Raw genomic sequence first — 144179 nt, forward strand, 5'->3', positions numbered from 1 at the left:
GGGGGGGGTCCCAGGCGTCCGCTCCGCGTTGGGAGGGTGCGGCACCAAGCGGCGGGAGGCGGCCGAACAGTCAGAAGCCGAGAGAGCAACTGTCGCCTCGAACTAAGGAACCGACGTCTCCGCGCATGGGCCCGGCGCGAGGGGCGGGGCGCGCGCATCACGTGAGCGTGTTTTGGACACGTGACCCGCGCAGGGCCAAGGCTCGCCCCCGCCCCCTCCTCACCTCCCCTTCGCGGGTGTGAGCGAGCGACCTCGGCTCACCGCTTAGCGCCCCCCTCAGCCGCTGCTGCCGCCGCCGCCGCCGCCTTCGCCTCCGCCCGCTGGCCATGTCCTCCGGCCGCCGCCGCCGCCGCACGAGCGCGGGGCTCCCGCGGCCCAGCGCGCAGTGAGAGCGGGGCCCTCTTGCCGTTCGCCCGCCCCGGGGCCCCCTTGTTCTCAGCGCCGCCGCCGCCGCCGCCATGTTGGGTTCAGAGCCGCAGCGGAGCCGCCGCCGCCGCCGCCGGTGAGGGAGGCCGAGAGCGGAGCCCGCCCCGCCCCGGGGCCCAGGGAGCGGGGCCGCCTCGGAGCCCGGCCTCTCCCCGCCAGCCGCCTTCCCGGCCCGCCCGCCCGCCCGCCCGCGGTGTGAGCGAGCGAGCGAGCGCCGGGCCGCGCCTTCCGTTCCCGGCCTGAGCGAGCCCGCCGTCCGTTCGTTCCCCCGCCGCCGGGCCCGGTCATATCCTGCAGCGGAGCCCTCCAGAGTCAGCGCCATGGCGGAGCAGACCTACTCGTGGTGAGTGCGGGGCTCCGGGAGACCGGGGCGCGGCGAGGGTGGAGGTCGGGGCGCCGGCGAGGCCAGCCCGGGGGGAAGAGGAGAAGGAACAGGTGCCTGTTGGGGGGGCCGCGGGATAGGGGTGCACGCCCCCCTCACCCCCACCGGAGGGGGCGGCAGGCGCTCGGGGAAGGCGTTGAGCGGCCGGGGACCCAGCGTCTGAGGAGGGGGTTGGAGGAGGAGAAGGCCTCTGCGGCGGATGTCATCTGGTCATGGGCGGAGCAGGTGATGGAGAAGGGGAGCTTGACTCCGGGGTGGGAAGCCCACGGAAGGGAAGTGGATTTCCGCGGGCACCCCGGAACTGGCCTGAGGGGGTGGCTGATGGGCAGGAGCAATGGAAGAGGTGGAGAGGGGTGGGCTGGGGCAAAGGTGGGCCACGCAGCTGAGAGGCATCTTCTGAGAACAGGTGATAAGAGGCCGAACTTGGAAGTTGTGAGAGAGGAGGAGCCACCTCTACTGGGACTGCCTTGGGATGGGGAGTGAATGGAGAGTTGGTAAGGTGGGCAGAGGCCCAGGTGTGAGCGGAGGAAAGCTACGGAAGGAGAGAGTCTTGGGAACCCTGGAGGGACACCCTGGTGAAGAGGTTGGAAGGGGAGACTGTTTGGATAACTAGATTCTGGACAGGAAGTCATTGGTGACAGTGGGGCCTGGGCAGAATCTTTGTAAGGGTTGGTATCCTGTTTTGTAGAATATGAAGTGGCTCGGTGCCCTGGGTCACATATGGGGATGGAGAATCTACAAGTTATGTCCATTTTAATGGGACTTTTTAAAGTTATAACATATCTTGTTAAGGACTGAGAAGCGTACTATGTAGTTTATGGAATGAGAACATACCTATCTTGAGAAGGGAGTGCTGTGGTTTGGGGAAAGGGGGATGAGACACCTCCCTTTAGCAGGCAGAGGTGGAATATTTGCAGGAGGGAGTTGAAGGAATGGCGATAGTATCGTTGAGGAGTGGAGTGGGGAGGAAGCAAGAAATGGGATGATGGTAGGTGCAGGGATGGAGAATCTGGTTGCAGTCTAGAGCGATTGTTCGAAGATGGTTTACTCTGTGAAGCCAATGTGGTTTGGGATAGAACTAGAGGCTTTCCCTTCTTAGAAAAGAGCATAGTAGAGTGGGAAGAGCATGGCGTTTAGAGTTGGTTTGGATGTCGGGTTCACCACTTAACTCGCTTTACAACTAGACAAGATAGTAAGTTTTCCATTCTTTTCTCCTTACCTATAAAATAGGGGGATTACCTTTTTCATAAGCTGTAAGGATTAAATGAATAACTTTACAAAGCACAGGGTAAACTGTAAGGTGCCATGTTTTAGTATATTATAATTATCTTAGGGAAACAGCAAAGAAATGGGTAATATCTGAAAATAAGGAATGGCCTTGGGTAGAAGGCTTTAACTGAGTGGATGATTTGTGGTGGTTGGGGTTATGAGAAGTCAGGAACTCATTGTGTCTTCACATAGGGGAAGAGGATTGGTGATTGAAGACGATAATTCAAAAGGGAACTTCAGTGATGTACATACAATCTCAAAAAGAAGAAAACTGAGAGATTGAGAGAAAGCAATGCTAAAGCAAGAATTAAAATCTTAGTGAAAAGTTGTGACAACATATGTATTTTTAAAAGACGTTTAAACTACTTTGTTTTGAGCAACAGTGAGCTGCCTCTCTGTAGCAGGGGATTCGGAACACAGGATTAGAATGTTTCTAAAGAATTAGAGCTTTCTTATGGACAGAATAAGAAAGGAAGTGAAGGGGCCCCTGCGTGCCTTGTGCTAACTCACTCATCTTGAGCGTCTTAACACTCTGGCCCAGCTGAGAGTCCTGATGACGATCCTTCTGTTTGTACTGTGCTGTAGAGAGGCTGTGGATGGTTCAAAGAGTAAGCACAGTGGCCAAGAATTGGGGATAATGAGAGTGTTTTACTAGGTAGGTTGGCGACACACTGTGTGATGTTGGATGGCTCTGCTACTTAAAGGAGGGTTGTTTAGTGAAGTTTGACAGTTTATAAGATTTATCCTCCTGAAATACTTCCTTCAATCTCAGGTCCCTTAGTTTGCTTTACAGGTAAAGAAAGAAGCTTCTTGAAATCAGAATGCTTAGCTCCTCACCTTTAGCATGTTTTGAGATGGAGAGAGTTTTTACAGCATCTTGGAAGAGGGTGGTGTATGGAGGGAAAGGATTGGGAAGCCAGGCAGCTTTCTTCCTGAGTAGTTCTTCCCAGGTCAACCAGGCAATAATATAAAGAACTATCCATGTGACATTTAATATATACACCTACTTGTTTCTCACAAGTCCCTGGGGTAGGTGATCTTTCCCTATTTTACAGAGGAGGAAACTTAGGCTCAGGCGCCCAAATGATTTGTCCAAGATACTTCAACTGTGGTGCTTTTTCTTCTTGTTGTTGTTTGGCATGAATTCTCCATGATTTTATTCATTCTCATTGAAATATAAGTATGGAAAAGGTATGCCCAAAGTACATGTAAACGGTTTTGGATTGTCTGTCATTTTGCAGTATCTTTGTCACCGTTCCCTTGGTTTGATCAACAATCAAGAGTTGATTTTTTTGAAAATAGGTTTGCACTTTATTTGTATGTGGTCTTTAGGAAAATCAACCTTGTGGAGACTACTGTGGTGGTATGGATATGTCTGACATGGAGTCAGTGAAGAAGGTAGGAACATATGAAAATAGGTTCCTTTAGGATTTTTGTGGAGTAAGACATGTAAATTATAAAACAGGATTGGCCATGAGTTGATTATTGTTGAATCTCAGTGGTGAGTCCATTTATTCTGTATACTTTTACATGTTAAACATTTTCATAATAGATAGATTAAAAAAAAAAGCCGCTACACAGAAGTTCATGCTGTTCTCTGGTTTCTTGTTCCTGCTTTTTTCCTAGCAAATTCTATCAAAGTTCTGTTACCCAGCTGTGAAGCATTTTCTGACCACCCCAACTGAAAGTAAGCTCTTTGTTGTTTTTTTTAAAATTTATTTATTTTTGGCTGCGTTGGGCCTTCATTGCGGTGCATGGGCTTTCTCTAGTTGCGGCGAGACGGGGCTACTCTTTGTTGTGGTGCGCGGGCTTCTCATTGCGGTGGTTTCTCTTGTTGCAGAGCCTGGGACTCTAGGTGCGCAGGCTTCAGTAGTTGTGGCTCGAGGACTCTAGAGCACAGGCTCGGTAGTTGTGGCGCACGGGCTTAGTTGCTCCGCGGCCTGTGGGATCTTCCCGGACCAGAGATTGAACCCGCGTCCCCTTCATTGTCAGGCGGATTCTTAACCACTGCACCACCAGGGAAGTCCCAGCTCTTTGTTTTTGACACTTGTTTTGTCTGCCTCACTTCTTCCTTTTCAAGTGTAAATACCTAGTCTCCTCACTGGATGGTAAGTGTTTTGAGGGTAAGGATGCAGTTACACTAACCTTTGTCCTCCTCTAGTGCCTAGCACATTGTCTTGCCCATAGCTCCTGCTTAGTAAATACTGAACAATTGAATATGATAGGTTTTCAGTGTGGTTCGTCCTTTGTTGAAAGAATATTAAATGTAAGAGGAAGCTACAGATAGATGAGTGTTTGTAATACATATACTTACAAAAGAGAGCTTTTGATAACTTAGTTTCCTGGTGTCTCAGTCTTGTAAGAGTGAAGGGTACCATCCCTTAATAGTTTTAAATAAAAACGATTGACAGAAGAAATTAAAATAATTGGTAGTAACACCACAGTCTTTATCACGGGTCACGATTAACCACAAGATTCTGCTTGTATCCTTTTTATTCATAAAGACTGAGGAAATAAAAGCATGCATATGAAAACACACATTGAAGGTGCAAACTAGACTTTTATTAATTTGAGAGAAACACCTTGCTCAATGTATGTTTATGAGCAGTTGTTTTAGCGTAAGTTCTGTGAGAAATAGTACCTTCTCTCTTCTTGGAGTCAGTGCAGTACTTGTATATACCTGCACTTGAATCTTGGTAAAAATTACTTATATTAGGGTGAATGTTGCTGTGTAGGGGGAAAAGGAAGTCAGTCCATGTGAACCTCATTCACATGAATTTCATTACCAAAGTAGTATCATCATAATTTATTGTGTGTTTTCTGTGTGCTGGGGCTTTACAATCATTGCTCAGTAAGGAAACTGAGGCTCAGAGAGTGTAAGTGACTTGCCCAAGGATATAAATAGAAAAACGGTTCTAAGTCAAGACCGTTGCACACGAAGATTCCAACACTGAATCTATGTGCTTCCTTGTCCACAGTCACTACTCTAAGCCAGCCCTCTTTTGCTTGAGTTCCTTGTTAGCCTCCTCACTGGTTCCCTCCATTCTCCGCACAGTGGCCATCTATTCTCCTGAGTAGTCTTCTGATAGCCTAACTCAGGTCATGTCAGTCCTCTGTTTAAAACTCTTTAATGGCTTTTGGCCACATTTAGAATAAAATCCAAATTCATTAGTGGGGCTCTTCATGGCCTCATTTTGTATGTGTTTTTGAGGGATGACAGATAGTAAACAAACTACAGGTTACACAGAGGTAAAAGTTTTTCTCTTTTGGTGCTCTGTCCAGTGCTTGGCATATAATAGGTGGTTTGGCAAATATTTACTGAACAGTGAGTGAACATGCCTCCCCCTGGGCTGCCTGTCTGAAGATCTGTTCTAAGGACTGCATTATATTGAGGTGATATGTTGTGTGACAGTGAACATTGTCAATGTCAGATATTTGCAAATAATGCTAAACTGGAGAATGAAAAGCAAAGCAGATCTCTAGAATGAATGGAAGTTATATCTGGTTTTGGATTTCTGTTATGTATCACTGTATCTGTTATGATCATATCTGATTGTCTTGTGATCATTGCATCTGGTGAAAGTTTTTCAGAGAGAAACTATTTACTTGAAAATGTGTGTCTAGCATTATAGACTTTAGATTTGCTTATTATTTTTAAAACATGTTTTGCCTGTAAAGTGCTATGATAGTAATGTTTTGGGGACTTCCTGGTGGCGTGGTTAAGAATCCGCTTTCCAATGCAGGGGACATGGGTTCGATCCCTGGTCGGGGAACTAGATCCCACATGCATGCCACAACTAAGAGTTCGAATGCTGCAACTAAGGAGTCCTTCTGCCACAACTAAGACCTGGCGCAACCAAAATAAGTAAATTTGAAAAAAAAGATAATAATGTTTTGGTGATACATGATTCAAGCTAAAATTAGCCAAAGATAAGACCATGAATTTGTTTTGAAATAACCTTCCTCAATGTTTCTTATGTTTCCTCAGTGTTGGGGATCTGGGGACTTGGTAACCATATCAGCCTGTAATTTATCAAGTAGTACTACGAATTAAAATGCCTAATGTTCATGCATTTCTCAAAATAGATTTCTGTGGTCATTTATTTTAGAGATGATAAATGCCACTGAATTGAGGTGTCATGTAGTTCTGTATAATTGTATTTTACTTCAACATTAATAACTTATTTAGTTATCATCATTCTTACCTGTTTCATCAAAGCATCTCATGAAAAATCAAGGATGCCCTAAGAAGAAAACGTCTAATGAAGTGCTGTTTTAGTTGGCTACATTTAGTACCTGAAACTTTATGTGATTGCTGTCCTTGACAATAGAGCCATAAGTATAATTTTATTTTCAAAATTCTATAATATATTTTCTGGAGTTTAATGGTTCCTTCTTAGGAGTTAAAGGAAAAGAGTGGTTTTATTTGTTGTATGTATAAATCAAGAAACGCTTGCAACTTTGAGTTTCTATAGCATATTTTCTAATCCTCACTTAAAGAGTTAGAGGCAGAGTGCTCCTTTTCTGGAATTTTAACCTCTTAGATGTCTAGAGGGGCTCCATGTGACCAAATTCAGTTTTACAGGGAAAATCTACAGTTAGTTCCCATGATGCTCACAATGAATTACCTCTCAGATTTTGTTAGTAGATTTCATTAGGGCCACAGCTTAAAATAAATCAGACCCACTCATTTGCTGTGATAAGACTAGATTGAGCTCCTATGAAAAAGTTAGGTTTGAAAATACTTTTAAGACATTAGACCGATGAATATGTAGCAGCCAAATAGAGACCTAAGAGAGAATCCCATTTCTTGATTGGTCCGGTTCACCCTAACTTGGTAAGAAAACTTGATAATCTCTGTTTTGGAGTTCCAGGTTTGATAATGAAGAACCACTAAAGGATTTTTTAAAAATGCACTAAAGTAGAGGTGTGTTTTAATTGCTTTTTACATGTTTATAAATTATACTGAATATAAGTGATCACTCAAAGTATTCAGTTCTGTCAGTACCACTCATTAAATTTTATTTGAAATCCTAAGATAGGATCTGATTCTGTTCTGATTTATTTTTTTTCTTTTCCTTTCTATTTTTTAAATTAATTTATTTTTGGCTGTGTTGGGTCTTCGTTGCTGTGCGCGGGCTTCCTCTAGTTGCGGCGAGCGGGGGCTACTCTTCGTTGCAGTGCATGGGCTTCTCCTTGCAGTGGCTTCTCTTGTTGTGGAGCACGGGCTTTAGGTGCGTGGACTTCAGTAGTTGCAGCACGTGAGCTCATTAGTTGTGGCTCACAGGTTCTAGAGCATAGGCTCAGTAGTTGTGGCACACGGGCTTAGTTGCTCCGCGGCCTGTGGGATCTTCATGGACGAGGGATCGAACCCGTGTCCCCTGCATTGGCAGGTGGATTCTTAACCACTGTACCACCAGCGAAGTCCCATGTTCTGGTTTCTTTAAATTGAGAAGTCTTTAGTTTGAAGGTGATTTTCATCTCTGATTAACTGTGACCTAGTCTTGTCTTAGTCCCAGTGTTGAATTTTGTACAATGGTTATTATGCCTGTCATACTCCACAGGGTTGCTCTAAGGATTCAGTGAGGTAATATATGTGAAAATGCTTTGAAAATTGCTACATGCAATATAGAAGCAAGTTATTTGTTCTCTAAATTTTTAGACCCAGACCAGTTCCAGGCAGAGTTCCTCACTGCAGATAAGATTTTTCTTCTTTTTTTTAATATTTTAAAAAATTGAAGTGTAGTTGATTTACAACATTATGTTAGTTTCCGCTCTACAACATAGTGATTCAGTATTTTTTAGAGATTATATTCCATTTAAAGTTGTTGCAAAATATTGGCTTTATTCCCTGTGCTGTGCAGTATATCCTTGTAGCTTATTTATTTTATGCATAGTAGCTTGTACTTCTTAATCCCCCATCCCTATCTTTCCCCTCCCCCACAAAAAAGATTTTTCTTGTTTCATGATTTAAACAGCATTTAAACTTTGAGATATCCTAGTAAGAATTCTATGGAGATGTTTGAATAATGCCATATAAAAAGAAATAGAAATATTAGTTTGCAAGTTGTCATTGATTTCTATTGTTGCCTTTGAAATGTGTTATAAGGTCATCTCCGTTTAGTCACAAGTTTCATAGTCCAGTGCTGCTTACCACAAAACAAGAAAAATTGTGACTTGAATAAAGGCTAAAATTTTTCGTAATAACTGTATTTTAATCTTTTGAAGGCAGTTTCCCTCATAATCGTGGATAATCCTAGTCATTGTCTCGTTTTTGTTTTGTTTTTAAATGCACAGGAAAATTTTCTACCTTAAAATGCCTGAGGAGGGGCTGTTAGTGGTGGGTTATCTGTTTTTCTTACTGCACACCAAGTCTGCCAGGCACGCTCACTTCCCTTTATCTGAGGGCTTCAGGCTTGGGCTTCACTCTTGACCTAAATAAGACATGTGTAGCAAAGTTTTGTTAATTGTTTCTTCAACCTGGTTATACACACATTTTGGCCTAAGTACAGTGCTTGACCTTTTGTTATTTCCTTGTCTTAATTTTTGCCCAGAATTGTCTAGCTTGACCTTCCAAACTTGACTAAATCTTCACGCCTTGCCTGACAGCCTTAACTTTTAAACCTTTGACTGTACACTCTGATTTTATAAATGCCCAGAAATTTACATTCATTTCTCGAAAGTGCTTGCAAAAATACTACTGTTAGAAGTAAAAGCTAGTTTTAGAGAGTGAATGCTCTTACTTATGCTACTGATTAGCACAAGCACTGATACATTAAAAATATTAAGGCCTAATATCTTAAAAAGCATTTTCAAACCTAACTTCATAGGGTTCAATCTAGTCTTATTACAGGAATACATCCTGGGACCACAGCTAGGTTAGCTAAAGTTAGTTAAAGATTTGAGATGAGGTCAGTTAACCAAGAGGGAGAGTGTAGAGAGGACAGAATGGAGGACTAGAGTTGAGGCCTGGGAAACTCATAGTTGAGAAATGGGAGGAAGAGGAGGAGTCAAGGGAAGCTCCATCAGAGGTAGGATAATTAGGAAAGTGCAATCAATGGTGATTAAAGAAAAGGCACAGAGAATTTTTAGGGGCAGTAGTGTAAAAAGCTTCAGGATTCAAAGAGAATGAAGAAAAAACAGGCTATTGACTTTGCAAAGGAAGTCGTTACTGAAAGTGCTCTAATAAAGATCAGAGGAGTGAGGGTGAAACGGAAATTAGGGATGGGTAGTGAAGAAATAAAGGTGTCCTTTGGGCTTTGGGTACTGGCCATTTGTTTGAGAGATGGGATGTGAAAGACATAAGGAAGGAGGATGGTTGATATAGACAGCAGAGTCATAAGGATCTTTTGTTTTTATTTATTTTATATAAGGGAGAGAACTGTGTATTTGAAGCCAAGGAGGAGAAATTGATCTTGGAAAGAAATTGGTTTTTTACTGTAGTTTAAGTTTTAGAGATTTCTAGTTTTTTTTTTTAAGTCCTGGATTTCAGTTAGGAGTTGTGAAGAGGACTTAATGGGGAATGAATGCTATGTAGTGTACATTCAGTCTTTGTTTCTTTTGATCTTTACATTGTCACTAGTTTGGATTGTATTACATTTGCATTCCTAGGGCTTTTTTAATTGCCTACAGTGTAAAATCCAATCTTCGGTCTGCTTTTCAAAATAATCTGGCCTTGTAACCCTACTTTTCTTTAAAAATTTGTTATTTCAGCCAAACTGGATTACTCGCTGTTTCCCCTTTTCTTTAAGCTGGCTGGTATACCTGGTTAGCCTTTCTCCCAAGCCTCTGAAATATGTGAGTCCTACCTGTCTTTTCAAGGTCCAGCTGAAATGCTGTCCTCTTGTTACAGAGCCTTCTGATTGGCCCAGGAGAAATATTCTTCTGATGCCTGTAGTTCTTTATCTGATCCTGTCAGATGGCAGTGCTTTTACGGTTTTCTGACCTTGTATTGAATGTATTTATGTGGCTCTTTTCCCATGTTGGCAGTGAACTCTGTAAAGGTAGGATCAAAGGCATTAATTTCATGGTTTAACGACCTATATGCATAATAGAGACTCAGATTTTTTTTTAATTTAATTTATTTATTTATTTATTTTTGGCTGCATTGGGTCTTCGTTGCTGAGTGCGAGCTTTCTGTAGTTGCGGCGAGCGGGGGCTACTCTTCGTTGCAGTGCATGGGCTTTTCATTGCAGTGGCTTCTCTTGTGGAGCACGGGCTCTAGGCGCATGGGCTTCAGTAATTGTGGCTTGCAGGCTCCAGAGCACAGGCTCAGTAGTTGTGGCTCGCAGGCTCATTAGTTGTGGTGCACGGGCTTAGTTGCTCCGTGGCATGTGGGATCTTCCCGGACCAGGGCTTAAACCCATGTCCCCTGCATTGGCAGGCGGATTCTTAACCACTGTGCCACCAGGGAAGTCCCTTTTTTTTTTTCTTTTATAGAATGAATACTTTAGAGGTGAAGTTTCTCAGGTGCAGGATTTTAGAATAGAATGTCTCCTTAAAAATAAAATGACAGGGCACATAGAAGAGAGAAAATAATAACTTGCATAACGTCTCATTCCTCTTTGAAGAAAATACAAAAGTAAAATTGTTGCTGTTAAATTGGGTCATGTGTTGTGGCCAGATTCCCCTAACTTCTTAATATCCATACAGCACCTAGAGAATGAAAGTGGCTCAGCCTGGGAACTGAACTCCTAAGGGAGACATTTACAAAGGACCACAGGCCCTTTAGAGTAGTCATCTCCATTTATCTCCAGTCTTCTTCAACTGCCCACAGACTGACTGCTAACTATTTATAATTTATCTCCCAAACAGGTACTGGTTAATATGTGACATATATGACACCTATGTAAGTGGAGAAGCTCTGCTATTTTGTTTCTGCAATTAGCAAAACAGTTTTAGGGAAATTTTTTTCAAATGAAAATATTTTGCAGGAAACTTCCTTTGAGGTGTGAGGAGAGCTATAAGCTATATGGAAACTAGCTTCTGAAGAATTTAACATTTTCTCTCTTTTGCTTCTATTTAAGAAATTCATATTTTTTTGTATTTAAGCTTCTGTTTAAAAAGTTAACATTTTTAAAAGTAGAAACTTACATTTCATTTTTTTCCTGTTTCTAAAAGACTGTTTTCTCTTTTGACTCATTTGTTTGGTCTCTTGTTTAATAATTAATATTCAGAAAGGGAAATTAAATTTTTTTAAATTTAAATTTAAATTTTTAAAATTTTTATTGGAGCATAGTTGATTGAAAATGTTGTGTTAGTTTCTGCTGTACAGCAAAGTGAATCAGTTATACGTATACATATATTCACTCTTTTTTAGGTTCTTTTCCCATATAAGTCATTACAGAGTTTTGAGAAGAGTTCCCTGTGCTATGCAATAGATCCTTATTAGTTATCTATTTTATATATATATTATTGTGTATATGTCAATCCCAATCTCCCAGTTTATCCCTCCCCCACTTCTCCTCTGGTAACCGTAAGTTTGTTTTCTATATTTGTGACTCTATTTCTATTTTGTAAATAAGTTCATTTGTACCATTTTTTTAGATTCCATGTACAAGCGATATCATATGATATTTGTCAGAAAGGGCAATTTAAAAATATATGGCTTGGTGTGTACATATTATTTTTGTTTGTTTGTTTGTTTTGTTTTTGCGGTACGCGGCCTCTCACTGTTGTGGCCTCTCCTGTTGCGGAGCACAGGCTCCGGACACGCAGGCTCAGCGGCCATGGCTCACGGGCCCAGCCGCTCCGCGGCATGTGGGATCTTCCCGGACCGGGGCACGAACGCGTGTACCCTGCATCGGCAGGCGGACTCTCAACCACTGTGCCACCACGGAAGCCCTGGTGTGTGCATATTTTAAATTTCATAGATACAGTAGTGATTCAATCTTAGGTCAGAATTAAGTAACCTAGTTGGGACTTCCCTGGTGGCGCAGTGGTTAAGAATCTGCCTGCCAATGCAGGGGACACAGGTTCAAGCCCTGGTCCGGGAAGATCCCACTTGCCGCAGAGCAGCTAAGCCCGTGCGCCGCAACTACTGAGACTGCACTCTAGAGCCCATGAGCCACAACTACTGAGCCCGAGTGCTGCAACTCCTGAAGCCCGCGTGCCTAGAGCCAGTGCTCCGCAACAAGAGAAGCCCCCACTCGCTGCAACTAGAGAAAGCCCACATGCAGCAACGAAGACCCAACACAGCCAAATAAATAAATAAATAAATAAATTAAATAACCTAGTCATCTGGAATAGGCATAAACCAGAAGTTTGGGGAATTAGGAGTTTGTTTTTGAACCTTTGCATGCTGCACGATGGTGAAAATAACCTGCAGGCCTAAGGATGATGTATTAGGCTGGTATTCATGGATAGCAGAAATTCTAAAAGCCAAACTAAAGGTTATCAACCAACTTAGAAAAAAGGGAATAACAGGTAACCTCTTCATTCTTTCTCATCTTTGCTCCTGGATGACCCTTCTTTGTGTTCTCTTAGTACACTGCACTTGCCTCTTTTCAGTTGTTTGTTTCCTTGTTTATCTCCCCGTAAAGTTTTGAGGACATGAGTTATAGTTTGTTCATGTCTTTATCTTCAGTGGTTTGGTACCTAGTTTATTTAAATTAGTATTATTCTGTCTTTAATTTTTTAAAATAATAATCTTAAAATAGTAAAATTAGTAAGATGGAAGAGTATGTAATATCTTAAATTGCTCTCAACCTTTAGTTTAAGAGCTTAAAGGGACAAGCATTAAATATCTTTTGAGATACATAGATCGCTCTCTTAAGCTGAGTAAATGAAACTTTTTATTCAAGGTGCTAAGCTGGACTTACCTTGATAATCACTTTCATTCTTGGAACCTTTTCAAAATACAGTGGGAGAATTGGCTACTGTATTGGTTAACTATTGCCACCATAATACTGCATAACAAATTGCCCCATAACTCAATGCTTAAAATATCAATTGATCTTCACGTTGGCTGGGACAACTTTGCTTCTTGCTTCAGATCTGTAAGTCAGCTGGGTGACTGCTTCATGTGTGTGCATTTTGGAGCCCAGGCTGAATGGGCAGCAGCTACCCAAGGGAAGTTCTTCTCATGACAGTGGTAGAAGCACAAGAGGGCAAGTGGGAACACGCAAGGCTTCTTGAAGCTCAGGCTCAGAACTGGCACACTACCATTTCTGCTTCGTTCTTTCGGCCAAAAGAAGTCATGTGGTGGAACCCAAAGACAAGGAGCCACAAAACTAAACCTTGCCATTTTTGTGGGAGGAGCTGCAGAATCACAGGGCTAAGGAGCAGATTTGGGGAGGGGTGAGGAATTCGGGCCAGTAATGCAGACAACCATAGTTGAAATTCTCTCTTCCTTTTCATATGGCTAGCTTTCACTTGTTCATTCTGTTCTATCTAAAATGAAGGATTTCATATAGGTCCCTTTCTGTAACATTATGGTTTTCATTCTAATGGTTTATGTTTTTAAAATAGCTTTTTTGAGATATAATTCACATACTGTACAACTCACTAATTTAAAATATACAATCCAGTGGTTTTTAGTACATTCACAAAGTTGTGCAACTATCACTACAGTCAATTTTAGAGCATTTTTTTCATCCCAAAGGAAACCCTGTACCTGTTTCATTTCCCCCTTTTCCCCAGCCCTGGCAGCTGCTAATGTGCTTATGGTTTCTGTGGACTTGTCTATTTCATATAAATGGAGTAATAAAATATGTGGTCTTTTGACTTATTTCACTTCGCATGTTTTCAGGGTCCATCATGTTGTAGCATGTATTAGTGCTTCATTCCTTTTTATTGCCAAATATTCAGTTGTATGTATATACCACATTAGTCTATTTATACACATTTGTCCATGGTTGTTTGGGTTTTCACTTTTGGGCTATTATGTATAATAATGTTGCTATGAACATTTATGTAAAAGTTTTTGTGCAGATATGTTTACATTTCTCTTGGGTAGATACCTAGGAATGGAATTGCTGGCCCTTAGGGTTTCTGTGTTTAACATTTTGAAGAACTGCCAAGCTGTTTTCCAGAATGGCTGCACCATTTTGTATTCCCACAGCAATGTCTGAGGGTTCTGATCTCTCCAAATGCCCACCAATTCTTGTCATTGTCCATCTTTTTAATTATAGACATCCTAGTGGGTGTGAGTAGTTTTTGTGTAATATTTATATCTTAGAGTTTATAAAAGAGGAAAAAAGCAGTGGTTTTAGAAGGTTAGATCTGTTTGTTCTTAACAGTGTAGTACCAAAGTTGAACCTCAGTTTTAGTTACCTAAAAATCCAGCATTGAGGGAAAAAATATAATCTTTTGGCTCACAGATTTTTCTTCAGACTACTCCTTGTATTTTTTACGTGCTAGAATCATTTAGGAAGAAATTAGACTCAGATGACTGTTACTTCCCTTTGGGTAAGTGAATGACCAGATTGCTCTGGCAACCTGCTGCATCATCAGTAGTCCTGGGACTGGTTTAATGACTGAAGTTGTTGTGGTTTTGTTGCGGGGGCGGGGGGGGGCTCCATATCTCTTTTTGCCAGGAAGGTACTCACTAGAGGAATTAGTTGTAAAATATGACCTTCTCTGGGGAAGCACTGTCCAGTAGAAATATAATGTGAGGAACATATATATAATTTAAAGTTTTCTAGTAGCCACATTAAAAGCAGCAAGTGAAATTAATTTTAATAATGTCATTTAACTCAGTATATCAGAAATATTTATCATATCATTTATTGTATATAATCAATACAAAAATTATTAACAAAATATTTTATGTTATATTTTTAGCACAAAGTCTTCTCAGTTCAGACTAGCCACATTTCAAGAGCTCAGTAGCTACATGTGGCTGGCAGCTACCATATTTTACAATACAGTCCTGGAGGTCTAAGAGTTTATGATCTAGATTTCTGCTCACATGTATGATGATTGTGTATCGTTAGGAAAAACAGATGAGTGCTTTATCAGCCTGTATTTCTGGTTCTTTAATTTTATGTTGTTACTGACCCCTCCCCCCCCTTTTTTTTTTAATGTGGAAGACAGTCTTTAGAAGGGTACAGAGAGGCAAGCTCCTTACAGGTCAAATTTTTATGGTGAGTAGAGATTAGTTAGCAAGAGGAAGAAAAACATTGGTCTCCCTCATCATTAAAGATGTATGAGGTTCCATTGTTCTTAGCAAATGAAAGAAATCTGTTGGATCTGCTGTTGTTTGGTCGTAATTCTAATTGTTCTGTATGTTCAGGGTCTGCTTTGGCCTGTTCTTTAGATAGTTATGCACTACTTGTACTGTTTGACCACATAACTCACTTGGTTAGACAGAAAAAGTTGTAGATTTGATTTCTATAATTAATGCATGAGTTTATGTCTGCTGGGACTCCAGCATAGTAACTAAAGCAGAATAAACAGGATCCTCTCTCTTCCATGAGTTTGCGGTGTTGTTAGAGACTGTTTGGCATTTGCTGGGTTAAATGCCAGCAAATGTAATTAAGACAGTTTTGAGAGAAAGGAGATTTCAGGGTGGGCCATTATATAGACTGTGTGTCCCAATCATTTGATTACTGGAAGGACTGAATTTGGTCAAAAGTGTCTTAATATTTGAGTGCCTTACTCATAGTGTACATTTTCTTTCTTCTTTTTTTTTTTTTTTTTTGGCTGCACCTTGCAGCCTGTAGGATCTTAGTTCCCTGACCAGGGATCGAACCTGCGCCCCCTGTGGTGGAACTGCAGAGTCTTAACCACTGGACCACCGGAGAAGTCCCCCATGGAGTACATTTTCTAATTTGCCTCAGTCCCTACCACATTCTGTTCCTGTACACTGAGTCTCTACATCACTAGTTTATATTATTTACCTGGCCCCTAAAGGCAATCAGGTTGTGGCCCCCTGTGATCAGTTCGTTGCCTCAAGGATGGGCTAGGGATAAGGAGATAGCGATCAGTACCCCAGTGACTCTGGATATGGGCACTTGCATATTGAAGACACAAATACTTTCACCAAATTTGACCACTGCATTAAGTATCACTGACAGTCGGATACCTTAATGTTCTAACAAATGTTCCATCGGCCATTGTTCTGGTTTTCTAAGTGTTAATAATGCAGTTATTCTAAGTGGAATTCACATGCCTTTGGATTGGGGTCTATGAATGGTATCCTGACCAAGAAAACAAAGATCGGTACTTAATTTACATGGAATAGCCTAATGCACTCATCTTTGAGCTCTTGGCATTTTTGATAGTGTGGACCCAGGGCCCGTTTGTGAGTTTATGGATTTGAATTTGAAGGCCACGTGAAATCCTTGTGTATTGTACGTCCTCAGTGCACAATTGTGGGATTAAAGAATACTGTGAGTGGTACTATTTTTTTTGGTCAACAGTTTATTTGGTGGCTTTGTTGTGTTTTTGATATACATTATGATTTTGATAATTTCCAAATAAAGTTTGTCTCTTGTTCGTTAACTTCATTTTTTGAAATGGACTTGAAAGCTTTAGCCAAAGAGAGAAATAATAATGTTTTTTAGTTGTTGAGTTTTAAATGCTTTGGTTTGTTGGAGGGATGAAATATTAATTTAAGGGCTATTTTACTTGTTCTCAGCTGAATGCACAGTATGCAAGTGGCTAAGCTTCCAGTTTGTTGGGCCAGTGTGGACAGAATTGGAAGGCTTACTTCTTCTCTGGTCTTGTATACTAAATAATTCCACTCCTCTGGTAGTAAAACCTAATTTAGATCTCTTCTGGTAGTAAAAACACAAGACCTTAACTGATGTGAAGTTAGTTATATGACCTATTTATCACACTTAGTGTAACTCTTCACTTTGCTGCAGGAATGTTTTTGTTTTTGCTTTTTTTCGCCATGCCGCGCGGCTTGCAGGATCTTAGTTCCCCCACCAGGGATTGAACCGGCCCTGGTAGTGAAAGCACTGAGTCCTGACTGCTGGATCGCCAGGGAATTCCCAGGAATGTTTGTGTTTGATTGTGGAGTACTGCCTGAAACCCTTCTCGGGATGTTGGGCAATGCTAATGTATGTACTGTGTTGCCTTTCTTAAAGTGAAAAAATCAGGATTCTGAGACATCTTTAGTTGCAGGAATATCAGATAAGGAATTTTGGAACTGTAATACGTATTTTATTGGTACAGATTTGAAAAATGTAGATAAACAGAAAACGGTAAGAACACTACTCAGAGTCCCACCAACCCACAGAAATTCTTCATTAAATTTGTTGCTTGTCTTTCAGTTCTGTAAAAAAAATGCATATGCTTGTGACTCCCCCCCCTTTTTAAAAATTTACACAAAAGTTCACTGACAATCAGAAATCTCAGATAAGGAGTAATTTAAAAATTATAGCTACCTAAAATTTAAATTGCCTAGAAAACTCATGGTAACATTTCATATTATCCTTTGGGGTAGATCTTTTTTTTTTTGCGGTACGCGGGCCTCTCACTGTTGTGGCCTCTCCCGTTGCAGAGCACAGGCTCCGGACACACAGGCTCAGCGGCCATGGCTCACGGGCCCAGCCGCTCCGCAGTATGTGGGATCTTCCCGGACCGGGGCACGAACCCATGTCCCCTGCATTGGCAGGCAGACTCTCAGCCACTGTGCCACCAGGGAAGCCCCTGGGGTAGATCATTTTTTACACAAAAATAGGAACAGCTTCATACTGTGTTTTCATTTTTATGTGATGTTTATTATCTACAGAAGAATGTGTTCTGTGTATGTAAGTTATGAAGCATAATCAACACTCAGGAACATCACCAAATAACTAAATAAACTATCGGATTACGAATACTCTTGAAGTTCTCTATGTACTCCTTGGTCCCTCCTCCTGCCTCTGTCCCCTACCCCTGCAGGGTAACCTCTGTTGTGATTTTGTGTTTACCATTTCTTTGCTTTTTAAAAAAAATGAGTTTTACATTTACTGTGTTTTTATGTTTTACTGTACAACATAATGTTTAGTTTTGCTCTGTTTTTATAAACTTGAGTATTATAAAGATATATATTATCTTTTATAATTTGCTTTTTTCAATAAATATTGTTCCCAAGACTTGTCTGAGTTACAGTACTCATTTCCACTGCTGTATATTGTTCCATCCTGTGCATATCCCATACTTTATTTATCTATTCTTCTGTTGATGGATATTTAGGCCTCTAGTTTGGGGCTATTGCAAAGAGTTCTGCTGTGAGCATTCTTGTATGTATTCCTGGTGTTTGTGTTCATGGGTTTATACCTAGGGCTAGAATTTATCAGTCTCTTTTATGGCAAGTGCTTTTGTGTCATAAGAAATCCTTTTCTGGCCTGGGGTCTTAAAGATATTCTCCTATATTTTTCTTTAAGTAGGAATGGGTTAGGGTTAATACTTTGCCTTTCACAAACTTAGAATTTAGTCTAAATTGAGATGGCTTTAGATAAGACTAAATTAAGACGTCTAGAATAAAGTTTAATTTGTCTGTGGGTGAGTTAGGAATCCGGTTGTCCCAGCACCATTTACTGAATAGTCCCATCTTTCCCTAATGATCTTTAATGTCACTTCTTAGACTCTTTCTGGGCAGGTGTGTGTGTGTGTGTGTGTATGTAAGTGTAAGGTTAAATGGTAAATAGTATTTTGTTATCTGCTTAATATATCATGAGCATCTTTTCATACCATTAATATTTTATAGATCGGTTTTTAGTGCATACAGAGTAGACCACTGTATTCAACCCCTCTTTATTGTGTTCATTCCTGATCCTACAGCCTCCCTCTACAAGAAAATTTATAACATGTGTTTTCTCTCCATTCTTCTAGAAATATATGCATATGGGCATGTATGTGTATAACCCTGTTTTTTTATTATTGTAAAATATACAAAACATAGTTTTTCATTTTAACCATTTTTTAAAATAAATTTATTTTATTTTTGGCTGCATCGGGCTGCTGCATGCGGGCTTTCTCTAGTTGCAGCGAGTGGGGGCTGCTCTTCTTTGTGGTGCGCGGGCTTCTCATTGTGGTGGCTTCTCCTGTTGCGGAGCACGGGCTCTAGGTGTGTGGGCTTCAGTAGTTGTGGCTCGTGGGCTCTAGAGCGCAGGCTCAGTAGTTGTGGCGCACGGGCTTAGTTGCTCCCCGGCATGTGGGATCTTCCTGGACCAGGGCACGAACCCGTGTCCCCTGCATTGGCAGGCAGACTCTCAACCACTGCGCCACCAGGGAAGCCCTCTTAAAGACTTTGCTTTCAAATTTTTTGGATGCATACTCAAGTGGGATTGCTAGGTCGTATGGTAATTCTCCGTTTAATTTTTTGAGAAGTTACACCATTTTTCATAGTAGCTGTACCATTTTACAGTCCCACCAGCAATGCACAAGTGTTCCAGTTTCTCCATATCTTCTCTAACACTTGTTATTTTCTGGTTTTTTGTTTGTTTGTTTGGTTGTTTTTTTAAAAATAATAGCTGTCCAGATGGGTGTGAAGTGGTATCTACTGTGGTTTTGATTTGCATTCTCCTGATGACTCTTGATGTTGAGCATCTTTTTATGTGCTTATTTGGCTATTTGTATATATTTGGAGAAGTGTGTATTCAAGTTCTTTGTCCATTTTTTATTCAGGTTGTTTAGTTTTGTTGTTGAGTTGTGGGAGTTCTTTACATATTCTGGATATCAATCCCTTCTCAGTTGTATGATTTGCAAATATTTTTTCCCATTCCATAGGTTGCCTTTTCATTCTGTTAATAGTATCCATTGGTGCACAAAAGTTTTGAATTTTGATGAGGTCTCAATTTATTTTTCCTTTTGTTTCCTGTGCTTTTGTTATCATATCTAAGAAATCTTGCTAAATCCAAAGCCATGAAGCTTTTTCGTATGTTTTCTTCTAAGAGTTTTATTGTTTTGGCTTTTTACACTTTGATCTGTTTTGAGTCCGTTTTTGTAGATGGTAGTAAGCGTTCAACTTCATTCTTTTGTGTAATGCCTTTTTAACAGAATGATAGCATACTATACACTATGATGCTGTATCTTGTTTTTTCCACTTAATAGTGAATCTCAGCCCCACTAACTTGTTTCCTTTTGTTCTATACTCTAGTATTCAGTTGAAAGGTGTGAGTCAATACATAGGAGAGCTTTTGGGTATGACTTTAATAGTTAAATTAAAAGAAAATCAAATAGGAATGTTAAGCCCAGGAATGACCACTGAAAGGAAAAGACAAAAGTGAGGAGAGAGGGAGTGTATGGGAATAAGTATCATCAACTTTTGTTCTCAGGAGGACAAATTGCAGTGTTGTTGAAAATTTATCATGTACATTTGTTAACACTCTCTGTGTGTATAACCTACCCTTAAGTCAAGTCCTCTGAAGTTTAAGTATTGTTTCCCCCATTTTACAGTTGAAAAAAATGATTACTCAAGATTATATAGTTACTGGGTGGCAGAGCTAGAATTTGAACACAAGTATTTTTAACTCCAAAGCCAGGGCTCTTTGCCATTAGTGATTCTCTGAGAATAAAGGGAACCTTTAATCAAGTAAGCTTGAGAAAGGCTGCTTGTTAAATCCCTCTTTTGGAAATTCATAGTTTGAATTAGCATATTATGAGCTCTGGTAAGTTGGATAGTAAAAAAGAAACCTGTTTAATTTTATTTTAAATGTTAAAAGACACTTGCTCAAGGGAGGGGTTTGCTTGGCATCTTAACAGTACCTGGAACAGTTCTCCCTTAACACTATTTTGGGAAGTGCCACTCACAGTTGTGTTCTCTTGTATCAAATCTCAAAGGCTAAGGACAGGAAATTAAATCCTAACTTGGTGAAAAGGAACAGCCTATAGAATTACCAAACACAGACCAGGCTTGTAAGCTTTTTGGAGAGTGAGGGTCAGCTTATACCCCAGAGTCTACTGTGAGGTAACTCAGAAGGACAGGTGCTCTTCCAGAGGTGAATTGCATGTGACTACAACTTTTCTTGTCCACATGACAAGTATTAAGTTCTAGCTTTATTTCAGTGTGTATGATATGATAAAACTATAATACAACAAAAGGATCTAAGACATTCATTTAGAGATATTTAAGAAAAAATAACATTTGACCTGCAGTACTTCTTACACATGAGCTTTGTGTTAAAGATTCTGTCTTGGTCATGAATTGTTCATTTTAGCTGTACCACAGGTAGCATAAGCTATGATTTAGGAAATGAAAGATTGTGTCTATTATGAGGGTAACATTTAAACACTGGACAGAAGCTAGTGTTAGAGATGGTCAGCAAATGAATGAATCAGCCATCTATTTGCATTTATTTTGTAAGAGAAAGTCATTTATGAGTTTGAGACCCAACCCCTCGATTAGGCATTGCTTTTAGTATTCCAAAGGGCTAATCCTATTTTTTTTCACTGATTGCTCTTTGATTTTTTTTCCCATTTATTTTTCCAAGTTCTCAAGCTCTGTAAAGTATCTTGTTAATGTTTGTTGTTTTTGCTTTTTGTGTTTTTTGCCTCACCATGCTTGTGAATCTTAGTTCCCCGGTCAGGGATTGAACCTGGGCCTTCGGCAGTGAGAGTGTGGAGTCCTAACCACTAGACTGCCAGGGAATTCCCTTGTTAGTGTTTTTATATTTATTTATTTATTTATTTTTAAAAAGAACATTTATTTATTTTTGCTGCACCGGGTCCTAACTGCAGCATGTGGGCTTCCTGGTTTCAGCAAGCGGACTTCTCAGCTTTGGCACGTGGACCTCTCAGTTGCAGCATGCGGACTCCTAGATGCAGCATGCGAGATCTAGTTCCCTGACCAGGGACTGAACCTGGGTCTCCCGTTTTGGGAGGACGGAGTCTCACCCACTGGACCACCAGGGAAGTCCCTTGTTAGTGTTTTTAATTGGGAGTACATTACATCTGTTTTTCTAAGTTTTGTGTATTTATTTATTGAAGTATAGTTGATTTACAATGTTTCAGGTGTACAGCAAAGTGATTCAGTTATATGTATTTTTTCAGATTCTTTTCCATTATAGGTTATTACAAGATACTGAATTTAGTTCCTTCTGCTGTGGTAGATCCTTGTTGTTTACCTATTTTATATACAGTGGTTTGTATCTATTAATTCCAAATTCCTAATTTATTGCTCCGCCGCACATCTGTTTTTTAACTTGTGCAAAATTGTCTCCTTCATGATGTTATGGTATGTTTCTTCTCTGCAACTAACCAAGTTTTTCTCCCGTTAAAGTTTACTACACTAAATTTACATTCACTACACTAATTACCAAGTATTTTATACTTTTTATTGCTGGGTTTTTTTTGTTTTTTTTTTCCGGTACGCGGGCCTCTCACTGTTGTGGCCTCTCCCGTTGCGGAGCACAAGCTCCGGACGCGCAGGCCCAGCGGCCGTGGCTCACGGGCCTAGCTGCTCTGCGGCACGTGGGATCTTCCCAGACCGGGGCACGAACCAGTGTCCCCTGCATCGGCAGGTGGACTCTCAACCACTGCGCCACCAGGGAAGACCCTTTATTGCTGTTTTAATGGAGACATTTCCCCATTCTTTTTCTAGGTGGTTATTACTGCTGTATAGAAATAGCATTGATTTTTGCAGATTTGCTTTATATCCAACAACTATAGTAGAGAAATTATTCTAATGGTTCTTTGCTTAAATTTTATATAGAATCAAGTAGTGATATATATTTTTCAGTAATTTTTGTAATTCTCTTGTTTTATCTGTCCCTTCAAAAAAAATTACTCTGGAGTAAAAAATCTGTAATATACTGTTATAACTAATTGAATCAGGTGTCCCTTGGTCTTTTAAGTGGAAGACCCCTAATGTTTAACCATCATATTTGTAATGTGGATTGTTTTAATTATATTTAAAAAGAAAAGTTTTTTATTGCTTTTTATAAAAAGGGAGAGGAGAGGCTTCCCTGGTGACGCAGTGGTTGAGAATCTGCCTGCCAATGCAGCGGACACGGGTTCGAGCCCTGGTCTGGGAAGATCCCACATGCCGCGGAGCAACTAGGCCCGTGAGCCACAACTTCTGAGCCTGCGCGTCTGGAGCTTGTGCTCTGCAACAAGAGAGACCGCGACAGTGAGAGGCCCGCGCACTGCGATGAAGAGTGGCCCCCGCTCGCCGCAACTAGAGAAAGCCCACGCACAGAAACGATCCAACACAGCCATAAATAAATAAATAAATAATTTTTTTTAAAAAAGGGAGAGGAGCCAATAAAAATTATGAATCACATTTTTTTTTCTAAAAAAAGTGTGGGGGCTTCCCTGGTGGCGCAGTGGTTGAGAGTCTGCCTGCCGATGCAGGAGACACGGGTTCGTGCCCCAGTCCGGGAAGATCCCACATGCCGCGGAGCGGCTGGGCCCGTGAGCCATGGCCGCTGGGCCTGCGCGTCCGGAGTCTGTGCTCCGCAACGGGAGAGGCCACAACAGTGAGAGGCCCATGTACCGCAAAAAAAAAATAAAAATAAATTTAAAAAGTGTGGGATTCATTGAATTTTATAAAAGTTAGTCTTCTTTAAAAATAAATTTATTTTTTTATGGCTGCGTTGGGTTGTTGTTGCTGCACGTGGGCTTTCTCTAGTTGTGGCGAGCGGGGGCTACTCTTCGTTGTGGTGCGCAGGCTTCTCATTGTGGTGGCTTCTCATTGCGGAGCAGGGGCTCTAGGCGCACGGGCTTCAGTAGTTGTGGCTCGCAGGCTCTAGAGCACAGGCTCAGTAGTTATGGGTCACGGCCTTAGTTGCTCTGGGGCATGTGGGATCTTCCCGGACCAGGTATCAAACCCGTGTCCCCTGCATTGGCAGGCGGATTCTTAACCACTGTGCCCCCAGGGAAGTCCCTAAAAGTCTTGCTGTCATGACTTTTTTTTTAATAAATTTATTTATTTATTTTTGGCTGCGACGGGTCTTCGTTGCTGCCACGTGGGCTTTATCTTGTTGCGGTGCGCGGGCTTCTCATTGTGGTGGCTTCTCTTGTTGCAGAGCATGGGCTCTAGGTGCGTGGGCTTCAGTAGTTGTGGCACACGGGCTCAGTAGTTGTGGCTCACAGGCTCTAGAGCGCAGTCTCAGTAGTTGTGACACATGGGCTCAGTTGCTCCATGGCATGTGGGATCTTCCCAGACCAGGGATTGAACCCGTGTTCCCTGCATTGGCAGGCGGATTCTTATCTACTTCTTCTCTTCTTCCACCAGGGAAGTCCTGTCATGACATTTTGCATGAATCTTTTGCTTGTATGATATCAATAGTTATACTTATTTAAAACCCTTGCATTCTTAGAACAAAACCTGTTTAGTAGTATTTAGTAAATCTCTTGAGGTATTGCTTTAATTGTTTGAGTTTTATCTAAGATTTTCACATCATTATTTGTAAACAAGATTGTCATATAGTTTTCTTTTTTCATTTTATCTTATCAATTTAAGGACCTGTTTCCTCCACAGCACTTGGAGGTGAATATACCTGCCACATTTTTGTTAGAAATCTTTAAATTTTCGTGTAATGCTGTTGGGTTTTAGTGCTCTCGTGGGGGTAAAGAAGGGATGATTGTGTAACTTTTTGTTACATTGGTCAGCGTCTTCTGTTATGGATTTGTTTCATGTTTTCTTGTATCAGTTTTGGTATTTAACATTTTACTAGCATACTACTCATTGAACTTAAGTTTTAAAATTTATTAGCATGTAAATGTGTATGGTATTCTCCAATAATTCTGAGCTCTTTTATTTTGGCTCTTATGATTTCTTTCCCACTTCCAGCTTTGAGATTTTTCTTTTCCCATTTAAGTTTTAAAATTTTAATCAACTTTCTGAGGTATATTTGCCTACAGTAAAATTCACTCATTTTAAAGTAATAATTTGTGAGTTTTGGACAAATACATGCTATTATTGTGAGACTACAATCCCAGTCAAGAATAGGACAATTCTTTCCATCACTCCAAACAATTCCCTTGTGCCCCTTTACAGTTAATTTTCTCCTCTCACTCCTAGGCCCTTAGCAACCACTGATTGCATTTTGTCTCTCTCTCTATATATAATTTTGCTTTCTCTAGTATTTCATATAACTGGAGCCATACAGCAATAGTCTTTTTTTTTTTTGCGGTACGTGGGCCTCTCACTGTTGTGGCCTCTCCCGTTGCGGAGCACAGGCTCCGGACGTGCAGGCTCAGCGGCCATGGCTCACGGGCCCAGCCGCTCTGCAGCATGTGGGATCCTCCCGGACCGGGGCACGAACCCGTGTCCCCTGCATCGGCAGGCGGACTCTCAACCACTGCGCCACCAGAGAAGCCCAGCAATAGTCTTTTGATTCTGGCTTCTTTCACTTAGGATAATGTTTTTGAAATCATGTATTTTGTTGGGTGTATCAGAAGTTTCTTGTGTTTTTTTTTTTTCCCCCCTGCCTCAAGGCTGGCAGGATCTTAGTTCCCCTACCAGGGATTGAACCCAGGTCCTCAGTGAAAGCGCTGAGTCCTAACCACTGGACCTGCAGGAAATTCCCCAGAAGTTTGTTCTTAATTGCTGTGTGGATATATCACAATTTGTTTACCATTCACCAGTTAGTTGATGGACGCTGTTTCTCATTTTTTTTTTTTTTTGGCTATTATAAATAAATCTGCTATGAATATTCAAATACAGGTCTTTCTCTGGACACATGATTTTATTTCTCTTGTATAAAACCTGACAGTGGGAATATTGGGTCATATTGTAAGCATATGTTGAAGTTTTAAAGAAACTGTCAAACTGTTCTTCAAAGCCTGTAGCATTTTGCATTCCCACCTGCAATGTGTAAGTTCCAGTTGCTCCATTCTCATAGTGGAGAGTTTTAGTTGCTTCATTTTCTAGCCATTCTAGTGGTGTGTAATGGCATCTCATTGTTGGTTTAAATTTGTATTTCCATGGTGACCGATTATATTGAGCATCTTTACATGTGTTGAAATGCTGTATAAATATCTATTAGGTCAAGTTGATTGATAATGTTCAGATCGTTGGTGATTTTTAAAAATTCTGTCAATTACTGAGAAAGGTGCGTTGAAGTTTCCAGCTTTGCATGTTTCTCCTTTCAGTTCTGTGAGTATTGAACCCCTTATTAGGTATATACATATTTAAGATTATGTCCTTTTGATGAATCGACCCTTCCTTCATTATGTAATATCTCTCCTAATATTCCTTGTTCCAAAGTCTACTTTTGTTGTAGAGATATAGTATAGTCTCCTTTTATCTGTTCCAAGATCCCCAGTGGATGCCTGAAACCATGGTAGTACCGAAACCTGTATATACTTTTTTTAAAATGTTTTTTCCTATACGTACATACCCATGATAAAGTTTATAAATTAGGCACCGTAAGAGATTATTGTAATAAAAGTTATGTGAATGTGGTCCCTCTCTCAAAATACCTTATTGTATAAATTTAATGTTTTTTCCACCTTAGCTAAGCACTTACCATTCCCTGTAGCTGTAACTTTTGCAGTTTGAGGTGTTATGTCAAAATGAGCATGAATTTCTTTTTCTTTCTGTACAATTTCAAAAATTCATTCTTACTGTAGATCTTAGCAACCTCAGCATATGATTGCTTTTCTTATGAAGTTGAAAACTTTCACCTTTTCACTTAAAGGAAGCAGTTTGCAGCTTGTCTTTGACGTGTCCGTATTGCCAACATCACTACTTCTGTGCTTTGGAGCTATTATTAAGTAAAATAAGGGTTACTTAAATACAAGCACTGTGATACCTCGACAGAGCTAGATGGCTGGCTAGTAAGTGACTAACAGGTGGATACTAGAGCACACATCTTTTTAATAGTCTGTGTGATGTAATGGGAAGTTATAAGGCGCTTATAACTTCTTATAAGTACCTTAAATTATAAGGCACTTACTTCTTCTGCAAGTTGAAGTTCCGTGGTGGTTTTAACATGGAGGATTGTTTGAGTTGCATGCTGACCTAGCAACATTTTTCATGGGATACCATTTTTACTTGAGAGAATAATTGACAGAAAAACTGTTGTTATTCAGATTTGAATATTTGGCAACATTTTCTCAAAAATGAAGGAGCTGGGAGTATTTGTTGCCAATGATAAAATTTGAGTTTGACAAATTACCACTATTTAAAGACTTCTCTGATGAGATCAGTGGTGATGTTAAATATGGATTTTTGGTATTGAATAATGAAGTGTATCAATGTTTTAGGAGTCACACAACACTAGTGAACTATTTGCTGAGGAAAGATTCATGCAAAGTGCAAAATAGACTGATGGTTTTTAATGTAACAGAGTACAAAAAGTTCATTGGTAGGGTTTCAGATTCCACACTGCCTGTAACCTTTAAGAAACTACCATCTGTTGAGTTTTTTTTTTAATTTTTTAATTATTATTTTAATATATATTTATTGTTGTCTGTTTTGGGTCTTCGTTGCTGCGCGAGGGCTTTCTCTGGTTGCAGCAGCGGGGGCTACTCTTCATTGTGGTACGCGGACTTCTCATTGCGGTGGCTTCTCCTGTTGCGGAGCACGGGCTGTAGGCATGTGGGCTTCAGTAGTTGCAGCATGTGGGCTCAGTAGTTGTGGCTTGCGGGCTCCAGAGCGCAGACTCAGTAGTTGTGGCACACGGGCTTAGTTGCTCCGCGACACGTGGGGTCTTCCCGGACCAGGGCTTGAACCCGTGTCCCCTGCATTGGCAGGTGGATTCCTAACGACTGCGCCACCAGGGAAGTCCCCATCTATTGAGTTTTGTTGCAGTATTGAAGAATATCCAGTTATCTGAAAGGCTATTAAAATACTTCCCTTTCAGGGCTTCCTTGGTGGCTCAGTGGTTGAGAGTCCGCCTGCCGATGCAGGGGACACGGGTTTGTGCCCCGGTCAGGGAAGATCCCACATGCCGCGGAGCAGCTGGGCCCGTGAGCCATGGCCGCTGAGCCTGCGCGTCCAGAGCCGGTGCTCCGCAACGGGAGAGGCCACAACAGTGAGAGGCCCGCGTACCACACACACACACAAAAAATTCCCCTTTCTTTCTTTCTTTTATTTTATTTTTGGCTGTGTCGGGTCTTAGTTGCGGCCCGCAGGATCTTCATTGAGGCATGCGGGATCTTTCTATGTGGCGCATGGGCTTCTTTCTAGTTGCAGCCTGCGGGTTTTCTCTTCTCTAGTTGTGGCACACAGGCTCCAGGGCACGTGGGCTGTAGTTGAGGCGGGCGAGCTCAGTAATTGTGGCGCGCGGCTTACTTGCCCTGCGGCACGTGGGATCTTAGTTCCCTGACCAAGGATCAAACCCACGTTCCCTGCACTGTAAGGCAGATTCTTTACCACTGGATCACCAGGGAAGTCCCAATACTCCCCTTTTAAACTACAGATTTGGGTGAGGCTGGATCTTCTTCATATACTTCAAGCAAAACAAATGATCACGTCAGATTAAATGCAGAAGTAGATATGAGAATGGACTTCTGTTAAAGTAGGCATTAAAGATATTTGCGAAAATGTAAAACAGTGCCATTCTTCTATTTTTTGTTTGTCTTGGAAAAGTTATGTTTCATTAAAACGTGATTTATGTAATATGTAATACTTAGTTTCAAAATAAATATTTTTAACGTTCACGGTTTTAATTCTAACATAAATATCCATAGATATAATGTACATAAACAAAAGTTTGAGAACAGCTAGCTACTTTAGACATTATGGACATTATTTTACAGTAGTACTGATTGCATTATACTTATTGTTGATTAAATCATTGTTGTTTTTGAGTCTTAGTCCCTTCAAGTACGTTGCCCAAAATTCTAGAATTGAAACCATGAGGAAAACATGAAAATGTTTTTAAGAGTTATCTCTTACCCCTAACTCTCTTGTAGCCCTCTTGTTCTTTGGTATCTCGGAACTCTTGGGTATCAGGGATCCAGGTCATATTTTGAAGGGTACTTTCTGCTCTTCCCTCCTTCTCTGCCACATCAATTACCTGTGTTACTCCTGTAGTATAGTTATTGGCCTACAGTTTACAGTTGAGAGATTGTTCTTCAGAGATATTTTAGGTATCTTTTAAGTTTCATAATTTTATTTAAGATGGTTGGAAATCTGCTGCTGGTGGGATTTTGTTCTTTACATATATTAAGGCAATCAGGGTCTGGTGGGAAACTGAATAATAGGGGTTAGGAAATCTGGATTGTGGTCTTGAATCTGCTTTTAACCAGCTATAAAATTTTTGTTCCCTTAGCTTCCTCATCTGTGAAAGGCAGGTAGCAATTACTCACCCTTACTCACACCTTACTCATTCAGCAAATGGTTGGTTGGTTGGTTGGTTGGTTGATTTTATGTGCTTGTTAGAAGAGATGGAAAGAAGACTCGGGCATGAATCCTGCTCTCGAGTAACTTAGGGTCTAGTAGGAAAAGTAGTGTCATTTTTGCATTGCATTTTGGGTATTTATTATGTATCTTACTTTAATCACTAGAATATAACTTTTTTGAAGGCAAAATCTTATTTTTATACCCTTAATAATGCATACCACCAGCAGAGCTTTGCAACTCTTAGGCACAAAAGCTATTTCAAAACACAAATAATGAGGGACAGAACTAATCTGTTAGGAGATTGGATTGTTTTATATGTTATGATTTCAAGGATGTGATTTTTTTTTAATCAACCAGAGATTTGATTATATAAGTGTAATGTCAGACAGTGTTCTTCCCTGCCAGTTAAACCAGGATTCAGTCCTTTGCTAAGAAGTATATAAACAAAGACATCTTACCTGTGTAGTATCATCATAGGGCACTGTAGTTTATTATAACAAAGCAAGAATCCACCACAACCTGTTTAACATATGACTAGAAACATGGCTGATCGCATAGCTAAATGAGATCTAGACCACATTGATAGCAGTCTCTTCAGGATTGGTTTCCAAAAATCTTACTCTTTTCCTTTTACTTTATTGCCAAAACCCTTTCCAAGGTTCTGTCCTTTTGGAACATTCTGTGCTTTGTCTCCTTTCTTATTCTTTTTTTCTTGAATGTTACAGTACGGGAATCAGCAAACTGTGACCTGCAAGCCAAATCTGACCCACCGCCTGTTTTTGTAAAGTTTTCTTTTAACACAGCCATACCCATTTTGTTTACATGTCATCTATGGCTTCTTTCATGCTGTAATGGCAGAGTAGAGTAGTTGCAGCAGAGACTGTACGGCTTGTAACACCTAAAATATTTACTATCTGGCCCTTTACAGAAAAAGTTTGCTGGCTTCTGCTTCTCAAACTATTTCTGGTAATGTACCAGTTCCTCCTTCTTCCCTCCTCCCAGTTTGTCACAGACAGATTTTTTTGTTAAAATACACTAAAAATAAATTACCAGATTAAAAAACCTTACAAAACGCATGCCCCAAATTTTCATTATTAGGGTCAACAGGCATAAAATTACCAAATTGCTGTAAAGGTTTTGAAACATTTATTGTTTTTCTTTTTTTTTTTTAACTTAACTTGAAGTGGATTGGTTACCAATGGTTCGTGGACCAACACCAGGGCTGAACCACCCTTTGAATAGTCCTGTTTTAGTAGTCAGTGTATTACTAGAAAACTTTGACATTTATACAATTTATTCACCCCTTTCATGCAAGTATTTTTGTAGACCAGGTATATTATATGTTATATACACTTGTGGTTAAGTATGATGAATATATATCATGAAAGTGATGTGACTCTTCCAGTGGTGAGCCAGATCCTTCCTAGGTCATTTGATGTATACTTTTATCACCTCAGTGATTGAGAGGACTTTTGGACTCTATATGTTTTTCTATTATGTTGAAACTTAACATAGCTTCCTTATTAATAGGGACAATATGACTGTAGGCATAAGTGTTCAAAAAATTCTTTTAAATCAGTGGTTCTTAAAGAATTTCTGTTTCAGGTACTGTTGGTGGGTTTTTTTTTTTTTAAAGAATTTAGTAGGTTCTTTTTTTTTAATTTTTTAAAAATTTATTTATTTATTTTTGGCTGAGTTGAATACTTAAAGAATTTCTGTTTCAGGTACTGTTGGTGGGTTTTTTTTTTTTTAAAGAATTTAGTAGGTTCTTTTTTTTTAATTTTTTAAAAATTTATTTATTTATTTTTGGCTGAGTTGGGTCTTTGTTGCTGCACGTGGGCTTTCTCTAGTTGCGGTGAGTGGGGGCTACTCTTCCTTGTGCGCGGGCTTCTCATTTGCAGTGGCTTCTCTTGTTGTGGAGCATGGGCTCTAGGCGCATGGGCTTCGGTAGTTGTGGCATGTGGGCTCAGTAGTTGTGGCTCACAGGCTCTAGAGCGCAGGTTCAGTAGTTGTGGCGCACGGGCTTAGCGGCTCCACGGCATGTGGGATCTTCCAGGACCAGGGCTCGAACCCGTGTCCCCTGCATTGGCAGGCCAATTCTTAACCACTGTGCCACCAGGGAAGCCCCTGTTTTGTTTTTTTTGTTTTGGTTTTTTTGGTTTTTTTTGGCGGGAGGGCAAAGTAAACTACATACACACACACAATATTATATATAGTATGTATACTATACTATCACAATTTTAACCTCAGTTACTGCTTTATAAAAACATTTAGATTCAGCAGTCTTTATCTTATTTAGGTGACATGTTAGCACTTATCTTTATATTTTGCTTGTAGCACGCTATAAATTTATACATAAAATCTCCCCATTGGAAAGTTGTTTTACTGTGTCTCTGAGAAACATGATGAGACAGAATAAAAAATGAAAATATAACTCTGTACTATAAGGATCCTAAATACAGTTAATAAATAAGGGGAACACTAATAGATTCTAAAAAGAAACTGGCTCTAAGAAGTTAAACAAATTCACCATATGACCCTACAATTTCACTCCTACTAGTTTGACTGCCTGTAAGTTCTTGGCTCACGTGTGGTTTCCTCTGTTGTCTTCTGCCATGTAGCATTGCTGTCAAAGACTAATGATATTCTGATAGTCTTAACATTACAAGTGACTTGGATTTTTTGCCAGGATGCCGGGACTTCTGCTTTTTAAAAGATCCAGTAATTATACTAGACTGTTTCTCAGAGTTGGTCATTAGGGATTGATTGATTCAATATAGAATATTTTTTCGTGAAATTTTTCTTAAATTGTGATTTTTTAGTATTTCTTACGTCGCATTGCTTTGATTTTTCCCCCCCTTTGGGGCATTATTGGCATTATTATGTCATTTTCTTAAATTTTTAAAGCTGATTTTGAAATATAAAATTATATTCATCTGTTTTAAAGTATTGTTTTTCTAGTATGCTTTCATTGTTTTTAGGAATACTGTCTGTACCCCTCATCCCCCTTTTTTGTTTTTTTGTTTTCTTTATAATGACTTTTAGGTGTAACCACACTGCTTTCCCGTGCTCATTTCAAAGTTAGATTAATTTTTCTAAACTATTAGAAAAAAGAGGTGAGTCGTGAAAGTTTTTCTAGCTTCATGGTTCTAGAGCTCCCTCTTCTGAGTTTTTTTGTGGGAACCTTGTACTTTCATACATTTCCTGGCCCTTTCTCCTCCCAGTTCCGTATCTGGGCTGCCTTCTTGCTTTACCGCTCTTGTCTCTATTCTGCTTAATTTGGATTCTGTTCCCAGTAGTTTTTCCTCAGCACAAGACTGTTCTGAAAGGAGCTTCAGATGGTTAACTTTGAGTTTATAGGGCCCAGATTACTTCATCCCCTTCAGACTGCCAGTCTCCTTGTGCTCACGCATAAGTTGAAATGTGCAAAACTCCTTTCCTTTTCAACTGCTGTTCTCAGTTTGGCCCAGTGCACTTTCCAGTGAGTGTCTGTTGTCTCTTCGGGGTTTTCCTAAGTTCAGGTTCATCAAATACCCTGTTGCTTTCCTCTGCTTTTTCTCACACAGATGGTAGTTCCACATGAGTCTTTAGTAGTCAGTAGTTTGTCCCCACCCAGTTGTATTCTGGGTTTCATGAGAATACCTTATCACTTAGTATTGTTGTAAATGCAGGCTTTCAGTTTTGCTATCCAGATTGCTCCATGTGTTTTTTATGGGAGAATTCAGGAGGATTCAAAAACAACTGTGCCCTGGCTGCTGCCATCATTCTAGAATCCTGTCCCATAATTAAATTTCTTTAATTTTTATTTTTAAGCAGAAAAGTGGCAAAAATTGAGGGCAGTAGTGTTTTGGTCTTGTTTTTTAATTTCAAATGTGTGTGTAGTCTGTTTAACACAATATGGTGGAAAAGCTCTGGTGTGATACACTTACTTGATCCATTAGGGGTACCAAACAGATTTCAATTATTTCACTTTGAAAACATGATTTAGTCTGTGTTTACATGATTAGTAAAATTCATAATGTGTTATTGGACTATTATTTGGTTTGAGAACAGTTAGAAAATTTAAATAATGCGTGTTTTGTAATTGTTTAAAACGGTAGAGAGGGAGTTGAATGGAGGAGAAAGTAAGTTAGAAAATTTTTCTGTTTTGTACCTACATCTTTTTTTTTTAATAAATTTTTATTTATTTTTGGCTGCTCTGGGTCTTCGTAGCTGTGCAGTCTTTCTCTAGTTGGGGCGAGTGGGGGCTACTCTTTGTTTTGGTGCACGGGCTTCTCACTGCGGTGGCTTCTTTTGTTGCACAGCATGTGCTCTAGGCATGTGGGCTTCAGTAGTTGTGGCACGCAGGCTCAGTAGTTGTGGCTCACGGGCTCTAGAGCGCGGGCTCAGTAGTTGTGGTGCATGGGCTTAGATGCTCCGCGGCATGTGGGATCTTCCCGGCCCAGGGCTCGAACACGTGTCCCCTGCATTGGAAGGCGGATTCTTAACCACTGTGCCACCAGGGAAGCCCTGTACCTACATCTTAATAGTGATAACTTTAAATGAGTCCTTGGATGGTAGTGTACAGGTGGTTAGTTTACTGTTAACCATATTTATTTATTTATGTTCCTTAGTAGTCTGGCCTTAATATTTGCTAACAAATGATCTTTAGCAAAGTACTTATGATCCATTATTTGGGATATATTTGTTCTAGAATTACTCTCTTTGGAATTGACATCAGTATCTGATCTTTAAATACCTAGGTTTATTTCACTACTGCTCCAAGGAGGACAGTTTACTTCATCTACTTTTACTTTGTGTGTCTTGTGAATTAGTATATCTTCAGCTATGGTTAACCAAAAAAATCCTGATTTGGCTGACTTAAACAGTAAGAATTTGTTTAATTCTTATGGACAGGAATTTTTATCTATTAGGCTCATTGCTGTATCTCTAGTCAGTGCTTAGGAAATATCTGAATAAATGGAAATATCTAAAATATCTTAAATAAATAGATTAAAATGTTATTTCTTCAGCAGTGGTCAGGCAGCTAGCTCATTGATAGTTTCAAGGGGTCGTGTTCTTTGCCTTCTTCTGTTCTGCTCTCTTCAGTGTGTTTGTCTCATCTGTAGGTTTGCTGTGCTACTATTTGCAAGATGGCTGCAGCATTTCCTAGACATTACATCTCAAGACCACATCCAGAGGCAGAAAAAAGAAACTTCTCTGCCTTGTGGTGTGTCCTTTTTTTTTTTTTTTCCTAGTACAAGAGAAACCTTTTCCCCTTATCTCATTGGTCAGAATTGCATCAAACGCCTAAGCCAGATCACTGCCAAGGGGACTGGAATCCCCAGGATTTTCTTAGGTCTGTGCTGTCCAGTAAGGTAGCCACTAGCTGCACATGGCTATTTAAATTTAAATTCATTAAAATAAAATTACAGTTTCAGGTCCTCAGTCGCACTCACCACTTTTCAAGTGCTGACTTATTGGACAGTGCAGATATAGAATGTTTTCATCATCACAGAAAGTTCTGTTAGACAGTGCTGGATTACATTAATCATGAGTCACCCTTTGGGCCTTTCAGAATTCCACTCACTCTTAAGACTGGAATTCTCTCAGCTGCCTTCCAGGGACATCTATGTGGTGGATAGGCACAGTATCTGACAATGATAACATCCTGGTGTGGCTCTTGGGCTTCAGGTACACCTCCACTCCTTGGAGGAGTGACATATTTTCTCCATGTATGAAAAAGAGTAAGGTTGTTTTACTGCTGGAAAGAAGACAGCACATTTCTGAAGCAAGTATTATTTTACTTGAGACCAATAACTTTTTTTGAAAATAAAGCCTTGGACTTTCCTCGTGGCACAGTGGTTAAGAATCTGCCTGCCAATGCAGGGAACACAGGTTCAAGCCCTGGTTTGGGAAGATCCCACATGTCGCAGAGCAACTATGCCCATGTGCCACAACTGCTGAAGCCCGCGTGCCTAGAGCCCATGCTCCGCAACAAGAGAAGCCACCGCAATGAGAAGCCCGCGCACTGCAACGAAGAGTAGCTCCCGCTCGCCACAACTAGAGAAAACCCGGGCACAGCAACAAAGACCCAATGCAGCCAAAAATAAATTTTAAAAAAATTTATAGAAAAAGAAAATAAAGCTTTTAAGTCATAATGCTAAATAGCAGGGACCTATGATGTACTTGATAAAAATTTGTTTATATATGTTTGCCAGTTTCTAGTTGGGTGGTTGAAAAATACCATTAATCTGTGTTATTTCTGTTCATTTATTGTGCTATCTGGAAGCTCTTCTACTGGGAAAGTCTACTTCATAAGTTATTAGAATCAGAAGTTGAGAAGCTGTGGAGTACCCAAAAGGTGCGAAGTTAAGTTGTTAGGCCATAAATGCCTATTAAGTTTGGACCTAACAGACTATTAGGCATTCCTTTTGGCCTAGGGCGTGCCATGAGGAAGTGACCTACATTCTAAGAGAGCAGTGACCTGAGAAGGTTTAGGAACCTCTGGTGTGGTCTAAATTTTTTTGGTGACTTGAATTTTGGACTTCCAGTGTGTTAAGAAGTTGTTCAAGAAAAAAGCAAGGGAGAAAGGCCAGGGAATTATAAACAGCACTGTGGAGGAGAAGGCAGTATGTGGTTCTGGTTTTGAGTCTTAGTTCTTTGGCTAACTTTATGATGCCTGAGAAATTAACTTTTCTAGACCTACTTGATCATTAATAAAGAAGTAATGATAATACTGCATGAGGTTTAAATGAGATAGATAAATATGCTTTATAGAATTTAAAATCTCTATACAGGTGTGTGGTAGCCTGAATAATGGCCCCTCAAAGATGTCCATATCCTAATTTCTGTTACTTGTGAATATGGTAAAAAGAGATTTTGCAGGTATAATTAAGTTAAGGATCTTGGGATGGGAGAATGAGCCTGGATTATCCAGGTGGGCCCAATATAATCACAAGGGTCCTTAGAAAAGGGAGGCAGGAGATCAGAGTGCATAGTAGATTTGATGATGGAAGCGAGAGGTTGGAGTGATGTGATGAAGAGTAGGTGACCTAAAGAGTACAGGCAGGCCTCTAGAAGCTGAAGAAGGCAAGGAAACTAATTTTCCCCTCAGAGCCTCCAGAAGGAACCAGCCCTGCCAGCACCTTGATTTTTAGCCCCCTAAGGCTTGTTGTAGGTTTATGACCTCTAGAATAAGTTTGTGTTGTTTTAAGTCACTTAGTTTGTGGTAGTTTGTTACAGGAGTAATAGAAAACTAAAATAGGGTATTACTCAAGTTGAAACGGGGAAATTTTCTTTAAGAAACCATTAGTTCATTATCCAACATTCTTTTTCATAGTGTGAAGTCTGGAATAGCAGCAGTTGGCTTTTTAGACTTCCCTGCACTATGGCATAAACTTCCATGGTGTGGGCATGTTGGTGATTTCCTTTGGCCTTAACACTCAGGTGGCTCTAGAGACTGAGTAAGTAAGTAGATTTGAAAGGGGCAGTGGGGAGGACTCATTAGCCTCTGGTACATCTGAGATAAAGAGTGTCTCCAGAAGGCTTTAATTTAATGGAAAAGGTTCTAAGAACTGAGTTCCCTTGGTAGCTTCTAGAGCTGATCCTTTACTGATCATCCGTCATATTTCCAAATCTAGCTTGGTCCAGCAACTTACTTTAGAACAGTTTCTCCAAGCTTAATATACTTTAAGTTTGCACACCAGAGGGTAGTATTTCAGAACCTCTCTGAGTGCAAACTTGGGGTTTTGCATGGCCTGGTGATTCAGCTGAGGGAAGCCTCTGACCAGCATCTGCCTAAATGTATCTGTTACACTGTTAGGAATGGTTATTTTTACTGAATCCTTGTCCACATTTTTTCAGTCTTAACTTTTCCAATGAAAATATTTTACACTAGAGTTATGGATTTATAAAGCAGAGGCTATCATAAAGAAGTGGTGAGGCTTGAGGACATGAAAACTTTAGGGGGAGGGTATGTGTGAGAAGATTAGGAGCCTATAACCCAGAGTTGTTTTCAGGAATCTCAGCTAAATAGGATTTGCCCAGTCCTAAAAGGTATAGACCACATGTATTACTCACAGCTAACTAGAATGCCTGGGACAAAGCCAGACATTTTCTTGGAGATACTCTCAGATGGCACATGCAAAAATCACAGAATATGTTGGTCGCTGTTTTTTAGAGCAGCTTTGATTTTCTAAGTAAAACTCATGATTTTTTAAACAGTTACTGTTGTAAACAGACCACCCATTTCATCTGCCTCTGTGGTGACCCATTAATCCATTAGTAGCTACTTAAACAATAGTTTAGGAAATGTTCTGCCAGTTGGCTACAACTTTGTAGAAGTTGGTACAAATTACATGAATTTTTTTTACCTTTAGAAAACTGACTTAGATGGTTTGATATACAAGAAAGCTTTTTAGAGTTGATGATCCCATCTCTGGTAACTTTGTTAGAGGGAAGGGAGAGTATTGCGGGGGTGGTATATGTAAGTTTAATTCTACTTTCATTAATGTAAAAATATTTACATACACTAATCAAGTTTGCATTACATCCTGGGCCCCGAAAGATGGTCATAAATAAATAAATAATTGAATGTCATACAGACCATCTCCAGCATGCTCATTCTTTTGTCATTGGTGTTATATATCACAGAGGTGATAAATAATAGTTTATATGCAGATTTTTTTGGAATTCTTTTCCTGACTGTTTGCTTACTTTCTTCATTATTTCCTTATTCTTTAGATATAATAAGATATGCTACAAGAGCAGTATCTTAAAATACCTGTGAAAAACCTAGCCTTTCCCTTTGTAGCCTTCTGGGTTAAAGGTTGATGTTTGGAAATGAAACCATTAGAAAGTAGTTATAAAAATTATAAATTTGGCTTCCTTTTATCTTAAATATATAGATTAATTCCACAACTAATCTGTATGTGAGATGTGCAGATGATTAAAGTAGTATAGCAATTCTAAAATAATACTTGTTAAGCTAGCTCACTTGGGTGGGGGGAGTGGGGGCAGGTAAATTAGTTAAACTCTTGCCATTCTCTCAATGGTACCACTACTCTCAGTCATTCAGACTGGACAAGAAGTAGCAGTGCTCATGTCCCACCTTCCTTGAGCCCCTCCTGTTGAGAGAATTTAATTTGAGGTTCTGTGCATATGACAATAATTCTAGACCCATATGCATCCCTGTAGTCCTCAGCCCGCTCCAGGGTTTTAGGATCCAGTGGCTGTGGTTTGGCCTGTTTTCTGAGACTCTTTCCTTGAGATTTACGTCCTGATCCTGGTATACTAGAAAGAAGCCATTGGAGAAAATGAGGTTAGACATTGCAAGTACGACTTTGCTTACAGTACCAACTAGAACAGCCTTGAGTTTCTCTGTTCTTTAATTGTTCCTTCTCTCTAATGGATTCTGGCTGTTCTTTTCATCAGGAGGTGGTTTATAGTCTAGGTCAGAATCTACTCTTGTACACATATACCACCTTCTCATCCCACTCCAGTGTTGGTGAACAAGACTAGTTTTGTTTTGTTGCATAATGCCGTACTTCTCCTTTTCTGTCACCAGATGTTCAACTGCTTATAAAAATTTTGACTCTGTCCAAATAGAGGTTTTCCCCTTTTTCTGAGCAGTTCAGGTGAACACAGGTTCATATTCACTGTGGCGTTTATAAAGTAGGGGTACACACCCAAGCTGATTATGGTATGTAGGTACAGAAGAACAGGAAAACCAGTGCTTTGCTATGGAACATTAATTATGAATATTGGCATTATTTTTTAAATTAGTTTAAAAGCCGGTCAAATGGCTGCTTTAAAAATAAACCTAATCTGTATTTCCAGCCTCCCCAGAGAGACTAACTAGTTCCCCCTGCCTCTTTTTTCTTGTTTTCTTTCTCTCTGGTTAGTGTTGAAATCAGTGTTATATCTTTTTTTTTTTTTTTTTTTTTTTTTGGTGGAGGATCTCCTTTGTTTATTTGAATCTCCTTTTTCCTGATGTTTGGTTCTGTGCATAGTGAAGCTTGAGGCTGTTGGTGTGGGTATTCAGTGACATAAAACTTCAATTTATTTGTGTTTATAAGTCAGAATCCTATTTCACTTATTCCTGAGCCTGAGGGGAAATCTTAGAAAAGTCCATTGAGATTTAAGTTATAAACACACTGCTTAATTACTGCACAAGCTTAACCACAGAGTTTGCTGTCACAATATAAATACCCAGATGAAAGCCTGAGAAAAGCCTCCACACTTCCACCCCCGTGAACTCTGGTGGGTTTTCTAATCCTGCCCTCTGTCTGGCAAACAAAAATATGAAATCCAATCCAAGAGCTTCTGTGAAGCTGGTTTAGAAGCCTTATAAATGGCTCAACTAAATGCTCAAAACTCTACTACTTCCTTTCTGTTTTGCCAGCTTTCTCCAAGCCATTTTGTTTTATTTTTTAAAAAATGGTTATTTTTCTTGAAAACCTACTGTATTTTACCTAATTTGCTGCAAGGATTTTAAAAAAATATTTACTTATTTATTTGGTTGCATTGGGTCTTAGTTGCAGCAGGCAGGCTCCTTAGTTGTGGCTTGTGGGCTCCTTAGTTGTGGCTCACTGGCTCCTTAGTTGTGGCACATGAACTCTTAGTTGCGGCATGCATATGGGATCTAGTTCCCGGACCAGCGATCGAACCCCAGCACACTGCACTGGGATTGCGAAGTCTTAACCACTGCACCACCAGGGAAGTCCCTGCTGCAAGTTTTTGAAACTCCAGTTTTAAAACTTGTTTCTCTTTTTGGTCTTAAGTAGCATACACTAAATAAGCAAAACAGCCCTGGCTCACTATTTTACTCTCCAAAGCCTTTATAGGATAAAACATGTTCAGTCTTTAGGATTCTCACACAACTACTTTAAAGTGAAATAGCAGCTGTGTGAGTAAACCAGAAACTAGGATATTTCATCATCTTAAAACAGTAAATTTTTTAAAAAAATAAATTTATTATTTATTTGTTTTTGGCTGTGTTGGGTCTTCATTGCTGCGTGCAGGCTTTCTCTAGTTGCGGCAAGCGGGGACTTCTCTTGTTGTGGAGCTAGGGCTCTAGGTGCGTGGGCTTCAGTAGTTGTGGCACGTGGGCTAGTTGCTCTGTGGCATGTAGGATCTTCCCGGACCAGGGATTGAACATGGGTTCAATCCCTGCATTGGCAGGCGGATTCTTAACCACTGAGCCACCAGGGAAGTCCCAAAACAGTAAAATTTTGCTTTTACTATAATTAAAAATCTATTTGAAGAGCTCGACATATACCTTTGATAAAATTAAGTGACACACTAAACAAATGTGCCATACTGTGCATGCGTTTGAAATGAATTCATGAAATTAGAAATTTTTTCACTTCAAATGCTTTAGTTTTTTGTTTTTAAATTTTTATTAGAGTATAGTTGATTTACAATGTTGCATTAGTTTCTGCTGTACAGCAAAGTGTATCAGTTAACACATTTATATATCCACTCTTTTTTAGATTATTTTCCCATATAGGTCATTACAAAGTATTGAGAAGAGTTCCCTGTGCTGTACAGTAGACCGTTATTAGTTATCTATTTTATATATAGTGTGTATATGTCAATCCCACTTTCCCAGTTTATCCCCCACCCCCTCCGCTTTCCCCCCTAGTAACCATAAGTTTGTTTTCTACATCTGTGACTCTATTTCTGTTCTGTAAATAAGTTCATTTGTTCTGTTTTTTTTAGATTCCACATATAAGCAATATATGATATTAGTCTCTGTCTGACTTAACTTCACTCAGTATGACAATCGCTAGGTCCATCCATGTTGCTGCAAATGGCGTTATGAAATTATAAAATTATTTTATCAGTTCCCTTAGTGTGGCCCTACTTTTCAGTTTTTCAGTCATGTAAAATATTTACTGAACTCCAGTTATGTGCCAGGCACTGTTGTAGGTGGTAGGGTTACAGCAGTGACCAAGGTGTCAAAGCCCCTGCTCTAGTGGAGTTTACTGTCTCATGGGGAGCAGTAAACAAGTAAAGAAGGTACCAGGAAGGAATTCTAAGCAGAGCATGAATAGAGAATGATATATAGTGATTGGGATGGCCCTGAAATTGGGTGGGCAGGAAGTGCCTGTCTGAGAAGGTGACATTTAAGCTGATGTCTTATTAGCAAGAGCCAGCCATGCAAAGATCAGAGGCAGCCATATTCTAAGCAGAGGGCCTAGTCCTACGGTGGAAATGAGTTGGGTATTCAAAACAGAAATATGGTCGCTGAGGCTGAAAGTGTTTGTGTATAGCATGGGGTGAGGGAGGGGATGTTTTTAGGGAATAAGGGTAAGTTTGATGTCAGGTAGGCAGACAGGAGCTAGGATTTTATTGGTACAGTGAGATGCCATTGGAGGATTTTAACAGAGGCATAAAGAATGGAAGTAAGACCAGTTTGGAGGCCATTGCAGTAGTTTAGGGTAGAGATGGTGGTGACTTGAATTAGGATGCTTATATTGGAGATTGAACTGGATTTGGGATAGGTTTTGGAGGTACGGTTGATTTACTTGTGTTGTAGATTTTGACCTGAGTACCAGGATGGCTGGTGTCTTTACTGATATGGTAAAACGGGGGGAAGAGCAGCTTTTTGGGAAAAATCAAGAGTTTCTGTTTTGTCCATTTTAAGCTCAAGATACCTATTATTAGATAGGCAACTGGAGATCTCAAATTAGCAATTGAATATTGCTAATTTGAACTCAGGAGTTCCCAGGAGAGGCCAGGTCTATGGGTATAGATTTAGGATTAAGCAGTAGAGAGCAGGTACTATTGAAAACTGTTGGACTTTATAAATCATGAGGGCAATCGTGTAGATTGAGAAGAGGAGAAGACCTAGTACTGCCGACTAAAAACAAAAAACAAAAAACGCACAACGTGAGAGTTGTGAGTTAAGTTTTATTTGGAGCAAAATGAGGACTGTAGCCCGGGAGACAGAATTTCAGATAGCTCTGAGAAACTGCTCCATGCTCCAAAAAGGTAGGGGAGAAGGTCGGTATGTATGTGATTTTGGTGAAGGGTGTAGTATATGTAATCAAGCACATAGTTGTGGAGAAGTTTTCTGGTAGTCACGAGGAGCAGATGCCACCATGAAGGATTTTAGTGCTTTTCTAGATATGAGGAGATGCAAGAATTGGGCTCCTAAAATAGTCTCCTGAAAATACCTGTTTGAAGACCTGTTCTGCCGGTTTTTCGCAGAGCACAGAGGGCCTCATTTCTGATCTCTGCCCTGAACTCCTTTCAGGGGTTGGTTGTTGAAGGTCAGCAGCTGCAGCGGCTCATAATATAATCCCTGTAGAGGTAAATGGCCAGCGCCAATTTGTAGGTGACCCTGGGGACTTCAGGAGAAAGAGCCAGCAAAGGTGACTGAGGAGGAATGACCATTGAGGTGGGAGGAAGCCAGTGGATTGTGGCATCAGAGAAACCAAAAGTTGAAAGTTTCAAGAAGGAGGCCTAGAAACCAACATGCTACTCTGAGATCAAGTTAAATAAGAACGACAGAGACATTGGTTTTGAGAATCACTCATGATCTTGACAACAGCATTCTCAGTGGAGTCAAGGAGAGAATAGATGTGAGGAAGGAGACAGTGATTATACACAACTCTTGAATCACAAAGGATTATATCAAGAGTAGATATAACAGGTAATTATGTTTTCTAAGAGAGAACAGGGATAGCAAACATATACTGTGTTCCTAATGCGAATCAACAGAAATATCACTATATAATTTATACATGTGTATCTGCCACCTGGGGACCCAGACACAGATTAGAACTCTCATGGTGTGAATGCTATTGAATGGAGCACCGGCACAGTGGTCCTTCATGTAGCTGCACTCCTGGGGATGTGCTAAGGAACTCACTCTACTAGTTTGAGGCTGTAATTCAATATATTTCACACTAGAAATAGTGCAGAATGCATAGTTGGAAGGTGTGTGGGTGTGTGTGTGTGTGTGTGTGTGTACTGCCTCCTGCAGCTTCCAGATCACTGATCAGGTCCTGTTTTGCATTTTAAAAAATGCCTTCTTGGTGTTTTTTCCATTAACTGAATGTTTGTTAGAGCTCTGTCTTTAATACTATATTTTTTCTTTTCCAGTATTTTTGAAAAATAATTTGTTCAGGGACCTTTTTACATAGGAACATCTTCTAAGCTATTGGTAAGGTTCCCCCCACTCTCTGTAACTTGGAGAGTAGTGTAATGCTCTGCCACTATCTTAGGTTGAGGAACAAGAGTTTCTGATATTTGTTTGTAGATGTCTTTAACTTTGTGGTGCCCGTTGGCATTATTACTTTTATCAATCAGTTAGACCATCAGAGAACTTTTATGACTATTTTCTCTTATTACTCTACCTAAAAAGTATCAACTTCTTGTGTGTGCTTCTGACCCATCATTTCAAAAATTGAGCTATTCTTTTCTGTTTGCCATCACAGCTTATAGCTGCACTTTTATTTTCTATCTGTACTGAGATAGTCCAACAGAAGAGATACAAGACAGTCTGTGTTGGTGATCAAAATAAATTCAGCCTGCAGATCCTTAGATTTGCTATTCCAGATAGTAAGCTAGTATTGTGGTGTGAAAGAAGCTTAGAATGTAATAGTTATTATGTCTTATTTTGCCTTAAATCCCTAACAGTACTGGTGCACATTTAAATGTGCAAGCCAGTAGTTCTGTGATTCAGGCTATTGATTAGTAGTAATAGGAGAAAGATAAGTTATGTTGATGCTTATTTTGCTTTGAAGAAAGAAGTTGTAATTGCGAGGTAGTCAGGTACTGAGACTGTCTAACGGAAGGAAAATTCAGTTATCACTCTTGTGTCTGACCTTTCACTTTCCAAACTCAGAAACTGAATAGATTTGGATAACAAAGCGTAGTTGTTTCTGTAACATTGGGCTAATTGTATAAAGCACAGACTGGGACTTGCCCAGTTAACACATTTTGTTTCATATTCCAGAACTTCTGACTTATACAGTCAAGTAATTTAACCTAATTCACATGAAGGAACAAACTGAGGCAGTTTTCTCTTTTCACTCTTCTAAGGAAAATATGTAACTTAGCCTTTTATTTTCCATCCTCTTACAACATGAAGGTTTCAGAAATCTATAATAATGAAAAACTGAGTTGCAGGAAGGAGACAACCCAGATGTTTTGCATATAAGTATTCTTTTCACTTAAAAGTGCATAGCAGAGGGCTTCCCTGGTGGTGCAGTGGTTGAGAGTCCGCCTGCCAATGCAGGGGACGCGCGTTCGTGCCCTGGTCCGGGAAGATCCCACCTGCCGCGGAGTGGCTAGGCCCGTGAGCCATGGCCACTGAGCCTGCGCATCTGGAGCCTGTGCTCCGCAACAGGAGAGGCCACAACAGTGAGAGGCCCGCGTACCGCAAAAAAAAAAAAAAAAAGTGCATAGCAGAGAAAACCAGTGGATAATAAATATATGAACAATTCAAAGCTTTTATTGTTTCTTTTTTAAAATAACAGCTTTATCGAGATGTAATTAACATATCATAAAATTCATCCTTTCATAGTACACAGTTCTGTGGTTTTTAGTTGTGTCGCCATCATCATGATCTTACTTTTATTCCCCCCATAAGAAACTCGTATGTACAATCACTCTCCATTCTCCTATCCCCCGTCCCCCACCCCAGCCCTAAGCAACCACTAATCTACTTTCTGTCTCTGTTGATTTGCCTCTTCTGACATGTCATGTAATTGGAATCATACAATATGTGGCCTTATGTGTCTGACTTCTTTCACTTAGCATAGTGTTCTCTGGATTCATCCACGTTGTAGCATGTGTCAGTACTTCATTCCATTTTATGGCCCACATTATCCTTCACCACAATTTGTTTATCCATTCCTCAGTGGTGGACTTTGTTTCCACTTTTGAGTGATAGTGAATATCTATGTACATGTTTTTTCTGTGTGTGAACATGTGTTTTCAATTCTCTTGAGTATATACCTGGGAATAGAATTGCTCCATTTTATAGTCTATCTTATTGTTAAGTAATATAGTTGTCGACTAGTCCATTGAATTAAATTATCAGATGTATCTACATAGTGAAAAAATAATTTAACCCTGGGGCTAGGGGTATTATTATACTATTTTCCATCTTTGGTTATTTAAAGAGAAAGACTTAAATTAAAGGTGAGTTGAAGGTAGCTCATTGGGTTTTTCGAGTCTGCCCGCTTTCTTGGAATGATAGCTTATGTATAGTACTTTGGTACTCTAATTCTCATTTCACATTTGCTCCTTGGTAACTCTAAAAATTTTATCAGTTGAATGTTTGGAAGCAAATAATAAAATAGAAAGCCCAATGGCTTAAGCAGTAATGAGGCTTTTCTAGAACAATAACTGAAAAGTCCAGGTAGCGCTGGCTTCGGGCAAGACTTGTTCCTTCACTCTTAGAGTTCCCTGGTGGCTTAAACAGAAGGCCCAGTTGAATCTTATTCGCCCTGTTGATCTATCTTGGGTTGTGTGCTTATCTTTGGTCAGGATTTGGAGTAAGCTAGAGCCGGGAATGGGTACAATCCATGTCAGTGTTCTGTTAGGAAAGGAAGGAGGAATGTGTGCTGGAAAAATACCAACAAGTGTGCACTGCAGAGTCACACCTCTTTTTCTGTAGAGCTGATAAGGAAAAAATAAGTACGTATTCACTGCACCTGAGTCTGTATCTGATAACCTACTGAGTTCAGAAAGCCCATCTTTGATCAAAAGACCAACCCTTTTCTTTTTCTAGGGTCTCCTGCAGATCCTTTGGATGTCTATGCCATTTTATTCTTAAGTATTTGTTTGGTAAAGTATTTTATAGCTTTGTTAAACAAAACTGGTTCCTTTGTTTTAAGTGGTAAGTGTGGGCTGTATTCATAATCACTGTGTCTGAGATTTAATTCTAAAGAGACAGTGAAGAATGTTTTTATTACTTTTGCTCAGCGATAGTCTTGTTTGATACAAGGGTTGGGCTTTTAGTGACCGGTGCAACTTGAGTTTTATCTGAAGCAGCTTTTCTACATGACCCTTCCAGTTAATTCTAATAAGTAACAGGACAAAGAAGTGGGTGGATTACAAATGATTAAGCAATGCTAATTTACAGTAAAGTGCGGTCTTAAGATAGGATGCACAGTACTAGTTGTACTTTGGTTATCACATGTCAGTGACCGACTAGGTGCTGATTTTTTTGTGTTGTAGTGGTAGTTCTATTTTCACCCCCACTGTAGAAAGAGTACCACAGTGTTATTTGGCTTTTAGGTATTAACTACCACCTTGCTCTTGACCGGAAGTACAGCTGTGGTCTCCACCTGTGCTGAGGACCCCTTATAGGTTTCCTGACCTGTGTTGCTTTCCTGCCTGGGATCCGGAATCTCAGAGCCTGATCACCTGCAATTCTAATCTACTTCCTGGCCCTGGCCCTAGTTTTTATTGTGCCCAGCCAGGTCTTGTCACTGCCCTACCAGCCCATCTGATTGCCCCCTATCCTAGGATACCTCAAGTCTAAGCCCCGGTTTCCTGATTTTATTAACAGATTTGTCATTACTGGTTGAGTTGGCTGACAGAACAGTGTCTCTCAGCTTTAATTGTTCTAGCTGTAAAATGAGGATAATACCCGCTGTTCCATCAATCTTATAAGAGATTTGTGAGGCTCAAAGGTTTTATGTGTGAAAATACCTTGTAAAGAAGTAAAAAATAATAATAATAATACGGAATTAGGTGGCTTTAAACATCCCCCTCTGGGCATCAGTGAGGAGAATGAGATGAGCATTAGGTGAGTTTCGGCATATCATGTGAATTGTATCCAGTTTAATAACTTTCCTTGTATAGCTCTGTTGGCCTTTTTTTCCCCCTGCTGGGTAACAACCTCAAAAACCTCACAGTGAATTAGAACCAACAACATTTATTTTTGTTTATGGGTATTCAGGTTGGTGTAGTTCTGCTGATCGAGGCTTTTCTAGTCTAGGCCAGGCTGGGCTTAAACTTCTGGCCAGGTTCAGTTCTCTTTCATGAGTTTGTATTCTGGAGCCTAGGCTGAGAAGCAGTGGCTCCCTGGGCATGTGGCTACATGATCTCATATAGATTTGCAGGAGTTTAAGAAGGGTGAGTAGAAACATGCATTGTCTCTTAAGGCTTCATCTGGGAACTAGCATATTGATAACTTTCTCCCAGTTTTAATAGACAAAGTAAATTATATGGCTAAGCCCAGTATCAATGGAGCCAGGAAAATACTGCTCCCACAGTGGGAGACTGCAAAGTCGCACAACACGGGTGTATAATTCTAATAAGGATGGAGTGAAGAATTGGGAATGATAATCTACTTAGCCATAGGTATTATCCTAGGAATAAAGGTGCATAAAACTATGTGTGACAAAAGCAGATTTCTCTGTAGAGTGAGGAGATTAGGATTATGTAAGAATATACTTGGGTACATTTTAATAATCTGATTAAAATGATTAGTAATGTTCACAATAAATTAATAAATGATGCTTTGTTTACTGCTATGTCTGAGAAAGCAACCATGGTGGTACCGTGTTCAATTCCTCACCTCACTGTCTGAAGACCCTTGCTAAATTGCTTAGCAATTTTTAATACTAGCCTCTTGCGTAAATTTTTTTTTTAATTTATTTTATTTTTGGCTGTGTTGGGTCTTCATTGCTGCACGCAGGCTTTCTCTAGTTGCGGCGAGAGAGGGCTACTTTTCGTTGCGGTGCACGGGCTCTAGGTGTGTGGACTTCAGTAGTTGTGGCTTGTGGGCTCAGTAGTTGTGGTTTGTGGGCTCAGTAGTTGTGGCTCATGGGCTCTAGAGCGCAGGCTCAGTAGTTGTGGTGCACGGGCTTAGTTGCTCTGCGGCATGTCGGATCTTTCCCAGACCAGGGTTCGAACCCGTGTCCCCTGCATTGGCAGGCGGATTCTTAACCACTGTGCCACCAGGGAAGTCCCCTCTTGTGTAAATTGTAATAGGGCCTGAAATGCCAGCCTGTGGTCAGTCTTAAATTATTAACCAATTCTTATTCCCATTCTTTCTCTAAAACTTAGCAAACTACTAATTGGTCAGTTTTTACATCAGCTGTTACAAGACTTTCATAACAGCTAGAATATAGAAGCAGTGAAAAGGTGAGGCATTTAAAATTATATTTAGAAACATCTAGGTCATCTAAGGAACATTTCAGGAACGTTGTATGTAGTTCCCATAGAAAGAATTATAAATTTGTTTTTGTCTTTTTTGAGAGTTTCCAGTGCTGGCAGAGAAATGGCTTTTGTAGACTTTGAGGAATCTAGGTTTTAATGGCTAGGACAGTATTTTCCCTACTAATTGAACTATGGAACTCTTTTCCACAAGAAAAGGATATTTTGAAAAACTAAGCTTCCATGAGGTACATTTTGGATAATACTGTTGTAGGCCATATTTATTTATTAGGATTAGGTTTAACTATATGTAATAAAAACTCAAGGTAATAGAGGCTTATACAGAAAACAAATATAAAAAAACACAAATGTTTTGTTTTTAAAATGCAGCTAAATAAATATTTGGACTTACTTGAAAAAGCTCATATTTTAATATAATGTATTTCAGCTAACCTAGACTGCTAATTTAAAATGGCTCATTATTTTGTGCCACTAAAAAAGAAAAAAATATACTGTCAATTGTAAAACACATTTCAATTTCAGAGATGTTAAAATGTGGGAAAGTGTGTTATTGACAGTATTAAACATTTTCATGTCTGGCTTTTGTCTCCTCCCATTTCTCTCTAACTAGCCTGTTGGAGGTGTCTTTACTGTGTGTAATTGAGAGCTGTTTGTTCACATGCAAATAAACTAGGTAAAAATAATGCACCATACCACTACTAATAGCACTTGTTAACATTAATTATATACCCAATAAGTCTTCTCTTATGAAGCTGAGCTGTTAGTTACATTAAAGTATTACTACTTTGTGTCACATCTATTACTGTATAACAGCCTACCTCAAAATCTCATAGCTTAAAATAACCATTTTTAATTGACATTAAATTTAATTGAGATAATTGTAGATTCGCATGCAGCGGTTAAAAAAAATAGAAAGAAAAAAGAAAGTTATATGGAGAGATTGCTGTGTATCCTTTGCCCACTGGTAAGGTTTGCAAAACTCTAGTGTAATATCACAGGATATTGGCATTGATATAATCCACTGATCTTATTCAGATTTCACCAATTTTACTTGCACGGGTGTGTGTGCACGTGTGTGTGTTAAGGTGTGTACAGTTTTATCACCTGTGGGTGTTTGCATCCACCACCAAGTCAAGGTAGTGAGCAGGACTAACACTAAAAGTACCCCTCATATTGCCCTTTTATGAGCATACCCCATACCCACCTTCCTCTCCATGCTGAGCTGCCACTCTCAGTCTCATTCCTAACCACAGGCAGCCACTGCCTGCCATTTCTAAATTCTCTCCTTTCAGAAATAGTGTATTTGCTCATGTGTATTTGTCTGTGGATCTGCAGTTGGGGCAAGGCTCAGTTGGGATTGTTTATCTTTGCTCCATGTGGTATCTGCTGGACTCTACTGGGACTGGAGAATCCAGTGTAGTCTCACGTCGCATGCCTGGAGCCTCGGTGCTGGCTTTCCGTTAGGGTGTCGAAGTGCTCCTCCTCCAGGGCCTCTCTCTCCACGTGGCCTCTTGCTTCTAGCAGTAGAGCCTGGACTTCTCTTTTTTTTACATGCCAGCTCAGGGTTCCAAGAAGGCACAAATGGAAGCTGCCGAGTCTCTTTTGACCTAGGCCCAGAACTGGCACAGTCTTACTCCTGTAGTAGTCTGTTGGTTGGAGCAATCACAGGGGTAATCAAGGTTCGAGGGAGAGGGGAAACAGACTCTGCGTCTTGATGGGAGGAGCAGCAGGTGTGTGCAGAGAACAGTTCCTTTGCAAGGCAAGTTGCTGAGTTCAAGTTAGCAACCAGATCTGAGGATTCCCAAGGGGCCTGTGGTATTTGTAGAACAAGTGGTTGCTTGAAGTGTCTGTTAAGATGTTAGGAATGGTTCACCTCTCTTTTATTTTCCCAGGCTAGCTGTTTTCTCGTGATCTTACAATAGCAGGGGCTTTGTATACATAGTTCCAGCTTTCTATATTACTAAGTTTAAGAGACCGTACAGATTTTCCTCCTTTCATTAAGCTTTTTTAGGTAGGGTGTAAGGATATTGTTTTTCAAGATATTTTCAACTTCATAGAAAAGATCTCTTAAGAGGGAATAAGATTGTAGAAGGAAGGAGATACTCATTTCAGCTAAGGATTTGAAACCAGAAGAGCATTTTTCTCTTAAGACTTTTTTGACTATCAAATGTTACATTTCCTTTGTTTTGTTTGAGAGTGGCAGTAGAATGGGTTAAAGGTTAGAGATTCTGAACTTTGCCGGAAAAATTCTTGATCATCTATTATATTGTAAGGAATGAGCTTTCATAGAATTTGTGGAATGAGAGGTAACTCAAGAGCTAGTGCTCAGTGAGGGCTACATGCTTAGAGAGCCTTTAATAAATCATGGGGATGATTAGGTATAGTGTGGTTGCCAATATAGAAATGACCTTTCACTCTGAGCTTTAGAACAATATGTTATTTGGCTGAGAGTTTCCTTTCCTCCTTCCTTTCTGAGTGGTAACTGATTTCATAGACATTTACTATGCACTCTCTATACATGGGACACTCTGTTAGACATCATTAAAAGAAAGTTAGAACAGGGTCCCTATTTTCCAGGAGATTGTGGTCCCACGGGGCTAATAAGATGTTCACAAATAGCTGTTATGTAATACCAAGGTGATAACACAGAAGTTCAAAACAAGGAGAGAATGTTACAGACAGCAAGCTAGGTAAGCTGCCCGAACCTCATTTTTCTATAGCTGTAAAATAAATGTGGATGGGGCTTCCCTGGTGGTGCAGTGGTTAAGAATCTGCCTGCCAATGCAGGGGACATGGGTTTGAGCCCTGGTCCGGGAAGATCCCACATGCCGCGGAGCAACTAAGCCCGTGTGCCACAGCTACCGAGCCTGCGCTCTGGAGCCCGTGAGCCACAACCACTGAGCCCACGTGTCACAACTACTGAAGCCCGCGCGCCTAGAGCCTGTGCTCCACAACAAGAGATGCCACTGCAATGAGAAGCCTGTGCAGCAACGAAGACCCAACACAGCCAAAAAAAACAGGAGAAGCTACCGCAGTGAAAAAGGCAGCGCATTGCAATGAAGAGTAGCCCCCACTCGCCGCAACTAGAGAAAGCCCATGCCCAGCAACTAAGACCCAACAACGAAGACCCAATGCAGCCATAAGTAAATAAATAAATAAATAAATAAATAAATAAAAAATAAATGTGGATGGGTTCTCTTCCATCTCAAAAGTATTGTGATTCTGAAACATAGGTTTCCCGAACCTCATTTTTCTATAGCTGTAAAATGCATGTGGATGGGTTCTCTTCCATCTCTAAAGTATTGTGATTCTGAAACATAGGTTTCAGTAATTAGAGGCTTACACTTTTTTAATAAGATGCATCAGATTCCATGTGATGGTGTGGAAGATTTATTACTGCGTATTTTTGGCACATTTTACCCACGGTGCACACAGGTGAACACTTGTTTTATTATTTGTTAATGAAATATAGAATTACAGAAAGGGAAGCACAAAGGTTGTTTTTATCTTTGGTTAAACCAGAGTGGTTCAAGACCTTCATTTAGTGCTTTTCATACCATTCATAACGGTGAGAATAGCTCAGCTGATCCATATTCACTGTGATAGGAAAGGAGAATGAATTTAAAATTGCAGAAAGAAGTATCAAGACATAGACAATGGGGGAAAATGTCTTTCCTTGTTTTAGTAGACATTTCTAACTTCTCCTTCTTAGGCAACATCCATAGTCCTCTTTTGCTTCCCACCTCCTGAATGTTAGGTGTCCAGGAGGAAGCTGTCATGGCCCATCTGTCCGTCTTTCAGGCAGTCTCTCAAAGGGTGCTTCAGAGGGCAGGATCCTCACCCACCACCCCACTCACAACCCCTGTTGGAGATGACTGAGAAGACTTCTGGACCACTGAGCCCCTCTCACTACTCTGTGGCCCCCTTATTAACGTTGGCACAGTTGCCTTGAAATTGGTTAGCACAGGTGATTGTGCTGAAAATGAACAGAAAGATTCTCATGCTAGCTTGGTTGCCTGTTATGAACTGAAGACTTTTAAAACTCAGTCTCGTGAAGTTTCCTTTGTTTCTGCATTCCAGATTGTGATTAACATAAACTGGTTATGTTAATCACAACTAGTGAACTCATTAGCTAGGAAGAATTTATAGGCCAAATATTAAAATTTCAGGAAATGGTGATAAGTAATCTTGTGAAATAAGTATTATCTCATTAGGATTAAAGGAGAATATAAGTGAAAGTGTCTGATCCTTGACACATTTATTCTGAGTCTTTGAAGGTCAGTGCTGTGCAAATTTACAGTCACCTTTCATATTTGTGTGTATGTTAAAATGAAATCTCAATCCTGAGCTCTGGCCCCACGTTTGCAGCCCACTTTAGTTGTATAAAACAAAAGTGGATCTCACCGCTTATAGATCTCTCTATCACTTGAAGCTCAGTATATAAAGAGCAACTCTCTTCCCTGTCCCTTCTCGCATGCATTCGTTTCTCCTCCTTTGCACCACACTCTTATTATTTTTGTTACTGTACTACCACCTTCTTATTTACCCAGCTTCACTCCTATTTCTCTCTTGCTCTGCTATACCAAGTCAGCTGCCAAATGCTGTCCATTCTACTTCTCTTCTACCTCTTAAAATGATTCGGATATTCTTCCTGTCTAGACTCTCTCCTAGTCTCTCTCCCTTTTTTAAGGCCTGTCTGCGCCCAGCCTAACCAACCTGACCAGGCTTCTTTTCCTCTATTTCCTTTCTGGTCCCCGTGCTCCAAGTAACCTCCAAGTACTTAGCACACCCCATACTTCTTTGTCATTATGCCATCATTCGTCTTGTATCCTTTGCTTGTGAATGTTCTCCCTGTTGGATTCCACATATCCAGATCTACTCATCTTTCAAGAACAACTCAAATGTCACGTCTTCAGAAGAGGCTAATTTGAACTCTGCAATTGGAAGTAGTCTCTTCCTCCTCTCCTGTAGCTGTCTGTTCCTTTTACTGAATTTTAGTTGTCTTTCTGGTTCATTTAGAGTTGTTCATGTGTGTTTTCTCTTCCCGCTTAGATTGTAATCTTGAGGTCAGGAGCTGTGAGTTATCACCATATCCCCATAGGGCTGATGTAGTGCATAAAGCATTCCTTATACTTCGGAAGGGCTCAGTGAAACATCTGTCCCAAACACTTTTAAAAGAGTCTTCCTTGTAGTTCAGATATCTAATGTTAAACAACAGCGTGGCAACAAGTTGCCTGTATAGTATAGTGAGCTCTGAACTGCTATGAGAGCAACTTGACATTTTCATATGATCCACTTTAAGAGGGGCATGCCTCTATTTTTTTTTCTTTTTTTTTTTTTTTAATGTTAGAGCCAGGAAATAATAGTATAAGGCAGAAACCGATCTCTCATGATCCTTTGGGGATTAATTAAATGCCATACTCCTTAGTATACTGCCTAAATATTGGACATTCAAACCAAATTTTAGGTACTTGGTGCTTGCTTATTTTATTTCTAAGGTTGACATAATACCTCCCGTTTTTATGAATGTTACCTTAAATTGAATGCTATCTTTGCATGTGTAAAATAGGAATAACAGTAATGATAACTTTGTCACAGGATTATTTTGAGTATTAAATGGGCTGATTTATTTAAAGCACATAGCACAGGGGAGACCTTCAAGATGACGGAGTAGTAAGACATGGAGATCACCTTCCTCCCCACAAATGCATCAGAAATACATCTACATGTGGAACAACTCCTACAGAACACCTACTGAACGCTGGCAGAAGACCTCAGACTTCCCAAAAGGCAAGAAACTCCCCACGTACCTGGGTAGGGCAAAAGAAAAAAGAAAAAACAGAGACAAAAGAATAGGGACGGGACCTGCACCAGTGGGAGGGAGCTGTGAAGGAGGAAAGGTCTCCACACACTAGGAAGCCCCTTCACTGGCGGAGACAGGGGCGGGGGTGTGGGTGCGGAGGGGGGGAAGCTTCGGAGTCACAGAGGAGAGCGCAGCCACCGGGGTGCAGAGGGCAAAGCGGAGAGATTCCTGCACAGAGGATCGCTGCCAACCAGCTCTCACCAGCCTGAGAGGCTTGTCTACTCACCTGCCGGGATGGGTGGGGGCTGGGAGCTGAGGCTCAGGCTTCGGAGGTCAGACCTCAGGGAGAGGACTGGGGTTGGCTGTGTGAACACAGCCTGAAGGGGCCTAGTGCACCACAGCTAGCCGGGAGGGAGTCCGGGAAAAAGTCTGGACCTACCCAAGAGGCAAGAGAATGTTGTTTCTGGGTGTGTGAGGAGAGAGAATTCAGAGACGGGCGCGAGCCGTGGCTATCAGCGCGGACCCCAGAGACGGGCATGAGACGCTAAGGCTGCTACTGCAGCCACCAAGAAGCCTGTGTGCATGCACAGGTCACTATCCACACCTCCCCTCCTGGGAGCCTGTGCAGCCCGCCACTGCCAGGGTCCCGTGATCCAGGGACAGCTTCCCCAGGAGAACACATGGTATGCCTCAGGCTGTTGCAACGTCAAGCTGGCCTCTGCTGCTGCAGGCTCCCCCCGCATTCCGTACCCCTCCCTCCCCCCGCCTGAGTGAGCCAGAGCTGCTTAATCAGCTGCTCCTTTAACCCCATCCTGTGTGAGCGAAGAACAGATGGCAAAAGGCGACCACCTACACACAGAGGTGGGGCCAAATCCAAAGCTGAACCCCAGGAGCTGTGCGAACAAAGAAGAGAAAGGGAAATCTCTCCCAGCAGCCTCAGGAGCAGCAGATTAAATCTCAGCAATCAACTTGATGTACGCTGCATCTCTGGAATATCTGAGTAGACAACGAATCATCCCAAAATAGAGGCAGTGGACTTTGGGAGCAACTGTGGACTTGGGGTTTGCTTTCTGCATCTAATTTGGTTCTGGTTTTATGTTTATCTTAGTTTAGTATTTGGAGTTTATTATCATTGGTAGATTTGTTTATTGATTTGGTTGCTCACTTTTTTTTTATATAGATATTTTTTCCTTTTTCTCTTTTTGTGAGTGTGTATGTGTATGCTTCTTTGTGTGATTTTGTCTGTATAGCTTTGCTTTTACCATTTGTCCTACGGTTCTGGCTGTCTTTTTTTTTTTTGTATAGTTTTTAGTGCTTGATATCATTGGTAGATTTGTTTTTTGGTTTGGTTGCTCTCTTTCTTTATTTTTTTTAATGATTTTTAAATTTTTTGATTTTAATAACTTCCTTTTCTTTTCTTTTTTTTTTCTTTCTTTCTTTTTTTTCTCCCTTTTCTTCTGAGCCGTGTGGCTGACAGGGTCTTGGTGCTCTGGCCAGGTGTCAGACCTGTGCCTCTGAGGTGGGAGAGCCGAGTTCAGGACAGTGGTCCACCAGAGACCTCCTGTTACCACATAATATCAAATGGCGAAAGCTCTCCCAGAGAACTCCATCTCAACGCTAAGACCCACCTCCACTCAATGACCAGCAAGCTCCACTGCTGGACACCCTATGCCAAACAACTAGCAAGACAGGAACACAACCCCACCCATTAGCACAGAGGCTACCTAAAATCATAATAAGGTCACAGACACCCCAAAACATACCACCAGATGTGGTCCTGGCCTTCAGAAAGACAAGATCCAGCCTAATGCACCAGAACACAGGCACTGGTCCCCTCCACCAGGAAGCCTACACAACCCCCTGAACCAAGCTTAGCCACTGGAGGCAGACACCAAAAACAATGGGAACGATGAAACTGCAGCCTGCAAAAAGGAGACCCCAAACACAGTAAGATAAGCAAAATGAGAAGACAGAGAAACACACAGCAGATAAAGGAGCAAGGTAAAAACCCACCAGACCTAACAAATGAAGAGGAAATAGGCAGTCTACCTGAAAAAGAATTCAGAGTAATGATAGTAAAGATGATCCAGAATCTTGGAAATAGAATGGAGGAAATACAAGAAACATTTAACAAGGACCTAGAAGAACTAAAGAGCAAGCAGGCAATGATGAACAACACGATAAATGAAATTAAAAATTCTGTAGAAGGAATCAAGAGCAGAATAACTGAGGCAGAAGAACGTATAAGTGACCTGGAAGATTAAATAGTGGAAATAACTACTCTAGAGCAAAACAAAGAAAAAAGAATGAAAAGAATTGAGGACAGTCTCAGAGACTCTGGGACAACATTAAACGCACCAACATTCGAATTATAGGGGTCCCAGAAGAAGAGAAAAAGAAAGGGAATGAGGAAATATTTGAAGAGATTATAGTTGAAAACTTCCCTAATATGGGAAAGGAAATAGTTAATCAAGTCCAGGAAGCACAGAGAGTCCCATAGAGGATAAATCCAAGGAAAAACATGCCAAGAAACATATTAATCAAACTATCAAAAATTAAAGAAAAAAATATTAAAAGCAGCAAGGGAAAAACAACAAATAACATACAAGGGAATCCCCGTAAGGTTAACAGCTGATCTTTCAGCAGAAACTCTGCAAGCCAGAAGGGACTGGCAGGACATATTTAAACTGTGTTAAAAGGGAAAAACCTACAACCAAGATTACTCTACCCAGCCAGGATCTCATTCAGATATGACGGAGAAATTAAAACCTTTACAGACAAGCAAAAGCTGAGAGAGTTCAGCACCACCAAACCAGCTTTACAGCAAATGCTAAAGGAACTTCTCTAGGCAAGAAACACAAGAGAAGGAAAAGACCTATAATAAACCCAAAACAATTAAGAAAATGGTAATAGGAACATACATATCGATAACTACCTTTAACATAAATGGATTAAATGCTCCAACCAAAAGACATAGACTGGCTGAATGGATACAAAAACAAGACCCATATATACAGTGACTAAAGAGACCCACTTCAGACCTAGGGACACATACAGACTGAAAGTGAGGGGATGGAAAAAGATATTCCATGCAAATGGAAATCAAAAGAAAGCTGGAGTAGCAATTCTCATATCAGACAAAATAGACTTTAAAATAAAGACTATTATAAGAGACAAAGAAGGACACTACATGATGATCAAGAGATCAATCCAAGAAGAAGATATAACAATTGTATATATTTATGCATCCAACATAGGAGTACCTCAATACATAAGGCAAATGCTAACAGCCATAAAAGGGGAAATTGACAGTAACACAATCATAGTAGGAGACTTTAACACCCCACTTTCACCAATAGACAGATCATCCAAAATGAAAATTAATAAGGAAACACAAGCTTTAAATGATACATTAAACAAGATGGACTTAATTGATATTTATAGGACATTCCATCCAGAAACAACAGAATACACTTTCTTCTCAGTGCTCATGCAACCTTCTCCAGGATAGATCATACCTTGGGTCACAAATCAAGCCTTGGTAAATTTAAGAAAATTGAGATCTTATCAAGTATCTTTTCCGACCACAACACTATGAGACTAGATATCAGTTACAGGAAAAAACTGTAAAAAGTACAAACACATGGAGGCTAAACTACGCTACTATGTAACCAAGAGATCACTGAAGAAATCAAAGAGGAAATAAAAAAAATACCTAGAAACAAATGACAATGAAAATACGACGACTCAAAACCTATGGGACGCAGCAAAAGCAGTTCTAAGAGGGAAGTTAATAGAAATACAATCCTACCTCAAGAAAAGAAAAATCTCAAACAACCTAACCTTACACCTAAAGCAATAGAGAAAGAAGAACAAAACCCCCACCAAAGTTAGCACAGGGAAAGAAATCATAAAGATCAGATCAGAAATAAGTGAAAAAGAAATGAAAGAAATGATAGCAAAGATCCAATAAAACTAAAAGCTGGTTCTTTGAGAAGATAAACAAAATTGATTAACCATTAGCCAGACGCATGAAGAGAAAAAGGGAGAAGACTCAAATCAACAGAATTAGAAATGAAAAAGGAGAAGTAACAACTGACACTGCAGAAATACAAAAGATCATGAGAGATTACTACAAGCAACTCTATGCCAATAAAATGGACAACTTGGAAGAAATGGACAAATTCTTAGAAAAACACAACCTGCCAAGACTGAATCAGGAAGAAATAGAAAATATGAACAGACCAATCACAAGCACTGAAATTGAAACTGTGAATAAAAATCTTCCAACAAACAAAAGCCCAGGACCAGATGGCTTCACAGGCGAATTCTATCAAACATTTAGCGAAGAGCTAACATCTATCCTTCTCAAACTCTTCCAAAATATAGCAGAGGGAGGAACACTCCCAAACTCATTCTACGAGGCCACCATCACCCTGATACCAGAACCAGACAAGGATGTCACAAAGAAAGAAAACTACAGGCCAATATCACTGATGAACATAGATGTAAAAATCCTCAACAAAATACTAGCAAACAGAATCCAACAGCACATTAAAAGGATCATATACCATGATCAAGTGGGGTTTATCCTAGGAATGCAAGGATTCTTCAATATATGCAAATCAATCAGTGTGATAAACCATGTTAGCAGATTGAAGGAGAAAAACCATATGATCATCTCAATAAATGCAGAAGGAGCTTTTGACAAAATTCAGCATCCATTTATGATAAAAACCCTCCAGAAAGTAGGCATAGAGGGAACTTACCTCAACATAGTGAAGGCCATATATGACAAACCCACAGCCAACATTGTTCTCAATGGTGAAAAACTGAAACTGTTTCCTCTAAGATCAGAAAAAAGACAAGGTTGTCCACTCTCACCACTGTTATTCAACATAGTTTTGGAAGTTTTAGCCACATCAATCAGAGAAGAAAAAGAAATAAAAGGAATCCAAATCGGAAAAGAAGAAGTAAAGCTGTCACTGTTTGCAGATGACATGATACTATACATGGAGAATCCTAAAGATGCTACCAGAAAACTGCTAGAGCTAATCAATGAATTTGGTAAAGTGGCAGGATACAAAATTAATGCACAGAAGTCTCTTGCATTCCTATACACTAATGATGAAAAATCTGAAGGAGAAATTAAGGAAACACTCCCATTTACCATTGCAACAAAAAGAATGAAATACCTAGGAGTAAACCTATCTAAGGAGACAAAAGTATGTATGCAGAAAACTGTAAGACACTGATAAAAGAAATTAAAGATGATATAAGCAGGTGGAGAGATATACCATGTTCTTGGATTGGAAGAATCAACATTCTGAAAATGACTCTACTACCCAAAGCAGTCTAGAGATTCAGTGCAATCCCTGTCAAACTACCAGTGGCATTTTTCACAGAACTAGAACAAAAAATTTCACAATTTGTATGGAAACACAAAAGACCCTGAATAGCCAAAGCAATCTTGAGAAAGAAAAACGGAGCTGGAGAAATCAGGCTCCTGGACTTCAGACTATACTACAGAACTACAGTAATCAAGACAGTATGTTACTGGTACAAAAACAGAAGTACAGATCAATGGAACAAGATAGAAAGCCCAGAGATAAACCCACACACATACAGACACCCTATTTTTGATAAAGGAGGCAGGAATGTACAGTGGAGAAAAGACAGCCTCTTCAATAAGTGGTGCTGGGAAAACTGGACAGCTACATGTAAAAGAATGAAATTAGAACACTCCCTAACACCATACACAAAAATAAACTCAAAATGGATTAAAGACCTAAATGTAAGGCCAGACACTATCAGACTCTTAGAGGAAAACATAGGCAGAACACTCTATGACATAAATCACAGCAAGATCCTTTTGACCCACCTCCTAGAGAAGTGGAAATAAAAACAAAAATAAACAAATGGGACTTAATGAAACTTAAAAGGTTTTGCACAGCAAAGGAAAACAAGATGAAAAAACAACCCTCAGAATGGGAGAAAATATTTGCAAATGAAGCAACTGACAGAGGATTAATCTTCAAAATATACAAGCAGCTCATGCAGCTCAATATCAAAAAAAACCAAACAACCCAATCCAAAAATGGGCAGAAGACCTAAATAGACATTTCTCCAAAGAACATATACAGATTGCCAACAAACACATGAAAGGATGCTCAACATCACTAAAAACTAAAAATAAAACTAACCATATGACCCAGCAATCCCACTACTGGGCATATACCCTGAGAAAACCATAATTCAAAAAGAGTCATGTACCACAATGTTCATTGCAGCTCTATTTACAATAGCCAGGACATGGAAGCAACCTAAGTGTCCATCAACAGATGAATGGATAAAGAAGATGTGGCACATATATACAGTGGAATATTACTCAGCTATAAAAAGAAACGAAACTGAGTTATTTGTAGTGAGGTGGATGCACCTAGAGTCTGTCATACAGCAAGTAAGTCAGAAAAACAGATACCGTATGCTAACACGTATATGTGGAATCTAAAAAAAAAGGTTCTGAAGAACCTAGGGGCAGGACAGGAATAAAGATGCAGATGTAGAGAATGGACTTGAGGACACGGGGAGGGGGAAGGGTAAGCTGGGACGAAGTGAGAGAGTGGCATGGACATATATACACCACCTAATGTAAAATCGATATCTAGTGGGAAGCAGCCACATAGCACAGGGCGATTAGCGCTGTGCTTTTTGAGCACCTGGAGGGGTGGGATAGGGAGGGTGGGATAGGGAGGGTGGGAGGGAGACGCAAGAGGGAGGAGATATGGGGATATATGTATATGTATAGCTGATTCACTCTGTTATAAAGCAGAAACTAACACATCATTGTAAAGCAATTGTACTCCAATGAAGTTGTTAAATAAATAAAGCACATAGCACAGCACCCCACACATATTAAATGGTCAATAAAGCCAAGGAGTTATAATTACTATTAGGAATTTACAATTTGAGAGTTAAGATTGTTGGTGGTATAAAGGCAAGTGTACTGCTGGTTTTTGTGTATTGAACTGTGCCAAGTAGTTTCCTAGGAATTAGATTAGCCCTGAAATGTTATGTCAGCTGAGAATTTTGGTTTCTAGGTGACAGTGCTACCGTAGGAAACAGCACTGGCATTCTCTTAAGAGAAGAAAACCTTTCAGTGGGAATGTATAGTACCTTTTTCTTTCTTCTCAACTCTCAGATTAAAATGATAGTCAATGTAAAGGAGAGAATAGAGAGACTCCGCAAAAAGGATCAGGAGCTACAGAACTTAGGAGGAACTGCTAACAGATGGGAGAAATGAGAACAAAACGGTTTTGTTTTTTTTTTTCTATTAAGCACGCACTTTACTAGTAGAAATGAAAAACTCCATAATAGGAAGGAAAACCTGTATCAGAAATATAAGTGATTCAGACATGAATTCCCAAAGTATACAACCTCTCCTTCGGGATAAACATTGAACATAAGGAGTGAAATATAGAAATAGTAACATGGAGGAATTTCTTCAAGAGGGGTGTAAGTGGAACCTGATTAAAGGAGCCAAAGATAGTGAACACATTTTTCCCTTTTGTAAAAGAGGAACATGTTTAACTTGGGGGTGAGAGCTGGTAGACCCATCAAGCTGCAGTGAGCAGAACTATATGATGCCTGGGCTTCCTTCTAGGGTCACAGCAAAGTCTGCATAGTAGGACTTCCAACTGAAATGGAGAATGCAGTGATGTTTACTGAAACGAAACAAACTATGAGTTAAGTAATGGCATAATCTCTATTTTACAGCAGACTAGAACTTAGAACTGAGTTCCTGATCCCCACTCCCCAACCCCCTTCCTCCCCGCCCCCCACTTGTTCCATCTGTAGCCTTCCCGTCTCTGTTGGTGGTGGCTCCATCTTTCCACTTGATTGGGCTAAAACCATGGTAGTCATCCTTTGCTCCTCTTTCTCTCGTGCTCCATGGTCAATCTATCAGGAAATTCTGCAGAGCTTTATCTTCAAAATATAACTAGAATCAGATCACTTCTCAACGTTACCATGACTTTTACCCCAGTGCCAGCCATCATCTGTCATCTGTCATCTGTCATCTTGTGCCTGAATTATCACAGTAGCCTGTTCTCTCTGCTTCTGTGTTACCGCACTATAATCTGTTCTTTCCCTCCACCCCAAGGTTGATATTTATTTACTTATTTAGTATAGTTGATGTATAATATTACATAAGTTTTAGGTGTACAACATAGTGATTCACAGTTTTAAAGGTTATATTCCACTTATAATTAGTATAAATTTTTGACTGTATTCCTATATTCCGTGTTGTACTATATATCCTTGTAGCTTAGTTATATTACACATAGTAGTTTGTACCTCTTAATCCTCTGCCTTCTTCCCCTTCCCTCTCCCCACTGTTAACCACTAGTTTGTTCTCTATATCTGTGTTTCTTTTTTGTTATATTCACTAGTTGTATTTTTTAGATTCCACATATAAGTGGTATCATACAATATTTGTCTTTCTCTGTCTGACTTATTTTACTTAGCATAATACCCTTCAAGTCCATCCATGTTGTTGCAAATGGCAAAATTTCATTCTTTTTTTATGGCTGAGTAGTCCATTTTATTTTTATATATTTTTATATGAAATATATTTTATATATATGTTCCACATTTTCTTTATCCATTCATCTGTCATTGAACACTTACGTTGCTTCTATAATCTGTTCTCTTTTTTTAAGATTTTTTTTTGATGTGGACCATTTTTAATGTCTTTATTGAATTTGTTACAACATTGCTTCTGTTCTATGTTCTGGTTTTTTGGCCGCGAGGCACATGGGATCTTAGCTCCCCAACCAGGGATCGAACCCTCACCCCCTGCATTGGAAGGTGAAGTCTTAACCGCTGGACTGCCAGGGAAGTCAGAATATGTTCTTAATACATCAGCCAGTCATCCCTTTTCCCCCTACTTTTCTAAAAGTCAGATTTCTTAAGGTATAATTTACAAACAGTAAAATTCACTCTTTTTAGGAGTAGAGTTCTGTGAATTTTGACAACACACATAGTCTTGGACCGACCATCTTAGTCAAGAAATAGAACATTTCCATTGCCCCCCAAAGTTCCCTTATGCCCTTTTGTAATCATCCCTCCTCCCACCCCCAACCCCTGGCAATTAGTCTCTTTTTTCTCCCTTTAGTTTTGTCTTTCCTAGAATGTCATATAAATGGGATATATTTGTAGTGTTTTGAGTCTGCCTTCTTTCTCTGAGCATAATGCATTTGAGATTCATCCATACATAGTACATACATAGTGCATCATATTGCAGGTATACTGTTGCAGGTAAATATTGCTATTCTGATTACTGATACAGCTTTTCACATAGGAAACAGCAGCAAACTTCCATACCTTAATTCATCAAAAGGCAGCTAAAAAAATTTTAAGCAGCTACTATAACACAGGTCATATTTAAATTCCAGGTTCCCCGAACCCCATCCCACCCTCATTTGGAAAGCAACCCAACGTCTGCTCCTGAGCTTGCACCGCGTAATCTCTTGTAGGAAGAAATGCAGTGTTTGCTTCATAGCTGCCTTGATTGTACTGGGGACTTAGTCCATAGGTTAGCTTTTCGTTTTATTTATGGTTTCCTTTTCTGTGCAAAAGCTTATAAGTTTGATTAGGTCCCATAGCACTTTGTTTCTCTATTAAACATTACATTCTGCCGCCTTGTACAGTGTGTCTTTACTAGATTGTAACCTTCTTAAATGTCTGTCTTTTTGTATCTTAAACATGGATTTAATTTATTAAAATTTTATTTGATGAGACACCTGTTCCATTACTATGCTTAGAATACATACTTGTTTTTTTCCCTTAAAATAAGAAAAAATGTGGAAGAGAATTATTGTGGACCTTATGATAGACAATATTTTTGATAAAAATACAAATTAAATTCTGTTTCAATATATTCCACCATGAAGAGAAAGATTGTAACATTTCTTAGGCCTGGAATATGTCATTTTCTGCATATTGTATTTGAAGCCAAGTATTTTGCAAAGCACAAAAAAATTGTAGCTACACTTGGTGGTTTGTGATGTGTTAGAATTGCATGTGAGAAAATACTAGCAGTTTATATAGCCAGGGCTTGTGGGGAAATGTATAAGGCAGCAGTTCTCAAATTGTGGCCTGTGGATCACTGGGGTTTACTCAGACCCTTTCAGGGAGTCTACAAGGTCATACTATTTTCATAATGCTAATAAAGTTGTTTGCCTTTTTCATTTTGACATTTTTTTTCTTGCAGTGAAAAGCAGTGGCGCATTTAAAAAAACCATTGCTGTGCTGCTGTAACATGAATCAACGCAGTGGCACCACACTTGAACTAATAATCATTGTATTCTTCACCACCATGCACACACTGCTTAAAAAAAAAGAAAGGCAGTTTCACTTAGAGCAAAGCAGTGAAAATTGCTTTTATTAAATCTCAATCCTTGAGCGCACTTGTTTTTTTCTAATAAAATGAAAGTCCTCTGCCCCCGATTAAAAAATGGGCAGAGGAGGGCTTCCCTGGTGGCGCAGTGGTTGGGAGTCTGCCTGCCGATGCAGGGGACACGGGTTCGTGCCCCGGTCCGGGAAGATCCCACATGCCGCAGAGCGGCTGGGCCCGTGAGCCATGGCCGCTGAGCCTGCGCGTCCGGAGCCTGTGCTCCGCAACGGGAGAGGCCACAACAGTGAGAGGCCCGCGTACCACCAATAAAAAAAATAAAAAATAAAAATAAAAATGGGCAGAGGACCTTCTTTTCCAAAGAAGATATACAGATGGCCAACAGGCACATGAAAAGATGCTCAGTGTCATTAATCATCAGGAAAATACAAATCAAAACCACAGTGAGGTATCACTCACCCCTGTCAGAGTGGCTATCATCAAAAAGACAAGAAATAACAAGAGTTGGTGAGGATGTGGCGAAAAAGGAACCCTTGTGCACTGTCAGTGGGAATGTAAATTGATGCAGCCACTGTGGAAAACAGTATGGAAGTTCCTCAAAAAATTAAAAATAGAACTATCATATGATCCAGCAGTTCCACTTCTGGGTATTTATCTGAAGAAAACAAAAACACTAATTCGACAAGGTAATGCACCCTAATGTCATAGCAGCATTATTTACAATAGCCAAGACGTGAAGTAACCGAAGTGCCCACTGACAGATGAATGGATAAAGAAGATGTGGGGGCATGTGTATGTATGCATAGACACACACACTGTGGAATATTACTCAGCCATAAAAAAGAATGAAATCTTGCCATTTGTGACAACAAGGATGGACCTGCTGGGGGTGTTTTGCTTAGTAAAATAAGTGAGACAGAGGAAGACAAATACTGTATGTGGCATCTAAAAAACCAAACAAACAAATGAATATAACAAAACAAACAGATACAGAGAACAAACTAGTGGTTACCACAGGGGAGAAAAGGGCGAAATAGGTGAAGGGAATTAAGATGTACAAACCGGCAGTTATAAATAAGTCACAGAGATGTAATGTATAACAAAGGGAGTATAGTCAGTATTTTATAACTTTGTATGGTGTGTAATCTATAAAAATACTGAATCACTATGTTGTACACCTGAAACCAATATATTGTAAGTCAACTATACTTCAATTAACTTTTAAAAAGTTCTTATTAAGCACTTCTGCTATATAATAAAATACCATTGGTTTTCTTAAGAAAAACACTTGTGCAGTCATTTAAAATGCTAGCTGAACTAGCTACTTCTTTCTTGGAACCTTCCATTTTTACTTGAAGGATGACTAGTGGACAAACTATGGAGTTATTCACACTTGGGTGTGTGGCAGACAGTTTCTCAAAAATGAATGAAGTGAGCCTGTTACTTCAAGGGGGAAAAAAGTTATATTTGCCAGTGATAAAATTTGCATGAAAATAGGAATTTTGTGCCCATTATCATTAGCCTCAAGAGTGAAATTAACAGGGCTTCCCTGGCGGCTCAGTGGTTAAGAATCTGCCTGCCAATGCAGGGGGCATGGGTTTGAGCCCCGGTCCAGGAAGATCCCACATGCTGCAGAGCAACTAAGCCCATGTGCCACAACTACTGAGCCTGCGCTCTGGAGCCCATGAGCTGCAACTATTGAGCCCATGTGCCACAGCTACTGAAGCCTGCATGCCTAGAGCCTGTGCTCCGCAACAAGAGAAGCCACCACAATGAGAAGACCGCACACTGCAACGAAGAGTAGCCCCCGCTCGCCACAACTAGAGAAAGCCCATGCACAGCAACGAAGACCCAATGCAGCCAAAAATAAATAAATAAAATAAAATTTTTAAAAAAAGTTTAACAAATGTGGTTTTTCAGATATTGTGTAATGAAATGTAACAACATCTGGAAGAGCTGCATAACTCAGTGACCAGTGTCTTCCAGGTGACCAATGCATGATGTTACAAAATCATCCATGGGTAAAAGATCCATTCAACTATAATATAGTCCGTGGGATTTTAATGTAATATAGTTTTTTTTAAATTCACTGATAAGGTTTCAGATTCCACACTGCAAGTAACCTTTAAGAAATTGCCACTTGTTGAATTTTAGTGTAGTATCAAAGAAGAATATCCTCAGTTATCTGAAAAGGTTATTGAAATATTCCTCCCTTTTCCAGCTACACATCTGTGTAAGGCCAGATATTTTTCCCCCCACAAAGTTCAACTAAAGTAACATACAGCAACAGATTGAATGCAGGAGAATTCTGCATTGAATTATGAGAATCTGGCTATCTTCTGTTTAAGCCAGAAATTAAAGAGGTTTGCAAAAATGTAGAAGGATGCCCCTCATCTAAATTTTTTGTTTTGGAAAACAGTTACCTTTCCTTTAAAAATGTAATTTATGTGCTAGTGTAATGGTTTTATTATATTTAAATGAATTAGTAAATAAGCATTTAAATTTTTTCTCACTTTTAATTTCTAGTATTGTAAATATCAATAGCTGTAACCCACAGGAAAAAAGCCCTCAGGGTCCTTGAGAGTATAGATGGTCTCAAGACCAGAAAGTTTGCCAAGTGCTATTCTAGGTCAGTGTGCAGGGTTGGAATAGTAGCTGCTTGGTTTGTTGGGTGGACAAGAATGCTTTCATTGTATAGCTGGCAGGCTGACACATAGAACACGTTATAGAACAGAACTCTCTGTGTCTCAGTTTGGCATGATTTTTAGCAGGATGTGTCTAAGCACTTGCTGGTAAAGCAGCTAGAAATAGATGCTTGACTGTAGAGCAGCTCTTAAAATCCATCATGGTTCTAAAAATCTTAGGGTGTGAAATATAACCTTATATATGAGAGAACTTTCTGGTAGCTCTTTGTCTATTAAGACATGGGGGAATGTAGTTAAAGAATTAATGGTTTTCATAATGACCATATAAAATGTTTCAACTCAACAGCTGACCTATACTAATACATTATTTGGCAGTCTTCAAGTCTGTTTTTAGTGCGTTTGGCTAACCTGCTTTCAGCATGTCTCAAATGCATGTATGTAGTTTCTTTTTGCATTTCTGTAAGAATTCTTTACTTCAGAGTGTAGAGTAATTCCTCCTTTCTTTATCGTGAATCCAGCGTCTCTGGAAACAGTCACCTCAATGGGAGGGCCTGAGAGATGATACATTTCTGTTGATGCTTTGGTAGAGTCTGAAGTATAGGATACAGAGGGGCTGTAAAATAAGATTGCTGGCCTTTAATTTTTTTGTTTGTTTGTTTGTGGTACGCAGGCCTCTCACTGTTGTGGCCTCTCCTGTTGGGGAGCACAGGCTCCAGACGCGCAGGCTCGGCGGCCATGGCTCACGGGCCCAGCCGCTCCGCGGCATGTGGGATCTTCCCGGACCGGGGCACGAACCCGTGTCCCCTGCATCGGCAGGCGGATTCTCAACCACTGCGCCACCAGGGAAGCCCCTGGCCTTTGATTTTAATCCATGTTCTGTAGTTTATAATAAATTCTTTTTGTTAAAAGGCTTTTTGTAAAACTTCCATAATGGTAGTTTGAGTTGAAATATATGAAATTTCAAATAACACTGTGAAATAAATTAGAACTTCTAATTATGGGATATTTGGTAGTTTTCAAAGTTGTTCAAACTTTTTTAAAAGTTTTACTGTAAATTATAAAATACCATGAACTATATTAGGAGTCAGTTTTAACCAGATTTTCTTGATACAGATTTATTTGAAAAATAAACTGGTCCAGTATAGAAGAAACCATTAAATGAAACATCAGAACATTTTTTCTGAAACCATGCATTTTGCTCTGCAGTGGGTGGGTAGTATGCTTATCGCCAGAAAATGGAGATGAGAACAGGTAGTGCTAATCAGCCTCTTCGTAAGGTATTTAACACATGGCCAAGACTGCACCTTGAAAAACAGATTGTGAGGAAAGTCAGTGACTAAGTATGGTTAGTCACACAGAGTAGAGCACAGCATAGAGAAACTGTGGAGGAGGAAGAGCTGGTTTAACCAAAATTCAACCCAGACTTCTAGAAGTCTTAAGTGATGTCTCTGGAGGGTCTCCATTGATATGAGAGTTATAGCAAAAGAAAAAAACAATAGTACCAAACCTTAAGACACTGAGTTTGGGAAGTTTAAATGTTTAATCTACTTTTTAGGGAATGGCAATATGCTTCAGAACATGAAAGGTATAGAAAAGCTAAGTCATCTAAATAAAACACCATCAAAAGAAAAGTGCCCCCCCCCCACAAAAAAGGCTCCCTTCATATTTTATAGATCAGGAGTCTGAAAAACTTTTAAATTGCTTTTTTAAAAAAATGCCTATTGGCCCTTAATTATATGAAAAGCTGCTGAATCTCACTGTAATTCACTTTAAAATTAATTACATCAGAAAAGTAATTAACGCAAATGAAAACTAACTGCTGGTAAGGGGTAGAGCAGTTTAAGTTCAGGCAGCATCTCATGTGATCCTGCTGCTCTCTTTGAAGACACTTCATCAGTTACCTGCTATCCTGGGTTTTCTTCCTCTTTGTCTGTTTCATTTTGTTTTCTTTGCAGCTCCTCCTTCTTTCTGATCTTTAAATTTCTGAATTTTCAGGCTTTCATCCTGGGTCCTCTTCTCACCCACACCCGTGGCTTCAATTACCATGTGGAAGGCTATGAGCTCCCAATATGTATCCTTAGCTTAGAGCTGCTTCTGAACTCTAGACCCAGATAGCCAGCTGTTTCCTCAGCACATCCAAAACTTCAAATCTCCTCCTCCTGTTTTTTTGCCAAATGGTATAGCCATCCACCAGCTGCTTAGCAGAAACCTGGGGATCCTCTCTTAGCCTCATAAACAATCACCAAATCCTATTTTGTTGAGTCTTGTATCTCTCTCATTCATCTGCCCCCCTAAGGAAGCCCCCCCACCCCTAGTTCTTAGGTAGAATCCTAAGATTTGAGAATTATACATTCTCAAGGTACCCTGTACTTGTTGAAAATTTATAACATTTTCAACAATTATATTCACTTGCTTATGTTAACTTTTTGTTTTCGTTGCTTTAGAACAAAATTTAATTTTTAAATTCCTTTAGAAAAGACATTCAGGGAGAAGACAAAGACAGTCTTGGTTTTTATTACGTCCCTGGGGGCTAGCAGAGTGCCAGGCACAGAAGCATCATTAAATATTTATTGAGGGAAAAAATGAAGAGAAATTTGTTTTAGGAAAATCCATAACATGAATGGATAGTGTGAACGGTGAATTCCTGAAGACAGACTTGCAAACATTGGGAATTCCTTGGTGCTGGGAATTCCCTGGGACTCTGTGCTTCTACTGCAGGGGGCCTGGGTTCGATCCTTGGTCTGGAAACTAAGATCCCACAAGCCGAGTGATGTGCGCCCCCCCCAAAAAAAGATCTCTGATAGTCAAGCCATAGAAGGGAGCTAAGGAATTGGCAGTAGGATTGAGAGAAGTAGGGTATTTGCAGAAGTGGAAGTTGTGAGACTTACTGACTGTCGTCACATTTGGGAAGTAAGAGAACAGGGTGTCGAGAATGCTGAGGGAATCATGATATCATTCCTTAAGACATTTGGGTATGAAGGGAAGACTAATGACTTTAGTTTTGGACGTGTTGACTTGAAAGAACCTTCTGTGGGACACCTAGATGGAGAGAACCAATAGGCAGTTATAAAAATAAAACTAGAATCCAGGAGAGAGACACAGGCTTTACTCCATCACTGAGCAAAACCAGTAAAATACTATTGATAATTCAAGTGTACAGAGTTGGTAGATGTTTTGGTACTTTTTAACTTGGGAGTGGAAGCACATATTGCCTATCATATGGGGATGGCATTTTTTACATTAATGTCATTTAACATCCTGTGAATGTTAACTAATAATAGCTGTGAAGCTATGCGTTTACTCTTTATGTTAAGCTAGCAGATCTGTGTTTTAATTATGTGTTTTGTTAATGCTAATTTATACCTGTTTTCCTTCCTAAAGACAAAAATAAAACTTAGTGGGGTTTATAAAAATCCATCAGACTGTAAACTCCATGAGCACTTGCTGCCATGTGATTAAAATTTTTTTCCTCTTATTTCTCTAGGGCCTATTCCCTGGTGGATTCCAGTCAAGTGTCTACATTTCTGATTTCCATTCTACTTATAGTCTATGGTAGTTTCAGGTAAGCTGCTCTCAAAATGGGATTGATTTCTGTTGGAAGTGGAAGAAGCGTTGCTCTGAAAATGTTGGCACCAAAACTTATTGCTTCTGTGAGGAAAAACATGACTTTGACAGGAATTGAGTTGAATAGGATAATTCTGATATTTATTCTTTGGTTGGCTTCTGTTAAAACACTTCTTGGTTTTGCTTATGGCTTTGGCATTTTAATGCAAACAAGCAAAAACTAATTGCTTAAATTCTGGTTCTGAAAAAAAGGATTCACGTAAATACACTCATTGAGAGGGTTAAGGAGAGTCCTTGACAGTGATTCTACAGAGTCTCAAAGGGGACATAAAGTTTTTCTTAATTAAAAAAAAGGCACTGACCTACGTTGAGCCATATGAGACTGCTGATAGTCAAATTTTTGATCTACACAAATAATTTCATATGGTTCCACCTACTTTTATGAGGATTGTGCACGGTAGCATTTACCAAGTATTCTCTCTGCTGACCTTCTCGAAGTTCCCATCCTAGCAAACAGCTATAGAAATACAAAGGAAAATCAGGAAGCTAGATACTCCCTTCTTTTCACTATTCTTACTTTAGAGGAAATTTGGTGGTTGTATAACTCAAATAGTTTTGTGGCTGATACATTTAAAAATGAAGGCTGCCTGAGAAATTTTAAATTGAGAACTTGAAAGGGAGCAACAGTGATAAACGAAATAATCAGGCATAAGGATTTTGAACTCTCCAGTATTATATCTGGATTTTAATGGGTATTTGGTAAAATCATAAGACTTCCAGGCTTTATCTCAACACTGAGTAGGACAAGTAAAATACTGTTGATAATTCCAGTATCAGTTGATAAAAGTTTTAATCATTGAGACTTCAGCTGGGAGCCCTAGGTTCATAACCACTCTTAGGAAGCATTAGTCAAGCCAGGGCAATTTAGAACCTCATCAACATAATCCTGATATTTTGTATCTCTATCCTTTGGACAAGTTTTTGTTTTTTTCTTTTTGAGTATATAATGTTTCAACATTTCAAAAGTCTTTAGGGCTTCCCTGGTGACGCAGTGGTTGAGAGTCCGCCTGCCGATGCAGGGGACATGGGTTCATGCCCCAGTCTGGGAAGATCCCACATGCTGCGGAGTGGCTGGGCCTGTGAGCCATGGCCGCTGAGCCTGCGCGTCCAGAGCCTGTGCTCCACGATGGGAGAGGCCACAACAGTGAGAGGCCCGCGTAACGCAAAAAGAAAAAAAAAAAAAAAAACTCTTTATGATTAAAAAAAAACCTTTGGACTCACAACTCTAATACTCCTTTCATTAGCTCATATGACATTTTCTTTGGCACATACTTATATACTGTGTACATTTTTATATTTTAAATCATTTATATTCTGATTATTATCTAACAAAAATATTTTTCATTATCTTCATACTAATTTTTAGTAATTTGATATTTCTTTGTATTACTATCTTATTCCACTCTTTTTGGACATGTGAGTTGTTAAAGTGACCATCTTTTTATGTATTCTTTTGCTTTGGCTGAAAAATATCCCTAAGATAAATATCCAGAAATTGAAAAACTTCTCCAAAGTGTATGAACTGGCTCTTACTACATATTGCCATGTTGTTTTCCAGAAGGGTTATACCAACTTAGAATTGGGCAAGTTTTAAACAAAATTTTATGTAATAAATATACCATAGAATTATATTATGTGGATGGAAAGGATTTCTCTGGTACTTCTCCTTATTTTACAAATGAGGAAACCGAGGCCCAACAAGATGAGGTAACTTGCTAAAGATTATACAACTAGTTGGTAACAAAATCTGGATTGGAACCCAGTTCTTAAGACTTGTGGTCCAATACTTTGTCTTTTATACTTTAGTAATGCACTTTCTGCAAAAAGTAAATCATGATGCCTTTAATTATACATTTAAATTTACCTCATTTTAAGTAAATTTGCAAGTATTTCCTCCTCTTCTGTTTTCTGGAAAAGATTACGTGAAATTGTGTTACTTCTTTTTTAAATATTTGATAGAAATCACCAGAGAAGCCATCTAAAGATGGAAGATTTGGGGGGGGTTTGGCTTTGGTTTTTCCTGCTTTATTCATCTTTTTTTTTTTTTAAAGAATTGGTAAAGGCTTTGTGTGTGTGTGCGGTAAAATATACATAACATAAAATTTAATATTTTAACCCATTTCTAAGCATACAGTTCAGTAGCTGGTAAGGGCTTTTTAAAACACATGTTACTATCTATTTTTATTTTTAAATTTTATTTTATTTATTATTTTTGGCTGCATTGGGTCTTCATTGCTGCACACGGGCTTTCTCTAGTTGCTGTAAGCAGGGGCTACTCTTCATTGTGGTGCGTGGGCTTTTCACTGCAGTGGCTTCTCTTGTTGTGGAGCACGGGCTCTAGGCACATGGGCCTCAGTAGTTGCGGCATGCGGGCTCAGTAGTTGTGGCTCGTGGGCTCTGGAGCGCATCCTCAGTAGTTGTGGCTCATGGGCTTAGTTGCTCTGCAGCATGTGGGATCTTCCCGGACCAGGGCTCGAACCCGTGTCCCCTGCATTGGCAGGAGGATTCTTAACCACTGTGCCACCAGGGAAGCCCACTATCTTTTTATTATAGCCATTCTAGTGCTAGGGTATGAAATATCTCATTGTGCTTTGATTGCATTTGCCTGATAACTGAGATCAGGTTGAAAAGATGTTGAGCATCATTTAATGTACTTGTTAGGCATGTGTTTTTCTTCTTTGGTGAAATGTCTATTCAAATCTTTGCCCATTATAAAATTGGGTTGTCTTATACCAAATTGTAACAGTTCTTTAAATATTCTAGATCCAGGTTCTCTCTCAGTCACGATTTGCAAATATTTTCTTCCAGTATCTAGCTTGCCTTTTCATTTTCTTAACAGTGTCTTTCAAAGTGTAAACATATTTTATTTTGATAAAGTCCAGCTTACCAACTCTTTGTCTTGTGGAGTATGCTTTTGGTGGTGTACCAGAGAACTCTTTGCCTTATCCATGAGCACAGTTTTTCTCCTATATTTTTATGTTTTACATTTAAGTCTATAATTCATTTTGAGTTGATTTTTGTGAAATACAAATGAAGTACAAATCTAAATTCGTCTTTATGAATATGACTATCCAGTTGTCCCAGCACCATTTGGTGAAAAGACAGTCCTTCACCCATTGTCAAAAATCAGTTCTCCATAAGTGTAAAGATTTGTCATGGGACTCCCCATTTCTTTTTTTATTTTTTTAATAAATTTATTTATTTTAGTTATTTATTTTTGGCTGTGTTGGGTCTCATTGCTGCACGCGGGCTTTCTCTAGTTGTGGTGAGTGGGGGCTACTCTTTGTTGTGGTGCACAGGCTTCTCATTGCGGTGGCTTCTCTTGTTGAGGAGCATGGGCTCTAGGTGCATGGGCTTCAGTAGTTGTGGCTCGCAGGCTCTAGATCACAGGCTCAGTAGTTGTGGCATACAGACTTAGTTGATCCGTGGCATGTGGGATCTTCCTGGACCAGGGGTCGAGCCCATGTCCACTGCATTGGCAGGTGGATTCTTAACCAGTGCGCCACCAGGGAAGTCCAATTGCTACTGCTTTTATAGTAAATGTTGAAATATAGTAGTGTAAGTCCTACAGCTCTTTTCTTTTTCAGAAGTGTTATTATGGATAACACTTATATGGCTCTACATTTACATGGTTATAATGGCTATTATGGATCCTTTGTATTTCCATATTAAGTTTAGGTTCAGCTGGTCTGTTTCTACAAAAATTCTTCTGAGATTTTGATAGGTATTGTGTATCTATAGATCACAGTTTGGGGAGAATTGCTATCGTAATAATATTGAGTCTTTCAATCCAGGGACCTGGAATGTCTCTCCATTTATTTAGATAATCTTTAATTTTTCTTAGTAATGTTTTGTAATTTTCAGTGTACAAGGTTTGCACCACTTCTGTTAAACTTATTCCTAAGTATTTTATTATTTTCGATGTTATTGTTGATGGAATTTTTCCTTGATTTATTTTTAGATTTTTCATTGCTAAGTATATAGAACTGTGAATGATTTTAAAATATTAACCTGGTATCCTATAGCTTTGCTGAACTCATTTATTAGTGCTAGTAGTTTTTTGTGTATGGATTTCTTGGAGTTCCCTACATGCAGGATAATGCAGCCTGCAAGTAAAGACAGCTTTGCTTCTTCCTTTCAAATCTGAATGCCTTTTATTTTATCTGTTAATTTCTAGGATAGTTAAAAGTATTCAACAGTGATTGGAATTTGTCTGTTTTCCCTTACATTTTTGTTGATTCATTTTTAAAGTTATTTTGTTAAGTACAAAAAGGTTTATGATATTATATCTTGGTAGACTGTATTTTCAAATTATTATCCAGTAGCCCTTTTTCTTCTGTTTTATGCTTTTTGCTTTGAGTTTTATTTTGTCTGACATTAATATTGCTATACCTGCTTTCTTTTGATCGTATTTAATTTTTAATTTCTTTAAAACATTTATTTTGAAACAATTTCAGACATAAAAGTTCTAAAATTAGTACAAAAAATTCTCATATACTCTTTACCCAGATTCCTCAAATGTTAGCATTTTACCGTTGCTTTCTGTCATTCTTTGTGTGTGATAAAGTACATTTTTTTTTCTGGGAAAAAAAAATTGACTGCCTTTAATCTTTCCTCCTCCTCCTCCTCCTCTTTTTTTTTTTTTTTTACATCTTTATTGGAGTATAATTGCTTTACGGTGGTGTGCTAGTTTCTGCTTTATAACAAAGTGAATCAGTTCTACATATACATATGTTCCCATGTCTCTTCCCTCTTGCATCTCCCTCCCTCCCACCCTCCCTATCCCACCCCTTTAGGTGGTCACAAAGCACCGAGCTGATCTCCCTGTGCTATGCGTCTGCTTCCCACTAGCTATCTATTTTACATTTGGTAGTGTATATATGTCCATGCCACTCTCGCTCTGTCACAGCTTACCCTTCCCCCTCCCCATATCCTCAAGTCCATTCTCTAGTAGGTCTGTGTCTTTATTCTTGTCTTACCCTTGAGTTCTTCATGACATTTTTTTTTCTTAAATTCCATATATATGTGTTAGCATATGGTATTTGTCTTTCTCTTTCTGACTTACTTCACTCTGTATGACGGAGTCTGGGTCCATCCACCTCATTACAAATAGCTCAATTTCGTTTCTTTTTATGGCTGAGTAATATTCCATTGTATATATGTGCCACATCTTCTTTATCCATTCATCTGATGATGGGCACTTAGAGTGTTTCCATCTCCTAGCTATTGTAAATAGAGCTGCAGTGAACATTTTGGTACATGACTCTTTCTGAATTTTGGTTTTCTCAGGGTATATGCCCAGTAGTGGGATTGCTGGGTCATATGGTAGTTCTATTTGTAGATTTTTAAGGAACCTCCATACTGTTCTCCATAGTGGCTGTACCAATTCACATTCCCACCAGCAGTGCAAGAGTGTTCCCTTTTCTCCACACCCTCTCCAGCATTTATTGTTTCTAGATTTTTTGATGATGGCTATTCTGACTGGTGTGAGATGATATCTCATTGTAGTTTTGATTTGCATTTCTCTAATGATTAATGATGTTGAGCATTCTTTCATGTGTTTGTTGGCAGTCTGTATATCTTCTTTGGAGAAATGTCTATTTAGGTCTTCTGCCCATTTTTGGATTGGGTTGTTTGTGTTTTTGTTATTGAGCTGCATGAGCTGCTTGTAAATTTTGGAGATTAATCCTTTGTCAGTTGCTTCATTTGCAAATATTTTCTCCCATTCTGTGGGTTATCTTTTGGTCTTGTTTATGGCTTCCTTTGCTGTGCAAAAGCTTTGAAGTTTCATTAGGTCCCATTTGTTTATTTTTGTTTTTATTTCCATTTCTCTAGGAGGTGGGTCAAAAAGGATCTTGCTGTGATTTATGTCATAGAGTGTTCTGCCTATGTTTTCCTCTAAGAGTCTGATAGTGTCTGGCCTTACATTTAGGTCTTTAATCCATTTTGAGTTTATTTTTGTGTATGGTGTTAGGGAGTGTTCTAATTTCATTCCTTTACATGTAGCTGTCCAGTTTTCCCAGCACCACTTATTGAAGAGGCTGTCTTTTCTCCACTGTACATTCCTGCCTCCTTTATCAAAAATAAGGTGTCTGTATGTGTGTGGGTTTATCTCTGGGCTTTCTATCTTGTTCCATTGATCTATATTTCTGTTTTTGTACCAGTAACATACTGTCTTGATTACTGTAGTTCTGTAGTATAGTCTGAAGTCAGGGAGCCTGATTCCTCCAGCTCCGTTTCTCTTTCTCAAGATTGCTTTGGCCATTCGGGGTCTTTTGTGTTTCCATACAAATTGTGAAATTTTTTGTTCTAGTTCTGTGAAAAATGCCAGTGGTAGTTTGATAGGGATTGCATTGAATCTGTAGGTTGCTTTGGGTAGTAGAGTCATTTTCACAATGTTGATTCTTCCAATCCAAGAACATGGTATATCTTTCCATCTATTTGTATCATCTTTAATTTCTTTCATCAGTGTCTTATAATTTTCTGCATACAGGTCTTTTGTCTCCTTAGGTAGGTTTATTCCTAGGTATTTTATTCTTTTTGTTGCAATGGTAAATGGGAGTGTTTTCTTGATTTCACTTTCAGATTTTTCATCATTAGTTTATAGGAATGCCAGAGATTTCTGTGCATTAATTTTGTATCCTGCTACTTTACCAGATTCATTGATTAGCTCTAGTAGTTTTCTGGTAGCATCTTTAGGATTCTCTATGTATAGTATCATGTCATCTGCAAACAGTGACAGCTTTACTTCTTCTTTTCCGATTTGGATTCCTTTTATTTCCTTTTCTTCTCGGATTGATGTGGCTAAAACTTCCAAAACTATGTTGAATAAGAGTGGTGAGAGTCTTGTTCCTGATCTTAGTGGAAATGCTTTCAGTTTTTCACCATTGAGGACGATGTTGGCTGTGGGTTTGTCATATATGGCCTTCACTATGTTGAGGTAAGTTCCCTCTATGCCTACTTTCTGGAGGGTTTTTATCATAAATGGATGCTGAATTTTGTCAAAAGCTCCTTCTGCATTTATTGAGATGATCATATGGTTTTTCTCCTTCAATTTGTTAACAAGGTTTATCACATTGATTGATTTGCATATATTGAAGAATCCTTGCATTCCTAGGATAAACCCCACTTGATCATGGTATATGATCCTTTTAATGTGCTGTTGGATTCTGTTTGCTAGTATTTTGTTGAGGATTTTTGCATCTATGTTCATCAGTGATATTGGCCTGTAGTTTTCTTTCTTTGTGACATCCTTGTCTGGTTCTGGTATCAGGGTGATGGTGGCCTCGTAGAATGAGTTTGGGAGTGTTCCTCCCTCTGCTATATTTTGGAAGAGTTTGAGAAGGATAGGGGTTAGCTCTTCTCTAAATGTTTGATAGAATTCGCCTGTGAAGCCATCTGGTCCTGGGCTTTTGTTTGTTGGAAGATTTTTAATCACAGTTTCAATTTCAGTGCTTGTGATTGGTCTGTTCATATTTTCTACTTCTTCCTGATTCAGTCTCGGCAGGTTGTGCATTTCTAAGAATTTGTCCATTTCTTCCAGGTTGTCCATTTTATTGGCATAGAGTTGCTTGTAGTAATCTCTCATGATCTTTTGTATTTCTGCAGTGTCAGTTGTTACTTCTCCTTTTTCATTTCTAATTCTGTTGATTTGAGTCTTCTCCCTTTTTTTCTTGATGAGTCTGGCTAATGGTTTATCAATTTTGTTTATCTTCTCAAAGAACCAGCTTTTAGTTTTATTGATCTTTGCTCTCATTTCCTTCATTTCTTTTTCATTTATTTCTGATATGATCTTTATGATTTCTTTCCTTCTGCTAACTTTGGTGTTTTTCTGCTCTTCTTTCTCTAATTGCTTTAGGTGCAAGGTTAGGTTGTTTATTCAAGATGTTTCCTGTTTCTTGAGGTAGGATTGTATTGCTATTAACTTCCCTCTTAGAACTGCTTTTGCTGCATCCCATAGGTTTTGGGTCGTCTTGTCTCCATTGTCATTTGTTTCTAGGTATTTTTTGATTTTCTCTTTGATTTCTTCAGTGATCACTTCGTTATTAAGTAGTGTATTGTTTAGCCTCCATGTGTTTGTATTTTTTTACAGATCTTTTCTTGTAATTGATACCTAGTCTCATAGCGTCATGGTTGGAAAAGATACTTGATACAATTTCAATTTTCTTAAATTTACCAAGGCTTGATTTATGACCCAAGGTATGATCTATCCTGGAGAATGTTCCATGAGCACTTGAGAAGAATGTGTTTTCTGTTGTTTTTGGATGGAATGTCCTATAAATATCAGTTAACTCCATCTTGTTTAATGTATCATTTAAAGCTTGTGTTTCCTTATTTATTTTCATTTTGGATGATCTGTCCATTGGTGAAAGTGGGTTGTTAAAGTCCCCTACTATGAATGTGTTACTGTCAATTTCCCCTTCTATGGCTGTTAGTATTTGCCTTATGTATTGAGGTGCTCCTGTGTTGGGTGCATAAATATTTACAATTGTTATATCTTCTTCTTGGATCGATCCCTTGATCATTATGTAGTGTCCTTCTTTGTCTCTTCTAATAGTCTTTATTTTAAAGTCTATTTTGTCTGATATGAGAATTGCTACTCCAGCTTTCTTTTGGTTTCCATTTGCATGGGATATCTTTTTCCATCCCCTCACTTTCAGTCTGTATGTGTCGCTAGGTCTGAAGTGGGTCTCTTGTAGACAGAATATATATGGGTTTTGTTTTTGTATCCCTTCAGCCAGTCTGTGTCTTTTGGTGGGAGCATTTAATTCATTTACATTTAAGGTAATTATCGATATGTATGTTCTATTCCCATTTTGTTTTGGGTTTGTTATTGTAGGTCTTTTCCTTCTCTTGTGTTTCTTGCCTAGAGAAGGTCCTTTAGCATTTGTTGTAAAGCTGGTTTGGTGGTGCTGAACTCTCTCAGCTTTTGCTTGTCTGTAAAGGTTTTAATTTCTCCATCAAATCTGAATGAGATCCTTGCTGGGTAGAGTAATCTTGGTTGTAGGTTTTTCTCCTTCATCACTTTAAATATGTCCTGCCAGTCCCTTCTGGCTTGCAGAGTTTCTGCTGAAAGATCAGCTGTTAACCTTATGGGGATTCCCTTGTGTGTTATTTTTCCCTTGCTGCTTTTAATATGTTTTCTTTGTATTTAATTTTTGACAGTTTGATTAATATGTGTCTTGGCGCGTTTCTCCTTGGATTTATCCTGTATGGGGGACTCTCTGTGCTTCCTGGACTTGATGAATTATTTCCTTTCCCATATTAGGGAAGTTTTCAACTATAATCTCTTCAAATATCTTCTCAGTCCCTTTCTTTTTCTCTTCTTCTTCTGGAACCCCTGTAATTCGAATGTTGGTGCGTTTAATGTTGTCCCAGAGGTCTCTGAGACTGTCCTCAGTTCTTTTCATTCTTTTTTCTTTATTCTGCTCTGCAGAAGTTATTTCCACTATTTAATCTTCCAGGTCACTTATCCGTTCTTCTGCCTCAGTTATTCTGCTATTGATCCCATCTAGAGAATTTTTAATTTCATTTATTGTGTTGTTCATCATTGCTTGTTTCATCTTTAGTTCTTCTAGGTCCTTGTTAAATGTTTCTTGCATTTTCTCTATTCTATTTCCAAGATTTTGGATCATCTTTACTATCATTATTCTGAATTCTTTTTCACGTAGACTGCCTATTTCCTCTTCATTTGTTAGGTCTGGTGGGTTTTTATCTTGCTCCTTCATCTGCTGTGTGTTTTTCTGTCTCCTCATTTTGCTTATCTTACTGTGTTTGGGGGTCTTCTTTTTGCAGGCTGCAGGTTCGTAGTTCCCGTTGTTTTTGGTGTCTGTCCTCAGTGGCTAAAGTTGTTTCAATGGGTTGTGTAGGCTTCCTGGTGGAGGGGACTGGATCTTGTCTTTCTGGTGGGCAGGTCCACGTCTGGTGGTGTGTTTTGGGGTGTCTGTGGACTTATTATGATTTTAGGCAGCCTCTCTGCTAATGGGTGGGGTTGTGTTCCTGTCTTGCTAGTTGTTTGGCATAGGGTGTCCAGCACTGTAGCTTGCTGGTGTTGAGTGAAGCTGGGTGCTGGTGTTCAGATGGAGATCTCTGGGAGATTTTTGCCGTTTGATATTATGTGGAGCTGGGAGGTCTCTTGTGGACCAGTGTCCTGAAGTTGGCTCTCCCACCTCAGAGGCACAGCACTGACTGCTGGCTGCAGCACCAAGAGCCTTTCATCCACACGGCTCAGAATAAAAGGGCAAAAAAGTAGAAGGAAAGAAAGGGAGGGAGGGAGGGAGGAAGGAGGAAATGAAAGAAAGAGGAAACAGGATAAAATAAAAACTAAGATAAAATTAAAAAGTTATTAAAGTAAAAAAGAATTATTAAGAAAAAAAAATTTTTAAGAAAAAAAACAAAAACAGATCTAGAACCCTAGGACAAATGGTGACAGCAAAGCTATACAGACAAAATCTCACACAGAAGCATACACATACACACAAAAAGAGGAAAAAGGGAAAAAATAATAAATCTTGCTCTCAAAGTCCACCTCCTCAATTTGGGATGATTCGTTGTCTATTCATGTATTCCACAGATGCAGGGTACATCAGGTTGATTGTGGAACTTTAATCCTCTGCTTCTGAGGTTGCTGGGAGAGATTTCCCTTTCTCTTCTTTGTTCGCACAGCTCCCTTGGCTCAGCTTTGGATTTGGCCCTGCCTCTGCGTGTAGGTCACCGGAGGGCGTCTGTTCTTCGCTCAGACAGGACGGGGTTAAAGGAGCTGCTGCTTAGGGGACTCTGGCTCACTCAGACCTGGGGGAGGGAGGGGTGCGGATGCGGGGTGAGCCTGCGGCAGCAGAGGCCGGCGGGACATTGCACCAGCCTGAGGTGCGCCGTGTGTTTTCCCGGGGAAGTTGTCCCTGGATCCCGGGAACCTGGCAGTGGCGGCTGCACAGGCTCCCCGGAAGGGAGGTGTGGATAGTGACCTGTGCTCACACACAGGCTTCTTGGTGGCAGCAGCAGCAGCCTTAGTGTCTCATGCCCGTCTCTGGGGTCCGCACTGTTAGCCGCGGCTCGCGCCCGTCTCTGGAGCTCCTTTAAGCAGCGCTCTTAATCCCCTGTCCTAGCGCACCAGGAAACAAAGAGGGAAGAAAAAGTCTCTTGCCTCTTCGGCAGCTCCAGACTTTTCCCAGGACTCCCTCCTGGCTAGCCGTGGTGCACTAACCCCCTGCAGGCTGTGTTCACGCTGCCAACCCCAGTCCTCTCCCTGCACTCCGACGGAAGCCCTAGCTCCCAGCCCCGACCGCCCTGGCGGGTGAGCAGACAAGCCTCTCGGGCTGGTGAGTGCCAGTCAGCACCGATCCTCTGTGCGGGAATCTCTCCGCTTTGCCCTCTGCACCCCGGTGGCTGCGCTCTCCTCCGTGGCTCCGAAGCTTCCCCGCTCCGCCACCCGCAGTCTCCGCCCACGAAGGGGCTTCCCAGTGTGTGGAAACTTTTCCTCCTTCACAGCTCCCTCCCACTGGTGCAGGTCCCGTCCCTATTCTTTTGTCTCTGTTTTTTCTTTTGTCCTACCCAGGTACGTGAGGAGTTTCTTGCCTTTTGGGAAGTCTGAGGTCTTCTGCCAGCGTTCAGTAGGTTTTCTGTAGGAGTTGTTCCACGTGTAGATGTATTTCTGTTGTATCTGTGGGGAGGAAGGTGATCTCCGCGTCTTACTCTTACGCCATCTCCCCCCTTCCTTCTCCTCCTAATTTCTGTTCGTCAGTAGTGATGTTCCCTCTTCCATTTTCTATTTTAGTCATTTGTTTTCTGTCTTTTTTTTCTTTGTTAGTCTAGCTAAAGGTTTGTCAATTTTGTTCATCTTTTCAAAGAACCAACTTTTGATTTCATTGATTTTTCTTTTTTCTATTTTCGCTTTTCATTGATTTCCACTCCAGTCTGTCATTTCCTTCTTTCGGCTTGCTTTGAGTTTATTTTTGCTTCTTTTTCTAAATCCTTAAGGTAGAAGCTCAAGTTTCTGATTTGAAACCTTTCTTCTTTTTTAAATTTATTTATTTTTGCGGTACGCGGGCCTCTCACTGCTGTGGCCTCTCCCGTTGCAGAGCACAGGCTCTGGACGCGCAGGCTCAGCAGCCATGGCTCACAGGCCCAGCCACTCCGCAGCATGTGGGATCTTCCCAGACTGGGGCACAAACCCATGTCCCCCTGTATCGGCAGGCGGACTCTCAACCACTGTGCCACCAGGGAAGCCTCCTTTCTTCTTTTTTAACATAGGCATTTTAAAGCTACAAATTTCCCTCTAAACACTGCTTTAACTGCAACCCATAAATTTTGTTATGTTGTATTTTCCTTTCATTCAATTCAAGATATTTTTCCTGGTGATTTTTTTCCTTGACCTATGGGTTCTTTTTAAGTGTGTGGCTTACTTTCCTAATAATTGGAATTTGTCAAAATTCTCTCTGTTATTTAAAAGAATTTCATCAGCCTCAGTTCTGCTGTGCTCAGAGACATACTTTTTATGGCTTCAATCCTTTTAAATATTTGCGACTTGTTTTATGGCCTAGCATATGATGTGTCCTGGAGAATGTTCCATATGCAGTTGGAAAAATCAACCTACAACAGCGTGTTGAGAGCAGGGAGTGATATTATCTGGTTTGTGTTTTAGAAAGGTTGGTCTAGGTTCTGTATGGGAAATAGATTGTTGAGTAAGAGGGAAGAGTGAAATAAGGGAAACATGGGAGACTGCTGCCCTAGTATAGGCAAAAAATGATGGTGCTTTAACTAAGCTAATAATGGTGGAGTGAGATATCAGCGGATTTAGGACAGGATTGCTGATGGAATGGATATAGCGTGTGAGAGAGAAGAATCAAGGGTGACTCCAAGGTTTATGGCCTGAAACAGCTGGACCCCCAGTGATGGTGCCATTTTTGAGATGGGAAGCTCTAAGAAAAGCAGATTTTTCATGGAAACTTGATACACAAAGCAGACACAATTTGTTAAGAGACTGATATTGGTTCTAGTTTGGCTCTTGCCACTGTTTAATTTGGGGCAAGTAACTTAACCTCTGTGAACCCATACCTTGAAAGTTGGTATTTCATTAATTATGAGTACTTTAACTATAATTTATAACAGTAGTGGCATAGTGTTAACTATATTCTGATTTGTAATACACTCTCTCTTTAAGTTTTCCAGAGTGATTTGTAAGTGTATTGTTTTAGTAGTACTTAACCAAATAGTTTTACAACAGATTTTCACATCTAAATATTTAATAAACAAACCATACTGAAATTACTGTTTTGATAGGTCAAAACTTGTCAAATATTGTAGTTCAGCTGATAGTTTCTTTTTACTCATTGACCTGTGATCACGTGGGGGCTTTTAGGAATGCCTCTTATCAAAAATATCTCTTTGTGGTAACAAAACGAAAATTGCAGTAGTCAGTGAGGTAAAACTGGTATCAGGTTAATTTCCTTGATTCTTGCTTTAATGTAAACAAGGGATAGCTAGATGAAGAACTGACCTGTTACTTATTTGGTTGTGGATTCCTTGATGAAAATACTTAAGGGAGTTCTTCATTAAGACACAGCCAGTTGGGTACCCTAGGGTGCTGAATGATGCTTCCCAATCTATCTTGCTCTCTGACTTCTACCACTTCTACCAGCTTAGATGCCTCTCAATTGTTGTGAGTGACTTCTGTTTCTTACTCTGAGGGGATTGGGTAGAGATGTATGATTTTTATTGGCTATTTTAATTTTTTTTTACTCAGACCTTGACTATATTAAAGAAACCTGATGAAGAAAATAGCTGACATTTTACTGAACATTTATGTACCAAGTACAGTGCTAAGTGTTTTACATAAAGTCTCACTAATCCTCACATCAATTCAACAGGATAGGTATTGTTATTCCCATTTTATAAATGAGGAAACTAGGGCCCAGAAATGTTAAGTAGCTTACCCAAGTAATAAGTGATGGAGCTGGGATTCAAACTCAAGCAGTACTTTACTGCTGCTGGCTATTGAGAACAATAATAAAATTTTAAATATGAAGCAAATAAATTGATCTGGTAGTAAAGTCAGAAGGAATGAGAAGCTTTCTTTAAAACCCCTTTTTGATGATTTTTTTTCTTCATCAGTGGTTCTCAGACCTTATTGTGCATAAAAATCACCTGGGGAAGATTGTTCAGTAGGCTTAGGATGGGGGCCCAGCACCTCATTCAGGTGACCTACACAACACACTTTGATAAACTCTTACCTAACACTCAGTTGTTGGTTCTTCATTGCTGGTAGCATTTTACGGACCCATTCACTGATATGTTATTTAACTTTTACAACTCTGTTGAAGTTCTCCTGAAGTTCTCAGAGTTTCCCTTTTTGCTAAATCAAAAAAGTTTCCCCTCAATCCTCATCCTTGATAAACCTTGATGGTTTACCACCACTTACTATTGCAAATTTCTCCTCCCTTGGCTTCCATGATTCACTTTCATGCTCCATTCCATATAGGACATGCACAAAAAAATGCTTCTTGAATTTGCTTAGCCCTATCCCTATTGCCCCTCCAAATGCCTAGCCAAATATTAATATGTTCTTATCTCCTCTGATTTGGGACCATAAAAATATATTATTTGCTCATTTAAATTATTCCATTTGTTTAGAGCTGGGATGACATGGAGAAAATCATAAAATACAGGATAAAAGATTTGTGAATTGTACTGATTATTTACCCCCAGGCTTTCACATTTCAAAGTACAGAGGGGAAAACTGTGCCAAACAAAATGAGATTCTAAAGCCCAGAACAAATCCTTGATTTAGGAACCCTTAACGTTCACCATCCCTTGGCTGAGCTTTGCTAGCTGGACTTCCTATATTACTTAAAGATGGCACCTGTCTCTCCTTAATCTTTCCAGCTGCTCAGGAAAAAAATAGCATAATTACTCATCTAATATGTATGTCCCCAAAGCCTTTGACAAATCAACAGGAGAACATTAATGGAGGGGAGAGAGGAGGAGAAAGGGACTGTCCTGATGGGCATATGGACCCAAGAATCACAATGTGAGGATGGTTTAGAATTTCTTAGGCAGCTTATTACTGTCAGGACACTTAAGTTCTGTCCCATCAGGAATCATAGACAAAAAAATAACAGTTTGGAAGTAGATGTAGGGACTTCCCTGGTGGCGCAGTGGTTTAGAATCCGCCTGCCAATGCAGGGGACACGGGTTCGAGCCCTGGTCTGAGAAGATCCCACATGCTGCAGAGCAACTAAGCCCGTGCACCACAACTACTGAGCCTGCGCTCTAGAGCCTGCGAACCACAACTACTGAGCCGGGGTGCCACAGCTACTGAAGCCCGCATGCCTAGAGCCCATGCTCCGCAACTAGAGAAGCCACCACAATGAGAAGCCCGTGCACCGCAATGAAGAGTAGCCCCCCCCTTGCCACAAGTAGAGAAAGCCCACACGTAGCAACGAAGACCCAATGCAGCCAAAAATAAATAAATTAAAATTTTTAAAAATGACGTAGATGTAAAAGGAAATCAAAAGGAAGATATAGTTTATGATCAATAGACAAATAGATAATATATAATTATAATACATATATCTTTGTATATGTGAAGTTGCTATATAAAGGAATAATGGAACTTTTATAGAGTAACTGCTACCTTTTTTTTAAGGCAAGCACCTACCTGTGCTTTCTTTAATGGTGAGGATAGTTTATTTGCTTATACGCAAACCTACTCTAGGAAGACAAAGTCATCAGGTTAATAAGACCGCAGAGATGATAAGAAATGCACTTTATATGATTGTGTTGCCCTTCATACTAAATGCATGTAATTAAGTTAGATCAGGTTAACCAAAATAAGTCTGACTATAGTTCACGAATGTCATGATGTGTTTATCACACACTGATGTGATATGCTTATCTTTTGAATTGTTCTTTTTGCCCTCTCATAACCTGTCCTACTTTAAGAAAACATACAGATCTGAATTTATTAGATAATGTAGGGAATGGTTATGTACATTGTAAATATGTATATGGATAAGTTCCTTGATATATTTAACAGTTTTATCAGTTCCTTTTTCAATGTTCCATTTATAAAAATCACTGTAACTTTTCTAGGAACACACATTTAGTGTAAAGCCAAGTTCAGCCATATAGTGTTTATCTTGACCAAGTGAATTCTCCCCCTTCATTGTGCTTGCTTCCAAAACTGAAATGATCAAAAAACATGGTACTCTTAAATTAAAATATTAAAATAAAAAATTAAAATTTTCCTTTCTCCTCCAATATTCACAGTTGTACTCCATTATCAGAATTCAAACAGATGAACAAGTATAACTTTCAGTAAATGTGTTCTCAGCTCCATTTTGCTTCCTGCAGTTGTTTATTTTTGCTCTGCCCTGTCCAAAAGGATTTCAGACCATTTATTAAGTTTTACAAGTTGTGATGAGATAAGGTAAATTAAAATGGGGCCAAAGAAAAGTATGGGTGGAGACAAAGTAGAGCCAAAAATAAGTCTAAAAATGTATACCATATTGGCCAGCACCCTTACTACTGGTGGTCTGCGGACACCACAGTAAGCTTTCTAGCAGCCAACCTTCAGTAGAAAGAAAGAAAAACTTTACAATATCCTTGAATAAAAAGAACCCAGTTGTTCAGGTGAATTGCAATTATTCTTGGTCTTAAGATCAGACAGACCTTTATCCCAAAGACCCTCAGAAAGAGGATGCAACATTGAATTTCACAGCATCCATAATAGGCATTCATTGTTTGTTGAATGAATTATAGTACCCTTCAATATAAGCTGGTAGCATTTTGTGAAAATAGATTTCAGCAAAAGCAATTTTGCCAAAACTGGGGAGACACAGCCAGCAACAGAAAGCTGTGGTCTAGATTGCTAGCTTACTCTAATGTTACATTGTACAATACCTGGAGAAATTAATGGGTTATTAATTCTTCAACTGATTATTCCTGAATATTGATTTCTTGATAAATGTGGGCAGCGGTCCAGATGTGTACTCCGTGGCTGGCTGAATACAGACCTCTTTGTCTTAACAGTTCTTACAGCACATTTGCATTTTTATCACAACCAAGGAACGTAAAATGGCCTAACTATAAGCCCATATTTCCCCTTGTCCTCAGCAAGCAGTGGAAGTTCTCATGGGCCTAGGACTTTCTCAGAAAACCCTGTATAATCCAGTCTAGTACCTAAAGATACTAATAGTTGATTTCCTAAAGTTCTGTTCCTTACAATACAACTGAATTAGTTTTAGCCTGAAAAAAATTTGGAGCAAATATAACCAGATCTCAGCCACAATAAAACCTTATTAAAGCACTCAGAGAATGTTAAACTACTTCCTGATGTACTGTCTGTGATAAACTACTTGTTAAATGTACATCAAAGTGACCAAAAAATGCACCCTGGGGTTTATACTTATACATCAACTTAAATTTGAAAAATGTTGATCAGTTGTCATTCTTTCTGACACTACTTATCTAGCAGGCTCAGTTGTCGGGTTATACCCCACCCATCAAGATCAAACCATATCATCTGCTTGTAAAAGGTTGCTTTTCTTACTGTTTCTTTCTAATAAGGCAGGATATATGCAGTTCATCCAAAAATAATGTCAGATCAAGTTAACCCAAGGAGAAATAGTCTTAGCTTTTTTTGTTGTTTTTAAATGAAAAGGAGTTGTATGTATTGATGTGGAAAGGTAGTCTTGGCATACTACTGAATGAAAATTAACTTGTGAGATGACATATTAATCCTCATTTTTTTAAAAGGCAAAATATATACCAAACACATATATCTCTGGAGATAGGGATTATAGGAGTCTTTTTTTTTTTTTTTTTTTTTTGGCGGTACGTGGGCCTCTCACTGTTGTGGCCTCTCCCGTTGCGGAGCACAGGCTCCGGACACGCAGGCCCAGCGGTCATGGCTCACGGGCCCAGCCGCTCCGCGGCATGTGGGATCCTCCCGGACAGGGGCACGAACCCGTGTCCCCTGCATCGGCAGGCGGACTCTCAACCACTGCGCCACCAGGGAAGTCCCGATTATAGGAGTCTTTTGTACCATTCTGTATTGTTTGAGTTTTTAATAATCATATATATTACTTTTTCATAAAAAATATAGAACTTTGGTTGTTTTGTAAGGGGAGATGATACAGCCAAGGCAGAGTGGTATAATAAGAACCTTGGTTTCCTTACTATATGGATAATAATAGAGCATCTCTGTATAGTTTGCGAGGGCTACCATAACAAAGTGCCACAGACTGGGTGACTTAAACAGCAGAAATTTACTCCCTCACAGTTCTGGAGGCTAGAAGTCCAAGATTGAGGTATTGGCAGAGTTGGTTTCATTCTGAAATGGCTTATAGATGACCATCTTCACATGTAGATGGTGCCCTTCCTGTGGTCTTTTCTCTGTGTGTGCATGTGTCTAGTGTATCTGTCTCTCTCTCTGTCTTAATCTCCTCTTCTTATAAGGACAGCAGTCATGTTGGATTAGGGTCCACCTTAACAACCCCATTTTAATTTAATTCTCTCTCTGAAGACTCTGTCTCCAAATGCAGTCACATTTTTAATTATAGTTATTCTATGAATCAAAAGAAATATTGATTGCAGAGCTCCTAGCATAGTGCCTGAAAGTATAAGCTCAATAAAGGTTAACTATTAAAAATATTTTAATCCACGGCTGCATAGTCAGAAGACCATCTCTTCTACTTGGATTCTTAGTAGTAGGTTCTTAATGTAGGTCTGTATGAGCATCGATAATTGGAAATTTGTCTGCCTCCTACAACTGACACCCGTAACTTTTTCCTGTTTAGTTATAGTTGGTGAAAAGACAAACTGAAAATAGCAAATAATATGCTATAATTTAGATGGCTTTTTCCGTAAGGTAAATGGTTGTCTGTGATGGAACAGCCATAGCTCAATCTTTTTGTTACCATATAAACATTGATTTCAGTAACCTAGACTTGCTGTTTGTTAAGCAGATAGCTAAGATACAATCTGGATGGAATATCTAGTAATAACATTATGATGTATAAATATCATATTGTATGTTATTGCATAGTAATAACAATAGGGTTGTGATGGCAGGGGTTGGGGCATTGAAGGGTAGTCTTCTATGAAGATGGAACAGACTGTTCTAGGTCCAGCCAAGCAATTTCATATCTGGAGAGTTAATAAAGATTGCCAAGTAAGTTGGGATAAAGGCCCATAACTCACAATGGTCCCTGGATAGCTCAGGAGGCAGGGTCTTCTACAGAGGCTCTGTTTAACAGCTTAAGTTTGCTGTCAGCTATGCAGTGTGGGTAACCATTACTAGACCACAGTCATAGAAGCCTGGGATCTGCTAAACTTAGGTCCAGGATGTCATTTTATAAAGCTGGAATGCATGTATCTTCCATGTTTGAGCAAATATATGGGGCCTCACAACCTCATTTAGCCAGATTTCTGTTTTGTGTAATAGTGACCCATGGTAATATATTCCATATGTACAAGAAGTTATGGTAGGTACATAGAAGATATTTTTAAATACCCAAATCAAACTTCTGGACATGAAGACAACAATGTCTGAGATCAAAAATACGTAGGGTTAGATTAAGAGCAGTTAGACATTACAGAAGAAAAGATTAATGAACTTGAAGGCACAGCAATAAAAACTATCCAAAGAGAATTAGAGAAGAAAAAATAATTTTTTTAATGAAAAGTGTCATTGAGCTATCATTGGAAATCAAAGAGCAATCTCCAGTGGCCTAATATGGTAATTGGGATCCTTGAAAGGAAGAGAAGAAAGAGGGGGACTGAAAAATGCTTGAAGAATGAATGGCCAAAATTTTTCCAAACTTGAAGAAAACTATAACCCACAGATTCAGTAAACCCATAGCACAGGAACCGTGAAGAAAACTACACCAAGGCACATCATAATCAAATTGCTCAAAACCAGTGATTAAAAAAATCCAAAAAGCAGCTGAGGGGGTGAGGGGATGGGAGGTGGGAGGGAATCCGATTTCTCACTGAAAACAATATAAGTGAGAAGACAGTGGAACAACAGCTTTAAAGTACAGAAAGAAAAACTGTCAACATAGAATTCTATGGCAAATGTATCTTCCAAAAGAAAAGAAAAAATAAAGATGTTTTAAGACACACAAAACCTGAAAGAATTCTTCACCAACCAACTTGCACCACAAGAAGTGTTAAAGGAAGTACTTCAAGCAGATTAAAAGTGGTACCAGTTGGAAGTCTGAAGATCACCAGAAATGACGCCTACATGGGAGCTCCCTGGCAGTCCAGAGGTTAGGGCTTGCTCAGTGCTTTCACTGCTCTGGCCTGGGTTCAGTCCCTGGCCAGGGAACTAAGATCCTGCAAGCCGTGCAGGACATAGCCAAAAAGAAAAAAGAAAAGAAAAAGAAATGGTGACTACAGTGATAAATATAAAAGGGTTTTTTCCCCCTTATTATTTAAAACTCCTTAAAAGATAATTGTATGAACAAAAATAATAATATAGTATGGCATTCATAGCATAACGTGTAAAAATAAAATGCATGGTAATAATAGTACAAAGGTTGAGGGGGAATAAATGTACACTGTTATCAGGTTTTAATATTATATATGCAGTACTGCCATATAACTTGAAGGTAGGCTGTGCTGATTAAAGATGTATACTATAAACTGTACAACAGCCACTAAAACAAAAGAGCAGAGACAGCTAATAAGACAACAGAGGAAATAATACAGAATCATAAAAAATACTGTGTTAATCCAAAAGAGGGCAGGTAAAGGGGAGCAACAACAGAAGAGATAGGACAAACATGATAGTCTCAGACCTGATCGTAACAATAGTCACATTAAATGAAACTGGTCTAAAAACTCCAGTTAGAAGACAGCAGTCGTCAGATTGAATTAAAAAGCAAGATCCAATTACATGATGCTTACAAAAAACACACTATAGATATAAAGCCAGAAAAAATTTAAAGTAAAAGGTTGGGAGAAGATACACCTTATACTCATCAAAAGAAAGCTGGAGTGGCTATATTGATTCAGACAAAGCAACTTTCAGAGCAAGGAATATTACCACAGACAAAAAAACCATATTTCATAATGATAAAGGGGTCAGTTAAGCAGTAAGACATAATAATCCTTAATGTTTGTGCATCTAATAGGAGATTTTCAAAATACATGCAGCAAAAACTGATGTAAGTTCAAGGAAAAAGTAAAACAAATCCACAAATGTAGCTGAAGATTTTAGTACCTCTCTCTCAGTAATCGATAGAACAAAGTAGGCAGAAAATCAGTAAGGATATAGTGGCTTAAACAATATTCTCAACCAGCTTGACCTGATTGACATTTATAGAACACTCCATTCAACAGTGGAAGACACATTCTTCTCAAGTGCATGTGGAACATTTACCAAGATAGAATGTATTTTGGGACATAAAAAAAAATTCTCAGTAAATGGATTCAAGGCATACAAAGTATGATCTCTGATCTCTTTTAGTCAGCTGGGGCTGCCATAACAAAATACCACAGATTGGGTGGCTTAAACAACAGAAATTTGTTTTCTCAAGTTCTGGAGGCTGGAAACCCAAGGTCAGGGTGCCAGCATGGGTGGGTTCTGTTGAGCACTCTCTTCCTGGCTTGCAGATGACCTGCTTCTTACTGTGTGCTCACATACATGGTCTTTCTTCAGTGTGTGCATGCTCCAGGAGAGAGAAGGAGAGAGTGCGAGAGTGCACACGCAAACTCTCTGCTTTCTCTTCTTAGGATACTAATCCCATCGTGAGGGCCCCTCCCTCAGGACCTCAGCCAAATTACCTCCCAAAGGCCCCATCACCAGATACCATCCATCACATTGAGGGTTAGGGCTTCAACAAATGAACTTTCTGGGGGACACAAACATTTAATTCCTAACAAATCACGATTGAATTGAGCAGAAAGAGCTTTGGAAAATTCCCGGATGTTTGGAAACAAAAGTAACACACTTCCATGTATCAAATAAGAAATCAAGAAGGAAATTAGAAAATACTTTGAATTAAAACAAAGTGAAAACACAACACACCAAATTTATGGAATGCTGCAAAAGCAATACTTAGGGAACTGTAGCTCCAAATGCCTGGATTAGAATAGAGCAAAAAGTATCAATGATCTAAGCTTTTACCTTTCTTAATAAACTAGAAAAAAGGAGCAGATGAAACCCAATTCAGTAGACAAAAGGAAAGAATAAAGATCAAAACCAAAGTAAATCAAATAGATTTCCTCTACTGGAGAAAAATCAGTGAAACTAAAAGCTGATTTTTTTAAAGAATCAATAAAATTGGTAACCCACTAGCCAGACTAATCTGGGGAAAAAAAGAGAAGACACAAACCTAATATCAGGGGTAAGAGAGGTGATATTACTAGAGCCTACAGATATTAAAAGGATAATAAGGGACTACTATAAACAACTTTATGCCAATAAATTTGACAACTTAGGTGAAATGGACAGATTTTTATGAATGGTACAATCTACCAAAGCTCACTCAAGAAGAAATAGGTAGGGCTACCCTTGTGGCACAGTGGTTGAGAATCCGCCTGCCAATTCAGGGGACACGGGTTCGAGCCCTGGTCGGGAAAGATCCCACATGCCACGGAGCAACTAAGCCCGTGCGCCACAACTACTGAAGCCCATGCTCCTAGAGCCCGTGCTCCACAACAAGAGAAGCCACTGCAATGAGAAGCCCACACACCGCAACGAAGAGTAGCCCCCGCTGGCTGCAACTAGAGAAAAGCCCGCGCACAGCAATGAAGACCTAACACAGCCAAAAATTAATTAATTAATTTTTAAAAAAAGAAGAAATAGGTAACCCAAATAGCCCTATACTTATTAAAGAAATTGAAAATTGCCAGACTGTTTTCTGAAGTGGCTGCACCAGTTTACATTTCCCACCAGCAACGTGTAATGGTCTCAGTTTTACAGCCTTCCTAACACTTGGTTATTATCTGACTTTTTGGTTACAGCCATCCTAGTGGGTACGAAGTGATACGTCACTGTGGTTTTGATTTGTATTTCCCCGATGACTAGTGTTGTTAAGAACTTTTCACTGAGCTCTGCCCACCAAAGCAACAGCCAGCTCTACCCATCACCAGTCCCTCCCATCAGGAAACTTGCACAAGCCTCTTAGATAGCCTCATCCACCAGAGGGCAGACAGCACAAGCAAGAAGAACTACAATCCTGCAGCCTATGGAACAAAAACCACATTCACAGAAAGACAAGATGAAAAGGCAGAGGGCTATGTACCAGATGAAGGAACAAGATAAAACCCCAGAAAAACAACTGAATGAAGTGGAGATAGGCAACCTTCCAGAAAAAAAATATTCAGAATAATGATGGTGAAGATGATCCAGGACCTTGAAAAAAGAATGGAGGCAAAGATCAAGAAGATGCAAGAAATGTTTAACAAAGATCTAGAAGAATTAAAGAACATACAGAGGTGAACAGTACAATAACTGAAATGAAAAATACACTAGAAGAAATCAATAACAGAATCGCTGAGGCAGAAGAACAGGTAAGTGACCTGGAAGACAGAATGGTGGAATTCACTGCTGTGGAACAGAATAAAGAAAAAAGAATGAAAAGAAATGAAGGCAGCCTAAGAGACCTCTGGGACAACATTAAACACAACAACATTCGCATTACAGGGGTCCCAGAAAGAGAAGAGAGAAAGGACCCGAGAAAATATTTCAAGAGATTATAGTCGAAAACTTCCCTAACATGGGAAAGGAAATAGCCACCCAAGTCCAGGAAGCGCAGAGAGTCCTATACAGGATAAACCCAAGGAGAAACACGCTGAGACACATAGTAATCAAATTGGCAAAAATTAAAGACAAATTATTGAAAGCAGCAAGGGAAAAATGACAACATACAAGGGAACTCACATAAGGTTAACAGAGTTTCTCAGCGGAAACTCTACAAGCCAGAAGGGAGTGGCATGATAAAGTGATGAAAGGGAAGAACCTACAACGAAGATTACTCTACCCGGCAAGGATCTCATTCAGATTCGATGGAGAAATCAAAAGCTTTGCAGACAAGCAAATGCTTAGAGAATTCAGCACCACCAAACCAGCTCTACAACAAATGCTAAAGGAACTTCTCTAAGTGGGAAACAAAAGAGAAGAAAAGGACCTACAAAAACAAACCCAAAACAATTCAGAAAATGGTCATAGGAACATACATATCGATAATTACCTTAAACGTGAATGGATTAAATGCTCCAACCAAAAGACACAGGCTTGCTGAATGAATACAAAAACATGACCCATATATATGCTGTCTACAAGAGACCCACTTCAGACCTAGGGACACATTTAGACAGAAAGTGAGGGGATGGAAAAAGATATTCCATGCAAATGCAAATCAAAAGAAAGCTGGAGTAGCAATACTCATATCAGATAAAAGAGACTTTAAAATAAAGAATGTTACAAGAGACAAAGAAGGAACACTACATAATGATCAAGGGATCAATCCAAGAAGATAAAACAATTATATGTGCACCCAGCATAGGAGCACCTCAATATATAAGGCAACTGCTAACAGCTATAAAATAGGAAATTGATAGTAACACAATAGTGGGGGACCTTAACACCTCACTTACACCAATGGACAGATCATGCAAAACGAAAATTAACAAGGAAACACAAGCTTTAAATGACACAAAGTAGACCAGATAGATTTAATTGATATTTATAGGACGTTCCATCCAAAAACAGCAGATTACACTTTCTTCTCAAGTGTGCATGGAACATTCTCCAGGATAGATCACATCTTGGGTCACAAATCAAGCCTCAGTAAATTTAAGAAAATTGAAATCATATCAAGCATCTTTTCTGACCACAGTGCTATGAGATTAGAAATCAATTACAAGGGGAAAAAAAACACAAACACATGGAGGCTAAACAATACGTTACTAAATAACCAAGAGATCACTGAAGAAATCAAAGAGGAAATAAAAAAATACCTAGAGACAAATGACAATGAAAACACGACGATCCAAAACCTGTGGGATGCAGCAAAAGCAGTTCTAAGAGGGAAGTTTATAGCTACACAAGCCTACCTCAAGAAGCAAGAAAAATCTCGAATAAACAATCTAACCTTACACATAAAGGAACTAGAGAAAGAAGAACAAACAAAACCCAAAGTTAGCAGAAGGAAAGAGATCACAGCAGAAATAAATGAAATAGAAACAAAGAAAACAATAGCAAAGATCAATAAAACTAAAAGCTGGTTCTTTGAGAAGATAAACAAAATTGATAAACCATTAGCCAACTCATTAAGAAAAAGAGGAAGGGCTTCCCTGGTGGCTCAGTGGTTGAGAGTCCGCCTGCCGATGCAGGGGACACGGGTTCGTGCCCCGGTCCGGGAAGATCCCACATGCCACGGAACGGCTAGGCTCATGAGCCATGGCCGCTGAGCCTGCGCGTCCGGAGCCTGTGCTCCGCAAAGGGAGAGGCCACAACAGTAAGAGCCCTGTGTACCGCAAAAAAAAAAAAAAAAGAGGGAGAGGACTCAAATCAATAAAATTAGAAATGAAAAAGGAAAAGTTACAACAGACACCGCAGAAATACAAAGCATCCTAAGAGACTACTACAAGCAACTCTGTGCCAATAAAATGGACAACCTGGAAGAAGTGGACAAATTCTTAGAAAGGTATAACCCTCCAAGACTGAACCAGGAAGAAATAGAAAATATGAACAGACCAGTCACAAGTAATGAAATTGAAACTGTGATTAAAAATCTTCCAACAAACAAAAGTCCAGGACCGGATGACTTCACAAGTGAATTAACATTTAGAAAAGAGCTAACACCCATCCTTCTCAAGCTCTTCCAAAAAATTGCAGAGGAAGGAACACTCCCAAACTCATTCTGTGAGGCCACCATCACCCTGACACCAAAACCAGACAAAGATACTACAAAAAAAGAAAATTACAGACCAATATCACTGATGAATATTGATGCAAAAATCCTCAACAAAATACTAGCAAACAGAATCCAACAACACATTAAAAGGATCATACACCATGATCAAGTGGGATTTATCCCAGGGATGCAAGGATTCTTCAGTATATGCAAATCAATCAGTGTGATACACCATATTAACAAATTGAAGAATGAAAACCATATGATCATCTCAATAGATGCAGAAAAACCTTTTGACAAAATTCAACACACATTTATGATAAAAACTCTCCAGAAAGTGGGCATAGAGGGAACCTACCTCAACATAATAAAGTCCATATATGACAAACCCACAGCAAACATCATTCTCAGTGGTAAAAAACTGAAAGCAGTTCCTCTAAGATCAGGAACAAGACAAGGATGTCCACTCTCGCCACTGTTGTTCAACATAGTTTTGGAAGTCCTAGCCATGGCAATCGGAGAAGAAAAAGAGAAGGAATACAATTTGGAGAAGAAGAAGTAAAACTGTCACTGTTTGCAGATGACATGATACTATATATAGAGAATCCTAAAGATGCCATCAGAAAACTACTAGAGCTAATCAATGAATTTGGTGAAGTTGCAGATACAAAATTAATGCACAGAAATTTCTTGCATTCCTATACACTAATGATGAAATATCTGAAAGAAATTAAGGAAACACTCCCATTTACCACTGCAACAAAAAGAAAAAAATACCTAGGAATAAACCTACCTAGGGAGACAAAAGACCTGTATGCAGAAAACTATAAGACACTGTTGAAAGAAATTAAAGATGATACCAGCAGATGTAGAGATATACCATGTTCTTGGATTGGAAGAATCAATATTGTGAAAATGACTAGACTACCCCAAGCAATCTACAGATTCAGTGCAATCCCTATCAAATTGCCAATGGTATTTTTTACAGAACTAGAACAAAAAATCTTAAAATTTGTATGGAGACACAAAAGACCCCGAATAGCCAAAGCAGTCTTGAGGGAAAAAAACAGAGCTGGAGGAATCAGACTCCCTGACTTCTGACTATACTACAAAGGTACAGTAATCAAGACAATATGGTACTGGCACAGAAACAGAAATGTAGATCAATGGAACAGGATAGAAAGCCCAGAGATAAACCCGCGCACCTATGGTCAACTAATCTATGACAAAGGAGGAAAGGATATACAATGGAGAAAAGACAGTCTCTTCAATAAGTGGTGCTGGGAAGAATGGACAGCTACATGTAAAAGAATGAAATTAGAACACTCCCTAACACCATACACAAAAATAAACTCAAAATGGATTAGAAATCTAAATGTAAGACCGGACACTATAAAACTCTTGAGGAAAACATAGGAAGAACACTCTTGAACATAAATCACAGCAAGATGTTTTCTGATCCACCTCATAGAGTAATGGAAATAAAAACAAAAATAAACAAATAGGACCTAATGAAACTTAAAAGCTTTTGCAAAGCAAAGGAAACTACAAACAAGACAAAAAGATAACCCTCAGGGGCTTCCCTGGTGGCGCAGTGGTTGAGAGTCCACCTGCCGATACAGGGGACGTGGTTTCATGCCCCGGTCTGGGAAGATCCCACATGCCGCGGAGCGGCTGGGCCCATGAGCCATGGCCGCTGAGCCTGCACGTCCGGAGCCTGTGCTCCGCAACAGGAGAGGCCACAACAGTGAGAGGCCCGTGTACCGCAAAAAAAAAAAAAAAAAAGACAACCCTCAGAATGGGAAAAAATACTTGCAAATGAATCGACGGATAAAGGATTAATCTCCAAAATATATAAACAGCTCATGCAGCTCAATATTAAAAAAACAAACAACCCAATCCAAAAATGGGCAGAAGACCTAAATAGACATTTCTCCAAAGAGAGGACATACAGCTGGCCAAGAAGCACATGAAAAACTGCTCAACACCACTAATTATTAGAGAAATGTAAATCAAAACTAAAATGAGGTATCACCTCACACCAGTTAGAATGGGCATCATCAGAAAATTTACAAACAACAAATGCTGGAGAGGGTGTGGAGGAGAAAAGGGAACCCTCTTGCACTGTTGGTGGGAATGTAAATTGATACAGCCACTATGGAGAACAGTACGGAGGTTGCTTAAAAAACTAAAAATAGAATTACCATATGACCCAGCAATCCCGCTACTGGGCACATACCCAGGGAAAACCATAATTCAAAGAGACACATGCACCCCTATGTTCATTGCTGCGCTATTTACAATAGCCAGGTCATGGAAGCAACCTAAATGCCCATCGACAGACGAATGGATAAAGAAGTTGTGGTACAATATACAGTCGAATATTACTCAGCCATAAAAAGGAACGAAATTGGGTCATTTGTAGAGACGTGGATGAATCTAGAGACTGTCATACAGAGTGAAGTAAGTCAGAAAGAGGAAAACAAATATCGTATATTAACATACATATGTGGAACCTAGAAAAATGGTACAGATGAATTGGTTTGCAGGGCAGAAATAGAGACGCAGATGTAGAGGACAAACGTATGGACACCAAGGGGGGAAAGCAGCAGGGTGGTATGTGGTGGTATGCTGAATTGGGAGATTGGGATTGACATGTATACACTGATGTGTATAAAATGGATGACTAATGAGAACCTGCTGTATAAAAAAGTAAGTAAAATAAAATACAAAAAAAGCAAGATGCAGAAAATGTGAATAGTATGACCCTGTTTTTGTAAAACAACAATAAAAATATTTCATGTACATGTATATATGTGTAAAAAACAAAAAAAAGAACTTTTCATGTGCTCATTGGCTATTTGTTTATCTTCTTTGGAGAAATATTTATTCAGAGTCTGCCCACTTTTTAATTGGGTTGTCTTTTTTTTATTGAATTGGAGGAGTTCTTTCTGTATTCTAAATGTAAGGCCCTTATCAGATACATAATAGCACGTATTTTCTCCCATCCTTCGGGGTTGTGTTTTCATTTTTTTGAAAGTGTTCTTTGCAGCACACAAGGTTTTAATTTTGATGAAGTCCAGTTTATCAAATTTTCACTTGTGTGTTTGGTGTCATATGTAAGAATCCACTGCCAAATCCAAGGTCACAAATATTTTGTCTAAAGTTTTATAGTTTTAGCTCTCCAATTATTTAAATTTAAATTAATTAAAATGAAATAAAATGTAGAATTCAGTTCCTCAGTTGTGCTCCCACATTTCAAGTGTTCACGTGGCTAATATCTACCAAATAAGTCAGTGCAGGTACAGAACATTTCCACCATCACAGGAAGTTCTTTTGGACACACAAACACTTTAAAGGAACGCAGTAGTAGAAAGTGAGCTAAGGACTTGAACAGTTAGTTCACAGAAAGAGAAATGGGCAAGCTCAGGTACATAAAATTGTTTAATAGTTAAAGAATTCTAAATTAGGACAGAGACAGCATTTTTAGTCCCCCAGATTGACTGTGTCTACTTCCTTCAGGTCTTGACTCAGAAATCACACCAGTGCGGCCTTCCCTTGCCTACCCTGTTTAAAATTTCAGATCTACCCTCTCCATTTCCTGCCTTTTCTCCTTAGCTCTTACCATTAGCTTACCCTATATTTAACTTATTTTTCTTGTTTATTGTCAGTTTCCCCCCTCTTCGAATGTAAAATCCATGAGAGCCTATTTTACTCACTATTGTCTCTCCAATACCTTGGATATTCCCAGATATGGCAAAAACTCAAATCCGTGTTGTTGAATGAGAGCTGGCAATGTGTAGAGAAACAAGTGCTCTTATACACTGTTCTCAGAGAGTGAACTGGGCCACCCTTTTTGGAAGCAATTGTGTGGTATGTAAAAGTCTCAAAATTGTGCTTGCCTTTTGACCCAATATTTCTCCTTCTAGGTATTTAGCATAAGGAAGTAATTAAAGCTGTACACAGAGATACGGCTGGAATATTCAGCCACAATGGAATGCTTTTACCTGCAGTCAAGAAAACTCTTGAACTGACACTGTAAGGAATGTAGATTGTTTTTTTAAATGTGGCATCAAGAAGTGTTTTGCAGAGCTGTTCAAAACAGATCTTCCTTTCTTTCCTAATGCTTTAGCATTTAAAAGTATGTCTCATTACTGACTTTTGTGGTCTGCTGCTTAAGTAAAACTAAAACTTACTTATACAATTTTTTCCCACAGGTCCCTTAATATGGACTTTGAAAATCAAGATAAGGAGAAAGACAGTAACAGTTCTTCTGGGTCTTTCAATGGCAACAGCACCAATAATAGTAAGGCATTTTATGACAATTAGCTTTTCACATGTAGTTGTCTTAATTTGATTCTTTCTATAACCCCAGTAGATAATTTACTGGGTTCAAGGATTATGTTTGGTATAATAATAAAATTAAATCTGTATGGTATAATTTGTTAAAGTCTTATGTTCTGAACCTGAATTACGGATTTCTTGTGTACTGCTTTTAATTCATGCCTAAAAGCTTGCTGCCAAGATTCTTTTTTTTTTTTTTGCGGTACGCGGGCCTCTCACTGTTGTGGCCTTTCCCACTGCGGAGCGCAGGCTCAGCGGCCATGGCTCACAGGTCCAAGCCGCTCCGCGGCATGTGGGATCCTCCCGGAACGGGGCACGAACCCGTGTCCCCTGCATCGGCAGGCAGACTCTCAACCACTGTGTCACCAGGGAAGCCCTATTTTCTTTTTTTAAATAAATTGATTTATTTTACTTTATTTATTGTTTTTGGCTGCGTTGGGTCTTCGTTGCTGTGTGCGGGCTTTCTCTCGTTGTGGCGAGCAGGGGCTACTCTTTGTTGCAGTGCGCGGGCTTCTCATTGCGGTGGCTTCTCTTGTTGCGGAGCGTGGGCTCTAGGCACACAGGCTTCAGTAGTTGTGGCTCACGGGCTCTAGAGCACAGGCTCAGTAGTTGTGGCACACGGGCTTAGGTGCTCCGTGGCATGTGGGATCTTCCTGGGCCAGGGCTTGAACCCGTGTCCCCTGCATTGGCAGGCAGATTCCCAACCACTGCGCCACCAGGGAAGCCCTCTTTATTTTCTTAAAGACGAACAGGATAGATGGGTATCTGCCTGCTTATAACTTCATTTAAATCCTTTGGTGAGGTTGATAATTTTGTAGGTGTTGATCATAAATTCATTTAGTGATTCTTAAAGATAGCTACTTGAAGTACTTGTAAAACTATTGTATCTTTTCTGATACTTAAGATTTTAAAGAATGTTTGCTTTGAAAAAACAGAAGTGTGCTATATGGCAAGTATTCAGCAGCATTATTCATCATAGCCAAAAAGTAGAAGCAACTGAAAGATCAATAAACTAGTTAATGGATAAACAAAAGATGGTATGTCCATACAATGGAATACTATTCAGCATTAAAAAAAGTTAATTACTGAAATATGCTCCAACATAGATGAACCTCAGAACACTGTTAAGGGCTTCCCTGGTGGCGCAGTGGTTAAGAATCCGCCTGCCAACGCAGGGGACACAGGTTCGAGCCCTGGTCCGGGAAGATCCCATGTGCCGCGGAGCAACTAAGTCTGCAAGCAACAACTACTGAAGCCTGTGTGCCTAGAGCCCGTGCTCTGAGATGAGAAGCCACCACGATGAGAAGACCGCGCACCGCAACTAGAGAAAGCCCACATGCAGCAGCAAACACCCAGTGCAACCAAAAATAAAATAAATTAATTTTTTAAAAAATTGTTAAGTAGGGCTTCGCTGGTGGCGCAGTGGTTAAGAATCCGCCTGCCAATGCACGGGACATGGGTTCGAGCCCTGGTCCAGGAAGACCCCACATGCTGCAGAGCAACTAAGCCCGTGTGCCACAACTACTGAGCCTGCGGTCTAAAGTCTGTGAGCCACAACTACTGAGCCCACGTGCCACAACTAATGAAGCCCGCGCGCCTAGAGCCCGTGCTCCACAACAAGAGAAGCCACCGCAATGAGAGACCTGTGCAGTGCAAGGAAGAGTAGCCCCTGCTCGCCGCAACTAGAAAAAAGAAAGCCCGCGTGCAGCAACAAAGACCCAACGCAGCCAAAAATAACTAACTAACTAAATAAAGTAAAAAAAAATTAAGTAAAAATAGTCAGATAGAAAAACTACATATTGTATGAGTCCATTTATATGAAATTTCCAAAAAGGCAACTATATAGAGACAGAAAACAGATTCGTGGTTGCTTGGGGCAAGGGATGGGAAGGAGAATTAACAGTAAACTGGCATGAGGAATCTTCTTGAGGTGATGAAGATATTCTAAAACTAGATTATAGTGATGGTTTCACACTTGGTAAACTTACAAAAAAAAAAGTATTGAATTACACACTTAAACTGGGTAAATTTTATGGTATGTAAATTGTACTAGAAAATTGGTAATGCTTATTATAGAAAGAGAACTGAATTTAGAAGTAAGGAGACTTGATTTGATAATACTAAGAGATTGATATTGGGTACCTACCATGCGCTTGGCATTTATTAGGTATTTTGAAAGATGCGAAAGTACAAGAGCTGGTACTCAAGCTGTCACGCAGGCAGTGTGGCCAAAATACTTCCCAAGGTGTTAATAAAGTGCTAAGACAGAGCAAATACCACTTTCCACACTATACCTAGAGCAGGTACTTTTTCTCATGGACCCTTACCATAGCCTCAGAATCTACTATCAATAGATCAGAGTAAGCACCAGAGGGAAGTCATTTTGACATCCATGTACAAAGAGAAAAAAGAGAAAGGCAAGCCAAAGTGAGCAACAGTGGGTCAACTTAGTAAGGGACTCTCCTGGAGAAAGTGAATTTGACATGAAACAGTGAACTTGGATTGCTGGAGAAGTTCCTCCAGGTGGGAAGAGCATATAATACAGGCACAGAGGAGGAGAATAAGAGTGACTTGTAGGACAAATCAAGGTCACTGCCTAATAGGGAGGAAAGACTGGAGATCTAACATAAAGTTAATAGAATATTGATGGAGGATCTCAGAAACTAAATTGAAAAGAGATCACTTAATATCTATTTCATTTTCTACCCCATCAACTAAATTATACTTGCCCAATTTTCACTGAGTTAAATGTGTTTCATTGTCCCCAGCAATGTAAAGTGGGCATGACAAATACAGTAAGTAGAATCATTTAAATATAATGAGCCTTTTCTTAAACTTATGACACACACACACAAAAACTTATGACACAGATCCTTATATTAAGTAAAATACCATACCAGTAACTTCACAGGAACCAGGTAAAACCCAGTGTCAGTATCCAATTTTAGGGTTAAATTATTACACAGCAGCTTACCTTCTATCAATAGTTTAAACCAAATCACTACATACACTTGAAACTCCTTTAAATTCCTGTTATATAGCATATATACAAATGATGTACTTAAACCAGATTACAAATCTGTTGTGCATTGCATCACATAAACCTAAAAGAAATCAGTAGTATGTATCTAAGTACCATTTTATCCTCAAATAAATGGTTAAGTCAGTCCGTGCAGTGGAAGGAATTTACCTGGTAACATCAGTTTTGTATTTCTCATTGTTAATCAGCATCTAAAGAGTAGTTGGTGGTTGTTTAATAGTAATTTCCTTGAATCTACCTCTTGTGTTGTGCTAAAATTATCCTCAACAAAAGTTATTTCTTCAGTGCCTAATCTGGGCCATGGATACCAAAAAGGATAAGCACAGACCAGGACAGAATGCAGTCCACTTCCACATAATCAGGAAAAACATAATGAAAGAAATGGCCATTGCAGAGAAGGCCAGTACTTGATTATGGAACATGGTATCATTCCAGTTTGAAGGGGTGGCATGGAAAACGGGATGCAGTCATCAAAAATCAAAGAAATAATAATAGCCAGAAAAATGAACAGAAACATGAGATGGCGTAGGTGCTGAGGAGATTGAAATGCTTAACAATGAAGATTAACAAGAAGAATTGGGGGGAGTTCTAAGAAAAGGAGGGTATGACTTTAGTGTTAAGATTTTGCCAAGTGTTACAAACTAATTAATGAAGAAGAAAGTAGATAGATGTTTTTTAAAAGTTGCAGTTGCCTACTCCCAAAATACGAATCAAGGAATTTGTGAAAAAGACATGAAAATTAATGAACTACAGCTACGTATAACAGCGTGGATGTTTCTAACAATGTTGAGTGAAAGAAGCCAGACACAAAAAAATACATACTACATAATTCAGTGTATATAGTAAGTTCAGGAAACAGGCAAAATAAATATTAGTATTTTAGGATGCATGCTTGGTAGAAAACAAAGCAAATAAAAAGTACCGTAAAAGCCAGGATATAATAGTACTTCCCTTTGGGGGAAAGAGAAAGAGCAGTGATTGGGAGGGACACAAGAAAGACTTTTGGCCTTGGCAAGTTCTCTTTCTTGGGTGGTATTAGCCATGTGATGATTCAGTGAACTCTGCATCTTTGTTTCATGTACTTTTCTGTATGTGTGTATGTTTTACAGTAAAGACGGTTAGAAAGTGGAGGGGAGGGAGTTCCTTCCAGGTCCTCTCTGATTTTCCCTAACCTTGTTCTAACTCCCATCTTATCCCTGAATCTGCCCCAGGAAACCTATATAGAAATTTTCCCCTTCTGGCACACCACTCCTTCATCTAATTAGCATTAAGAGGGTTTAAACAACAACAACAAAAACAACCCCCCCCCCACCTCCAATTATCTGATACCTTGAAGTTCTTTACTAGGCTTCCCCTATAATTTATTTGAACTGTGAAGACTGATGGAGATGTACAGTTGAATTCTCTTCATTAATAGAGAAACACATCTTAATAGAGAAACACATCTTAATCTCCCCACCTAGACTGCAAACCCCATAAGCTCTGGAAATGAGTTTTAAAAAAAACATCCTTGCTTCTCTCATGGAGGTGCAAAATCAGTAACTTTCATAAACAGTTATCAGTACTACATTGGTGTATTGCTCTGCAACCTGTTCACTAAATACAAAAAATAATGTCTCTGTACATAATTTTTAATTCCCTCATCATGCCTATTTCTTACGTTGATTTTCCCTTTAAAGGTAAAGCCACTGCAGTTGAGTAAGTCCGCCCAATTATGGCTGCTCTCTTTTGCTTTTGCTCTGTTCTGTTTTGTCACTGGAGTTTGGCTAAAATTTCTAATTAATTAGCTCCTTCCCCTTCAGGACCATTATTTCCAGACCTTTAGGAAGTGCAGTATTAAAGTTGTGTACATTATTTTTGGTAACATATTGTAAGCAACTAAAGGAGCTTCACTTGCCCTGTGACATTGCTGTTTGATAGACTCTCTTGGGCAGTCCTTCTGTAAAACTAATGGAAATAACGTCTAATACTTACTGGTTTAAAATTTGTGCTTTCAAAAAACAAAAATCTGTGCAGTCTATCTAATATTCTAGAAAGGTTCTTTGTATTCTGTTTCGCATTTTAATTGCAGACTGAACTCGTAAAATTTAGATTGATTATAAACAAATACTTCTCATATGCCTGCCTTAGTAAACAGTCTTTGTTCTAGCCATTTGATTTTTTTCTTCTCATATTTTAAACCAGTATAATTAATCTGTAGACTATATGATGCTTTGTTTTACAGAAGGAGGGGGGTGTGGGTGTGTATTTTCAAATTTATAGATTTTTTTAAAAAGATTTGTTTCTTATATAACAAATAATCATTTATTTGAGAAAACATTATTTTCTGTTGTGAAAGGCATCTGAAATCTAGCTTCCTCAAGTAGTTCTTTGAACTATTGTAGAGCACTCAAAAAAAAACCTAGGTGAAATTTAGTTAGAGATTTCATAGAGTTTTGCCTTACAAATGCCCATAAGATACTTTAAGATATGCGCCCCCCCCCAAAAAAAAAAAAAAAAACCTATCCATGGGCCAAGATGAATGGGTTTGACTGCAGTTCAGGTCAGACTCTTCACCAGATCATTTCTGTTTGTCTTGACACATGGCTCACTCTTCTGAAGTTGAATTGCCCTATTCCTTAGTGAATTATTTGACTCATCTACCTAGCCAATAAGAAGCAATTTTGTTTTGTAGAAATATTTAATATTCATTTCACAAAAATCCCTAAATAGCTTTCTTGAGGACAGGTAAATTTGAATACTGATGAGCAGTTTTTGTTTTTAATTTATTTATTAATTTTTGGCTGCATTGGGTCTTCGTTGATGTGCGCAGGCTTTCTCTAGCTGGCGAGCAGGGACTATTCTTTGTTTCAGTGCGCGGGCCTCTCATTGTGGTGGCTTCTCTTGTTGGGAAGCATGGGCCCTAAGCGTGCAGGCTTCAGTAGTTGTGGCACGTGGGCTCAGTAGCTGTGGCTCACAGGCTCTAGGGTGCAGGCTCAGTAGTTGTGGTGCACGGTCTTAGTTGCTCCGCGGCATGTGGGATCTTCCCGGACCAGAGCTCGAACCTGTGTCCCCTGCACTGGCAGGTGGATTCTTAACCACTGTGCCACCAGGGAAGCCCCCAAAATAAAATCTTGTGGGGAGTTTTTCCTGGACCTACTAACCCTTGAGATTTCAGTTTAGTTGGCTCTGGGGTTGGGCCCGGGCACTGTGATTTTTTTAAAGCTGTCCAGGTGATTCTAATGAGCAGCCAAGACTTGAGAACCACTGTGCTAAATCCTGCTCTATCCCAAGAGCTTCTGGTTCCCCCATTTATCTCCTGTTTACTCTTTAAAATGTTCCCACAAAGAAATGTTTTTGATTTACTGTTTCCAGATATATCTTGTTCTCCCCCCCTCCCCCACCAAAGTCAGTCCTCAACTATTAGCAACAATGGGAAAGAATGAACATGAGTACATTAAATCCACAGATGATGAGAAATTATTTTAGTCAGGGGGTTTAAACCACCTCTCTTACCAAACCTATATATACAGGACCACAGCTGTGCTCAAATTGACTAAAATGAATTTTTACTGCCTCTTAATGTTCTTGTTTGCTGTTTGTTTTGGCACCCTGTCATCCAGATGGTAGCACCAGGAGGTAGTAAGTCAATTCAACAAGTATTTCTTGGGCACCTACTATAATAAAGGCACTATGAGGACAGCAAGGAGCTCACAGTCTTCACTGGGAAGGAGAGAATCCAAGGGCCTAGATAATCTATATTTTATATACTAATCCCTAGAACTGTCTGCATTTTATGAGTTAATGTATCTGAAGTACATGGGTACAGTGTCTATTAGGTAAGTCGTTGATATGTCCCTTTTTCTCTTTCAGGTATCCAAACTATTGACTCTACCCAGGCCCTGTTCCTTCCAATTGGAGCATCTGTCTCTCTCCTAGTAATGTTCTTCTTCTTTGACTCAGTTCAAGTAGTTTTTACAATATGTACAGCAGGTAAATGAGTTCCTCTATCTGATCTTAACATTAAGCTGAAAGGAAATTTTTAAAACTTTTTTAAAATCATCATTCAAAAATTAAGATTTATACACGGCACTGTGCAAGTTTTTCTTCATAAGTCTGGTTTTTTCTCCCCCAACTCCTCCTTGAACCACCTGATACCTGTATCATCAGTTCAGTCCTGTAAGATACTTGATACCTGTATCATCCATTCAGACCTGCCAACCCAATCTGAATGAAAGGCCAGGGGTTGAAAACTCATGAGCTTTGTGGCACCAGAGCAGAATTGCTTTGGCTGTGGCTCCTTGTCTGCTAGGTTACCAGAAAGTCCAGTTGGCAGAGTAGTCGTTGGCAACCCCTACCCATGTTTCTGCCGATAGAAACACTCATAGCTGATCACAGCAATTCGACTGTCAGCTATCTGACGGTTTTCAAGCTGAGCGACGATGGACGTGTGAAACATCAAAATGCTAGACTTGTTAGATCATACCCTGGCCCGCTGTTTATCATTTCTTGTTGAGATAGGTGAGAAAGAGAAAACCTACCAATGCTACCCCTACTTCAAATCAGGTAATCTTTTTTTAAGAGGTTGTCTGTGTGGTGCTAAAGAAAGATACTTTTCTTCTCTAGTTAATTAATACTATTGTATGCACTTGTCGAGAAAAGTATTCTGGGCAATGATTGTTTCCATAAGTCATGCCATTTTTCTTATGCTTAGTAAAATAATAAACAACAAAAAAATTAACCATACGTTTTCTTTCTCTAGTTCTTGCAACGATAGCTTTTGCTTTTCTTCTTCTCCCGATGTGCCAGTATTTAACAAGACCCTGTTCACCTCAGAACAAGTAAGGACTTGGGATTTTTCTCTAAATTGTAAACTTGTATGTGTATGTTTTTGTCTCATACTTGATAGCAGTATTAGGGGTCTAAATTTTTGGTATTGACTAAAGCACACAAATGCCAGAAGACTGGAAAGTGAAATGTTTGATTTTTTTAAAACTGTAAGATAGTACTTCTTTTTGCACCTTTTCGTAGCAGAGGAAATATAAACAAATCTTAGGAAGTCAGAGTCACTGTAATATGCTTCCTTGCTTTGATTATATTGAAAGATGAGTTTTCTTTTGAAGCAACGTTTTCATTCCTTTACTAGTTAATGGAATATGAAAATAGTGCTTGACTCAAACATTCTTTGCCTTTTGTCTTTGATGACCTAGAATATATACCAGCCACTGGGGTTTAATCCCAGTGTTCACACTTTAACTCCTAAAGCCGTTGCTCCATGGAAACAAAATGCTGTGCTAATGGAGAATGCTGTATGCACTTAGGAAATCAGTCACTTGGGGCGGCTGATTTTCCCAGGAATTAGTGATAACCATAGATGTACCATCTTAATTTTATTCATCTTTGCTTAATGAATTGAATTGTTGACTTTCTTCATTTTGTTTTCCTCATAAGAATTAGAATTTCCCCTACATTTAGATTTTCTAAAGATATTATCACTTTAAACTTCTCAATACCCATCCCATGTTGATAACTTGGGATAAAAAGTACATTATCTAATGGATGCAGAAGTATAATTCCTTTGAACTTTCTGTAGTTTTTTCCAGAGAGATTTGGGTATTTTGGATTTCTGGGTATCTAGGTATTGCCTACTATTTTAATCTGGCCATCACAAATTCTGATAATGAAGAACCAAAGGAGAGTTTGATTATTGAATATAATTTATTGTCCATTAGTCCAATACATGTTGTGTATTTTCCAGGATTTCCTTTGGTTGTTGTGGGCGTTTCACTGCTGCTGAATTACTATCATTCTCTCTGTCTGTCATGCTCGTCCTCATCTGGGTTCTCACTGGCCATTGGCTTCTCATGGATGGTAAGTAACTACTATGTGACAAGTTGAAATTTTAATATCATTTATGGTTAAATTTGTCCTCTCTTCCTCTACTTTCTGTGTTTTAGTAGTGGTACCTCTGATTACCATGAAAATTAGGTGTCCACAGATGGCGTTATGTATCAGATTTTTCATTATTTTTACCTACATTCTTAAGATCTTTTTTAATAACAGCTTTTTGGGGATGTAATTCACATACCATACAATTTACCTATTTAAAGTGTACAATTTGGGGGACTTCCCTGGTGGTGCAGTGGTTAAGAATCCGCCTGCCAATGCAGGGGACTCCTGTTCGAGCCCTGGTCCAGGAAGATCCCACATGTCATGGAGCAGGGAAGCCCGCGAGCCACAGCTACTGAAGCCCATGTGCCTAGAGGCCGTGCTCTGCAACAAAGAGAAGCCACCGTAGTGAGAAGCCTGCACACCGCAACGAAGAGTAGCTCCCACTCACTGCAACTTGAGAAAGCCTGCATGCAGCAATGAAGACCCAGTGCAGCCAAAATTAATTAATTAATTAATTAACTTATTTTAAAAAATGAAGTGTACGATTCGGTGGTTTTTAGCATATTTGCAGAGTTGTGCAACCTACACTACAATCAGTTTGGGGGTTTTTTTGTTTTTTTAATTTTTTTTTTATTTTTGGCTGCATTGGGTCTTCATTGCTGAGCAGGGGCTGGTCTTCGTTGCTGAGTGGGGGCTTCTCTTCATTGCAGTGCGCAGGCTTCTCATTGCGGTGGCTTCCCTTGTTGCAGAACACAGGCTCTAGGCACGTGGGCTTCAGTAGTTGTGGCACGTGGGCTCAGTAGTTGTGGCTCATGGGCTCTAGAGCACAGGCTAAGTAGTTGTGGCACACGGGCTTAGTTGCTCCGCGGCATGTGGGATCTTCCTGGACCAGGGCTCAAACCCGTGTCCCGTGCATTGGCAGGTGGCTTCTTAACCACTGTGCCCCCAGGGAAGTCCCCGGTTTGTTTTGTTGTTTGTTTGTTTTTTAAATGTATTTCGGTTGCGCTCGGTCTTAGTTGCGGCTCACTGGCGCCTCAGTTGTGGCATGTGAACTCTTAGTTGCGGCATGCATGTGGGATATAGTTGAACCTGGGCCCCCTACATTGGGAACACGGAGTCTTATCCTCTGCGCCACCAGAGAGGTCCCCTACAATCAGTTTTAGAGCATCTTCACATCCACCCTCCAAAACCCACACCCAGTAGCAGTCACTTCCCCATTCCCCCCACCCCAGCCCCGGGCATCCACTAATCTACTTTCTATCTCTGTGAATTTGCCTCTTGTGGACATTTTGCATAAATAAAATTACATATGACCTTTTGTGTCTGCCTTCTTTCACTCAGCATAATGTTTTCAAGGTTCATCCATGTTGTAACTTGTATCAGTACTCCATTCCTTTTTATGGCCAAATACTGTTTAATTGTATAGATGCATTAATTTTATTTATCCATTCATCAGTTGTTTCCACTTTTTTGGCTATTGTGAATAATGCTACTGTGAAAACTGGAATACAAATTTTTGTGTAGACTATACTTTCTTAATATAAATGGAATTATACTGTAATATAATATCCATATTATATATAAATATATGTGGAATATATAATGTATGTCATGTAATATGTTGTATATGATAGAGATTTCTTTTGTGTAATAATATAAATACATGTCTATATCATTTTATAAAGGTACTAATAGCTAACATTTATTGAGTGCTTTTTATGCACTGGGCACTCTGCTGGGTGTTTTACATGGACTTTCTCATGTAATCCTGAATACAGCTCTTTGAAGTAGGTACTAGTATTGTTCTTATTTTACAGAAGAGGAAACAGGTTCTGAGAAGTGACTAACCACAGTCACAGAACTCCTGTGTATATTTCATACGTACTATCAAAACATCTTGATAGTTGTTTTGATAGAAGGACATTTCTCAGAGTCCGCCATTATTCTTCTGTTCTCTCCCTTAAGACATTGTTAGACTTTTATTTAAGACCCTGTAACCATCTCCACCTCTTTTTTCATTCAGTCCTTATTACTTCTCTTATTTTCATAGTTTGCTTTACTAATCTCATGAAATTTTATCTAACTGCTCTGCTCCACAAAGTCTGTTCACCTTTTCCTTTCTTGGTGTTTCAGAAGGGAAGGAAGCTGAAACACAAAAGTCAATTTTATACTGTTTGTAACACTATCTAAAGAATTTTTTTAAGGGAGGAATTTGGAAAGCAGAGATTATGGGTATGGATCACACTTTTTCCTGTTACCCATTCCAAGCAACCATGAGGCTAATCCAGACCTTGGAACGGAGCTCTTTGGAGGCAGTGCCACGTCTGAGGGGCTCCTCTCCTCTCCAGGCACTGTGTCCCTGGCAGCTCTGAGGACGGCTCAGCTACAGTGGTGCTGTCATTGAGTGTTCAGGGAGGCTCCCCAAACCCTTACTGGCCTTAACTTTTATATCGTTTTCTGTCATTGTTGCTACTTCCCAATATCTACTTGTCCAAGGATCTCTTACCAGTTTACACTAGTTACATTGCCCTTGTGACCAAGCTTAGTTTTCCCTCAAAAAAAAAAAAAATGGAGAGAGTCTTTGAGCTTTTTAGTTGTTTGTTTCTCAGATTGGTATTTGATGTGTATTTGACTTGTTTTCTGCTATTAACAGAAAAGATAGCTTTCTAGCACGTGACTGTAACATTCTGAAATATGTTCTTCTGAAAACAGAATGATAAATGTGGTTATTTTAAAGGGCGAGGCATGAAGTATGTTTTCAGAGTTATACCAAGAAGCATTAATATTAAGAAAGTACTTCAGAGTTTTTTGAACTAAATCTATAATTTTTTATCTACTCAGTTTCATCTTACAAATTAATCTTTTAAATTTGGGAAGACTTGAAAGAATTTGACCAGTAAGTGGTGTGGTATGTTTGCAAAAGCTGATGAATGAAGAAAAAGAGGCAAACTGTATGAATAGTTGAGCGTGTGTTTCAGGGATGTGACATGGCTGGTGGCACTGTTCAGTTGGGGGTGGGAGTGATTCTCATTCAACATGCTTGTATTAAGAACCTTCTCTGAAGTAGTCAGATGGGATGCATGCTGCCTCTTCAAACATGGAGTACGGTGGGGAGACTTGGTGGGCATGATTGGAAAGAGGTTATCGCTCAACTTAGAGAAGGAGTAGGTGGAGGCATAGGAGCAAAAGAAGAGGCTTGAGGCCAAGCGCGTGTGGTGCAGCGCCATTCTGTGTGAGTTATGCCTTTACAGTCGGACTTGATTCTTCAGAGAGTAGGGGACCTTGTGATTTAAGGCAGGGAATGATGTGAACTGATTTTTGACAATGGCAGTGAAGAGTAAGTGGGGGAGAGAGACAGAAAATGGGAAAGGATACACACATCACACTAGGAAGTATGGGAATCATGACCGAGGTGTGCCGTGACAGTCAAGAGGAGCACCCCAGGTGGTTGCAGCCTGAGTGTGCGTGATGAAGGTTACGATAAGATGAAAAGGAACCCAGAGTTTCTTGTTTGGAAGATTAGGGATAGAATGACATTGTGTGGAGTCATGGAGAATCCTGTCATTGAGCAGTTCTGAGTTGTTGTGTTTAGTTTAGACCCAGGTGGGGAGGATGAGCATAAAATGAGTGGCTGGAACAGTGTCCTTAAGTAAGTGAAAAAGATGTGATCCAGGGTGTGCATTGGCTTTAAAGGAGCAAGGGCGATGCATCTGAAGTAATGGGGGGAGGCAGGAGATGAGAGCTGGGAGGCCGGAACTGAGCTTGGCTTAGAGCTTTAGCATTCAGAACAGTCCCCTGGGTCTTAGTTGAGCACCATCTATAGCATGAGAAAAGGGATTTCCCCAAATACGAGCAGGTCACAGTTGGCTAACGGTGGGCACTTTGCACTAGTAAGGTGTAAACATCTTAGACTGGGGTTTAGGGCTGCCTGATTTTTTGAGGGACTTACAAACTCTGTTAGGTTTATGAGCTGAATAGCTTGTGGAGAGAAGCTGAGCCTGTGCTCCACACTGACTGCTGTCTCCTCCCCAGCCCTGGCCATGGGTCTCTGTGTCGCTATGATCGCCTTCGTCCGCCTGCCCAGCCTCAAGGTCTCCTGCCTGCTTCTCTCAGGGCTTTTAATCTACGATGTCTTTTGGGTGAGTGTCTGTTTCCCCACAGCTGCTGCTCTCCTTTGTGTTTAATTGGAACATTCACTCCGGAAAATTTTTAACTCTAAATATCCAAAGTCTGCTTGCCCCAGAGTACCTCCTGTCTGAGACCACTCCGGCCTGCACTGTACCTGTTAAAAGGTGAGCAGGCAGCTTTCCGTGCCTGTGTTTGTCGAGACTCGTTACCATAGAGGGTACACGTGTGACTCTCGGGGTGGAAAAGGGAGCAGGCAGGCGAGGTTCTCTGCCCTGGAGCACTGGCAGCTCTGCTGTAAGGGCTTCCTCTGTGGGTGTGGAGAGAAAAAATCTGCACGTACACACAGGAGCAAAGATTTTCTTTCTCCTCAAAGCGTGCCGTCTAAAAAGCTTGATGATGCAGTACTGAGACTCTGCTCTTAAGAACAAAGAGGGCTGGTGCTGAGATCGGGGTGCTTCCAGCTCCCTCTGGTAAAGGTGACTCTCCCCTCGGCAGGTGTTTTTCTCTGCCTACATCTTTAATAGCAACGTCATGGTGAAGGTGGCCACACAGCCGGCTGACAATCCCCTTGACGTTCTATCCCGGAAGCTCCACCTGGGGCCCAATGTTGGGCGCGATGTTCCTCGCCTGTCTCTGCCTGGAAAACTGGTCTTCCCCAGGTAAGACTGGCGTGTCGGCCTCATCTCATGATGGTGAGGACGCTGCCTTCCTCTGCCCCTCTGTTCCCCAGTTTGTCTGTCTTTGTCATCAGCATTCTGATGCTGGACTGGAAAAGGGTTGTGAGTCATCTCCATTTTACAGATGGGGTCAAGAATACTGACTTAACTTGCAAAGACTGATCAACTTGCAAAGACTGATCATTAAGTGATACAGGTGCAGCTTTTTAATATTGAATAATGTTATCAAACAACTCTATGTTACCCCTGTTACCATAGTTTAAAGTTGGCTAGAGGGAATTAACGGGAGAATCTGGATCTTTTTTACTTCTAAGACATTTGTAAAAATGTCTTAATGCTAAAATTATACAGTTCCTGGAACTATAATCTTGGAAAAATTAATGTGCTGCTTTAATCTCCCATGTCTGGTAGTAGTAGGTGCTTATTTGAAGTCTTAGCAGTGAATGTGTGACACATAGTGAGCTGCTTGACATTTCTAGAGGTGGCAGCGCTCAAGCAGATGGCTCCAGCAGTCACTTAGGCGGTGCTCTCCCGAAGCACTTAGGGTGGGGCTGAAGACCTCAATCGCCAGTACTCTTGTGGCTCTTAATCTCTGAACTCTTAAAAACTAGTGTTGTTAAACCCATAGAGATTGCCATCTACCGTTCAGATAAGTTCTTTGACTTCTTAGAAAGTGAACAGACTTTGCGCAGGAGGAGAAATGGGGTTGTAGAAGGCGGCACCCCTGACATGTGACACTACGTTCCAGCTCCACTGGCAGTCACTTCTCTATGTTGGGCATTGGAGACATCGTGATGCCTGGACTCCTGTTGTGCTTTGTCCTTCGTTACGACAACTACAAAAAGCAAGCCAACGGTGACTCCTGCAGTGCCTCTGGACCCGCCAACATCTCCGGACGCATGCAGAAGGTTTCCTACTTTCACTGCACCCTCATTGGATACTTCGTAGGTAAGAGAACCAGAGAGACTGCATGCAGTCCCCTCTCTGGCTGTCCTCCAACCCCTGGAATTAAATCAGGTCTTCTAGCTGCAGATGCCAGATGAAAGGAAAGCAGTGACTCTGGTTGCTGTTATAAACAACCACAAAGGAAAAAAACTGACCCACGAGATGAAAGATGCTCTATGTGTCGGCCAGCAGCCTAGTTCCCTATCCAATAATATGTTTGAAGAACATTGCAGGAAAAGTGTGGTCAGGCCTCAAAGTTGAGAAGACCTACCACACGATGAAATCTTCGGCTTGAGTTTAACGAACGTCATGTTTATTTCCTACTTTATTAGACAGATACTTCCTTTCATCTGCTCTAACATTTCCATCACCTCTGACCTCGGACTCTCCCTCGGCCAGCTTTTCTCTAGCCAACTCTGATTCGGGCAGACAGGAAGAGACGGTTGTAATTGGGCTAGTAACCTGTTTGTACTCCAACAGCTACGACAGTGAACGGAAAGGAGCACCTTTCTTGCCTCTGTGCCTCCTACTGAAGGAGCACCTCATAGTCCACGGTGCTCTCATAGGTGTGGGTTCATTGCCACTCCACTCCACTGGCTCTGAGGGGGGCAGGGCAACTGTGGTATCCCCATTTGACGGATGAGCAGGCTGAGGCTCAAGACGTGAAAGGCCTTAGCCAAGGTTATATGGCTGTCATAAGCAGCAGAGTTGAAACTTGAACCCAGGTCTCTGCCTCCAAGTCTGTCATCATATACCACAGGAGACAGAGGGAGACCAGGCACACTCAGGGCTGAAATGAGGCCTGGAACCAGGGACCTGGGCATGGAGTGGGACTTGGGCTACTCACAGGTCCTTAGAATTCTACGCTTTTGAAAGCTGTGCTGCTCCCTGTTTCTTTACCTGCTCAAGCTGGGCATTTCACTCCCCACCATTGGATGGAATGTGTCACATTACAGCTGTACAATCTCAGGACTGTGCCAAGCAGCAGCCAGGTAACAGCGGCTCTCCTCTCTCGGGGCTGTCCCCTTGGAGTTATTCACGAATGTTTCTGTCTCCCGGCAGGTCTACTCACTGCTACTGTGGCGTCTCGAATTCACCGAGCAGCCCAGCCCGCCCTTCTCTATTTGGTGCCATTTACCTTATTGCCACTCCTCACGATGGCCTATTTAAAGGTGAGAGAGGCAGTTATAAACCAGTGAAAGCAATAACATGGCATTGACCCTGGACTTGGGTATGTATTCTCCTCGCTGGAGGTGGTTCTGCTTAAGACCCTAAGCTCTTGATCTTGAGAGCGGGATCTTTTTGTTTTTGTTGTTTGGGGAGGATTTTGTTTGTTTGCCTGCTTTTTTTTTGCTAACCTGATATTAGCAACCTCTTCCAGGTTCTTACAGCCATTGGCTGACAATACTCATGAGTAGACCCCTTACCACCTGGTCATGGATTAATTAACTGAAATCCCTAAAGCCCCGCTACAGAGACTTCCTGCTTCTCTTAAAAAACAGCACCCTGGGGCCTCCCTGGTGGCGCAGTGGTTGAGAGTCCGCCTGCCGATGCAGGGGACATGGGTTCGTGCCCCGGTCCGGGAAGATCCCACGTGCCGCAGAGCGTCTGGGCCCGTGAGCCATGGCCACTGGGCCTGCGCGTCTGGAGCCTGTGCTTCGCAACGGGAGAGGCCACAACAGTGAGAGGCCCGCGTACCGCAAAAAAAAAAAAAAAAGCACCCTGTTGCCACCTAATAGCCCTTTAATACTCTGCATTAAAGTTTGGAAATAATTAAGAAATGCATTGTAAAAACTAAGGGCATTATCTGATTTACAAGATTTATATTATCATCCACATTTTACAGATGACGAAACAGGCACAGAGGTTCATTATCTTGCCTAGATCATCTGAATCATAAGTGATAAACTGCCACTAGGGCGGAGTTGGTAAAAGCCCTTACCCACTCAAGGGGCCTAAGAGCCCTTCTAGGAGTTCTTCAAAGAATGAGGGGTTACTTTTCAGTGAGTAAAATTTGAATGTTCTTTGATTCTCCACAGAAGCAATCTGATCTGAGATCAGGAGTCAGAAAGGACTTGTAGGTATGTATGCCTCGAGTTGAAATCTGTGACTTAGTGAAGTTCCTTCTTTCCCAGGGTGACCTACGGCGGATGTGGTCTGAGCCATTCCACTCCAAGTCCAGCAGCTCCCGATTCCTGGAAGTATGATGGATCACAGAGAGCGACCAGAATGGCCTCTCAGTCCTTTTCTGTCCACGTGTGGTTTTGTTTCCTCTTAGAGCTGGCCTGGTACTTGGAGATCTACCTGTCTAAGGACTGCCATGTGACCGGATTATGCATTTGCAGGAGCGAGGTGCTGGAGCCTGCGTGGTTCCTTCTCTTCCTGCCGTTGGAGAGGTGGAGCCCCTCCTGAAGTGACAGGCCTTCCCCAGCACTCCTCCCTCCCCCGTTTTTATGGATCTGTACCAGACTGTTAACCTTTGGGGGACGGAGATGTGACTGTTTAAACTGACAAGGGCAAGGAGTTGTTCTATACCTTTGAACACTAAAAGGATGAAAAACATTAGCGAACTGGTTTCCTCAGTGAACCCTCAAGAACTTTTGGGACCAGTTTCCTATGGGGGACTCAGTTTCAGAGAACTGAGACAGAAACTCTTCTGTCATTATATTCTTCTTTCCGTTTTTTGGATTTATTAAATATTTTCTGTGGTGTGAAGTGACTTATTAAATCCACAGACACTGAGTGACTTCTTACAACATACACGTAAGAATTTGTTGTAATGAGTTCACGTCCACCCAGATGTTGTGTTGGCAGTGAACGAGGGCACGGTTTTTATACATACATACACACACATGCACATGGATATATATGAATAAACAAAAATTAAAACCTGCTAAGATCATGCTGTATAGCAGACAGGGGCTTGCTGTAATTTTTAGCATGTAGAGCAGTTCACTCTGGCTTCCTTGTATATGGATAAGCGGCTGTCTTTCTCTCCACAACTGAACGTGCAGTTAAAAAACAGTATAGTATTTGTACTGATATACTCATGGACTTTAGGGGATGCTCATTTGGTTTTTGATCAGTGTAGCAAATTAGGGATGAAAAGTTAAAACTTTTTGGCCCTTTTTTCATTTTTACAGGCTTCTCCCTTGCAGGGTTTTTGATAGTTTCTTCTTGAACCAGTGCATGTATTATAGCAGCAGGTGTCTTTGTGCTTTCTGATCATAGTAATGTACTACTTGTAAATACATTTTTCTATTTTCTATTTTTTTGTATTTTTTTTTTTTGGCATTTTGTTTCATTGGTGTGCTGTATTTTCCATGCCCTCACTCCTTTAAGAAAAAAAAAGGAAAAAAGCAACACGATCCTGTCCTTGCTGTTGTGATTATAGTCTTGGTTTACCTGTTGTGACAACTGGGTTTTGGGGACAAATGTCAAACACCCCCGGAGATGGGCCCTACGTTCCAGGAATTGTGGCAAGAATGAGCTGCTGTGACCCTTAAATCTGCCCGTGTGCTGTGGCCTTGGCTGGAGACCCAGTGTCCCAGCAGTGACTAGTGGGAGTGGTGTCCACAGCCTGAGGGGAAATTGCCCGTTGTTTGGAGGCAGAGAGAAGCCGGGGATTGGCCTGCCCACCTGAGAGCAGGGGTTGGAGAAGGGCCCATGTTTCCTGGGCTCTCCCTTAAGCAGGTGACCTGTGTATAAACTGGGGCGCTGTGGGCCCCATGGCTGGAGGTCGTGGTGGGTGGCACTCACAGGTGGTGCACGTGGCAGTAAGGATGGTGTGCTCCTCCGTCATGTCTTCAGATCCTGCTGAAGGCTGTATGTTTTTTGTTGTTTTGTTGGTTTTTTTTTTTTTTTTAAATAAATGACTCCTTTCTAGCCTTTGTTACCTCATCTTCACTTTTGGTTGTTGGTACCAAATGGAGCTCCCGTCCCCTCCCACCTGCTCTGCCTGTTCAGGAGACTGACTTCAGGAAGCCCCTGTCTGTCTCCAGATGGGGTCTCCTGCAGCTCTGGTTCAGCCTACAAACATCAGAGAACGGAGGCGTCTGCTGTCCACAGAACTCAAAACAGCCTCTGGGTTTAGTGAAGACCAGAAGTACACCCATATACTCTCTGCTGAGCAGCTGTACTTCTTTCTTAGCCCTCAAGGATGCTAATGGCTGCTTAAACAGGGAGCAGAGCAGGAGGTGGGGGGAATCTTCCAGAATGACTGATTAACGGCAAGTGCCAATAATAGTTAAAAATAATATCCTGGCAGTTTGTCATTGTAATTTTTCTAACTTTTCATTACAAAACTAAATTCCAGACAGAAAGAATGTAAATTTTTGTCATTGCTTTTGTGCAGATTTCGGGGGAAAATACCCATACAGGACTCCTGAATGTAATTTGGATTCCAGTTGTAGTCTTCAGAGCCCTTGAAACTTCGGCAGAGTAACTGCAAATGTTCCTTTTGTTTTAAATTAAACACAGGAGACATGCTAGAATTAGCCCGGTTCTGGAAGTGTTAGGCTCTTCTAACGGGGAGAGGTTGAGGGTGGGGTGTGCAGTTAAAGCACATGCTCTCAGTTTCTCCTACAGCCTCCCTCTCTCCCCTGCTTCATATACTTATGTCCTGGTCTTATTTTTCCTGGTTTCTCAGATACTGAGTTTTGGGGTTTTGTATCTAAGAAGTTTCTTGCATTAGGCAAGGCATGTTGACAAAGTTCCAGCATGGACCCCCTTCCTCCCTCCCTCCCTGGTCTGGGGATCTTCTTCCCCCAAAGAGTCTGCATGTTGGAACTCTCACTTTTTCACAGTAACTTTCTTCTTTCTAATTTGAGCTAATGGAGATATGGCAGCAAAGTTTATCCAAAGCCTAGCATGTTCCATGACTATTATTACCACTTATGCCTTTTCTGAATAAGACAGCTGCACAGCTCCCTGTGTAGGAACAGTTCAAACTGAAACTGGGGCGGGGGGGCTTTGCAGGGGGCTGGGGGGCGGTAGGCTACTATCTGAATTGCCTTTGTAACATGCCAACACAGGCCTTGGTTAAGCAGGTAAGTTATGTTACCCACAAGAAAAACAAAAGGACTAGTTCTCTGTAAGAATGGAGGGAAGGGAGTTTTGCCAATGAAGTGTTAAAAATAGAATCTGCCGAGTCTGCATAGCAGCTCTCACACTACTGCTGACCAGATCCAGTGTTGTATGTAGACATTTGTGTTTTGTAAAGCCTAACATTTATGTCAGAGCCTTGGAATGTAGCAGTTTTGTACATATGTGAATGTCAACTGTGTAATTCTTCTCCACAGAGACAGGTCAGACAGCACAGGATCAGAAGGAAACCAGCCCATTCTGCTTCTGGTCTTCCAGTGCATACTGGGCTGGACAACCTCCTTCCTTCACTCAATCCCATTTTTTTGGCAATTTCCGTCACTGAAATCAAGAACAAGGGCTCCTAACACAGGTGTCAACCTTGCTACAGGAGTTTGTACTGAAAAGCTGCAAATCTAGTAGTAAAACTCGGGCCCTCCCCTCTTCTCAGAGGGATAAGCCAGGTAAGAGGGGTTTTTTGGGGTTTTTTTAATCCAGAAATTATTTCTATTCCTATGCAATTTACAGACTGCTTTCTACCTGCAAGCCTCTTAACTTCTTCAGGTTCGGAATCCAGCTTCTCATGTACGGAGCCTCTCCCAGGACAGTATTTTTCCCAGTCCTTCTTTTGACTATGGCAAGCCATAATTTGTTTCCTCCCCAAGCTTTTCCTTGGAATTCAAAGCCCTTTGCCATCCATTTGAGGTAATTCAGTCATGTTTCACTTAAACTGTGTTAGTCACTGGGTGCTCCTTCAACAGAACCAGACATCCTGATCCCTACCCTCGTGGTCTAACGCAGGCCTTGCTTCAACTTGCTTGATGTGTGGGGAAAGTGGGGTGGCAAGCATCCCCCGCTACGAGGTTACTCAGCGGCACAGCACAGAGCTGCAGTCATAGCTTTCTGTGCTCGAATCTGGGCTTAGCTGTAAATGGCAAAGGCGTGGCTGGGAATGCTGATTCACAGGGCTGGGCGCGCCTGGCCAAGAGAAGGTTGGAAGCAGGGTTGTAAGTGCTCTTTTTTCCTGTACCATTGGTGCAGGTGAAGCCCAATGCTCCTGAGGGACACAGGCCAGTGCTGAGCCAAACGCATCCCTGACAGCTGAAGGCAGCAGCAAGTGCAGTCCGGAAGTCTCACTACTTAGAGCCAGCAGTTGGCTAGCAGGCGCTTTATCTCAGTGTCCTGCGGTCCTTTGTGGAAATTCTAACTTCATGCGGTGCTCTTTAGCAGTGATCCCTTTGCTGTGATGTAGAGCTCTTAGATATTTGAGTTATTGAAGATTCACGTGGAAGGCTCAGGCTTAGTTATGGTTTCTTTCATTTGGATTCTGCCTAGTCAAAATTCTTAAGTTCCAAAAAGTTGGTCCCCTGTTGGGTGGAACCTGTAAATCCTGCCACTGGTTTGCAGGTGAACAGAAGCTCTGAAGGGTCCTGAAATAGGGGAGCCCCTGGGCTTCCTCCAGTGCCCACTGCGTCCTAGGGTTCTCACTAGACCCCAGGAAGACAGAGGAGTGGGAAGCCTGTTAGGGAGAGGAAACACGGGTTGGAACTGAGAGTCGGGAGGTCTGCCAGGCAGTGGGCCGCAGACTTCTGCCTTGTGAGGAATGAAAGACAGGAAGTGGGTGTCCAGAGGACAAAGGCGGAGGGCAGCAAGGTGGCCGCCTGCCAGCATTCCAGCCTCAGGATTCTGGGGGCCAGTCCTCTGCCTTGCCACAGACTTGCTCCTGCAGGCAGGTTGCACGTCAGCTTTCTAACGAGAGTTCACTCAGCCCGCTGGATCTTCCTGGGTGCAGCAAGCTCGTGCACCTAACTTCTAGTAGTTGAACCTTTTCCATTGGAGACAGTGGATTTCTTCCCACTTTCGGTCAGTGTTGTAGCTTGATTATTTTAGGTTTTTTCCCCGGGTATACAGTAGCCATGCCCAGCTATGCAGGCTTACAAGGGGAGGGCAGAATCCTGGCTTCAAAGAGGAGATTGAGGACTTGGTAGTTCAGGGAGGAGCAGCCCAGCCTTGGCCTCTGAGATGACGAAGCGCTCTGCAGATGAGTCATGGTCTTGCCAGCTGGACAGTGGTGGAAACAGTGCTGCGCTCCCCAACGCTGTCAGCAGGTCGGGCCCCGGCCCCAGCCAGAGCTCTGTGAATGGAGAAACACCCTAACACACCCTGCTACCACCTCCCATTGCCCTGGCCCGTTCAGCAGCCACTGGTGTTTTCGGGGCCTGCGCCCTTGGATGTCACCTACTACTGGGTCTCCCTGCCTCCATCTGGCCTTCACCTTGGTCTTCACTGAGCTGTTTTGCCAGTAGGCCTTCCCATGAGAGCTGCCCCGGGCTAGGGTGGGGTGGGAAGAACAGACAGAACTTGGTGCCACATTGGATGCAGAATGTGGCGATTAGAAGATGACTCTGGCTTCTGACCTGAACAATTAACTGCCAAAACTGAGATAAGGAAAAGAGAGTGAGTCCTGTTCTAGCCAGTAGAGTAAAGCTAAAAAGTTGGGATGAAAGCATAGAAATGGTATTTAAAGCCTTAGGGAATATACAAGCTGTTCTCAACAGTGAGAGGTAGGAGAATGGCTCCTACAAGGTGCTGTGCGTCGAGGCACCCGCCAGCACACATCCCTCACAGCCACATGGGGCCTTGCTTCGGTGACAGAGTCCCTCTGAGCCTTAGTTTCCCGATCTGGAATGGGAATAAAGGTGCGCCTTACTTAAAGTATTAAGTGAATATTAGGCACTGTTCAGGTTTACTGAGTTTTCGTGTACTCCACAATTTACCAGTCTTCATGGAGTTAAAATACAATTAAAAACATCAGACTTAAACAGATACACACACTTTCTTTATTCAAATGACCACAGCTTCTGTAATACTTTCAGTTCATCACTGAGGAAACTAGTTATCCTTCCACTGTTGAGGGGTGAAGGCTCTTCAGTCCTAGTCTAGGCTTTCAAAATTGAGTGGCTGCTGGATAGATAATAGGGTCTCTACCATCATCCTAGGCCAGTCCAGGATCTTGACATTTTCCTGGACACGCTGAAGGACTTGGCACAAGGAGTGCGGGGGATGAGTGAGCCTGAGTAGAGGTGGTCCAGGTCTGTGTGTCTTAGGATGTCTGGGCAGTCCCTCTGCTGCCACGGCTCCTCTGGGGAAGGGCCCAGCCGGTCACCCTGGTCAGGTTTCAGGAGTGACCCTTAGGAGCCATTCCTTAGGAGGTCAGCTTAGGCCTTAATCATTTTGCAGCCCAGTCCGAGCAGAAGGCTCGCAACAGAAGCATGAAATGTCCTGGCTACAGAACACAGAGGGGGCCTGCAGAGGGTCCTGGACTTGTTCTTGCAGTAACTCAGCTGGGACAGAGTCTGCCTAATGGATCCTTAATATTTTGGCTGCTTAAAGCCAAGAGTATCAACCTCTAACCAGATTCTGCAAACAAACCAACGTTGACCTTTCATTGGTCCAATGTTGACAATTTTATTTTTCTATACTTTTGATTTTCTTTTTCATAATAAACGCTTCCTATGCCCTCTTTTACTTTATTGTACTTTACAGCTCTGCTGCTTGTTTTGAGGGAAAAGGTAACTGCTACACTGTAAAGCTACCCGGTCAGTCACTGTGGGCCTGTATTCTCAAATCTCAAGACTTGTCTTGAACACACTTGGAACAAAAGACTCAATGGGCCAAACTCCCAGCCTGCTTTCACATAAAGAGCAGCATCTTTCTAAGCCTCTTGGCTCTAGTCAGCCCACAAGACAGGAGAGGAACAGGAGCCAGACTAGGTAGAGGGTGAAGGCTACTCTTTGTTTTCCTTTTCTTAATTTTTATTGGCGTATAGTTGCTTTACAGTGTTGTATTAGTTTCTACTGTACAGCAAAGTGAATCAGTTAAATATATATCCACTCTTTTTTAGATTTCCTTCCCATCTTTAGGTCACCATGGAGCATTAAGTAGAGTTCCCTGTGCTATACAGTAGGTCCTTATTAGTTATCTGTTTTATGTATAGTAGTGTGTATATGTCAATTCCAATCTCCCAATTCATCCCACCCACCCTCTTCCCCCCTTGGTAAGTTTGTTTTCTACATCTGTGACTGTTTCTGCTCTGCAAATAAGTTCATCTGTACCATTTTTCTAGATTCCACATATAAGCGATATTATATGATATTTGTCTTTCTGACTTACTTCACTCTGTATGACAATCTCTAGGTCCATCCATGTCGCTGCAAATGGCATTATTTCGTTCCTTTTTATGGCTGAGTTATATTCCATTTATATACGCATCACATCTTCATCCATTCCTCCGTCGATGGACATTTAGGTTGCTTCCATGACTTGGCTATTGTAAGTAGTGCTGCAGTGAACAGCAGGGTGCGTGCATCTTTTTGAATTATGGTTTTCTCCAATACATGCCCAGGAGTGGGATTGCTGGGTCATACGGTAGCTCTATTTTTAGTTTTTTAAGGAACCTCCATACTGTTCTCCATAGTGGCTGCACCAATTTACATTCCCACCAACAGTGCAAGAGGGTTCCCTTTTCTCCACACCCTCTCCAGCATTATTGTTTGTAGATTTTTTGATGATGTCCATTCTGACTGGTGTGAATACCTCATTATAGTTTTGATTTGCATTTCTCTAATAATTAGTGATGTTGAGCATCTTTTCATGTGTTTTTTTGGCCCATCTGTATGTCTTCTTTGGAGAAATGTATATTTAGGTCTACCACCCATTTTTTTATTGTGGTGGGGTTTTTTTTGATAGTGAGCTGCATGAGCTGTTTGTATATTTTGGAGATTAATCCCATGTCAGTTGCTTCGTTTACAAATATTTTCTCCAAGTCTGAGGGTTGTCTTTTCATTTTGTTTATGGTTTCCTTTGCTGTGCAAAAGATTTTAAGTTTAATTAGGCCCCATTTTGTTTATTTTTGTTTTTATTTTTATTACTCTAGGCAGTGGATCGAAAAAGATCTTGCTGTGATTTATGTCAAAGAGTGTTCTGCCTGTGTTTTCCTCTTAAGAGTTTTATAGTATCTGGCCTTACATTTAGGTCTTCAATCCATTTTGAGTTTATTTATATTGAGGTATAGTTGTTTTACAATGTTGTGTCATTCTGAGTTTATTTTTATGTATGGTGTTTGTTAGGGAGTGTTCTCATTTCATTCTTTTACTTATAGCTGTTTTCCCAGCACCACTTATTGAACAGACTATCTTTTCTCCTGAAGTCTACTCTTAAAAGACTTCAACAAAGCATTTGGGAGATTCTCTGGGTCAAGGTGGGGAAATTGGGGCATCAAAATATCATTGATGAAGTAGATTAATAACTAGTTGAATGACCCTGTTATCCCAAAGGTCCTTGCCTTTGTCCTCAGCCCTGCCCTGCCCAACATTTCTCCTGATAATTTGTCTGAGGACACAACTTCCAGGCTTAGCAAATTTGAGGAGGATGTGAAGCAAGGAGAGGGAACCTAACCATGATCCAAAGAGAGCCCTGAGGACTAGGACAGGGGGTCAAACCAAACACGGGGAAGTCTGATGGAGAGAGCTACTGCAAATGATAGCCACGCACCGGACATCAGTGACAGCCCACAAGAATCCCCTGAGGTAGGTGCTACTATCACCAGTTTTACAGAGGAACACACCCAGCCCCCGAGATCACCACCTGGTAAGTGGCAGAATAAGCCCTAAACACTGGCCTGTGACCTTAACCACTGTATTTCTCCCCATCACAGAATTGCTGATAGCCCTTACCCTCAGAATATACAGCTGGGTCATTAAATACTGCTGGCTCAGTGGCCTACGCCTCACTCCGAAATGCCTTCAATCTAGCCACTACCCAGAGGAGACGAGGACTGTTACAGCCACCTCTGCCCTGTTCTTCCCAAGGCCAGTGTATGTTCCACATTGTGGGCCAGAATGGTGGGCAGTCATCTCAGACTTGTAAAATCTCATGATACAATATAGGCAGGGCAGATTTTATTACCAGTGTTACAGACCGGGAGTTTCAAGCTCAGCTAATTTTGCCCCAGGTCTTCCTGCCTCCAGAGCCTGAGTTCATTCTCAAAAGGTAATTCCAGAAGGTTTTTCTTTTTTTTGGCTTAAACAAAAGCAGGGAAGCTTCCTTAAACAGAGGAGGAGTGTGAAAACAGCTTCCTATTGGAAGTGGGGGACCACTGACCCTATTAGGAAGCAGGGAAGAGCTGGAGTTTGCTTGCCTGAGCCCTACGTGACCCGGCTGCTGCCCAGAGGGGTGTGCAGACCTCCCTCCCAGTAATGCTGTAGCAACATGGACTACTACTCACTAAAATAGGGTTACTGCCTCACCCAGGGACGAGGACGCATGCCTCCTAGCAAGCGACAACCAAACAGACTTCAGTGTTAAAAGGATGTGTCTCCCATCGCTGTCATTAAAACAAAACAACAAACCATGAAAACAACTGTCAACTGCTGTTCTGATCTCCAATAATGGTGGACTGTAATTCAAACCAATCCTCCTACTAAAAATAACTTTAAAATATAGATGAAATACAGACAATATCTTTTGAAAAGCAATGGAGAAGGTTCTGCTTCTGCTAATGATGGAAGAACTCCTATTCCACCCAACCCTCCCACAAATGACAGCTATAAATTCTCAACAAAATGTAGAAAGCAACCTTAAGGCAGTGTAGAGCAACCAAACTGAGGAGAAACCGGAGGGGAGCTGACAGTTGGAAATGAACTGCACTGGGTAAGTTCCCACTTTTATGGCTTTTTGCCTGGTAACAGGCCCCAAGTGGCACTCTGTGGGGTAGTTAAAACTTATATAGAAACCTGGCTTCAATAACCAGCCAAAGGAAAGGGTTCGAAATGATCCCAGCACTGTGAGGGAGTAAATCCCAGAAACAAGAGAGTGAGTCCCACATGCCCAACTCTATGATCCCTAAATATATATATAGACTCCAAGCAGCCAGCTAAAAGAACTAAAGAGACATATCAGCTGCTGCTCACCAAAGAGGAACCCAAGTTTTAAGTCTGGGTTCAGCCAAGTTAACTGCCTACTTGAAAAATAGTCATCAGCAGAATTTCTACAGTGTGCTATTAACAATATCCAGGATGTAATTCAAAATTACTGTACATACGAAAAAGCGAGAGAATGATCGATACACGAGAGAAAAAGCAATTAATGAGAACTGACTTTGAGATGATCCAGATGTTAACATTAACAAATTTTTTTTTAGTTGGCCGCGTTGGGTCTTTGTTGCTGTGTGCGGGCTTTCTCTAGTTGTGGCGAGCGGGGGCTACTCTTTGTTGCGGTGTGCGGGCTTCTCATTGCAGTGGCTTCTCTTGTTGCGGAGCACGGGCTCTAGATGTGTGGCCTTCAGTAGTTGTGGCACGCGGGCTCTAGAGTGCAGGCTCAGTAGTTGTGGCGCACGGGCTTAGTTGCTCTGTGGCATGTGGGATCTTCCTGGACCAGGGCTTGAACCCGTGTCCCCTGTGTTGGCAGGCAGATTCTTAACCACTGTGCAACCAGGAAAGCCCAACACTCAAGATTTTTAAATCAACTGTTATCCATTTGCAGCAACATGGATGGACCTAGAGATTGTCATACTGAGTGAAGTAAGACAGAGAAAGACATATGATACCAGTTATATGTGGAACCTGAAAAATGGTACAAATGAACCTATTTACACAACAGAAATAGAGTCATAGATGTAGAGAACAAACTTATGGTTACCAAGTAGGGGAGGGATAAACTGGGAGATTGGGATTGACATACACACACGACAATATATAAAATAGATAACTAATAAGAACCTACTATATAGTACAGGGAACTCAATACTCTAATGGGAAAAGAACCTAAAAAAGAGTGGATATATGTATAACTGATTCACTTTGCTGTACAGCAGAAACCAACACAACATTGTAAATCAACTATACCCCCATAAAAATTAAAATTTTTTAAAATAATAAATCAACTATTATAAACATGCCTGAGAATTATAAATGCACAAATAGGAATTGTGAACAGGGAAACAGTAACAAAACCAAATAAAAAGTGTAGAACTGAAAAATACAATACCTGAAGTAAATTTAATAGATGGGATTAACAGCACATTGAAGATGACAGGTTAAAGAATCATTAAGCTTGAAAAAGAGCAAGGGGGCTTCCCTGGTGGCACAGTGGTTGGGAGTCTGCCTGCCAATGCAGGGGACGTGGGTTCGTGCCCTGGTCTGGGAAGATCCCACACACTGCAGAGCAACTGGGCCCGTGAGCCACAATTACTGAGCCTGCGCGTCTGGAGCCTGTGCTCTGCAACAAGAGAGGCCGCGATAGTGAGAGGCCTGCGCACCGCGATGAAGAGTGGCCCCCGCTTGCCACAACTAGAGAAAGCCCTCGCACAGAAACAAAGACCCAACACAGCCATAAATTAATTAATTAAAAAGAAAAAGAGCAAGGATTAGTAAACCTTTTCTGTGAAGGATCAATAGTAAATACTTTGGGCTTTAAATGTCAAAGATCCATTACAAATACCCGTCTCTGCCATTCTAGTGTGAAAACAGTTATAGTAAATGAATGAGGATAAACAGATTCAACCTGGGGTGGTCCATAGTTACAGACAGCAAATAGGCATCCAAAATGAGGAAGACAGAATAAACAAATGGGACCTAATGAAACTTAAAAGCTTTTGTACAGCAAAGGAAGTGATAAACAAAAGGAAAAGACAACCCACAGAATGGGAGAAAATATTTGCAAACAAAGCAACGACAAGGGATTAATCTCCAAAATATACAAACAGCTCATGCAGCTCAGCATCAAAAAAAAAAAAAAAACCCAATCAAAAAATGGGTGGAAGATCTAAATAGACATTTCTCCAAAGACGACATACAGATGGCCAAGAGGCACATGAAAAGATGCTCAACATCACTAATTATTAGAGAAATGCAAATCAAAACTACAGCAAGGTATCACACCTCACACCAGTCAGAATGGCCATCATTAAAGAATCTACAAACAATAAATGCTGGAGAGTGTGTGGAAAAGGGAACCCCCCCACACTGTTGGTGGGAATATAAATTGGTGCAGCCACTATGGAGTTTCCTTAAAAAAAAACTAAAAATAGAGCTACCATATGAGCCAGCAATCCCACTCCTGGGCATATATCTGGAGAAAACCATAATTCAAAAAGATACATGTACCTCAGTGTTCATTGCGACACTATTTACAATAGCCAGGACATGGAAGCAACCTAAATGTTTATCGATGGAGGAATGGATAAAGAAGATATGATACATATATACAATGGAATATTACTCAGCCATAAAAAAGAATGAAATAAGCTATTTGCAGTGACCTGGATAGACCTAGAGGTTGTCATACTGAGTGAAGACAGGAAGACAAATGTGATACCACTTACATGTAGAATCTAAATGGTACAAATGAACCTATTAATTTCTGTTTTGTAGAGTCACAGATGTAGAGAACAAACTTACGGTCAGCAAGGGGGAAAGTGGGGAGAGGGATAAATTGGGAGATTAGGATTGACATATACACACTACTATATATAAAATAGATAACTAGTAAGAACCGACTGTATAGCACAGGGAACTCTACTCAATACTCTGTGATGGCCTATATGGGAAAAGAATCTAAAAAAGAGTGGATATATGTATAACTGATTCATTTTGCTGTAGAGCAAAAACTAATACAACATTGTAAATCAACTATATTCCAATAAAAATTAATTTTAAAAAAGTTTGTGGCAAAAAAAGATAAAAGATAGAAATATAATCAGTCTTGTTGATCTGTGGGACAGCATCAGTCTAACATACACATAACTGCAGTCCCAGAATGAGAGGAGAGGGAGAATTAGGGCAGAAAAAATTTTTTTGAAATAACAAATGGCTGAATATTTCCAAATTAGGGGAAAGTTCAAGAATCACAGCAAACCACGAGTAGAATAAGTGTAAAGAAACCCCTACCCAGGGGCTTCATAATCAAACTGCTAGGAACTAAAAATTGAAAATACTGAAAGCAACAAGATAGAAATGGAGCATTATATAGGGAAACATTTCAATCATATGAAATATCCCACAACTTTGTGAGTATACCTAAAAAAACTACTGAACTGTATACTTTTAAAAGGGTGAATTTTATGGTATGAGAATTACATCTGAACTTACCCAAAAAAAGGCCACTTCCATCTTACTCTCCTGGATCACTCACAATGGGGGAAGTCAGGTGCCATGTCATGAGGACACTCAAGCAGCTGCATGAAGAGGTCCACATGTAAGAAACTGAGGTAGGTCTCTTGCCAACGGCCAATATCAATGTGCTGTGATGTGAAATTCTGGAAGCAGATCCTCCAACCTGAGTCAAGCCTTCAAATGACTGCAGCCCTGGCCAATATTCTGACTGTAATCTCACAAGAAACCACAAGCCAGGATCACCCAACTAAGCCGATTCTGAATTCCTGACTCACAGAAACTGGAAGATAAATGTTTACTGTGTTCAGTCACTAAGGTACGGGGTTATTTGTTATACAGCAATAGATAACTAATAAAACTGACAATGGTAAATACGTGGATTAAATATAAAAGGCTTTTAATTTCTTTAATACATATAGCTGAGCAAAAATTTTAACATTGTATGGTATACATTGTATGTATTATATAGTGTATAAAGATGAAATACCTGTAACAACTACTGCATAAAATGCGTACCCTTCCCCCATACCTCGCCCTATGCATCTCTTCCATCCGGCTGTTCCTGAGTTCATCTGCCTGTAACAACCTGTGTCCATCGATGGGTGAATGAATTTAAAAATGCGACACACACACACACAATGGAATACTACTCGGCTATAAGAAAAGAATGGCATTCTGCCATCTGTGACAAGATGGATGGACCTTGAAGGGAATACACAATACAATCACCTATGAACACTAAACCAAATCTCCCTGGACTGCTGAGATTCATGAGAAGGACAGCTCCCTGTGGTGCTAGCTAATCTTGAACCTCAGGCAAATGGGTAACGTGCAGGCTGAGGAATATCATCATGAGTTTGAACATCCACAGGAGCTTCTGTCCGATTATAATGTAAGTCTTTGGGGATGAGCATTTCTTCCCAATGCCAGTAGGTCACACTGACCTTATAAAGTATAATATTAAACGAGAGTGCTAGAGAAATTAGCCTTTAAAGATCTTGAAATGCTCCCCTTATCATCTTCCACAATTAACTTGTTTTATTTCCCTTTGTCCTAACTACTGAAGTAGAAATACAGTTATTTTTATGGAAGATAGATAATTGACGCTTCAAGCAAAAGTAGTAAGATGTGAGGTTCCTAATATATAGAAGTAAAGTGTATGACAGTATCACGCAAAGGTTGGAAGAGACGAAACGCAAATATACTGTTTTGACATTCTTGTATTACGTATGAAGTGGTACAATATTATTTGAAAATAAACTGGTTAAGTTAAAGAGGTATACTGTAAATCCTAGAGTAACCAATAAAATAAGAAAATTAGCCAATGAAGAGATAAAATGGAATCATAAAAATAATCCAAAAGAAGGAAGGAAAGAAAAAAAGGAAACAGAAGAGATGAGGCGAATAGAAAACACATTGCAAGATGCTAGATATAAAACCAAACATATAAATATTCGCATTATATGTAAATGGTATAAACACCCCAATTAAAAGGCAGAAATTCTCATGGGATTTTGAAAGCAAGGTCCAATTATATACTACCTTTGAGAAACCAACTTTAAGTATAAAGACACATAGATTAAAAGGATGGAAAGGGGCTTCCCTGGTGGTGGTTGAGAGTCCACCTGCCGATGCAGGGGAGACCGGTTCGTGCCCCGGTCTGGGAAGATCCCACATGCCGCGGAGCGGCTGGGCCCGTGAGCCATGGCTGCTGAGCCTGCGCGTCCGGAGCCTGTGCTCCGCAACGGGAGAAACCACAACAGTGAGAGGCCTGCGTACCGCAAAAAAAAAAAAAAAAAAGCATGGAAAAAATATATAATGCTAACACCAACCATTAGAAAGACGGAGTGGCTACATTAATATCAAAATAGATTTCAGAACAAGGAACATTAAAGCAGATCATTCCATAATAATAAAGTGGTTAATTTATCTGAAGTACATAATAATCCTAAATGTGTATGCAGCTAATCGTAGAACTTCAAAACACATGAAGCAAAAACTGACAGAAATAAGAGGAAAAATAGTCTAATCCACAAGTATAGTTGAGGTTTCTATATCCCTCCCTCAGTAATTTATAGACCAAGTAAATAGAAAATGAGGAAGGACATAGAAAATTTAACACAAACTCCTTAACCTAATTAACATTTATAGAAGACTCCACCCAACGATAACAGAATACATATTCCTTCCAAGTGCACAAAGAACATTTACCAAGAGAGACCATATTCTGAGCTGTAAGATAATAAAGAGAAAGGACTGAAACAATACAAAATATGTCCTCCACCACAACAAAAGTAATAATAAAAATCTAGAAAATCCTCAAATATTTGAAAGCTGAATAATGCACTTCTAAATAACCCATGGATCAAAGCGGGGGGGTGCAGATCACAGGAAAAGTTAGAAAAAACACTTTGGAAAGAAATGGAAACATGACATGTCAAACTTGTGGGATACTGCAAAAGCAATGCTTAGAATTTGTGTGTGTGTAGATGTATGTATATCTATATATATAGATTTTTTTTTTTTCGCCACGCCACGCAGCTTGGGCGAGTCTTACTTCCCTGACCAGGAATTGAACCCGGGCCCCAGCAGTGAATGTTCCAAGTCCTAACCATTGGACTGCCAGGGAATTCCCAAGAATTTATACTTTAAATGCTCATATTTAAATGAAGAAAAATCTCAAATTACCTAAGCTTCCATCTTAAGAAAATAGAATATGAAGACCAAAGTAAGCACAGAGGAAATAATAAAGGCACAAAAATCAAATCATATACAGAAAAATAACAGAGAAATCAGTTAAACCAAAAGCTGATTCTTCGAGAAGTTCAATAAAATTCATAAAAAATTTAACCAAATGGATGGGGCAGTGGGGAGACACAAATTACCAACATCAAGAATGAGAATGGGAACATCCCTCCCCAGAGATCCTGTAGACATTAAAAGGATATTAATAGAATGTTATGGATAACCTTATGGCAATAAATTCAAGCATTTAATTGAAATGGACAAATTTCTTTTTTTTTTTTTTTTCCTCCTCATCCTCCTCCTCTGGCCCCATCCTGAAATGGCTGAATTTCTTGAAAGATAAAAACTACCAAAGCTCGGGCTTCCCCAGTGGCACAGTGGTTGAGAGTCCGCCTGCCGATGCAGGGGACACGGGTTCGTGCCCCGGTCCAGGAAGATCCCACATGCCGCGGAGCCTGCGCGTCTGGAGCCTGTGCTCTGCAACGGGAGAGGCCACAGCAGTGAGAGGCCTGCGTACCGCAAAAAAAAAAAAAAAAAAAAAAAAAACTACCAAAGCTCAATGAAGAGGTAATAGATAACCTTAATAGCCCTACATCTATTAAATTGAATTTATAGTTAAAAACCTTCCTACAAAGGAAACTCCAGGCCCAGATATCTTCAATGGTGAATTCTAACAAATATTTAAGAAAGAAATATTACCAATTCTACACAAATTCTTCCAGAAAATTGAAGAGAAGGAAATGCTTCCTCTATTGGGGAAGCATTTCCCCTGATACCAAAACCAGAAAAACACTGCAAAATAAGAAAACTACAGACTAGGGACTTGCCTGGTGGTCCAGTGGGTAAGACTCCATGCTCCTAAATGCAAGGGGCCCGGGTTCGATCCCTGGTCGGGGAACTAGAGCCCACAGGCAGCAACTAAGACCCGGCGCAGCCTAAATAAATAAATAAATAAATATTTTAAAAAGAGCTTCCCTGGTGGCGCAGTGGTTGAGAGTCTGCCTGCCGATGCAGGGGACACGGGTTCATGTCCTGGCCCAGGAAGATCCCACATGCTGCGGAGCAGCTAGGCCCGTGAGCCATGGTCACTGAGCCTGTGCGTCCGGAGCCTGTGCTCCGCAACGGGAGAGGCCACAACAGTGGGAGGCCCACGTACTGCAAAAAAAAAAAATAAAGACAGCAACGAGAAAAACTAAAAATGCCTTAATTTTCCAAATTACCCAGGGGAAGACATTATGGCAAAAGATGAAGAGCAAAGAAAGCAATATGGAAGCCTTAATAAAGGGGAAATATGAAAAAAGGGAAAGTTAAGATCAAGAATCTGGTACTAGGTGGGATAAAGTCATTTATTAGAAGCAAAAGTTCATATTTGACTAAAAAGATAAATCCAACCATTTGTGACTCAGTTCCAAAGTAAAAGTTTGAGTAAAATACACCAAGCAAATAAATACACAAGAAAAGAAAACAAGGACGTGATAGTCAAATCCAGCAATGCTGAATTTTGTTAAGAAGTATGAAGCACAACAAACGTTTCCTTAAGGTGAGGACCATAATCCACACAGTATTTCATTATTCAGCTCAAGCTGTGAACCAGCATTACTTTCAGAGGGGAATGGGGCTGGGGGTCATAAATATGGACCGTCCATAATTTCAAATCTTTAATGATAACGTTTTCAGTTATTACTACAATAATTAAAAATAGAAATCTTAAAATCTGACATTGTTATGAAACTTTACTGTCAAACATATCAAACTGTAAGAGAAATGCAAGACAAGAAATTGATAGACATTAAAATGTGGTTGAAGGGACTTCCCTGGTGGCACAGTGGTTCCACCTGCCAATGCAGGGGACACGGGTTTGAGCCCTGGTCTGGGAAGATCCCACATGCCGCGGAGCAACTAAGCCCGTGCACCACAACTACTGAGCCCACGAGCCACAACCACTGAAGCCCGCGCGCCTAGAGCCCGGGCTCCACAAGAGAAGCCACCGCAATGAGAAGCCCACTCAATGTAACAAAGAGTAGCCCCCGCTCGCCGCAACTAGAGAAAGCCCGCGCGCAGCAATGAAGACCCAACGCAGCCAAAAATAAATAAATTTAAATAAATATTTTTTTTTAATGTGGTTGAAGAATTGCAATAATGTCTTTCAGTCCTGGACAACACAAGTCGGCAGGGGAAGGGGGGAGGAGAATGGGTGTAGAAAGAAAAAAGGTCATGATGCCTAAGCCAGGTCTTGTGCTCTCCCCAGCACCACCTCCGACAATGGTGTCCCTCTTCTGCACAAATGACACCACCATCCATGCAGCTGGACAAGACCCTGTACCCTCATGACCAGTCAATCGATCGCTGACTCCTGTCCATTTAACCTCCTGAATGCCCTTGGACTCTGTCCATTTCTCTCCATCACCTCTGTCTCCACCCTGATCCAAGATACTAGCATCCTGCCCCTAGACTATGACAGGAGCCTCCTAACTCACCCTGACAAACCTTCCCTTCCACCTCCCATCACCTGCTCTGCACATCACAGCCAGAGTGATCTTTTCAAAATGGAAACATTCTCGTACCACTCCTCTGGGTCCATGAGCCAAGGGCTTCCTGTTGCTCTCAGGATACGGCAGAAATCCGTTACATGACCCTCAGGGCCATGCCAACCACGGCACTCCCTGCCTCTCCAGCTCCTCTCACACCAAGCTCCGTCACTCTGTCCTCCAGACGTCCTTCCATTCATTAAAGACCATGTTTCTCTCCCACCACAGGGCATTTATCTGCCCAAGCCATCTCCTAGACCTGGACTGCTCACCTCTGGGGCTCTCTGTCTCACTAAGGCCAACTCATCCTTCAGATCTCAGCTCAACTGTCACCTTGTCAGGGCAGCCTTCCGTGACCCACCGGCCTAGCTCAGATGCCGCTATTTCTTATGCTCTCAGAGAACTCTGTTCCTTTCCTGCATAGTACTTATCCCATTTAGGCTATTACTTGATTAATGTTTGCCCCACCACCACCACCACCACTAGCCTATAAAGGACTCTGAGAAAAGGAATCCTGTTTTTGCTCACCCACTATCTCCCGCAATGGCTTGCACGGTATCTCAAATATAGTAGGTGCTGCAATAAACATGAGAATCCATGAATGAATCTGAATCAAAGTATCAATATTAGTAGATCAATCTTATTAATCTCTATTTACTGTCATAGAAAACATAACCTTTTTAGTTTCTCATGGAATATCGGTGGAAACTGACCATAAATTTCACCCTCACAAAGTCTCATATTCTGAAAAGTGGAAACAACTGATTGCTTTCTCTGACCAAAGCACAATATGACTAGAAATACACATGAAAACTAGAAACTAAAAACAGCAAGGGCAGTATCTTATTCACTGCTGTATCTCCAGCACTTTAAATAGGTGTTTGATACGTATTTGTCAAATGAACAAATAAAAATAGGAAGACGAAATTGACGACCCCCAAAGAGTAGGACAGAGAGACAAAGAAAATAGGAGAGAAAAAATCAAGAAGGAATAATAATAGGAATTTTAGAAAGAAAACAAAAGAGACTAAAATGATCAAAGAAATAATGTAATTTTCCAAGAAATTGAGAACATGGATCCCCAGATTGAAAGAGCCCACCAAATACCCGGCTAAATGGATGAAAAAAAAGATGGTGTGTGTGTTACACACACACACACACACACACAGGAATACTACTCAGCCATAAAGAATGAAATAATGCTATTCGCAGCAACATCAATGGACCTACAGATTATCATATTGTACTAAGTCAGAGAAAAATATCGTATGATATCACTTATATGTGGAATCTAAAATATGACAAATGAACTTATTTACAAAACAAACAGACTCACAGACACAGAAAACGAACTTACGGTTACCAAAGAAGAGGGGCAGATAAATTAAGAGTTTGGAATTAACAGATACACACTATATAAAACAAATAAACAACAAGGACCTATTGTACAGCACAGGGAACTATATTCAATATTTCATAATTACCTAGAATGGAAAAGAATCTGAAAAAGAATATATACACACATACATATATGTATAACTGAATCAATGTGTTGTACACCAGAAACACACAATCAAATATACATCAATTTAAAAAAAAAAAGTCACCCACACCCAAAATGACCACACATCACCTTAACGTTTCAGAACACCGGAAGCAAAGAAAAGATGCTACAAGCTTTCATAGAGAAAATACAGGTTGCCTATAAAGATTCAAGAATCAGGATGGCTCTGGACTTCTAAACGGTAGCACTGGAGGCTAAAAAACAATTGATGCCTTCAAAATTCTGAAGAAATATAATTCCAAACTAGAGTTCTACACCCAGCCAAACTATTAAGGGTTTAATAAAGGATAGAATAAAAATATTTAAGATACACAAGGTGTTTTTTTTTTTTTTTTTGGCCAGGCCACATGGCTTGTGGTATCTTAGTTCCCCGACCAGGGATTGAACCCGGGCTCCTGGCAGTGAGAGGGCTGAATCCTAACCACTGGACCACCAAGGAATTTCTGCAAGGTCTTTTTAAAAATGCCTGTCATTCCCCTTTTCTCAGGAAATTATAGGAGGAAATACTCTGCCAAAACTAGGTAATAAAACAAAAAAAGCCAGAATCTAAGAAACAAGGAATCTAACCCAGGAAAGATGTTAAGTTCCAGAATGACACTGTGGGAAGTAAGTACAGATAGACATGAAGATGGTGTGGAGCCGTGAAAATGCACCTCTCAGACCTCCACACCCAGGAACACGACTGACCAAGGCCTCAACAGCTCTCCCTGAAAATCCATGGTAGGGTTTGCACCAAGACCTCACCTCCCACACATTATTCCTAGTCAATGACCGAGTGCGACAGGGACACTAAAGCAGGCCTATTCCTGGGAAACATGGGACTCCCCTGATGGCTGGAGACCCTGGAGGCTTTGCTGAAGTTTCCTTAGACTGCACAGAGGTCTAGGATGCTTCCACCCAACCTCCTCTCCTTCACTTGTGGTCCAATGACTCTCACAGCCTTTGCCGGCTCCCTCCCTATTTCCCATCACTGACGTGTTGCTCTTAACGAATTCTCGCATGTTTAATCCCATCTTGTTTTCTGCTTCTCAGAGGACCCAGAGGAACACGAGTGGAACCAGGAGCGATCTGAGAAAACAGGGCGTTGGAACTGTCTTGCCCACCACCAGCATGGGAAGAGGATACAGTCCTGGCTGGCAGGTGGCATGGATAGATCCTGGCACACTCAGGGCTCCATTACTAAAGATCTCACCAGTTGTGACCTGGGGAATATCACGGTGGAGGGAAATGCTGTGGTGGGTGTTAACGGTGCAGGCATTTGAAAAAATCAGGGGTGGAACCTGAGGGGACAATGCCTACAAAAAATAGGGCTGACTATTAATATTATTAAGAATTGTATAATTGTACCGATGCCCTGCAGAAAGATAGTGAGGAACTGAGCTGTTAACATGCAGTCAATGGCTAAGTGGGGGCACCTGAGGGCCTTGATGTAGAGTAGAAATAAAAGGATCTTTTTTAAAAAATTGAGATATAACTGACATACAACACTGTGTAAGTTTAAGGTGGACAACGTGTTGATTTGATCCATTTACGTATTGCAATTTGAGTCACTGACAAAGAGGCCCTTAACACCTGCAGCAAAAGGGCAGACACAGTTGAATGACAAGCTAAAGCCCTAATTGAAGGAATCAGAGCTCCAGAGACTGAATGCTCATCCAAGGCACACCTGTTATGCAAACGAGGGGCGTGGGGAGGAGAAGGTCCTCAAAACTGAGGCATCTGGATGGATGCCCTCAGGAATGTGGATTCCACACCCTCCACCCCCAGACTCTGGGCACGCAGAGGGGGCTCAGCCCTGTAGGGGAGCTGGCACTGCTGCTGTGTTGGAAGATGCTTCGGAAGCCCCTTCCCCACAAGGCAACAGGTTCCCCCTCAGAAGCTGCCCTTGCCTCTCCAGGCTGCCCGGCCACTAATTACGACTAAATCCCAGCATAACGGGGCCTGCTAAGGGAAGAGACTATATCCTGTATTAGTCTTCTACTGCCATGTAACAAATTACCACGGACTCAATGGCTTCAGAAAAGAACCCACTGATCATGTCATGTTCCCACAGTTCAGGAGTCTGGGTACAGCTTAGCTGGACCCTCCGCTCAGGGTCTCACAAAGCTGCAGAGAAGATGTAGCTGTGGCCACGGTCTCATCGGAGACTCCGAGTTCTCTCCCAAGCTCCTGGGGTTGTGGCAGAATTCAGTTTCTTGCGCTTATACGATTGAGGTCCCTGCTTCCTTGCTGGCTGACAGCTGGGGTCCCTCTCAGATCCTAGGGGCCCCTGCAGTTCCCTGACATATCGCCCTTTCACAAGCTCTCCTCCCTCAGCATGGCAGCAGAGGCGCACCCGTGAACTCTAGAGCAGCTTTTATAGGGCTCGCCTGATTAGGTGAGGCCCACCCAGGAGGAACTCCCTTTTGATCAATCCAAAGTAAACTGATTTGGGACCGTAATTACATCTGCAGAAACCCTTCACCTTCGTCCACTGACTGGAGTGCCATCCCACAGCTATTCACAGGTCCTGCTCACACTCAAGGGGGCTATTCAGAGCCCATGCACTGGGGGGCAGGAACCTTGGGGACCATTTCAGAATTATGCCCACCCCCATAGCCAGAGAACTAGTGGGCATGCACCAGCGGGAGCTGGGAGAGGGGTCCTAGGGTAGACTTGGAAGGCACTCAGTCAAGGAGGCTGGAAGGTGAGGTTGGATGTAGGGGCCCTTTCCTGGGACACGGGGTTTAACGTCCAAGGAGGAGATGGAAAATGGAGCAAACAGGTTGCTTGGTAGCTCTTAACATCCTGGAAAAGATTAGAGGTGACTAAGTAGAAGACTACAAAGGCTAAGTGAAGCAGGTATGCTGGAAGGGATATTTCATATTGGCCAGAAGACCCACCAGAGGATCACGTTCTTCCGGGGACCCAGAGGACACGCCACTCTCCAGGGCCATCGGGAATCACTGGAGAGAGAGGCAAGGACTGCTGAGCGGCTCACTGGTGGCTCTCTTCTGTGGGCTGGTGTTGACAGGGGCAGAAGTGGCCACAGAGCTGGACTGGTCACCTGTCCTGTAGTCCAGGGCTGGCCCCTGACTGCACAAAGTTGGAAAAACACAATTGCTGTAACACCAGTAAGGTCGGAGAGCTGGTCAGGGGAGCTCGGAGGTGTGAGATGGTTAAGAGAATATGATGCCTCTATATTTTTTATTTATTGGCTGCGTTGGGTCTTTGTTGCTGCGCGCGGGCTTTCTCTAGTTGCAGCAAGTGGGGGCTACTCTTCACTGCGGTGCACAGGCTCTAGGCGCACGGGCTCAGTAGTTGTGGCTCACGGGCTCTAGAGCGCAGGCTCAGTAGTTGTGGCGCACGGGCTTAGTTGCTCCATGGCATGTGGGATCTTCCCGGACCAGGGCTCGAACCTGTGTCCCCATATTGGCAGGCGGATTCTTAACCACTGCGCCAGCAGGGAAGTCCCCATGCCTCTATTATTTTTCTATTTCTGCTCCAACAATCTTAGTGGCTTAAGACACTACAAATATATTGGGTTGGCCAAAAAGTTCACTCAGGTTTTTCCGTAACAGCTTATGAAAAAACCTGAACGAACTCTGTGGCCAACCCAATATCATCCTACAGTTCTGGAGGTCAGAGTGCGACACTAGTCTCACTGGGCTAAAATCATGGCATCAGTAGAGCTGTGTTCCTTTCTGGAGGCTCTAGGGGACAATCCATTTCCTTGCCTTTTCTAACTTCTAGAGGCTGCCCACGTTCCTTGGCTACTGGCCCCCTTCCCCCATCTTCAAAGCCGGTGATGCTGCAACTCTCTGACCATTCTTCCATAGTCACATCTCCCTCCTCCGCCTGCAGCCTGGAAAGATACTCTGCCTTTAAGGATTTATGTGGTTAGATTTGGCCCACCTGGACAAGGGGAGGTATGGACTCTCCCCTTCTCAAGGTCCATACCCTTAATCACACCTGCAAAATCCCTTTTTTCAGGTAAGGTATCATATTCCAGGAATTAGGGTGTGGGCATCTTTGGGAGGCCATTATTCTGCCTGCCACAGTCATCCCTCTGGCCCCAAAAGATTCACTTCCATCCACATGCAAAATCCATCCATCCCATCCAAAAGTCCCCAAAAGTTTCAACCCATTACAGCACGAAAAGAACAGGCTCAAGCAGTTAATGATTAGGACAACAGAGTCACAGAATCTTTAGTTCCTCCCTGAAATACATAAACAACAGTGTCTGATGAACATTCCTGAGTGGTCTTGCAGATACTAAAACCGCCACGAGAGGGAAAAAGGTAACTGCATGATGACCAGACTGTAGCCAAGACATAAGTTGCTCCATCTTGCACAATTCCAGGAACTGGTCTCAAGGAAATGGGAACAAACAAACCCTGGAGTTGAAGATGAAGTGAGCTTAAAACAATCAAGATGGGGCTTCCCTGGTGGCACAGTGGTTAAGAATCTACCTGCCAATGCAGGGGACACGGGTTCAAGCCCTGGTCTGGGAATATCCCACATGCCGCGGAGCAACAACGCCAGTGTGCCACAACTACTGAGCCTGCGCTCTAGAGCCCGCGAGACACCACTACTGAAGCCCATGCACCTAGAGCCTGTGCTCCGCAACAAGAGAAGCCACCGCAATGAGAAGCCTGTGCACCGCAACGAAGAGTAGTCCCCGCTCGCTGCAACTAGAGAAAGCCCACGCACAGCAACAAAGACCCAATGCAGCCAAAAATAAATTTTAAAATAAATAAATAATTCTATTAAAACAAAGAAACAATCAAGATGGCCCTGACCAGACCTCCGCATGACCAATTTCAAGATGATCGTCAGAGCTGACAGTGCTGTTCTGAACGCAGTCCCCACCCGCACACCCTGGAAGCTTTCCTTTAAAAGCTCTCGCTCCAGGCTTCCCTGGTGGCCTAGCGGTTGAGAGTCCGCCTGCCGATGCAGGGGACACGGGTTTGTGCCCCGGTCCGGGAAGATCCCACATGCCGTGGAGCGGCTGGGCCCATGAGCCATGGCCACTGAGCCTGCGTGTACGGAGCCTGTGCTCCGCAACGGGAGAGGCCAAAGCAGTGAGAGTCCCGCGTACCGAGAGAGGGAAAAAAAAAAAAAAAAGCTCTTGCTCCCGATTTGCAGTGGGGAGAAGGTTCTGGGGGACACTAGTTCCCCATCTCCCCAGGTTGCCGGCTTCCTGAATAAAGCATCTTTTCCCACCAACCCTGTCTCTCGAACATTGACTTTTGAGCAACAAGCAGCCGAACCTGAGTTGGGTTCTGGCTCTGGCCAGTTACAGGCCTGGAGTCCCACACAGCACAGCACAGCACATGGCCATGAAAGAGGTGCATTGTGTGAGGGCATCCACCATCATGGGAACCGCTGGCTGTGTCACATCCTGTGCCAGGAAGGACACGTGACTCTTGATTGAAACAGAGAGTGGCAACAGGGTGGCCCCACTTGCCATTTTGGGGGAACTAGCCATTCGATGGGGAAAAGGCAGTCTTTTCAACAGTGGTGCTGGGAAAACTAAATATCCACAGGTGAAAGAATGAAGTTGGACCCTCAACCTTACACCAGATACAAAAATTAACCCCAAATGGATCAAAGTCCTAAGTGTAAGAGTCAACACCATAAAACTCTTAGAAGAAAACATAGGGGAAAAATCTTCATGACATTGGATTTGGCAACAACTTCATGGATTTAACACCAAAAGCACAGGCAACGAGAGAATACACAAATTGGACTTCATCAAAATTAAAAACTTTTGTACATCAAAAGACACCATCAACAGAGTAAGAAGGCAACCCACAGAAAGGGAGAAAACATTTGCAAATCACATATCTAATAAGGGATTAATAAAAAGAACTCCTACAATTCAACTACAAAAAACCCAACTGGAAAATAGGCAAAGGAACTGAAATAGACATTTCTCCAAAGAAGATATGCAAAAAAGCAATAAGCACATGGAAAGATGATCAACATCCTTAGTCATTAAGGAAATGCAAATCAAAACCACAGTGACAGACCACTCCACACCCATCTCGATGGCTATCATCAAACAAAGGAACAAGAAACAGAAAATACCAAGTGTGGACAAGGATGTAGAGAAACTGGAGCTCTTGTGCATTGTTGGTAGGAATGTAAAATGGTGTAGTCACTATGGAAAACAGTATTCCTCAAAAAAGTAAAAACAAACAACAAAAAAAGTAAAAACAGAATTACTATATGATCCAGCAGTTCCACTTCTGGGTATACAACCAAAAGAACTGAAAGTAGGGAGTCAAACAGATATTTATACAATCCATGTTCATAGCAGTATTATTCACAATAGCTAAAAGGTAGAAACAATCCAAAAGTCCAT

At 40.7% G+C, this 144179-nt stretch overlaps 1 protein-coding gene across 5 annotated transcripts; it reads left to right on the plus strand.

The window, feature by feature from the left end:
• Positions 1-230: 230 nt before the first annotated feature.
• SPPL3 (signal peptide peptidase like 3) lies at positions 231-118454 on the plus strand. Of its 5 annotated transcripts, none has more exons than XM_067700549.1 (11): positions 231-769; positions 70727-70804; positions 100952-101040; positions 107971-108090; positions 108860-108938; positions 109856-109968; positions 114022-114128; positions 114613-114776; positions 115543-115742; positions 116802-116911; positions 117779-118454. In XM_067700549.1, the coding sequence occupies exons 1-11, from the start codon at positions 747-749 to the stop codon at positions 117818-117820; spliced, it is 1125 nt and encodes a 374-aa protein (XP_067556650.1). In that variant the 5' UTR covers positions 231-746; the 3' UTR covers positions 117821-118454. The 5 variants fall into 5 exon arrangements, with proteins under 5 accessions (XP_067556650.1, XP_067556652.1, XP_067556651.1 ...); XM_067700551.1 differs by having other exon boundaries at positions 232-769; positions 116802-116970; XM_067700550.1 differs by having other exon boundaries at positions 232-769; positions 116802-116970; positions 117875-118454.
• Positions 118455-144179: the final 25725 nt, after the last annotated feature.

Source organism: Pseudorca crassidens, chromosome 12, assembly GCF_039906515.1.
Source record: "Pseudorca crassidens isolate mPseCra1 chromosome 12, mPseCra1.hap1, whole genome shotgun sequence".
Classification (NCBI taxonomy): Eukaryota; Metazoa; Chordata; class Mammalia; order Artiodactyla; family Delphinidae; genus Pseudorca; species Pseudorca crassidens.

What these genes read in the sequence shown, in the direction of transcription:
- SPPL3 (XM_067700548.1), top strand. Translation starts at nt 747, where the DNA reads ATGGCGGAGCAGACCTACTCGTG. An exon ending in TGGCAACAGCACCAATAATA is followed by an intron (nt 101,041 to 107,970) that starts GTAAGGCATTTT and finishes TTTCTCTTTCAG; the next exon opens with GTATCCAAACTATTGACTCT. An exon ending in CCTCATTGGATACTTCGTAG is followed by an intron (nt 115,743 to 116,801) that starts GTAAGAGAACCA and finishes GTCTCCCGGCAG; the next exon opens with GTCTACTCACTGCTACTGTG.